This window comes from Salvelinus fontinalis, chromosome 19 (genome assembly GCF_029448725.1).
Source record: "Salvelinus fontinalis isolate EN_2023a chromosome 19, ASM2944872v1, whole genome shotgun sequence".
NCBI lineage: Eukaryota > Metazoa > Chordata > Actinopteri > Salmoniformes > Salmonidae > Salvelinus > Salvelinus fontinalis.
Window position 1 is genome coordinate 26,623,224 of NC_074683.1, and position 144,179 is coordinate 26,767,402.

The following is a 144,179-nucleotide window of genomic DNA, read 5'->3' on the forward strand; positions in this document are numbered from 1 at the left end:
TAACTCACCAGCATTCGGACCAGGAATATGACTTTTGGATCCTTTGTTCGTACCCCCCAGGGCAACTGAACTTATACCAGAGGCTGCTCTAACACGTTGCCAAAGGAGAAGAGGTATTCGGATTGGACTTCTATTCTGACTCAGGAGGCATGCACATCATCCACCTCTTCCGAGTATATCACTCGCTAATGTTCAGTCTTCTGAGTATATTACTCGCTAATGTTCAGTCTCTGGACAATAAAGTAGATGAGCTCAGGGCGAGGATCTCCTTCCAGAGAGACATCAGACTGTAACATACTCTGTTTCACGGAATCATGGCTCTCTCCGGATATACTGTCCCTATCTATACAGCAAGCTGGGTTCTCAGTACATCGCACAGACAGGAATAAAGAACTCTCCAGGAAGAAGAAAGGCGGTGGTATATGTTTCATGATTAACTTCTCATGGTGTGATTGTGATAAAGTACAGAAACTCAAGTCCTTTTGTTCACCCGACCTAGAATACCTCACAATCAAATGCTGACCGTATTACCACCCAATTCTCTTTAGTTATAGTCACAGCTGTGTATATTCCCCCATAAGCTGATACCACGACGGCCCTCAAGGAACTACACTGGACTTTGTGCAAACTGGAAACCACATATCCTAAGGCCGCATTTATTGTAGCTGGGGATTTTAACAAAGCAAATTTGAGGAAAACGCCACCCGAAGTTCTATCAACACATTGACTGTAGTACTCATGCTGCTAAAACGCTCAATCACTGCTACTCCCCCTTCCGGTATGCCTACAAGGCCCTCCCTTTGGGAAATCAGATCACGACTCCATTTTGCTCCTCCATTCCTATAGGCTGAAACTCAAACAGGAATGGCCCATGCTAAGGTCTATTCAACGCTGGTCTGACCAATTGGAATCCATGCTTCAAGATTGTTTTGATCACGTGGACTGGGATATGTTCTCGGTAGCCTCTGAGAATAACTTTGACATATACACGGACACGGTGACTGAGTTCATCAGGAAGTGTATAGGAGATGTTGTTCCCACTGTGACTATTAAAACCTACCCAAACCAGATACCTTGCATAAATGGCAGCATTCGCGCAAAACTGAAAGCGTAATCCACCTCATTTAACCATGGCAAGGTGACTGGGAATATGGTTGAATAAAAACAGTGTAGTTATTCCCTCCGTAAGGAAATCAAACAGGCAAAACATCAGTACAGAGACAAAGTGGATGAATGTGGCAGGGTCTACAGCCAATCACTGATTACAAAGAGAAAACCAGCCATGTCGTGGACACTGACGTCTTGCTCCCGGACAGGCTAAACACCTTCTTCACCCGCTTTGAGGATAACAGTGCCACCAACACGGCCACTACCAAATCAAATCAAAGTTTATTTGTCACGTGCGCCGAATACAACAGTTGTAGACGTTACAGTGAAATGCTTACTTACAGGCTCTAACCAATAGTGCAAAAAAAGGTATTAGGGGAACAATAGGTAGGGAAAGATATATAAAACAACAGAGACAGGCTATAAAAGTAGCGAGGCTACATACAGACACCGGTTAGTCAGGCTGATTGAGGCAGTATGTATATGGATGTATAGTTAAAGTGACTATGCATATATGATAAACAGAGAGTAGCAGCAGCGTAAAAAGAGGTGGGGGGGGGGGCACACAATGCAAATAGTCCGGGTAGCCATTTGATTACCTGTTCAGGAGTCTTATGGCTTGGGGGTAAAAACTGTTGAGAAGCCTTTTTGTCCTAGACTTGGCACACCGGTACCGCTTGCCATGCGGTAGTAGAGAGAACAGTCTATGACTGGGGTGGCTGAGGTCTTTGACAATTCTTAGGGCCTTCCTCTGACACCGCCTGGTGTAGAGGTCCTGGATGGCAGGCAGCTTAGCCCCAGTGATGTACTGGGCCGTACGCACTACCCTCTGTAATGCCTTGCGGTCAGAGGCCGAGCAGTTTCCGTAACAGGCAGTGATGCCACCAGTCAGGATGCTCTCGATGTTGCAGCTGTAGAACCTTTTGAGGATCTCAGGACCCATGCCAAATCTTTTTAGTTTCCTGAGGGGGAATAGGCTTTGTCGTGCCCTCTTCACAACTGTCTTGGTGTGTTTGGACCGTTCTACTTTGTTGTTGATGTGGACACCAAGGAATTTGAAGCTCTCAACCTGCTCCACTACAGCCCCGTCGATGAGAATGGGGGCGTGCTCGGTCCTCCTTTTCCTGTAGTCTACATAATCTCCTTGTTATTCTGGCACCACCCGGCCAGGTATCTGACTTCCTCCCTATAGACTGTCTCGTCATTGTCGGTGATCAGGCCTACCACTGTTGTGTCGTCTGCAAACTTAATGATGGTGTTGGAGTCGTGCCTGGCCATGCAGTCGTGGGTGAACAGGGAGTACAGGAGGGGACTGAGCACGCACCCCTGGGTAGCTCCAGTGTGAGGATCTGCGTGGCAGATGTGTTGCTACCTACCCTCACCACCTGGGGACGGCCCGTCAGGAAGTCCAGGATCAAGTTGCAGAGGGATGTGTTTAGTTCCAGGATCCTTAGCTTAGTGATGAGCTTTGAGGGTACTATGGTGTTGAACGCTGAACTGTAGTGAATTAATAGCATTCTCACGTAAGTGTTCCTTTTGTCCAGGTGGGAAAGGGCAGTGTGGAGTGCAATAGAGATTGCATCATCTGTGGATCTGTTTGGGGGGCATGCATATTGGAGTGGGTCTAGGGTTTCTGGGATAATGGTGTTGATGTGAGCCATTACCAACCTTTAAAAGCACTTCATAGCTACAGACGTGAGTGCTACGGCTCTGTAGTCATTTAGGCAGGTTGCCTTGGTGTTCTTAGGCAGAGGGATTATGGTGGTCTGCTTGAAACATGTTGGTATTACAGACTTAATCAGGGACATGTTGAAAATGGCAATGAAGACACCTGCCAGTTGGTCAGCACATGCCAGGAGTACACGTCCTGGTAATCCATCTGGCCCCACAGCCTTGTGTATGTTGACCTGTTTAAGGGTCTTACTCACGTCGGCTACTGAGAGCGTGACCACACAGTCGTCTGGAACAGCTGATGCTCTCATGCATGCCTCAGTGTTGCTTGCCTCAAAGCGAGCATAGAAGTGATTTAGCTCGTCTGGTATGCTTGTGTCACTGGGCAGCTCGCGGCTGTGCTTCCCTTTGTAGTCTGTAATAGTTTGCAGGCCTTGCCACATAAGACGAGCATCGGAGCCGGTGTAGTATGATTCAATCTTAGCCCTGTATTGACGCTTTGTCTGTTTGATGGTTCGTCCCAGAGCATAGCAGGATTTCTTGTAAGCTTCCGGGTTAGAGTCCCGCACCTTGAAAGTGGCAGCTCTACCCTTTAGCTCAGTGCGAACGTTGCCTGTAATCCATGGCTTCTGGTTGGGGTATGTACGTACAGTCACTGTGGGGACGACGTCCTCGATGCACTTATTCATAAAGCCAGTGACCTATGTGGTGTACTCCTCAATGCCGTCGGATGAATCACGGAACATGTTCCAGTCTGTGATAGCAAAACAGTCCTGTAGTTTAGCATCTGCTTCATCTGACCACTTTTTTATATACGAAGTAACTGGTGCTTCCTGCTTTAATTGTTGCTTGTAAGCAGGAATCAGGAGAATAGAGTTGTCGTCGAATTTACCAAATGGAGGGCGAGGAAGAGCTTTGTATGTGTCTCTGTGTGTGGAGTACAGGTGATCTAGAATTTCTTCCCCTCTGGTTGCACATTTAACATGTTGATGGTAATTTGGTAGAACTGATTTAAGTTTCCCTGCATTAAAGTCTCCGGCTGCTAGGAGCGCCGCCTCTGGGTGAGTGGTTTCCTGTTTGCTTATTTCCTTAAGCAAGGACTGTTGGCTCTCGTTCTCCATAGCCAACATGAGTAAGACATTTAAGCGTATTAACCTGTCTAGGATGAGAGTGCCGCTAGCGGCACTCCCCCCCCACCCCCACTGAAAAACCAGAGCCGCGAAATTCAAAAAAAATATTTTTTTAAAATATTTAACTTTCACACATTAAAGTCCAATACAGCTAATGAAAGACACAGATCTTGTGAATCCAGCCAACATGTCCGATTTTTAAAATGTTTTACAGGGAAGACACAATATGTAAAGATGTACATCTATTACCTAAAAACACATTAGCATAATCCACCATCTTTTATTTGTCCACCAACACCAGTAGCTATCACCAATTCGGCTAAACTAAGATATTTATAGCCCCTAACCAAGAAAAAAACTCATCAGATGACAGTCTGATAACATATTTATGGTATGGGATAGGTTTTGTTAGAAAAAAGTGCATATTTCAGGTAGATGGCATAGGTTACAATTGCACCCAGCGTCACAAATGGACTAGAAGAACTACATTGAGCAACGTGTTTACCTCCTTACTAATCATCAAACATTTCGTAAAAATACACAGCATACACTAATCGAAAGACACAGATCCTGTGAATACAGACAATATTTCAGATTTTCTAAGTGTCTTACAGCGAAAACACAATAAATCGTTATATTAGCATAGCACATAGCACATAGCAGCCCAGCATTGATTCTAGCCAAAGTGAGCGATAAAAGTCAACATCGCCAAAATATATAAATTTTTTCACTAACCTTCTCAGAATTCTTCAGATGACACTCCTGTAACATCATATTACACAATCCATATAGAGTTTGATCGAAAATGTTTATATTTAGCCACCAAAATCATGGTTAGACAATGTGAAATGTAGACCAGCTGGTGAGAAAATGTCCGTGCGCCACTTAGACAGTGATCTACTCTTATACATAAATACTCATAAACGTGACAAAAAAATATAGGGTGGACAGGGATTGATAGACAATTTAATTCTTAATACAATCGCGGAATTACATTTTTTAAATTATCCTTACTTTTCAATACAGTTTGCGCCAAGCGAAGCTACGTCAAAAAACATGGCGTCCTAAGCCACTAATATTTTTCGACAGAAACACGATTTATCATAATAAAAATGTCCTACTTTGAGCTGTTCTTCCATCAGTATCTTGGGCAAAGGATCCTTTCTTGGGTCCAATCGTCTTTTGGTGGAAAGCTGTCCTCTTGCCATGTGGAAATGCCAACTGCGTTCGGGATGAACTGGAAGCGTGCCCAGCAATTCAGAGCGTTTCAGAAATAAATGTCCCAAAATCGCACTAAACGGATATAAATTGCTATAAAACGCTTTAAATTAACTACCTTATGATGTCTTTAACTCCTATAACGAGTCTTAACATGACCGGAGAAAGATTACTCCCAACACTAATGCTTGGAACAGGAGCGGGTCGGTGTCCTCCACGCGCGTTACGCACCAAGAAAAGACTTGCTAGCTACAGGGTTTTTTAATTTATAGTGCCTGTGAACGCGCAATCGACCCCATTCAAATCGTCATCACGTAAAGGCATCCAGGGGAAGACGTAAGCAGTGTCCGTATACTCATAGCAATAACAGTGCCCTTTTAACTGACTCCAGATCAGGGACCAAAATTTCTGAAATCTGACTCCATGTCAGGGAAATTGCTGTAGAATGGGCTCTGTTCCACTTAGAGACAAAATTTCAACTCCTATAGAAACTATAGACTGTTTTCTATCCAATAATAATAATAATATGCATATTGTACGATCAAGGATTTTGTGGGAAGCCGTTTCAAAAATTACACGATTAGCATAAATAGTCACAACAGCGCCCCCATCCTCAACAGGTTAACCTTCGCAAGGCTTCCAGCCCAGACAGCATTCCTAGCCGCATCCTCAGAGCATGCGCAGACCAGCTGGCTGGAGTGTTTACGGACATATTCAATCTCCCCCTTTCCCAGTCTGCTGTTCCCACTTGCTTCAAGATGTCCACCATTGTTCCAGTACCCAAGAAAGCAAAGGTAATTGAACTAAATTACTATCGCACTCCCTTCTGTCATCATGAAGTGCTTTGAGAGGCTAGTTAGGATCATATCACCTCTACCTTACCTGACACCCTAGACCCACTTCAATTTGCATACCGCCCCAATAGTGCCCCAGACAATGCAATCGCTATCGCACTGCGCACTGCCCTATTCCATCTGGACAAGAGGAATACCTATGCAATTAAATGTTGTTCATTGACTATAGCTCAGCATTCAACACCATAGTACCCTCCAAGCTCATCATTAAGCTAGGGCCTTGGGTCTGAACCCCGCCCTGTGGGCTGCCCCCAGGTGGTGAAGGTAGAAAACAACACCTCCACTTTGCTGGTCCTCAACACTGGGGCCCCACAAGGGTGCATGCTCAGCCCCTTCCTGTATTCCCTGTTCACCCATGACTACGTGGCAACGCAGGCCTCCAACTCAATCATCAAGTTTTCAGACAACACAACAGAAATAGGCCTGATTACCAACAATGATGAGACAGTGAGGAGGGTGAGGGCCCTGGTGGAGTGGTGCCAGGTAAATGACCTCTCCCTCAACGTCAACAAAACGAAGGACCTGCTCGTGGACTTCAGAAAACAACAGAGGAAGCACATACCTGTCCACATTGACGGGACCACAGTGGAGAAGGTGAAAAGCTTGAAGTTCCTCAGCGTACATACACATCACTGAGAATTTGAAATGGTCCACCCACAGAATGTGTTGAAGAAGGCACAACAGTGCCTCTTCAACCTCAGGATGCTGAAGAAATTTGGCTTGGCCCCTAAGACCCTCATAAACTTTTACAGATGCACAATTGAGAGCATCCTCTCGCGCTTTATCACGGCCTGGTAGGGCAACTGCACCCGCCGCAACCGCAGGGCTTTCCAGAGGGTAGTGTGACCTGCCCAACGCATCACCGGGGGCAAACTGCCTGCCCTCCGGGAAACCTACAGCACCCAATGTCACAGGAAGGCCAAAAAGATCATCCAGGACATAACCCCCCCCGAGCCACGGCCTGTTCACACTGCTCCCATCCAGAAGGCGAGGTCAGTACAGGTACATCAAAGCTGGGACCGAGAGACTGAAAAACAGCTTCCATCTCAAGGCCATCAGACTGTAAAATAGCCATCACTATCCGGCTACCAGCCGGTTACTCAACCCTGCACCTTAGAGACTGCTGCCCTGTATACATAGACATGGAATCACTGGCCACTTTAATAATGGAACACTAGTCATTTTAATAATGTTTACATACTGCTTTACTCATTTCATATGTATATACTGTACTCTATTCTACTGTATTTTAGCCAATTCCACTCCGATATTGCTCGTACTAATATTTATATATTTCTTAATGCCTTTCTTTTACTTTTAGATTTGTGTGTATTGTTGTGAATTGTTAGATACCTCTGCACTGTTGGAGCTAGGAACACAAGCATTTCGCTACACCCGCAATAACATATCCTTAAATGTGTATGTGACCAATAACATTTGATTTGATTTATTGTGTAGCTCCAAGTTGATTTGCAAATTTTCATTGACATTGGTGTCATATTTGCTTAGATATGAGGGTAGTGAGATTCGAAGTTAACATAGAGCTTTAACCAGTGCATATTAATTTGCCTGCCTGCATGCGGCTGGTTGGCTGGCTGTTTGAAATTCAATCCCAATAGCTAATCATACATTTTTTGGAGTGGCGATGTAATTTAATAGATATGTGGTAAGGGTCATTGTCCGTGATATTACTGCCTTGTTTTTCTCTAATCAGGCTGAAGTTAGAGACGGACGCTAGTGTGAAGTCAGCATCTATCTCTGTGTGTATGTGTGTGTATATGTGTGTAAGTGTGGGTGGGTGTGTGTGTGGGTCTGTGTGTGCGGCTGCAGGTACTAGGGACAGAGCTGGGGGTAGTGTGAAATCAGCATCTATCTCTGTGTGTGTAAGTGTGTCTGTGTGGGTGGGTGGGTCTGTGTGTGGGTCTGTGTGATCGGCTGCAGGTACTAGGCACAGAGCTGGGGGTAGTGTGAAATCAGCATTAGAGACTGAGGATGTGTTTCTCTTCTACCTTGACCTTCTAATGACCAGCCTACATGGCTGTGAATCTGGCATGCCTTTACAAACCTGATTACTTGGTCCTGGTTAACCACACAACTCTGCTGTTGATCTGGCTATGGAACACAGGAGGGGAAGGAGAGGAGAGAAAGGGGAGGAGAGGAGGAAATAACGCACAAATTGAATCCTAGAGAGGTGTTTCTTCTGTGCCTCCGTCTCTTGGCTGTCGAAAGCAAATCAAAGGCTACCAATAGTCAGAGACTTAGGCTTGCATCCCAAATGGCTCCCTATTCCCTATGTAGTGTACTACTTTTGACAAGGCACACTATTCCCTATGTATTTTTAAAAATGTAATTAAACCTTTATTTAACTAAGCAAGTCAGTTACGAACAAATTCTTATTTACAATGACGGCCTACTAGAAGGCAAAAGGCCTCCAGCGGGGACGGCGGTTGGGATTAAAAATATATATTTTTATAAAAATATGGGACCAAACACACATCATGACCAGAAAGACACCACAACACTACATAAGAGAGACCAAAAACAACAACATTCCAGAAATGATGTCATGGCTTTAGAAGCTTCTGATAGGCTAATTGATATAATTTGAGTCAATCAGAAGCTTCTAAAGCCATGAGATCATTTTCTGGAATTTTCCTAGCTGTTTAAAGGCACAGTCAACTTAGTGTATGTAAACTTCTGACCCACTGGAATTGTGATACAGTGAATTTTAAGTGAAAAAATCTGTCTGTAAACAATTGTTGGAAAAATTACTTGTGTCATACACAAAGTAGATGTCCTAACCGACTTGCCAAAACTATAGTTTGTTAACAAGAAATTTGTGGAGTGGTTGAAAAACCATTTTTAATGACTCCAACCTAAGTGTATGTAAACTTCTGACTTCAACTGTATATATATACATGTATATTTTTGTAATGTGAATGTTGTATATAAAAGTACCATGTATGTAAAATGTAATTTGTAAAATGTATGTAAATATAACAAAAAAGCTGTAGCACATTGTGATTGTTTATAAAAAATGTTGTTTTTGCTCGTGTTTCTCTATTTGTATTTCTGCTTTTATGTTTTACATTTTAACGTAATGTTAAATGATCTGCTATGAAAAAAATATGTTTTGCTATTTTTGTCCTCCGAAGAGGAGGGTGGGGCATAGGTTAATAAAGTAAATAAAAAATAAACCAAGTACAATTGTTAAACACTAATCAAATTAATCAGTTGTGAAACTGAGGAATCAAACAATAAGTGCTATTGGTTTTTACTAATTAGTTAATCTTTTGGTTGAAAGAAGTGTTCAGAAGAAAATAACTGATAACAACCACAGGTTAAAGGGCCCTACCCCGGGGTAACCGTTACCATACCATATTGTGGGCTCGAGCAGGAAACCTAAGGGGAGCTCTGGGGTAACTGTGTTAAAACTTCATCGGGATAGGGGGCAGCGTTTCCACTTTGAACAAATTGCGTGCCCAAACGGAATTTCCTCCTACTCTGCCCCAGAAGGTAATACATGCATATTATTATAATTATTGTATAGAAAACACTCTGAAGTTTCTAAAACTGTTTGAATTATGTCTGTAAGTATAACAGAACTCATTTGGCAGACAAAAACCTGAGAAGAAGTCCAAACAGAAAGTGAGAACTTGATTTTCAAAACAATGCCAAATGATACCCCTTATAGTTATGGATGAGCAAACACTTCCTAGGGCTTCCACTAGATGTCACCGTCTTTAGATTTTGGTTATACGATTCTACTATAAAGGAAGGGCTCATAGTCTCTTTTGGCGCGCTCACGAGAGTGCTCTCGTTCCAATGCTCTTTCTTCAGACAATGAAATTCTCCGGTTGGATCCTTATTGATGATTAATGTAAAACACATACTAAATATGGATTGCATACATCATTTGACTTGTTTCCGCGACCTGTAACGGAACTTTTTGAGTTTTTGTCTGGAAGGATTGCTTGTGCGTCATGAAAATGGATTCCTGGGCTGAACATGCTAACAACAAGTGGCTAAATGATGGGTTTTATGGAACTTTTCAGTCATTTATTGTCGATCTGGGAATCCTGGGAGTGCCTTCTGATGAAGTTATTCGAAGGTAAGTGCATATTTATAGTGTTTTGTAGCTTTTGTTGACGCCAAAATGGCGACTATTTCTTTGGCTGGATTGTGCTCTGAGTGCCGTTCTGAGATTATTATTTTTCTGTAAAGTTTATTTTGAAATCTGACACAGCGGTTGCATAGAGGATAAGTTTATCTTTAATTATGTGAATAACACTTGCATCTTTTATCAATGTTTATTATGAGTGTTTCTGCAAAATCACCGGATGTTTTGGAATCAAAACATTACTGCACGTAACGCGCCAATGTAAACTGAGATTTTCATATATATATATATATATATGCACATTATCGAACAAAACATAAATGTATTGTGTAACATGATGTTATATGACTCATCTGATGAGATGTTCAAAGGTTAGTGATTAATTTTATCTCTATTTGTGGGTTTTGTGAAAGCTATGTTGAATGTGAAAAATGTCTGTGCTTTTTTGGATTTGGTGGTGAGCTAACATAAATATTTGTTGTGTTTTCACTGTAAAACATTTAAAAAATCGGACATGTTGGCTGGATTCACAAGATGTTTATCTTTCATTTGCTGTATTGGACTTGTTTAATGTGTGAAAGTTAAATATTTCAAAAAAATATTTTTGAATTTCCCACGCTGCCTTTTCAGTGGAATGTGGGGGGGGGTTCGGAACCCCAGTCCTAGACAGGTTAAAGGCACAATTAAAGAGGCGTTGGAAGTCTAGGCTGCATAGCTTCAGTCCTCCACCAGACGAAGTGCCGAACTCGTGCTTTTAACAGAAAGCCAACTTGGTTAAAGCCCCTTACTCGGGACTTATCGAAGCTGACTCATTCATGAGAGTGTTGTCCGGTCAGTTAGAAAGGAAGGACCAGCCAGGAGCAGGAGTGTCTCAGATTATGCCACACTTATAACAAATAGTATTACCCCATGGCAGAACGTAACCTGCGAGCACAGCGACAGTAGCGCCGTAAGAGCTGCATCATATAATAAAATAGTACAGAGCGGACTGTAACTAAATATCTGACTATATAAAAAAATTGCCCACACTGACGCGTAGTGTACCGTGTCACGAACAACCCATGATTGTAATCAGCAGGACGATGTAAGCTAACCCCTGTGGCAAGCAGGGATAGATCAAGAGGGGGTACATGGTTGTTTTAGTGAAGCACAGAGCTTTGCTATAAAAGACAAGTAATGGTAGGAAGACGAGGCACCCTCACTGGGAAAGAAGCATATAGCATGGGATAATCCAGGCCCATAACTTGTGGTGAGAGTTGACCATCCCTGTGAGGTCAGTTAGTCTGGCTAAGATATATAAAGATACAGGGAAACCTAGGAAAAATTGTCAGTACCTTCCCAAGGATGGACTGGCGGTTGGTTGTGCTTAACAAGTACAACCTCACTTTAAGAGTACAAACGTGTGAATTATGTAATTATTCGATTTATTGCCTACCTCATGCCTTTTGCACACATTGTATATAGATTCTCTTTTTTCTACCATGTTATTGACTTGTTTATTGTTTACTCCATGTGTAACTCTGTGTTGTTGTCTGTTCACACTGCTATGCTTTATCTTGGCCAGGTCGCAGTTGCAAATGAGAACTTGTTCTCAACTAGCCTACCTGGTCAAATAAAGGTGAAATAAAAAAATAAATAAAAAGATGTGGATCCGGAGGAAACCATGGATGTGACACCCGCGACAGAGGCAACCTGAAGTTTAGCTTATACTATGAAAGGGGAGTGCTTATAAGGGCATGTGGGTATGACAATTTAAGAAGGTCGTACAGTTTTGGAATGGTGAATGGCGGGCACTGGGGAAGAGGTGTAGGAGCGAGCAATATACTACCCCTTCCACTTCGCCTCCTATAAGCCCGTCAGCACCAGAATGGTTTGCAAATTGGAAACAGTGGAATAGTAAAGAACAGCTAGAACCAGGGTGGAGAGGCCCAGGGCCAGAGTACCTAGAACCTGATGGGTTGGCTCATCCTTATGTACCACCTCTCCCTCAGGGAATACAGAAACTTCTCTGAGTCTAGTTGGACCTCCCAAAAGGAAAAGGGAGGCCACAGGACCGAAAAGGGGGATTGTGGGCCCGCCTAATAGTACTGAAATGCCTCGAAGTCTAGTGGGTCCTCCAAAGAGGAAGAGGGAAGATTTAGCACTCATACGGGGGGAGTATGTTTCTGGGTCAGAGAAGAGTGAGAAAGGGAGTGAATGGAACGAGGAAGGGATGGAGGGGGAAGTGGGAGACGAGCCGTCAAACCACAGTTTGGTGGGCACCCAGCCTTGGCACGGAACTCGAACCAAACAGACAAGAGACAGACAAAGGCAGAGGGAGCGATAAGGAGAAAATGCCATAGACAAAAGGGGCCCACCCAAAAAATAAATCCCACTATGCCCCTAGAGATAAATGTGGATCCACATACTTAGGAAATTACATTAACACAAAGGCAGAAGTGGGGGCCCCCTGACATATGTTCAGGGCCAAGGGTCAGTCCAGGGGTAAACTCAAGGACAACCTCAGGAACCCACTACCCCTAGTGTGGCATATTATACAAACAATGACGACAATGATGATGATGTGGATAATGACAAACAGGACAGAAGGAGACGTCCAAGGCACAGACAGGGTGAAAATGCGGAACCCTCCAAGAGCCCCGAGACGCCCGGGGACTCATTTGCCCTCTGGAGAAGAAAAGGAGGAGGAGGGAGGGACGTAGGAGAGGAGGAACTAACAGATTCCGATGAAGAAATCTGGGGTACCCCTGTAGGCGATTGCCGCTCCATCATTAGGGGTGCTACTAAGGCAACATCAAAATATAAAAACCAAAACCCTAAATGACTAGTAGGAAACATTCACTTAATGCCTACTGGGGGACGGTGATGGCACCGGACGGTACACTCTTATAAAAAAGGGTTCCAAAATGGTTCTTTGGCTATCCCTATAGGAGAACCCTTTTTGGTTCCAGATAGAAACATTTTGGGTTCGGTGTAGAACCCTCTGTGGAAAGGGTTCTACATTGAACCCAAAAGGGTTCTACCTGGAACCAAAAAGGGTTCTTCTATGGGGACAGCCAAAGATAGCACATTTTTTTCTAATAGTGTAGGGAATACTAAATATGTTTCCCGAACCGAACAGCCCATTATTATCCCTCCTAGATCATGGGTAAATAAGATGGATGGAGGAACTTGTGAAACAAGGTTTACATATTGTAATCATGTGAAATGTTGCCATACACTCACTCCTCTTCAGAGCACTTAATGTCAGCTCAAGGCCTAACTCTCCCCCGTAAAAACCTCACTAATGGAAGTGTCGTGTCTTTGCTATCGTTAAATTGAAGACTTATAGTTTTTATCATAGATTCCTGTAATTAGGGCTTACGCTATCACTTGAGTAATAACGTAACTAATTAACTATGAATTCGAGGGCACCAGGGAAAGTTATTAGATTACAAAGTTATAATTTCCCAATATAACCTTTCAGATATTTTCATATCTGATCAATAGTCTTCTAATTAATGATTTATTTACTGTACCTCACGTCAGTCTCATTCCAAACGTCGTAAATCGTTGATTATCTGCACGAACCCAGTCTTCACTATGAGTCATCCATACATCAATTGTCTTAAATCATTTATTTATTACTAACTAATTAATTCACAGAAATGCATAAACAAACAAACAAACTTAAAATAGTTACATGAAATGATGGGAGCAATATGCCCTAGTGGGCTGAACCGGCATGGCGGCTTTTAGACAAGGGGAAAATGGCGTTCGACTAAGAATTCACTACAGAGTCCATAATTATAACAATTGACATGCTAATCCTTACACATGAACGCTCACTCATTCGGGAACAATTGCAATCAATATATATATATACATAGTTACGCTCATTGTGTGTCGTCTTGATCGTTGGAGAGAAGTTAGTTTCTGTTGGAGATTCGTCGGTCTCCGTCTTGGCTATTGTTTATAGTTCAGAGTGACATTCGTTATAGAACGCTTGTTTCGGCGGTTGTGTTTCTTCGCGTTCAATGATACCGAATTTCTAGCTGCAGACTAGTAGTCAATATCAAAGACTTGTTCTCATTCGTTTAAGAGTTTAACCACGTGGTATGGTTAAAGATGCACCAATGGCACTTTAACCTTCGTTCTCCTCCTAATGGAGAAAAGCATGGTCTAAATGGTAATTTCTTAGAGTTGACTTTTATTCAGATAGCAGAGAGGGGTGGTACCATGGTCTCTGACCCAACTGGCTCAGGGGCGGTCCTTGGATGTAGTTCAAATACAACAGGGAGTTGTATTTTCTTTCATTAAACAGTTCAAAATAATATTACACAATTATACAAACAGTATCATACTCACTCATTCATTTTATACAACACACAGATGTAAACCTCATATCTGAGGTTGTTATATAAACAGCGGTATGGTAATGTGGTCCCACAGTCTCACATGAGTTTCCCACGTGGTGACAAATGGACCGGTTCATAGCTGGACTGTCCACCGATATTTCATACTTTTGCAGGAATATGAAATATGTTCGTACCCCAAGTTCTGTGAGGTGGAAGAGAATTCCTTTGTCCTGAAAGTTTACCCTCTCTCTTAATACTGTTTGTGGTGGGGGGGATTCTCAGGAATTTATGACATCTCTCTGTGATCACCGCATGGGTTGTGGTAGGAAAGGGAGAGGCAGAGAGAGGGGGATGGGGTTTGAAGTACCCAAGCAGGCAACATCATGACAGAAGTAGCACATAATGCTATGTTACAAGAACTGAGGAGAAAAATTCTAAAGTTTCTGAAAGCATAAGCTGCGACTAAAGAAATTAGTTAGGATTTCAGAGGCTGAAGACTCAGAGGGAGATTACTCTAGCTCTGAGACGTTAAACTGCAACAGCACCTTGGCCCCAGTGCTTCCTCGAGAGGAAGAGCTGGCAGTTTCGATCTGTGCTTAGACAGATCGCTACAGTAAGCTGGGTTACCGCAACCACTAGTGGTACCCCTGACAACCTTGCTTCATTCTGATGTGCTGAGAGAACTGAAAATACTACTGCCTAGAGAGATAAATGAGAACATGTCATACATGGGGTGGAGAGTCTGGTGGGGAAAAAATACAATGGACAGACACCCCGGTACATGACCCAGAACCTCCGAGAGCTGAGGATGAGGCTTCTGACATGTTCAGAGAGAAGCTGAAGAGGGGTCTACAGGAAAATGTATAGGGTGCTGGAAAGGGGGTGTAAAAGGCATAGAATTGAGGCCAGTTAGTTAGCGGCCCTTACTGAAAACAACGTGGAAGTACTAGCAATATTGACCGAACTCCAGGCCTATAGGCAGACAGAGGCTGTCACCGGACTGGGCCATGAGACCCAGTTGGATGAAGGAGCTGTTTCTGAGTCACCAGTCAGGTGATGGTAACCCAGATAAAGATGAAGAATGATATTCTGGCGGGTCTGTCTGGGATAGAATAATCCCCCATTTTCATATGTAAAAAAAATAGTGTATTATCTACAGGTATATATACACTGCTCAAAAAAATAAAGGGAACACTTAAACAACACAATGTAACTCCAAGTCAATCACACTTCTGTGAAATCAAACTGTCCACTTAGGAAGCAACATTGATTGACAATAAATGTCACATGCTGTTGTGCAAATGGAATAGACAAAAGGTGGAAATTATAGGCAATTAGTAAGACACACTCCCAAAAAAGGAATGGTTCTGCAGGTGGTGACCACACACCACTTCTCAGTTCCTATGCTTCCTGGCTGATGTTTTGGTCACTTTTGAATGCTGGTGGTGCTTTCACTCTAGTGGTAGCATGAGACGGAGTCTACAACCCACACAAGTGGCTCAGGTAGTGCAGCTCATCCAGGATGGCACATCAATGCGAGCTGTGGCAAGAAGGTTTGCTGTGTCTGTCAGCGTAGTGTCCAGAGCATGGAGGCGCTACCAGGAGACAGGCCAGTACATCAGGAGACGTGGAGGAGGCCGTAGGAGGGCAACAACCCAGCAGCAGGACCGCTACCTCCGCCTTTGTGCAATGATAGATCAGAAGCATGGTATATAAAGGAGTGAAAGAGACTGTTTTTTATGTCAGAAGTTAATGGTTCTCTGTAGAAAGACAGAGTGGCTGTGGAATGTGCTGGGTGGAAAGGAGGGTGTCACGGGAGTGCGATAGGTGATATGGGTAGACATCTGTGGATTAGGGGAAAGAGGGGTTGAGGTCCAACATGATTATTGTTTTTCTTCAGGTTGATTTGATTTTGTGGTGTTGGGTTCTAATTTTTCAGAGTAAATAACTCACGGACAGTAGAGAAGCTTAAAACCTGTTGAGGATAGAGGGCGCTATTTACACTTTGGGGGAAAATCGTGCCCAATTTAAACGGCCTCGTACTCTATTCTTGCTCGTACAATATGCATATTATTATTACTATTGGATCGGCCTCGTACTCTATTCTTGCTCGTACAATATGCATATTATTATTACTATTGGATAGAAAACACTCTCAAGTTTCTAAAACAGTTTGAATTATATCTGTGAGTAAAACAGATCTTATTTTGCAGCAAACTTCCTGTCAGAAAGTGAAATATCTCAAATCGAGGCTCTGTTCCAGGGCCTCCCTATCCTTTTGCTTGAGATTTATGACTATGCATGCACTTCATACGCCTTCCACTAGATGTCAATAGGCTGTGAGAGGTGAAATGGGGTCTCAATCTCTTTCTATGGTCAAAAGAGACAGCTTGGAATGACATGACCACAGAATTCGTTTGTTCAGGAAGCGCATAAAGGTCACCAGTATTGGCTTCTGAAAAGCAATCGTTATAGACGTCTTATATCTCCGGCTTTGATTTTATATGATAAATGTGAAGATATCATTGTAAAGTATGTTTTTCAATATAGTTTTATTAGATTATTGAAATTTTTTCGGGAGTTTAGACGTGTTGCGTTCTTTGCGTTTGGTGAAGAAGGAGAGCTTAGCGCCACTTGGCTAGTTTTGCTTGCTCATTCGAGAGGGAAAAATGCCATTCTAAAACCAAACAATGATTGTTCCCGACAAAGGACCCCTTGTACAACATTCTGATGGAAGATCATCAAAAGTAGGACCCATTTTATGATGCTATTTCATATATCTGTCAAACATGTGTACTATTAGTTAGCTCCCAGATTTTGGGCACGCTCTCGCTATAACGTAAGCTGAATGTCGTAATGAAGTTATTTTTAGAATTCTAACACGCCGATTGCATTAAGAACTAGTGTATCTATCATTTCCTATGCAACATGTATTTTTTAGTCATGTTTATGAATAGTTATTTGGTCAGAATAGGTGAGTTTTACAAAAATATCCGCACATTCTGGGAAAAAGATGCTACGTTAGCACAATGTATAACCACTGATTTCAGCTCTAAATATGCACATTTTCGAACAAAACATAAGTGTATGTATAACCTGATGTTATAGGACTGTCATCTGATGAAGCTTATCAAGGTTAGTCAAAAATTATATATCTTTTGCTGGTTTGTTACGATCGCTAACTTTTGCTGCTGGTAAATGGCTTGTGTTTCTGGCTATTGTAGTAAGCTAATGTAATGCTATATTGCGTTTTCACTGTAAAAAATATTGGCTGGAATCACAAGATGCTTGTCTTTCATTTGCTGTACACCATGCATTTTCAGAAATGTTTTATGATGAGTATTTAGGTATTCCACGTTGGTCTCTATAATTACTCTGGCTGCTTCGGTGCTATTTGTGACGGTAGCTGTGATGGTAGCTGCAATGTAAAACTGATTTATAGCTCAAATATGCACATTTTTCGAAGAAAACATAGATTTATTGTGCAACATGTTATAAGACTGTCATCTGATGAAGCTGTTTCTTGGTTAGTTTGGTTGGTTCTTGGTTAGTTTGGTTGGTTTTCTGCAAGCTACCTGTGCTGTGAAAGAAATGTCTGTGCTTTTTTGTATTTGGTGGTGAGCTAAGATAAATATACGGGGTGTTTTCGCTGTAAAACATTTTAAAAATCGGACATGTTGACTGGATTCACAAGATGTTTATCTTTCATTTGCTGTATTGGACTTGTTAATGTGTGAAAGTTAAATATTTCTAAAAAATATTTTTTTAATTTTGCGCTCTGCCTTTTCAGTGGAATGTGGAAGTTTTAAGGCCCTGCCTGGTGCAGGTTTTGTGTAAGGACAGACGCTGGGAGACGAGAAGCATGTACAGGGAGTCAATATTTAATAAATAACTGACATGAAACAAAACACAGACAGTGTCTGGACAAGGGAAACATCATGACATTAATTCTGACAGCAATATTAGAAGCATCAGGGAGTTTTATTGTTTTGGTTGGTGACGTCGGGTCCGGGTGCCACTCCCAAGGAACCGGGGATGCCTCAGCTGGCTTGTCAGGCTTCCATGCCTTAGTTGTCTCGAGTGGTGTCGCCCATCTTCTCCATTATCCCCAGTGTATTTATACCTGTGTTCTCTGTTTGTCTGTTGCCAGTTCATTTTGTTCGTCAAGCCTACCAGTGTTTTTCCCCTTGCTTCTGTCTGTTTCTAGTTTTCCCGGTTTTGACCATTCTGCCTGCCCTGACCCTGAGCCTGCCTGCCATTCTGTACCTTGTCAGCATTCTGTAAGGACAGACGCTGGGAGACGAGAAGCAAGTACAGGGAGTGAATATTTAATAAATAACTGACATGAAACAGAACACGGACAGCGTCTGGACAAGGGAAACATAGCGACATTAATGCTAACACGAGGATGTAACTGAGGAATAGACAGATATAGGGGAGGCAGTCAATAAAGTGATGGAGTCTAGGTGAGTCCAATGAAGCGCTGATGCGCATAACTATGGTGACAGGTGTGTGTAATGATGGGCAGAGTGGCGCCCTCGAGCACCAAAGAGGGGGAGAGGAAGAAGGCGTGATAGTACCCCACCTCTCTAGGGGCGCCACCCTGTGTCCCACTTGGGCGAGCCTGATGGGCCGGCCGAGGCATAGGAGCCGGACAAGCCGGCTGAGGCGTGGAAGCCCGACGAGTCGACTGAGGTGTGGGAGCCTGACGAGCCGGCTGAGGCGTCTCCCCTGACCTGGAACAAACTACTAACCAGGTGTGTACATGATTGATTGATTGACTTGTTATTAAAATGTCTTGCAACTTTCAGATACCTAGCCCATACGGGCTTCCGTATTTCTGTACCACATGTAGATGACTGTGCACTTTGCCTGGAGCTGGGAGGAGATTACTAAATCACTAAGCCACAAATACCACAAGGCATGAATATTCAGAGGGATGGTGTGACGTGTATGAGAGAATATGCTGGTGCTGCATTGGTCTTTAGGTTTCAAGGAATGTTTGTACATTTGTAATGGTATTCATGTATGTCTATCACTTCACTACAGTTCAACTTAGACGGGGCAACATGGGGTGACAGAAGTCTCAACATGTTCAGGTAAAGTCTGAGTTCCATCCCAAATGGCATAGTGCACCAGAGCCCTGGTAAAAAGTAGTGCACTGTATAGGGAATAGGGGTGTTGTCTCTTCTAGTAAATATATTTCTATGACTGTCCCCCTTCTTCGAAAGAGACATGAGAAGGTACTGTATAGAGCTCAGCTCTCTGTTTGGCCGCTGCTTTTCCAAGAAAGGAAAATAAGATCTGCTAATTGATATTTGTTTTTCACGTTGAGCTAAGTTAATTAGGGGAGATTAAGTTGAGCCAATGGGGTAAATTGAGCCACCCTTGTTTCTAGGAAATCTGACACAAAATGTATAATTTGACCAAATATTTAGGAAGAGGTCATCATTTCATGGAGCGTGCGAAGGTAGAAACCACATGGAAAATGTGGTAAGCGAGTTAGGATCAAAAAACTGATTTTCACAAAGTCAAATACATTTCTTGTGTTAGAGGTTTCATAATGCTTGTGTCTAAATTATCTAAAGTAGATCATTTGAAGATTGTTCCATACATCAGTTGGGGTCTCTCTATAAGCTTCAATATGAGGCCCTAAACCTAGTATGAAAGTGCATCCTTGTAGCTGCGAGGACAAATGGAGTCAAAATGTTTGCTTTGGGTAAGTTGAGCCAGTGGTCATGGGGTAGGTTGAGCCAATGGCAAGTTGAGCAAATTGAAGTGTTTTCATCCCAGGTGTAATATAATGCGTTATCGCTGGGATATGAGCTAACAACAGGGCCTGGCCTATGTTAAAAGTACAAAATGTTTGTTAGGTGTTAAGCCTGCTTCAAATGATTTAAAGACAAAAAAAGTGGTTGTGATTATGTTGAATTGTTTTTGGGAAATATAGATAGACATGATTTTAAAAACATAGCAGTAATATTTAATTCAATACAGACATTTGTAGGCGGCTCAACTTACCCTGTCCCGCGGCTCAACTTATCCTGTCCCGCGGCTCAACTTACCCTGTCCCGCGGCTCAACTGTTCCTGTCCCGCGGCTCAACTGTTCCTGTCCCGCGGCTCAACTTATCCTGTCCCGCGGCTCAACTTACCGTGCCCCACGGCTCAACTGTTCCCGCGGCTCAACTTACCCTGTCCCGCGGCTCAACCTACCCTGTCCCGCAGCTCAACTTATCCTGTCCCGCGGCTCAACTTACCGTGCCCCACGGCTCAACTGTCCCGCGGCTCAACTTACCCTGTCCCGCGGCTCAACCTACCCTGTCCCGCGGCTCAACTTATCCTGTCCCGCGGCTCAACTTATCCTGTCCCGCGGTTCAACTGTTCCTGTCCCGCGGTTCAACTGTTCCTGTCCCGCGGCTCAACTTATCCTGTCCCGCGGCTCAACTGTTCCTGTCCCGCGGCTCAACTTATCCTGTCCCGCGGCTCAACTGTTCCTGTCCCGCGGCTCAACTGTTCCTGTCCCGCGGCTCAACTTATCCTGTCCCGCGGCTCAACTGTTCCTGTCCCGCGGCTGAACTTATCCTGTCCCGCGGCTCAACTGTTCCCGCGGCTAAACTTACCCTGTCCCGCGGCTCAACTGTTCCTGTCCCGCGGCTCAACTGTTCCTGTCCCGCGGCTCAACTGTTCCTGTCCCGCGGCTCAACTGTTTCTGTCCCGCGGCTCAACTTATCCTGTCCCGCGGCTCAACTTATCCTGTCCCGCGGCTCAACTGTTCCTGTCCCGCGGCTCAACTGTTCCTGTCCCGCGGCTCAACTGTTCCTGTCCCGCGGCTCAACTGTTCCTGTCCCGCGGCTCAACTGTTCCTGTCCCGCGGCTCAACTGTTCCTGTCCCGCGGCTCAACTGTTCCTGTGCCGCGGCTCAACTGTTCCTGTCCCGCGGCTCAACTTATCCTGTCCCGCGGCTCAACTTATCCTGTCCCGCGGCTCGACTTACCCTGTCCCGCGGCTCGACTTACCCTGCCCCACGGCTCGACTTACCCTGCCCCACGGCTCGACTTACCCTGTCCCGCGGCTCAACTTACCCTGTCCCGCGGCTCAACTGTCCCGCGGCTAAACTTACCCTGTCCCACGGCTCAACTTACCCCGTGGGAAGTTGTGCCAAGAGACCACTTTTTTTGGACAAGACATGTTTAAAAACTGTAACGTTTACATCATGATTATTTCCAGGAATACACAACATCCTGAAATATATGTAGATATCTAGATATGTAGAATACTATATTTACATTAATGGAGTGATGCTGAATGTAATAAATTCTCAACCAACCCCACTAGGAGAGGAGGGAGAGAGGGAAATGTACGTGGGGCCCTGCCGGGCCTAGCTACTGAAATGGCCCCTGCTTCATGCAGATTTGATTGGCATGCAGCTAGATAAGGTGTGTGTGTGTGGTAGAGGGTAGATTATAATTATGCATAAAACATACATTAAGAGGAAGTGGTATGCATGTAGGGCTATGTGTGTGAGAGTACACATTAGTGGATAGCCGGTCACACACACAGCCGGGCCTGAATTACAGTTGAATACAACAGCATGTATATTTCCACGGCCTGTAATGTTCCATGTGGGTTTTGTCGTTGTCGTCTGTGTAAGACTCGTTATGTTCTCAGTAAGTACCTCCTCTAACTGTGAGACGCTAGCCATTAGCTTTAATGCTTTCCTTCAGCAATGATGATTGCACAGCTTAGTGTGTTCCAAATAGCACTCTGCTCCATATATAGCACGCTACCTTTGACCAGGGCCCTATGGTTAAGTATTACAGTGTAAAGGAAATAGAATGCATTTTGAATACAACTGTTTCCCCAGCTGCCATGGGGTTACACTTTCCATCACATTTACCTATGCAAAGGGAGGGTTGCCATATGCTTGAGTTCCTCTGCTGTTACAATACAGCCATCTGTTGTCTGACAGGTTATATGCAGCTCAACTAATGTTTCCTGACATCATTAACACACACACACACACACACACACACACACACACACACACACACACACACACACACTCTTATCAGCTGAGCCACACGGACCACCATCTTTCTTCTACACTCACCATCAATATCACTATCAAGTTCAGTTGCAGTGTAAATTGTATCATTAGATTGTTGAAGACCTGTCAAAGGCAAGCTGAAGCTGGGTCAAAGGGGGAATCTGGGATTCAAACAACAAGAAAGGCTCACTTTTTTTAGTAAGAATTTGAGCTACAAACAATTGAGTAAAACAAGAAGATTTTGGGGATTTGGATGGGTTATGACAGTTGAACTAAGCTCATGATGCATTTTTAAGTTATATTCTTCAAGAATCAATGGCTATATACTGTATAATTTATTTGAAAGTCCATAAATGGATGTATCAATCCCAGATTGCTCCTTTAAGCCTTATCTAGATTTAGCTCTCTGTAATGCTGTGTCTGTGCCCTAAAAGCACCCTATTCCCTATGTAGTGAAGTAGTGCACTACATAGAGAATAGGGTGCCATTTGGGACACCACCAGGGTCTTATATTTTAGCTAAGCTACAAAAGCGGGAATCAGAATCATGACTAAGAAGCTAATTTAGGCTACTTTTATTTAACACAACCTAAAAACCCACCAAGTCTCTTGACTCCTTAGTGGAATCTTACTTACAGGAGAATAGAGGAACTGGCGATCCTTTCTGTGTATCCTCTAGACCATCCAGATCCATTCTTCACCCAGCTGATTCGTTACACTCTACCCATGGCCAAAATGGCACCCTATTCTCTTTATATTTAGGCAATAGGGTGTTATTTTGGACAATACTTTGGACTCTTTATATATTTATATTATATATTATATGATATTTATATCAATATATTTTGGACTCTTTGTTTGTTCACATGTTACTGTAATTACCTCTGAATCAAATCGTGTACCAAGGTAGAATCTTATTTAGCTCGCTTGACGTGTACACTTAAACGACTCGCCGTTTCAAATGACAGTCTTTGTGTTTACGTTCCATTCTAATTAGCTGTACTTTGTGGGGAGACAAGGAAGAAGATGCACTCAGCCATTTCCCTTTGTAAAGTTTCAAGGCGAGGGTTTTTAAAATTGTGCATTTTGCAATTAGCTTAACAAAATGGTGTTGGGGTTTGATCAAGTCCCTTATTTAGCTGGAAAATGTGCAATTACACATAATAGAGAATGTGTTTTAGTATTCAGATGACGATGGATTGAGAAAGATATTTCACTACATGCTCCTGTAAGGCCTTACATACCTCAATCCTCTCCTGGAATGCCAAAGACCAGCTGTGCTCTGTGTTCTCTGTTCTTAACTCTAGCAGGGAGGGCCAGTGCTGTGTAAAATTGTTAAGTTTTAGTCTGGTAAAACTGTGGTAATTCTGATGAAGGTCATTGAAGGACGAAATGCTATGATTTCAATGTCTGGATTTTAAAAAGTATCAAAAAGCCTGCTATCCTCCTCACACTAAATTGTACTAGTTCTGATGATGATGACGGTGGTGAGGATTAAGTTATTTATATATGTGTCAAGCGTTACTGTAGGTAAACTGAGGACTCATTGTCTTGAACTAACAATAATAATGTGATCATTGGACAGAATGGGTGAGATGAGCTCATATGAAGAAAAGACTACCCAGCTAGCACATTTGATTCCTTCGAAGTTGTGGGAACGTACATTTTTGGTTTCCTTTGGTTCTGTGAACAAAGCCACATGTTTCCTGACCGGTACGAAAAAGGAATCTTTTTTAAACATTCTGAGAACAGAACTGAAAATGTTTAGGTTACAGGGAGGCTCTGAGAATGTTTTATTATGGCTCCCTGAAAGCTTTCCTGGTTGGTTTTATTGACGCTCTGAGAATGGATATTACAGGTTATTTGGATCTTTTTGAAAAACTTCCTTAGAACTTTCACTGAATGTTTCAGTAAGACTGCTAGCTTAGTTTGCAGGAACTTGTTTTTAACTCAAGCACAAATATGACACATGGAAATTCATTTCCTTAGGCGTTAATAATGTAAGCACATGTATTTTTTATTGTGACATGGCATCAGTGAGGTTCAAACCTATAATCATCTGTTCTCTATCCATGGAATTAGTCCACTTTACCTTTCTTTAGTTAGGCAAGTCTGTTCTTATTTACAATGACAGCCTAACCTGGCCAAACCCGGACGACGCTGGGCCAATTGTGCATCTCCCTATGGGACTCCCAATCACGGCCAGATGTAATACAGCCTGGATTCGAACCAGGGACTGTAGTGACACCTCTTGCACTGAGATGCAGTGCCTTAGACCGCTGCGCTACTCAGGCGCAAGATTGAGTGTAGGAGGCGTTCGTAAATTCGCTCTGGCTACCTACTCCGATTTCAGAGCACTCTCGTCTGAGTGTGCCAGAGCACAGAATAACTGATGAATTCATGAATGCTCAACACCTGTTGAATATGGCCGATTGTCAGTAAACTTCTGCAAAAAAATATTAATTCAATTGTTGCCAACAGCACAGTTACAGTCACCAACGCTCTGGATGACATGAAAACAGCCTAACCAGCTCTGCTAGGGTGAGTAAAATGGTCAGATTGAGGTGTTCTCCCATTTGTTTCTTGAAGTAGCTAGCAAGCTAGCCAACGTTAGCCAGTTATCTTGGGTGCTTGACTGCCGTTGTGAGGTCAGAATGCTCAGATCAACTCTACTCCTCGGCCAGGGCTTCCAGTGTGCTCTCTGAACGCTCCAAGAGTGAAACGCTCTGAATTTACGAACATACAATCTGACAACGCTCTGAATTTCTGAACGCCCAGAGTGCGCACTGAGCACACTCTGGCACTACAGATTGAATTAACTAACACACCCATAGAGGGAGTTTTGTTGATGCTGATAACAGAATGTATACGTTTTTAAATAACATTCTTAGAACATTCTCTGAATGTTACTAAAGTTGTCTTGTGGTTTTTATGGAAAGTTTTATTACAGTTATTATTTTCGGAACAGTTTGAGAATATGACTTTAAATAGAACCATGAGGAAACATGTAGGAAAGTACTGAAATTCCCACAGAAGAACGTTGTTAACATTCTATGAACTGTTTCGTAGAACATTCCCAATGTCAACCAGTTGGAGAGCATTCCTAGAACATCATCAAAATGTACATTAAATCTAACCATGTTTGATCTTTTAAGTTCCTTAAATGTGCTGAGAAAGTTACAATGCCAAGCACTTATCCTGCACCATTCCCAGAAAGATGTGGGATGGTTGTATGGTAAATAACTATAGGACAACAATGGTCTCACCAAGCTCTAAGAAACATATGGTTCTCAGAACGTTATGTGATAGCTGGGTACTTTGTGTGTCAGTGCAAGTGGTGAGTTCAGAACACCATAGCATATTAAATATTCAACAGGATTCCACTTACATAACTGTCAAAAGAGGCATTTTTCTTTTTTTAAATTCATTAGATATGAATCCAGGGCAAGTAAATATTTCACCGACCATAGGATACTGTTGTGTCTGATCTGTCCCTCCATCCATCCCTCTCTCCCTCCATTCCTCCAACCTTCCCTTCATTTCGCCCATCCCCCAATCCCTCCATCCCAAATCCATATCAAAGTTTATTGGTCGTATACACAGATATGCAGATTTTATCGCAGGTGCAGCGAAATGCTTGTGTTTTTTGCTCCAACCGTCCCTACATCCCTCCATTCTCCTCTTTTGTCCCTCCAACCCTCCATTCCTCTATCATTCTATCATTCCCTTTATCCCTCCCTCCATACCTCATCCCCTCCTCCTTTGTTCCACTTTAGCCAATCCCTACTCTTCAGAGAGGGCTCGGTTCAATCGGATGTCGTTTTCAAAGTATGTCAGTGATTGTGGTTGGTAGTAACTCCGCTACTAATTTAAGCATCTACCTCACTTACGGTATTGAGGGAAAACATTGAAATAGCTTTCTTTAGACTGGCGTACTAGTAGGAAATAACACTCCTGTCATCATGGCACAACTCAGTAGCCTTGCCTTGCTCAGTGCTAAGCTCAAAGGCCTTGTTAAAGTGTCCGTCCTGAGATTGGAAGGTTGAGGGTTTGAACCTCTAAAAACAAAAATAAATGGGACCTGATGCCTCTGCTTGGCACTCAGCATTAAGGAGATCGATTGGGTGTAAGCCCTGTGCCATACTAGCGTCCTGTCCAGGGGGTGTACTTGTACATCAAGCTGGCTAACGCCACAGAAACAGGAGAGGCTCCTGCACTATGGATTGTTCTGGCTCTGACAAGGCTTATTTACTTACATAATTTCACAATGTCACATCAGGGGTCATGTGTGCATACCTGTTACACACGCCTCTATAAAGAGGGAACGCAACTCCCTGCTGCAACTCAACTCTCCGTGAAGCGAAAGAGGTATGGACCGTAGGTGCGAGAAAGGACGACAAAGGCAGAATTTACCGTTACTAGGATTTATTTCCTACACGGTAATATGGGGAAAAGGGGCTGGACGGAACCAAAGGAAAGAAAGTAAATATCAAAGCTCCCCCTCTCCTATCTAACCTGCCTACCCACTTAACTTACCTAACTTAGCACCACCTGGTGCCCTAACCAAAATACAGGGGGTGGTCCGCCCAGGTCTTACCTAGTGTGCCTAGACATTGAATATACTACGGGTATATGTATGCCCTCGGGCCTCTTGCCTAAGCACTCCCTAAGTGCCTTCCCCTTCAGGAACAAATGAAACAGAATAATTATTAACAATTTCACAAACACTTTCCAACAAAACTGAGTAAACTAACTCAGGCCACTAAAGAAGCTTTGACAAAGCAACAAACACAGAACTCTTTCTAATGATTTCTCCAAAACATTCAATCTCCCTCTAATCTTTTCTCCAAAATATTCAATCTCCCTCTAACCTCCAATCATTTCTCTCTTTTCTTCTGAACAGAACACTGGCTTTTATATCTTCTGGTGGCAATGGTGATTAGAGTCAGCTGCTTCTTGACGAGGGGGCGGAGTCAGCTCCAATCATCCATTAGCCTGGGGTCGACCAATCAGCTGGTTGGGGAGGCTTCCAGGAAGCCATCTCCTGAAACACACACACTCAAATACAACACAGAAACTGGGGAACGTAACAATACCAAGCTTCAAAGAGTAGGATTACTGATCTAGGATCAGGTTCTCCCCTGTCCATCTCATCTATCCATTATGATCTAAAAGGCTAAACTGATCCTAAATCAGCACAATTTTTATAAGCTACGGGCTTCAGCACTCAGTGGTCCCGTTGTGTGAGCTTGTGTGGCCTACCACTTCACGGCTGAGCCGTTGTGGCTCCTAGACGTTTCCACTTTACAATAGCAGAACCTGCAGTTGACCGGGGCAGCTTAAGCAGGGAAGAAACTGACAAACTGACTTGTTGGAAAGGTGGCATCCTATGTCAGTGCCATGTTGAAAGTCACTGAGCTATTTAGTAAGGCCCTTCTACTGCCAATGTTTGTCTATGGAGATTGCATGGCTGTGTGCTCAATGTTATACACCTGTCAGCAACGGGTGTGGCTGAAATAGTTGAATCCACTCATTTGAAGGGGTGTCCACATACTTGTGTATATAGTGTATGTCTCATTGGTTCTCATAAAGGACAAAACAATACAATTGAATATCGTGTTACAAAACTGTGAAGAGTTAAAGGGAAAAAAAGAAAAAGGGAATGGAGGGAAAGGCAGCATCCTCCATTTCCACAGCAGGCAGATAGTCTCAGACATTTTCAATTTAACACTCCCTGGCTATGAGGAACAATAACATTTATAACACCTCCCACTGCCATAGCAATGGGGTGGCAGGCCCAGGAAGGTACTATATGACAGGGCAGTGTAGCGCAGCGGGGCGAGGCGGAGTTTGAGTAGTGCTCTGCCTGGAGGAGAGTAATGGCTGCTTGCAGACAGGAATGAAAGTCTTAATGAGATCGGATTGCTCATCGATTACTCTCGTTAAGTTACAGATGATACTCACTATTCATACTCAGCACTCCCTTCCCAGTAGAGGGTGAAATATAAGATGTCAGTCAGCACAGCAGCACCTAGTGCTCTAATATACACCCCAATCCCCTTACTTCTCTCCTTCCCTCCCCTCCTCTCTTCTCTGCTTTCATCTCCTCTGATGTAAATGTTTTTTCTGTTATTGAAGAGGTGCCTGGATCCATTCAATTATAAGCAAAAAGTTTGTCTCAGACAGTGTTTGCCCTGCGTGTCTGCCCAGAGCAGGAGCAGGAGGGAGAGAAGAAGGAAGGAGAGAAGGAGGATGGAGAGAAGGAGGCCCAGCTAACACATTTGGTTCCTTGGAAGTTGTGGGAAGGTATGTTTTTGGTTTCCTAATGGTTCTGGGAACGAAGCCAAGTATCCTGACCAGTAAAACTGAACGTTCTTTTTAAACATTCTGAGAACCAAAGTGAAGATGTTGCCTGTTCTGGTTGCAGTGAGGTTCTGAAAACGTTTTACTAAGGTTCCCTGAAGGTTCCCTGTTTTCCTGGAGGTTTTATTAACGTTCTGAGAACGGAAATTACAGGTAATTGAAGGTAATTAAATAACATTCTGAAAGCATGTTTCAATAACACTGCTAGCTTAGTTTGGGTTAACTGTTTGAACTCCAAGCACAGCTAGGATGCTGAGAACAGAAGGCATTTGTTTTTAAATAACATTCTTAAAACGTTCTTTGAATGTTACTAAAGTTGTCTTGTGGTTTCAGGTTAACGTTCTCAGAACAATTTGAGAAAGGGACTTTAAATAGAACCCTGAGGAATCCTGTAGGAAATGTTCTGCTGAAGTACTGAAATTCCCACAGAAGGAGTTTACCTCTCATTTCACCACCTCTCTTCTCCCCCCTCTTTCCATCTCTTCTTCCTTCTTTCCATCTCTCTTCTCCCCTCTTCATCTCCCTTCCCCCTTCTCCGCCTCTCTTCACTTCTCTTCTCCCCTCTCCTCCCCTCTCTTCACTACTCTTTCCATCTCTCTTCTTCCCTCTTCACTACTCTTTCCATCTCTCTTCTTCCCTCTTCACTACTCTTTCCATCTCTCTTCTTCCCTCTTCACTACTCTTTCCATCTCTCTTCTTCCCTCTTCACTACTCTTTCCATCTCTCTTCTTCCCTCTTCTTCCCTCTTCTTCCCTCTTCTTCCCTCTTCTCTCCTCTCTTTTCCCCTCTCTTTTCCCCTCTCTTTTCCCCTCTCTTTTCCCCTCTCTTTTCCCCTCTCTTTTCCCCTCTCTTTTCCCCTCTCTTTTCCCCTCTCTTTTCCCCTCTCTTTTCCCCTCTCTTTTCCCCTCTCTTTTCCCCTCTCTTTTCCCCTCTCTTTTCCCCTCTCTTTTCCCCTCTCTTTTCCCCTCTCTTTTCCCCTCTCTTTTCCCCTCTCTTTTCCCCTCTCTTTTCCCCTCTCTTTTCCCCTCTCTTCTCCCCTCTCTTCTCCCCTCTCTTCTCCCCTCTTTCCATCTCTCTTCTCCCCTCTTCTCCCCTCGCTACACATCTCTTTTCCTCTTTCCACCTCTCTTCACCTCGACTCTCTTTTCTCTTCTCTCCTCTTTCCACCTCTCTTCTCCCCACTTCTCTCCTCTTTTCACCTCTCTTCTCTCCTCTTTTCACCTCTCTTCTTTACACCTCTCTTCTCCCCACTTATCTCCTCTTTCCACCCCTCTCCTCTCTTCTCCCCACTTCTCTATTCTTTCCACCCCTCTCCTCTCTTCTCCCCACTTCTCTATTCTTTCCACCTCTCTTCTCTCCTCTTTTCACCTCTCTTCTCTCCACCTCTCTTCTCCCCACTTATCTCCTCTTTCCATCTCTCTTCTCCCCACTTCTCTCCTCTTTCCACATCACTTCTCGCTTCTCTTCTCCCCACTTCTCTCTTCTCTCCACCTCTCTTCTCCTCACTTCTCTTCTCTCTCCACCTCTCTTCTCCCCACTTCTCTCCTCTTTCCACATCACTTCTCGCTTCTCTTCTCCCCACTTCTCTCCTCTTTCCACCTCTCTTCTCTCCACCTCTCTTCTCCTCACTTATCTCCTCTTTCCATCTCTCTTCTCCCCACTTCTCTCCTCTTTCCACATCACTTCTCGCTTCTCTTCTCCCCACTTCTCTCTTCTCTCCACCTCTCTTCTCCTCACTTCTCTTCTCTCTCCACCTCTCTTCTCCCCACTTCTCTCCTCTTTCCACCTCTCTTCTCTCCTCTTTTCACCTCTCTTCTCTCCACCTCTCTTCTCCCCACTTCTCTCCTCTTTCCACCTCTCTTCTCTCCTCTTTTCACCTCTCTTCTCTCCACCTCTCTTCTCCCCACTTATCTCCTCTTTCCACCCCTCTCCTCTCTTCTCCCCACTTTCCACCTCTCTTCTCTCCTCTTTCCACCTCTCCTCTCCCCACTTATCTCCTCTTTCCACCCCACCCCTCTCCTCTCTTCTCCCCACTTCTTTCCTCTTTCCACCCACCCCTCTCCTCTCTTCTCCCCACTTCTCTCTTCTCTCCACCTCTCCTCTCCCCACTTATCTCCTCTTTCCACCCCTCTCCTCTCCTCTCTTCTCCCCACTTCTCTCCTCGTTCCACCTCTCTTCTCTCCTCGTTCCACCTCTCTTCTCTCCTCTTTTCACCTCTCTTCACTCCTCCTCTCCTCTCCCCACTTATCTCCTCTTTCCACCCCTCTCTTCTCCCCACTTCTCTCCTCTTTTCCACTCTCCTCTTTTCACCTCTCCTCTTTCCCTCTCTCTTCTGTCCTCTTTCCATCTCTCTTATCTCCTCTTTCCACCTCTCTTCTGTCCTCTTTCCACCTCTCTTCTGTCCTCTTTCCACCTCTCTTCTCCAGACTCTGTCTATTGTGCTAAGTGTGTGTAGCAGCTGATGGATTGTTTCAGATAATTGACCATAGAGCAGGTAATCAATGCCTGCACAACAACACTTTCAAGAACACTGTTCCCTTACGTGAGACAGTCACTCCTTCACTTCACACACACACACACACACACACACACACACACACACACACACACACACACAATCAAGTACTCTATATTTTCCTCACATCTGACATAGTAAAGTAAGTATAGTAGTAGTAAATATTTAATCATATAGATTGGCATCATGACAATTTAAATCACTTCCAATACATAATGTGAATATACTGTATCTTACTTCCTTCATCAGGGATTTATTTTTCCTTTCACACAGCAAAGTTTGGAAATAATATTGTTGCAGGGATTTCTATATTAATTGCAAAGAAAACATGTTGGCATTGCAGAATATAATTTTTGTCCGTTTTGAATAACAAAATGATGACATTGCTATAACAGACCCCTATTGCTTTACTCTGAGAACTGCCAATGCATTTTTGGAGAGAGAGAGAGAGAGAGATGCACTATATAGGGAATACAATAGGGTGACATTTGCTACATTGATTTCTCTACCCAATTGAGTGCGGCCCAAATGGCACTCTATGACATATATAGTGCACTAGTTTTTGGGCCCTGGTCAATTAGTGCACTGAAAATAGGGAATAGGGTGCCATTTGGGACACAGAAAATAAGATTTTGTTTTTAAATGACTTGCCTAGTTAAATAAAATAAAACATCTCTAGCCCTGCTACCTCAATCGGTAAAGGGAACACCTGTTTTTAGACTGTTAAAAATAACATTATATGAGTTTCTCTATCCATCTGCTTGGAGAAAGGAACGAGTAGGGCATGTGTAGAGCAGGGTGAGGTGAAGTGTGTTTTGTAGGTAGGTAAACATCAGACCTGGGTACAAATCAATCTTTCAAATACTTTGAGTCCCAGATGGGCGTGGCCCAATTTCAATCAAGCATAGCTGAGTATCTTAAATACAATTCTACCCCAGGTCTGGTAAGCACCATGGAATATACACTAATGCAGATACATGTATCTCTATATTTGACTCTGCCATATAGGCTATGTGTGCTATGAAGGGAGATATGAACTAATTTGCAATTTTAACTTCTTCTGGCTGCAAGCCCGAGGTCGGTACACTTATGACAACAGCCAGCTCAAGTGCAGGGCGCGAAATTCAAAATATATATTTTGAAATATTTAACTTTCACACATTAACAAGTCCAATACAGCATTTGAAAGATAAACATCTTGTGAATCCAGCCAACATGTCCGATTTGTAAAATGTTTTGCAGCGAAAATACCACATATATTTATGTTAGCTCACCACCAAATACAAAAAAGGACAGACATTTTTCACAGCACAGATAGCATGCACAAAACCAACCTAACTAACCAAGAACCAACTTCATCAGATGACAGTCTTATAACATGTTATTCAATAAATCTGTTTTGTTCGAAAAATGTGCATATTTGAGCTATAAATCAGTTTTACATTGCAGCTACCATCACAACTACCGTCAGAAATAGCACCGAAGCAGCCAGAGTAATTACAGACACCAACGTCAAATACCTAAATACTCATCATAAAACATTTCTGAAAAATCGATGGTGTACAGCAAATGAAAGACAGGCATCTTGTGATTCCAGCCAATATTTCCGATTTCTTAAGTGTTTTACAGCGAAAACACAATATAGCATTATATTAGCTTACCACAATAGCCAGAAACACAAGCCATTCCCCAGCAGCAAAAGTTAGCGATCGTAACAAACCAGCAAAAGATATATAATTTTTGACTAACCTTGATAAGCTTCATCAGATGACAGTCCTATAACATCAGGTTATACATACACTTATGTTTTGTTCGAAAATGTGGATATTTAGACCTGAAATCAGTGGTTATACATTATGCTAACGTAGCATCTTTTTCCCACAACGTCTGGATATTTTTCTGACACTTACATATTCTGACCAAATAACTATTCATAAACATAACTAAAAAATACATGTTGTATAGGAAATGATAGATACACTAGTTCTTAATGCAATCGCCATGTTAGAATTCTAAAAATAACTTCATTACGATATGCAGTTTAAGTTATGGCGTGAGCGTGCCCAAAACCTGGCCGCAAACTACTAGTACACATGTACGACAGATATATGAAATAACATCATAAAATGGGTCCTACTTTTGATGATCTTCCATCAGAATGTTGTACAAGGGGTCCTTTGTCCAGAACAATCGTTGTTTGGATTTAGAATGTCCTCTTCTCCAGTCAATTAGCACGGAAAGCTAGCAAAGTGGCGCGAAGCTCTCCTTCCTGAACATACGCAGACAAAGCAACACGCCTAACGTCCCGGAAAAATTGCAATAATCTAATAAAACTATATTGAAAAAACATACTTTATGATGATATTGTCACATGTATCAAATAAAATCAAAGCCGGAGATATTAGTCGTCTGTAACGACAGCAACACAGAAGGCAATACCAGGTCCCTTCTCGCGCGTTCCAGGAAACAGGAAATTGGGGTCACGTCATGCCAAGAGCTGTTATTCGACCCCAGATCAAGTTATACACTCCATTTCTTCTCTCACTGCCTGTCGACATCTAGTGGAAGACGTATGAAGTGCATGTATACTGATATATATCAAGGACATTTATAGGCAGGCCCTAGAACAGAGCATCGATTTCAGATTTTCCACTTCCTGTCAGGAATTTTGCTGCAAAATGAGTTCTGTTTTACTCAGAGATATAATTCAAACGGTTTTAGAAACTAGAGAGTGTTTTCTATCCAATAGTAATAATAATATGCATATTGTACGAGCAAGAATTGAGTACGAGGCGGTTTGAAATGGGCACCTTTTATCCAGGCTACTCAATACTGCCCCTACAGCCCAAACAGGTTTAAGTGTCTAAATGTTGAAATAATTAATATTATTGTTTCATATATAATATGCCACCCTAGAGTTAATTACTATTACATATTAAAGAACTGGAGTATATCTGTGTGTTTCTCTCGGTTTCCTTGTCCCCTTTCTCATGGCACTGGTACTAGAAGACCAGGGAACCACACTTCCTGTAGTGATCCCAGCAACACCGTAGTTGTGACTGAATAAACACATTTATTAGATAAAGAAGAAAAAATACTGAATAAATGCCTAATATAATTATAATATAATATAATAATTATAATACCTTATAAAATCCTAACTACTTATTTTGAAAATTAATGCCTGGCTGTCATCACATCAAATCACAGTTTATTGGTCACATGCCCAGAATACAGGATGTAAACATTGCAGCCAAATGCTTACTCACGGGCTCTCCTCAACAGTGCAATACAAATAAATAAAGATATAAAGTGGGAGTAGGCGAGATCCGGTGCGACCATTCAAGACCATTTTGTGTTATTGTACGTATCTTTCTCTGTTTTCTTCCTACCTCGACTGCACTATTGTCACAGACAAAGCACTCGGACCAGCATAACTAGAAACGTTTGCAGAAACGTCGGTTAATTTCAGACATTTAGCAGAATCGGCCTAAAGAGCCCTTTCTTTGGTCTCTAACTTTTTGGGCACAACCTTTACGTTTTTTATGATCCATGACCTTCTGTTATGACAGAGCGGGTCTCACTCTTTTTGATGGTACGCGTTATACTTTGAATTACAATTTGCTTCACCTTTGCTAAGCCAATCAGAATACTGGGCCGGACCATCTTGGTAGGGGTGCCGTTAGATGCTCACTGGTCAGCCAAATGCTCAATATAGATGGTTATGACAAAAGAGAAATTGCGCAAAAGTCATTTAAAAAAAACAGACCCATGGGCCGCCGGCCGTGTCACACATTGTTTTTATAATAATAAAATATATTTATATAACTAAATGACATATTTACAGTACCAGTCAAATGATTGGACACACCTACTCATTCAAGGGGTTTTCTTTATTTTTACTATTTTCTACATTGTATAATAATAGTGAAGACCTCATAACTAAGAAATAACAAATATGGAATCATGTAGTAGCCAAAAAATTGTTAAACAAATCAAATATATTTTATATTTCAGATTCTTCAAAGTAGCCACCCTTTGCCTTGATGACAGCTTTGCACACTCTTGGCATTCTCTCAACCAGCTTCATGAGGAATGCTTTTCCAACAGTCTTGAAGGAGTTCCCACATATGCTGAGCTCTTGTTGGCTGCTTTTCCTTTACTCTATGGTCCAACTCATCCCACCCCATCTCAATTGGGTTGAGGTCGGGTGATTGTGGAGGCCAGTTTGTCTGGTGCAGCTCTCCAACACTTTCCTTGGTTAAATAGCCCTTACACAGCCTGGAGGTGTGTTTTGAGTCGTTGTCCTGTTGAAAAACAAATGATAGTCCCACTAAGCGCAAACCAGATGGGATGGAATATCGCTGCAGAAGGCTGGTGTAGCCATGCTGGTTAGGGATAGGCGTCCCGCTAGTGAGCTGAGATAAGATGGGGCTTTACCTAGCAAAGACTTATAGATGACCTGGAGCCAGTGGGTTTGGCGACGAATAGGAAGCGACGGCCAGCCAACGAGAGTGTACAGGTCGCAGTGGTGGGTAGTATATGGGGCTTTGGTGACAAAATAGACGGCACTGTGATAGACTACATCCAATTTGCTGAGTAGAGTGTTGGAGACTATTTTGTAAATAACATCGCCGAAGTCAAGGAACGGTAGGATAGTCAGTTTTACGAGGGTATTTCTTGTAGCATGAGTGAAGGATGCTTTGTTGCGAAATAGGCAGCCGATTCTAGATTTAATTTTGGATAAGAGATGCTTAATGTGAGTCTGGAAGAAGAGTTTACAGTCTTGCCATACACCTATATATTTGTAGTTGTCCACATATTCAGAGTCAGAACCGTCCAGAGTAGTGAGACTGGACGGGCGGGCAGGTGCAGGCAGCGATCGGTTGAAGAACATACATTTAATTTTACTTGCATTTAAGAGCAGTTGGAGGCCACAGAAGGAGTGTTGTATGGCATTGAAGCTTCTCTGGAGGTTTGTTAGCACGTTGCAAAGGAAGGGTCGTAAGTATACAGAATGGTGTCGTCTGCGTAAAGGTGGATCAGTGAATCACCAGCAGCAAGAGCGACATCATTGATGCATACAGAGAAAAGAGTCAGCCCGAGAATTGAACCCTGGGGCACCCCCATAGAGACTGCCAGAGGTCCGGACAACAGGCCCTCCGATTTGACACACTGAACTCTATCTGAGAAGTAGTTGGTGAACCAGGCGAGGCAGTCATTTGAGAAACCAAGGCTGTTGAGTCTGCCGATAAGAGTGTGGTGATTGACAGAGTCGAAAGCCTTGGCCAGGTTGATCAAGATGGCTGCACAGCTTTGTCTTTTATCAATGGCTGTTATGATATTATTTCGGACCTTGAGCGTGGCTGAGGTGCACACCTAACCCGCTCGGAAACCAGATTTCAGAAGGTACGGTGGGATTCGAAATGGTCGGTGATCTGTTTGTTAATTTGGCTTTTGAAGAATTTAGAAAGGCAGGGTAGGCTAGATATAGGTCTGTAACATTTTGGGTCTAGAGTGTCTCCCCCTATGAAGAGGGGGATGACCGCGGCAGCTTTTCAATCTTTAGGAATCTCAGATGATATGAAAGAGAGGTTGAACAGGCTATTAATAGGGGTTTCAACTATTGCGGCGGATAATTTTAGGAAGAGAGGGTCCAGATTGTCTAGCCCAGCTGATTTGTAGGGGTCCAGATTTTGCAGCTGTTTCAGAACATCAGCTATCTGGATTTGGGTGAAGGAGAAATGGGGGAGACTTAGGCAAGTTGCTATGGGGGGTGCAGAGCTGTTAACCGGAGTAGGGATATCCAGGTGGAAAGCATGGCCAGCATGCTTTGGGCACAGACCTGGCTAGCATGACAGAACTCTGCAGTAGATTGCAACTCCACCCCCTTTGGTAGTTCTATCTTGGCAGAAAATGTTGTAGTTGAGGATGTAAATTTCTGAATTATTGGTGGCCAGGATTCAGCCAGGATTCAGATACTACTAGGACATCAGGGTTGGCGGAATGTGTTAAAGTAGTGAATAAAACTAACTTAGGGAGGAAGCTTATGATGTTAACATGCATGAAACCAATGCTTTTATTGGTTACAGAAGTCAACAAAAGATAGCGCCTGGGAATAGGAGTGGAACTGGGGGCTACAGGGCCTGGGTTAACCTCTGCATCACCAGAGGTACAGAGGAGGAGTAGGATAAGGGTACGGCTAAATGCTATTAGAACTGGTCGTCTAGTGCTTTGGGGAAAGAAAATAAAAGGAGCAGATTTCTGGGCGTGGTAGATTAGATTCAGGGCATAATGTACAGAGAAAGGTATGGTAGGATGTGAGTACAGTGGAGGTGAACCTAGGTGTTGAGTGACAATAAGAGAGGTTGTCTCTGGAAGCCAGGTGAGGTCTCCACATGTGTGTGGGGTGGAACAAAGGGGCTATCTAAGGCATTTTGAGTGGGACTGAGGGCTCTACAGTGAAATACAACAGTAAGATCTAGCCAAGACAGCAGTAGACAAGGCATATTGACATTAGAGAGAGGCATAAAGCAATCACAGGTGTTGATCAGAAGAGCTAAGACAACAACGGGTAAATTGCGTTGAATGGGTAGAGCGGGTTAGTTAGGTACATACAGGACCTGAGTTCAAGGCTGGGGCCGACAGGTAAACTAAATGAGGTACCGTGTTATTTTAAACAGTCCAGAGGGCATCAGCTGTGTAGCCGAGTGATCATAGGATCAAAAGAGCAGCAATAGGTGAGTCAGGGTGCAGTTCAGCAACCACTACTGCTCTAGGTAAGCAGGCGACACAGCATTCAGAAAAGCTAGTCCGGGGGTGGCAGATGGTTCTTCGGTGACATTGTAACAGAATAGCCTGTTGAGACACCCTCGGACGGTTACGTCGGTAGACCAGTCGTGATGGCGGGGCTCCATGTTGGCAGTAAAAGGGTCCAGGCCAATTCGCAAAATAGGTATTGTAGCCCAAGAATTGGCTGAATGACATCTTCAGCTAGCCGGGAGATGAGCCTAGCTCAAGGCTCGCTCCAGGCTACCTGGTGCTTGCTTCGGGACAGTGACGTTAGCAAGGAATAGCCACTCGGATAGCAGGTAGCTAGCTGCAATGATCCGGTGTTAAGGTTTAGAGCTTGCGGTTGGAATCCGGAGATGTGGTAGAGAAAAAGCAGTCCGATATGCTCTGGGTTGATATCGCACTGTGCAGACTGGCAGGAAATTGACCAGGCTGAGGCTGGATGATGTCCGAGTTAACGGTGAGAACCGCTAGCAGTGGCTAACTGACTACTAGTTTTTTGCTAGTTAGCTGGCTAACTTCTGATGGGGGTTCCGTGTAAAAGTGTAAAAAAAAATAGCAGATCCGTAACACATTGGGTGAGGCAGGTGTCACGATCGTGTGGAGGATTGACGGACCAAAACGCAGCTTTAGGAAAATAAGCCATCTCCTTTTTATTAACGAAGAAGGCAAGCGAAACAAAAACACTTAAACACTAAACAAAACAAGAAAACGATCGTGAAGCTAAACAACGATGTGCACACACTGGCTACAAACGTATCACATAGACAACTACTCACAACAAATGACAGCCTATGGCTACCCTAAATAAGGCTCCCAATCAGAGACAACCGAAATCAGCTGTCTCTAATTGGGAACTCATTCAGGTAACCATAGACTCTCCTAGACAACTAAACATACATAGACAACGCTAGACACATGTACTCAACACAAACCCATATACTACACCCAACAACCCCTTTACCATAGAATCACCCAAAATCAAAACACAAACATTCCCCATGTCACACCCTGACCTAACTAAAATAATAAAGAAAACAAAGAATACTAAGGTCAGGGCGTGACATAACCCCCCCCTTAAGGTGCGAACTCCGGGCGCACCATTACACAGTCTAGGGGAGGGTCTGGGTGGGCTTCCATCCACGGTGGCGGCTCCGGCTCTGGTTGTGGTCCCCACGTCACCACAGTCCCTAACCACCTCCTTAGCTTCCTCCAAATGACCCCCCTCCACATTAACCCCACTGCATAAAGGGGCAGTTCCGGACTAAGGGGCAGCTCCGGACTAAGGGGCAGTACCAGGGTAAGGGGCAGTACCAGGGTCAGGGGCAGTACCAGGGTAAGGGACAGCGCCAGGATAAGGGGCAGCACCAGGATAAGGGGCAGCTCCGGACTGAGGAACGGCAGCTCCGGACTGAGGAACGGCAGCTCCGGACTGAGGAACGGCAGCTCCGGACTGAGGAACGGCAGCTCCGGACTGAGGAACGGCAGCTCCGGACTGAGGAACGGCAGCTCCGGACTGAGGAACGGCAGCTCCGGACTGAGGAACGGCAGCTCCGGACTGAGGAACGGCAGCTCCGGACTGAGGAACGGCAGCTCCGGACCGAGGGACGGCCCATGGCTGGCTGACGGATCTGGCTGCTCATGGCTAGCTGACGGATCTGGCTGCTCATGGCAAGCTGACGGATCTGGCTGCTCATGGCTAGCTGACGGATCTGGCTGCTCGTGGCTGGCTGACGGATCTGGCTGCTCGTGGCTGGCTGACGGATCTGGCTGCTCGTGGCTGGCTGACGGATCTGGCTGCTCATGGCTGGCTGACGGATCTGGCTGCTCATGGCTGGCTGACGGATCTGGCAGATCCTGTCTGGTTGGCGGCTCTGGCAGATCCTGTCTGGTTGGCGGCTCTGGCAGATCCTGTCTGGTTGGCGGCTCTGGCAGATCCTGTCTGGTTGGCGGCTCTGGCAGATCCTGTCTGGTTGGCGGCTCTGGCAGATCCTGTCTGGTTGGCGGCTCTGGCAGATCCTGTCTGGTTGGCGGCTCTGGCAGATCCTGTCTGGTTGGCGGCTCTGGCAGATCCTGTCTGGTTGGCGGCTCTGGCAGATCCTGTCTGGTTGGCGGCTCTGGCAGATCCTGTCTGGTTGGCGGCTCTGGCAGATCCTGTCTGGTTGGCGGCTCTGGCAGATCCTGTCTGACGGACGGCTCTAGCGGCTCCTGTCTGGCTGGCGGCTCTAGCGGCTCCTGTCTGGCGGGTGGCTCAGTAGGCTCATGGCAGACGGGCGGCTTTGCAGGCTCATGGCAGACGGGCGGCTTTGCAGGCTCATGGCAGACGGATGGCTCAGATGGCGCTGGGGAGACGGATGGCTCAGATGGCGCTGGGGAGACGGATGGCTCAGATGGCGCTGGGGAGACGGATGGCTCAGATGGCGCTGGGGAGACGGGCAGTTCAGGCATCGCTGTGCAGACGGCAGACTCCTGCCGGCTGAGGCGCACTGTAGGCCTGGTGCGTGGTGCCGGGACTGGTGGCACCGGGCTGGGGACACGCATCTCAGGGCTAGTGCGGGGAGCAGCAACAGGACGCACAGGACTCTGGGGACACACAGGAGGCTTGGTGCGTGGTTTAGGCACTGGTGGTAAAGGGCTGGAGACACGCACCATATGGCTAGTGCGTGGAGGAGGCACTGGTGGTACTGGGTTGGGGCGGGGAGGTGGCGCCGGAAATACCGGACCGTGCAGGCGTACTGGCTCCCTTGAGCGCCGAGCCTGCCCAACCTTACCTGGTTGTATGCTCCCCGTCGCCTGACCAGTGCGGGGAGGTGGAATAACCCGCACCGGCCTATGTAGGCGTACCGGGGACACCATGCGTAAGGCTGGTGCCATGTACGCCGGCCCGAGGAGACGCACTGGTGACCAGATGCGTTGGGCCGGCTTCATGACATACGGCTCAACGCTCAGTCTAGCCCGGCCGATACGTGGAGCTGAAATGTACCGAACCGGGCCACGGTAAGTACAGGGAGTAGGCGCAGGTTTCCTACCTGACTTCGCCACACTCCCTTTAAGGCCCCCCCCAAGAAATTTTTGGGTTGTACTCACGGGCTTCCAGCCTTGTCTCCGTGCTGCCTCCTCATATCGCCTCCTCTCGGCTTTAGCTGCCTCCAGCTCTTCACGAGGAAGGCGATATTCTCCCGGTTGTGCCCACGGCCCCTTACCATCCAGTATCTCCTCCCATGTCCACGAATCCTGTGTAGGTGGGTCCTGTTGCCGCTTTCCATGCCGCTTGGTCCTGTATTGGTGAGTAGTTCTGTCACGATCGTGTGGAGGATTGACGGACCAAAACGCAGCTTTAGGAAAATAAGCCATCTCCTTTTTATTAACGAAGAAGGCAAACGAAACAAAAACACTTAAACACTAAACAAAACAAGAAAACGATCGTGAAGCTAAACAACGATGTGCACACACTGGCTACAAACGTATCACATAGACAACTACTCACAACAAATGACAGCCTATGGCTACCCTAAATAAGGCTCCCAATCAGAGACAACCGAAATCAGCTGTCTCTAATTGGGAACTCATTCAGGTAACCATAGACTCTCCTAGACAACTAAACATACATAGACAACGCTAGACACATGTACTCAACACAAACCCATATACTACACCCAACAACCCCTTTACCATAGAATCACCCAAAACCAACAAAACACAAACATTCCCCATGTCACACCCTGACCTAACTAAAATAATAAAGAAAACAAAGAATACTAAGGCCAGGGCGTGACAGGCAGGTTGCAGGAGAGTATGTTCAGTCAGTAGATGGAAATGGAGATTAAAAATATAAAAAATATATCCAAAATATATCCGAAGAAAACGATATATACATGGGACGGGATGGCACAAGACACATAGACATCCGACTGCTACGCTATATTAATTTGATCACTCTTTGGTTGTTGAGAATTTTCCTTTCAAGTGCAAACTTGTATTGTATGCAAGGTTTTAAAAGGTTTCTAATGTTTGTAATTTCCACTTTAAAATGTCAGACTTGATTTTTCCTATAGAAAAATGTATCTATCAACCTCTACAACAATGACAATTAATTATAATCCACATAATTATTCACATTTCCTGTTGCTGCAGGATTATTTTCCTGCTGTAGCAAACTGGCTCAAAATAAGATCCTACATCTGTAGGACATAACGTGAACTCAATACATGGCCGGACATTTTACCACAGGGACTGTGCGTGTGCTCACTTTCCAACGTTGCTGTATTGCAGTTTAAGTTGTGTTATAGTGTATTGAATTTGGGTATTTTGTATGCTGACCTCACAAAATGTATTTCTGGAAACTTTTTGGAAACTTTGGAAACTGGAAACTTTTTTTCCTTAAATAGGCCTAGATTAGCATTTGCTTGGATCTAAATGTCCTAGTGGTGAATGGTGGAAGTTGTGGATGATGAAATAGATTCATTTTGCAGGATTTAAGAGGCTAGGGGCCAGAGAACTGTCAGAGTGAAGATGGGGGTTGAGAGAGGAGAGAGAGGGTGGAGGGGGAGATAGAGAGCGGTATCGAGGGTGAGTGAGGGTGGAAGTGAGAGGGGCAGAGAAAGAAAGAGAGGGGGGAGAAAGAGGGTGGGAGTGGTGGGGCCTGGCTATAAAGTATGGTCAAAGCCAAGTACAGCATAACACTGTGTTCCATTAACAGGGAAACTCTGGAGACAATGCTGCCTGAGTTTTGCACAGATGACACAGTTTGGATGAAGTAGGCTACATGAATAATCGTACTGGACCACTGGTACATAGTTAGCAAGTAAGCGAGCCAGAGTTTGTTGAGGCTAGCATTGTCCCATTTTTAATTCTCTTTGCAGCTCCAGTGATGTTTGATCGAGAGTGAAAAAGCAGCACAGTGTTGATGTCATACTATTTCATATGTAATATGCTTTATATACTGTAGTTCAGGTGAGAGACATTCTATATGTGTAATATGAAGCCATAGGGCCTATACAGTGTGGGACAATAAAGTTGTGGTCTGCGTCCCAAATGGTACCTTATTCTCTACTTAATGCACTACTTTTGACCAGAGAACTATATTTGTTATAGGGTGCAATTTGGGACAAAGCCTTAATAAGAAGTGCCAGTTTCAAAAGGTGTGCTAAGGCTGTTTTTTTGTGCACAATGTTGTGTATCCCTCTTAAAGCTTTTGGAGCACAGCTGAAGCTTACTACAAGCTCTACGCAGACGCAAGATTCGGAGTGTTGCAATGTCTTTTTTTGTCACAAAAGGAGAGTCTCCTTGTAATATGCTCCAGCATTCAACATACTATTTAAATACCTGACAATTGACACCCGCCGTATCATTCCTTCCGCAGCCGTGGGGGCAGTGTCTCTTGGTCTCTTGATCTGATATATAGGCTACATAGGATATTCATCGAAGTAGCCTATTTTGTATTTTTAACCAACTAGAATTCACCCCAAAAAGTATTTTGTTTAGAAGTAATAACTAGTTATTAGAGGCTATTGTGAAATGGTAGAATATGCTGTAGCCAACTAGCTACCCATGTGCTTTTTTTCTCCCTGACCAAAACATGATGATGTTCTATTTCTAGTGGATATGGGAATTAATGCACAAGCAGTATATCAAACTGTGATAATGTTTTAGGTTACACCGGAAAGTATAAGAATATTTGTCAGGGTATATTTTTTTATTGTAAATCTGATTATTTCACCTTAATTATTTAACATGGGAAGCAAAAAAGACTAGCTAGCTTGCTATGTTTTTAGCCAGGGTAAAGCCAGCTAGCTAGCCAAGCTGCCAGCTAGTCAGGCTGCCAGCTAGCTACTACTAGCAAGGAAAGACAAAAATAAAAACAACTTTTCTATCACCCCCTTGTGAATGGGAGTGGGACCGGCGAGGTTATCATGTCACCAAAAGGTGTCCGCTACTACAAAAATCCCACACCACCCATGTGCACGCACACAAGGAGAGCAATGGAGTGAAGCTTGTAGTAACCAAGGTGGGCTCATACTAAATATTGATCAAATTGGCTTCCTCAGTGTGCATTTTTTTGGCCTAATGTATCTCTGCAAGGGTGCACTTCTCTACTGGGTACCGACGGGGCTTAAAGCCACTGGAGTCACAGCTAACATGCTGACCAGACCGGACACATCGCGTGCGCGAGCGTTGAAAAATAAATTTAGAAATCCATGTTATTCAATTATTGCACCCACACTGCTCGCGTGCACCAACAAGCGTCTGCGTTGCCACGGGCTAAAATAGAAGTCGTTCCTATTTCTGACGCAGATCACGCTGCAAGTCCTGCCTCTCCCATCTCCTCATTGGTTTATAGAAGTAGGTACCCACGTGACATCTCCTCATATGTTATACCCACGTGGGTGATTGAAAGATGAACTGTTTTTCCGGTCATTGTGGTAATACTATGAAAGTTTAGATGCCAATCACCATATAAGTTCAAAGATGAAAAAGCCTGGAAGGAGGAGAGATAACTAGAAACGATTCGATTGACTGTTTTATGTGTGGATTAATTGTCGGAGTAGAGGACCTTGTGCATTTCAGCTAAAATAACAACTCAATGTTTATATCCCAGGACAAATTAGCTAGCAACAGCAAGCCAGCTAAATAGGACAAATTAGCTAGCATGTGCAAGCTAGCTAAATTGCCATACATGTTTAATGCTTTTCGACCTGTCCCCAAATTATTGTAATTGGTTCAGTTTGTTTTGATATTTTAACCTGCGTGCCGTGATCGTGTTTGGTGTGGGGGGACAAAATACATTTATGCACTGGTTTGGGTTCCGTGTAAGAAGAAAGAAAGTCAGAATTAATGAAGAAAAGAAGATTAGGGATTAGGAAAAGTTTAGAGATATACATTTCATTCTGTTACTAACTAATCATTTGTGATCTCTGCAAACATCAGGGAAATTCCATTTAAAAGGACCATTGTCGACCATGCATTCAGTGCGCTTGTCGACTACGTGCCTTTGATAGAACAGGTCAAGGCAGGCAGGGGTCAATAAACCAGAGGTGGGGCAAAGGTACAGGTTGGCAGGCGGCTCAGAGTCAGGACAGGCAAGGGTCAAAACCAGGAGGGCAAGAAAAAGAGAGACTGGGGAAAAGCAGGAGCTGAGACAAACCGCTGGTTGACTTGAATAACAAGACAAACTGGCAACAGACGAACAGAGAACACAGGTATAAATACACAGGGGATAATTGGGAAGATGGGCGACACCCGAAGGGGGGTGGAGACAATCACAAAGACAGGTGAAACAGATCAGGGTGTGACAAATCTTTCATATGACATAGTTTAATAGAAAAAATCTAACAATTATTTGAACGTCAGAGCAGGGTACAGTTGAAGCAGTGCAGAGTCCATATTTACAGTGAATTAAACATTTTTGTTGTTGACTTTGATCTATATTTCTACTGTTACATACGGTACATCTGTGATAAGAGGACAGACTAGTGTCATGTCGAGGAGGTGTGGTTTTACATTAAGCTGCCTCGCACTACAGAAACAGGAGAAATGTATTGGCTCCTGCCCTGTAGGTCGTTGTGGCTTGGACAAGGCTATTTACTGTTACATTAGTTCTTCGTGCTTGAGTTTTTTAGTCTCTCGTCCAACATACGTTATATCAAGTCTTACACAGTGGACATTTCTTTGCTTACTAATAAAGTTTCACCTTTATAGGGTATACATGTAACATTTTCACCTGCAAATACTGCTAAACATAAACAGTCGCAAAGGAATAGAAATCCACAAGAGAAAAACGTTGCTTGAACTTTTTTACCACAAGTGGGTGTACATCATTTTGTTTTATGATGGGTTTTCATTCTCAAAATTGACAACAATAGCAAAAGCAAGAACATCAGCAATACTTCTTCACGTCCTTGGTAACATTTTTGGGATTATGATAAGGTATGAAAGCAGTACTAAGCCATTTTAGGCATTTCTAAGCAGTGTCCTTCAGCAACCATGAGTGAATATAAATAATGACTAAAATATTACATGTTGCTCCTTCAAACTTTACTCACAGATCTCTATCTTCCTCTCTCTTCACTTTCTTCTGTCTTCACTCTCTCTACTTCTCTCTTCTCTCTCCTCTGGTGGAAGAGTGGAAGAGTGGAAGAGTCTGAGCTGCAGTCCTTTTTTCTCCTGATCATCACGATCAGAATGATCACAGCACAGACCATCCCCAGCAGAGCACAGCCCATCAGTGAAGAGTACACTCTGTAGAACGTGGAGTCGATGCCAAAGGGGTCCCACTCCAGCAAGAGGATCTTAGTTACTGATACACACACTTTGTCATAGAAGACAGCACACCAGTACTCCCCACTGTCCGCCAATGAGAGGTTAGAGAGGGCCAGAAAGGAGTGAGGGTGAGATGCATTGAGATGTTGAGGCAAATGTGGTTGTTTATATTCTGTGTCCAGAATGACTTTGTCAACCTGAGCAGTCCGTCTGTACCACACCACCCTGGCAGACACTTTGCGATTAGAGTTACAGTTGAGAACAACCTCATCTCCCTCTGAGAATAATTCTGTGAGCGGGTCAGAATTGGGGGACAACAGGAGTTCAAAGCGTATTCTGTTTAGGTGGCCAAATTCAGAGCACTCAAAGTCCCTGAGTGGTTGAGCATCAGTGATGGGAAGACCAGGGAGTAGTTCCATGATATTCTTCCATCTGTCACATACAGCTGTTTCCCTTGCTTTTAATGAGGTGTCCCAGAATGCATACCCATCAATGATAAAGCAGGGCAGTACAGCCTATTTTCCCAATAAGAAAATAACATACTGTGTCTCATGTCTCAGATTAAACATTTGGCTGGAAACACAAAGCTGTCCGTCCAGTACTACGCATGTGTAATTGGCCAGGTCCTTTACAGTGTGGTTGGTGATGTGGAGAGAAGAGCTGTTCTCAGCCAACACTTTGTCCATTACTCTGGTGTCCTCCCAGAACCACTGGACTGTGATGTTTTCACCACCACTTTCACCCTCACACTGTAGCTTTACTATCTCTCCTACATCAGCATGCAGAGACTTCTGTTTATTGAAAGCACTGCAGACTAAGATGTCAGTGGTGTCCTGGTATGACACCCTGCGATCTCTCGAGCACACCACCCTGTACTGTCCAGAGTCTGACCGAGTGAGATTGTTGATCCAGAGATTTGAATCTGTCGGACCCCTAGTCAGTTTCAGTCGATCCCTAAACTTCGCTGCCAGGGTGGAATTCTCAACTGGGTTAATTTAATTCCAAAGCAGCAGGCTCCCATTAGCTGTGGAACTGAAGATCAAGCAGTAGTCTCCTACAAAACGACCTGAAGTGGGTTAACTTTCCCCCTCTCTCATAATGTACTGGCGTGTAAGGATGGTTCTGATCAGAACAGCCAGTAGAATGCTGAGCTTTATGACCCAATACATTCTTCTTTCAAGAGATGTCTGTATGTCTCTCTGATAATGCACACTGCTATCTCTGCTTCTGCTTAAGTCTCTACACACCCAAGCCAGTGATATTAGTGTGTAGAATTAGTTTCTGTTAACGTTCACCTTGATGATGCAAGACTTGTGGTTCACCATATCTACTTATCTGTTTTCCTTGAGTTCCTTGGGCGTTATTAGGCCCTGGTGTTTTTGACGAACCCAAAACCATAATTCACATCCATCCCATTGGGTGTCAGTGCCAGTGGAAAGTAAAAACATAAAGTATTAATAATAATTATCCTCTAGGCTAGTAAGTTTATTTGAAAAATGTACTTGAATGTTGAGCCTGTTTTGATGGTAGATTGCAGGACAAAAGCCCACCAGTAGACATAAATGCCAACATGTAGCACTTGCAATCGCAAAAAATAATCTGCTCAGACCCCAACCAAGGAGCATCAAAAGTCATGCTATAAATTCTCAGACAACACAAAGATTCCTTGATGCCCTTCCAGACTCCTTCTGCCTACCCAAGGACGTCAGAGGACAAAAATCAGTTAACCACCTAACTGAGGAACTCAATTTAACCTTGCGCAATACCCTAGATGCAGTTGCACCCCTAAAAACTAAAAACATTTGTCATAAGAAACGAGCTCCCTGGTATACAGAAATTACCCGAGCTCTGAAGCAAGCTTACAGAAAATTGGAACGGAAATGGCGCCACACCAAACTGGAAGTCTTCTAACTAGCTTGGAAAGACAGTACCGTGCAGTATCGAAGAGCCCTCACTGCTGCTCGATCATCCTACTTTTCCAACTTAATTGAGGAAAATAAGAACAATCCAAAATTTATTTTTGATACTGTTGCAAAGCTAACTAAAAAGCAGCATTTCCCAAGTGATGATGGCTTTCACTTCAGCAGTAATAAATTCATGAACTTCTTTGAGGAAAAGATCATGATCATTAGAAAGCAAATTACGGACTCCTCTTTAAATCTGCGTATTCCTCCAAAGATTAGCTGTCCTGAGTCTGCACAACTCTGCCAGGACCTAGGATCAAGAGAGACACTTAAGTGTTTTAGTACTATATCTCTTGACACAATGATGAAAATAATCATGGCCTCTAAACCTTCAAGCTGCATACTGGATCCTATGCCAACTAAAATACTGAAAGAGCTGCTTCATGTGCTTGGCCCTCCTATGGTGAACATAATAAACGGCTCTCTATCCACCGGATGTGTACCAAACTCACTAAAAGTGGCAGTAATAAAGCCTCTCTTGAAAAAGCCAAACCTTGACCCAGAAAATATAAAAAACTATCGGCCTATATCGAATCTTCTATTCCTCTCAAAAAAAAATGAAAAAGCTGTTGCGCAGCAACTCACTGCCTTCCTGAAGACAAACAATGTACACGAAATGCTTCAGTCTGGTTTTAGACTCCATCATAGCACTGAGACTGCACTTGTGAAGGTGGTAAATTACCTTTTAATGGCGTCAGACCGAGGCTCTGCATTTGTCCTTGTGCTACTAGACCTTAGTGCTGCCTTTGATACCATCGATCACCACATTCTTTTGGAGAGACTGGAAACCCAAATTGGTCTACACGGACAAGTTCTGGGCTGGTGTAGATCTTATCTGTCGGAAAGATATCAGTTTGTCTCTGTGAATTGTTTGTCCTCTGACAAATCAACTGTACATTTCGGTGTTCCTCAAGGTTCCGTTTTAGGACCACTATTGTTTTTACTATATATTTTACCTCTTGGGGATGTCATTCGAAAACATAATGTTAACTTTCACTGCTATGCGGATGACACACAGCTGTACATTTCAATGAAACATGGTGAAGCCCCAAAATTGCCCTCACTAGAAGCCTGTGTTTCAGACATAAGGAAGTGGATGGCTGAAAACGTTCTACTTTTAAACTCGGACAAAACAGAGATGCTTGTTCTAGGTCCCAAGAAACAAAGAGATCTTCTGTTAAATCTGACAATTAATCTTGATGGTTGTAAAGTCGTCTCAAATAAAACTGTGAAGGACCTCGGCATTACTCTGGACCCTGATCTCTCTTTTGGCGAACATATCAAGACTGTTTCAAGGACAGCTTTTTTCCATCTACGTAACATTGCAAAAATCAGAAATGTTCTGTCAAAAGGATGCAGAAAAATGTATCCATGCTTTTGTTACTTCTAGGTTAGACTACTGCAATGCTCTACTTTCCGGCTACACGGATAAAGCACTAAATAAACTTCAGTTAGTGCTAAATACGGCTGCTAGAATCCTGACTAGAACAAAGAAATCATATTACTCCCGTGCTAGCTTCCCTACACTGGCTTCCTGTTAAGGCAAGGGCTGATTTCAAAGTTTTACTGTTAACCTATAAAGCATTACATGGGCTTGCTCCTACCTATCTTTCCGAGTTGGTCCTGCCGTACATACCTACACGTACGCTATGGTCACAAGACGCAGGCCTCCAAATTGTCCCTAGAATTTCTAAGCAAACAGCTGGAGGCAGGGCTTTCTCCTATAGATCTCCATTTTTATGGAATGGTCTGCCTACCCATGTGAGAGACGCAGACTCGGTCTCAACCTTTAAGTCTTTACTGAAGACTTATCTCTTCAGTGGGTCATATGATTGAGTGTAGTCTGGCCCAGGAGTGTGAAGGTGAACGGAAAGGCTCTGGAGCAACGAACCGCCCTTGCTGTCTCTGCCTGGCCGGTTCCCCTCTCTCCACTGGGATTCTCTGCCTCTAACCCTATTACAGGGGCTGAGTCACTGGCTTACTGGTGCTCTTTCATGCCGTCCCTAGGAGAGGTGCGTCACTTGAGTGGGTTGAGTTACTGACGTGATCTTCCTGTCTGGGTTGCCGCCTCCCCTTGGTTTGTGCTGTGGTGGAGATCTTTGTGGGCTATACACGGCCTTGTCTCAGGATTGTAAGTTGGTGGTTGAAGATATCCCTCTAGTGGTGCGGGGACTGTGCTTTGGCAAAGTGGGTGGGGTTATATCCTTCCTGTTTGGCCCTGTCCGGGGGTATCATCGGATGGGGCCACAGTGTCTCCTGACCTCTCCTGTCTCAGCCTTCAGTATTTATGCTGCAATAGTTTGTGTCGGGGGCTAGGGTCAGTTGGTTATCTGGAGTACTTCTCCTGTCTTATCCGGTGTCCTGTGTGAATTTAAGTATGCTCTCTCTAATTCTCTCCTTCTCTCTTTCTTTCTCTCTCTCGGAGGACCTGAGCCCTAGGACCATGCATCAGGATTACCGGGCATGATGACTCCTTGCTGTCCCCAGTCCACCTGGCCTTGCTGCTGTTCCAGTTTCAACTGTTCTGCCTGCGGCTATGGAACCCTGACCTGTCCACCGGACGTGCTACATGTCCCAGACTTGCTGTTTTCAACTCTCTACAGACCGCAGGAGAAGTAGAGATACTCTTAATGATCGGCTATGAAATATGAAAAGCCAACTGACATTTACTCCTGATTGTTATTTGACCATGCTGGTCATTTATGAACATTTGAACATCTTGGCCATGTTCTGTTATAATCTCCACCCGGCACAGCCAGAAGAGGACTGGCCACCCCTCATAGCCTGGTTCCTCTCTAGGTTTCTTCCTAGGTTTTGGCCTTTCTAGGGAGTTTTTCCCAGCCACCGTGCTTCTACACCTGCATTGCTTGCTGTTTGGGGTTTTAGGCTGGGTTTCTGTACAGCACTTCGAGATATTAGCTGATGTACGAAGGGCTATATAAAATAAACTTGATTTGATTTGACTTGTCAATGACTGTATGGGGCCCATAGTGTCCACCGACCCCCCCCTGTCTCAGCCTCCTGTATCTATGCTGCCATAGTCTATGTGCAGGGGGGCAGGGGTCAGTCTGTTATAGCTGGTGCAATTATCCTGTCTCATCTGGTGTCCTGAATTAATTTAAGTATGCTCCCTCTAATTATCTCTCTCTCCTTCTCCCCCTATCCTCCTGGCTGTCCCCAGTCCACTTTGTCGTGCTGCGTCTCCAGTTTCAACTGTTCTGCCTGCGACTACGGAACCCTGACCTGTTCACCGGACATACTGTACTACCTTGGACCGGACCTGCTGTTTTTGACTCTCTCTGTCTCTTTCTCTCTCTAACACACCTCTGAAAGCTCAGCTATGAAAAAACAAATTACATTTACTCCTGAGATACTGACATGTTGCACCCTCTACAACCCTGCTGCTCATCTATGAACATTGAACATCTTGAAGAACAATCGGGCTTAATGGCCATGTACTCTTATAATCTCCACCCGGCACAGCCAGAAGAGGACTGGCCACCCCTCAAAGCCTCTCTAAAGTTCCTCTCTAGATTTCTTCCTAGGTTCCTCCCTTTCCAGGGAGTTTTTCCTAGCCACCGTGCTTCTACATCTGCATTGCTTGCTGTTTGGGGTTTTAGGCTGGGTTTCTGTATAGCACTTGGTGACATCTGCTGATGTAAAACGGGCTTTATAAATGTGATTTATTGATTGATACCCTCTGAAAAATAAAGATGCAAGTTGAAACCAAATAAGGTTTTTTAGAGTGAAGCCATAGGGGAATAATTTTAGGGTCTTAATAAATAGCCTGCTGTAGGTTTTTAAGCCTTATTTTCCAGGGATCCTTTCAAGTGAATTTTAGAGTTCCCAGTACCACCCATGACTGTGTTTACTAGTGATAGAGACATGTTTTTTTTCAGAATTGTTTTTAGTCCTGGCCTTCACCAAGTGCAATCCTAAGTGAATATATGGTCATTTGAATTACATGCATTAAGTTTCATAAGATGCACTTTTTCAAACTGGTTCCCCATTGGGATCGCAAGTGCCATGCTCTAGCAACTGAGCCATACAGTTACATATTTAGTAAGGCTTTCTTTTGAGGGCCTAGTTTTAACATAATACAGTGACCTGAAACTCATAGTTTACAGGGCACATCAGGCCTGCAAGTCATATCATGTTGGCTTGCAAAGTGATGTGTAATTCTTATTGGAATCCAGAGCGGGGATATCCAACATTTGGAATTTGTATTCACCCACATCCTGAATTCAGAATGACTGCCAGGGTTGGGAAGACTAAGCAATGAAACGGATATGAGACGACCCAAACATCTAAATTAGAAGAACCATTTCAGTAACAGGTGCAATAAGTCCAAGTAAAATATGGAAATAGTTTGTAGAAATGTATGTTATTTATGTTTGAGTACCATAACATTAATTAATCAATCAATGTACATGCAAAAACATAAATATAACCAGTCAAAAGTTTGGACACACCTACTCATTCAAGGGTATATCTTTATTTTTAGTATTTTCTACATTGTAGAATATTAGTGAAGACATCAAATCTATGAAATAACACACATGGAATTATGTAGGTACCAAAAATAGTGTTTAACAAATCAAAATATATTTTATATTTGAGATTCTTCAAAGTAGCTACCCTTTGCCTTGATGACAGCATTGCACACTCTTGGCATTCTCTTAACCGGTTTCACCTAGAATGCTTTTCCAACAGTCTTGAAGGAGTTCCCACATATGCTGAGCACTTGTTGGCTGCTTTTCCTTCCGTCTGCGGTCCAACTCATCCCAAACCGTCTCAATTGGGTTGAGGTCAGGTGATTGTGGAGGCCAGATCATCTGATGCAGCACTCCATCAATCACCTTCTTTGTCAAATATTCCTTACACAGCCTGGAGGTGTGTTTTGGGTCATTGCCCTGTTGAACAACAAATGATAGTCCCACTAAGAGCAAACCAGGTGGGATAGCATATCACTGCAGAATGCTGTGGTACCCATGCTGGTTAAGTGTGCCTTGATTTCTAAATAAATCACCAACATTGTCACCAGCAAAGCACCCCCACACACCACACCTCCTCCTCCATGCTTCACGGTGGGAACCACACATGCGGAGATCAACCATTCATCTACTCTGCGTCTCACAAAGACACAGCGATTGCAACCCAAAATCTCAAATTTGGACTCATCTGACCAAGGACAGATTTTCTTTGGTCTAATGTCCATTTCTCGTGTTTCTTGGCCCAAGCAAGGCTCTTCATCTTGTTGGTGTCCTTTAGTAGTGGTTTCTTTGCAGCAATTCAACCACGAAGGCCTGATTCACACAGTCTCCTTTGAACAGTTGATGTTGAGATGTGTCAGTTACTTGACCTCTGAAGCATTTATTTGGGCTGAAATTTCTGAAGCTGGTAACTCTTATCCTCTGCAGCAGAGGTAACTATGCGTCTTCCATTCCTGTGGCGGTCCTCAGGAGAGCGAGTTTCATCATAGAGCTTGATTGTTTTTGCAACTGCACTTGAAGAAACTTTCAACGTTCTTGAAATTTTTTGGATTGACTGACCTTCATGGCTAAAGATGGACTGTCGTTTCTCTTTGCTTATTTGAGCTGTTTTTGCTATAATATGGACTTGGTATTTTACCAAATAGGGCTGTCTTCTGTATACCACCCCTACCTTGTCACAACACAACTGATTGGCTCAAAAGCATAAAGAAGGAAAGAAATTCCCCAAATTAATTTTAACAAGGCACACCTGTTAATTGAAATGCAATCCAGGTGACTACTTCATGAAGCTGGTTGAGAGAATGCCAAGAGTGTGCAAAGCTGTCATCAAGGCAGAGGGTGGCTACTTTGAAGAATCTCAAATATAAAATATATTTTGATTTTTTTAACACTTTTTTTGGTTACTTCATGATTCAATATGTGTTATTTCATTATTTTAATCTCTTCACTATTATTCTATAATATAGAAAAAATAGTACAAATAAAGAAAAACCCTTGAATGAGTAGGTGTGTCCAAACTTTTGACTGGTACTGTTTATTGAAACAAACATTTGTAAAAAGAAACCTTCAATAGAGCATGCTGGGCAATAACATAATGATAGGCATTTTTTGTTTCAACTCTGGTTATTAACACCAACACTGTGCTTCTTTTACACCACTAAGTGTTAATGTAACTATTTACAGTGTTTATTTAACTTGAATCAATACTAGTTAATCCTGGCCAATTTGCTGTATGCTATAAAAGGGACTTCCATATATTTCAAGAAGTATTTAGACTGAAAAACCATAGATGTCACATAAAGAACCCCAGGGAAATAGCAAACATTTTCTACTTTGTATTCATAATCTCCAGCACCACCCCAATATCAACATGTGAAAATTGCGCATTTCCATGTTTTGTAGTAAAAATTAGTAAAATTTATAAAAGATAGGCGTTTCCAATGACATCATCGGTGTGCATCGTGTGATTTTAACCAATTATGAGTAGGCAACTAATTGCCTAATAATTGTCTATTAATTGAATGATGATCGGAAATACTTATCTTCATCTATTTAGTTTCTTGTTATTACAAAACATATAAATGTCCCTTTATCAGTAAAGAGTTATCCAAAGAACCTTGAGAGCTAAGGAAGAACCATTTAAGATCCTTCGGTTTTTTTCAGGGTAGGGAGCCAGGCCGCTTAAAAATGAGCAGATTCAAATTTAACCAAAGGAGGGTAGGTGTGGTGTTGAGTTGTGATCGTGCACCAATAAGCAGGCATGGCTGAGGGTCTGATGGTCTGGCCACCCTCTCCCGAGTCTCCAACAACTGGATGGTCCTGTTTTCAGGGGAAAATGTAAAGGTGGTAAAACCCATCCTAGGTCTATGCTGCTGCTGGACAGAATAGTGCACTGTGACGCCGTGCTACATTAAGCAATAATTGGAAGCACCTCTCGATTATGAAGACGGGCCATTTTGCTACACTGAACACCGCACTAAAGTATGAACACATCTCCCCTCCTCTTTCACAGATGGTTAACTTAGATGAAGTAGGGAGGGAGAGAGGGGACGTGTAGCTGCTCTGCTGTATCCCTGGAACTGTGGATACTTGCTTCTCAATCAGTCAGTCAGTCAGTGGATGGGGTAGTTAATTTAAGGATGGGGGACTTATCAGGTAGATAGTCCAGGTAGGTAGTTAAGAGCGTTGGGCCAGTAACTGAAAGGTTGCTTGTTTGAATCTCTGAGCCATCTAGGTGAAACATCTGTTGATGTGCCATTGATCAAGGCACCTAACTGATGGATAGCCTAGTGGTTAGCGCATTGGGCCAGTAATCAAAAGGTTGCTGGTTCAAATACCTGAGCCGACAAAGTAAAAAATCTGTACCCTTAAGCAAGACACTTAACCCTTATTTGCTCCAGGGGAGCTGTACTACTATGGCTGATCCTGTAAAACAAGACATTTTACAACACCTATCCGGTCGCTCTGGCTAAGAGTGTCTACTAAAATGTTGAATGTTAAAACCTTTTCTCAATAGGGGGTGCTGTTTTCACTTTGTAAAAATTTCGTTCCCAAATTAAACTGCCTCGTACTCAATTCTTGCTTGTACAATATGCATATTATTATTACTATTGGATAGACAACACTCTATAGTTTCTAAAACTGTTTGAATTATATCTGTGAGTAAAACAGAACTGGAGTTAGAGCAATTTTCCTATGAGGATGTGAGAATGCTGAAATCTGCTGGATGTTCTGAGGTCGGTTTATAAATCTGCCTGTCTTCTATTGGTTGAGATGCACTGCATACGCCTTCCCCTGGATGTCAGCGAATAGTGAGAATTGAAATGGTGTTGCTGGGCAGATCTGAGAGCTTATAAATGGGCTGGGAACGTGGGGACCGTCCTTTGTTCGCTTCGCCAGGACGCAGAAAGGAGCTTTGGCTGTCGTTCTAGAAAGCTCCCGTTATAGCCCTTAGATATATCCGGCTCTGTTTTTATTCAATATAGGTGTTAAAGACATCATAATGTTGTTATATTAAACCGAGTTATATCAGTTTATATCAGTATATTGCGATTTTCGGATATTTATTTGTGCTGCCTTCTAGGGTCTTGGGAACGTCTCGCCAACATGGCTAATGTTTACTGCTAATTCGAACTTTGAAGAGGACAATCTACAACCAAGCAACGATTCTTTTGGACAAAGGACACCTTGCCCAAGATTCTGATGGAAGCTCATCAAATAGTAAGAACTATATATGATGTTAATTCGGTGTTCTGTTGTAAAATGTAAAACTCATATTCCGCCATTTATCTCGGTGGGGTCTCGCTTTAACGCACGCTGTATGTTGTAGTAACGTTAATTTAAAAAATCTAACACAGCAGTTGCATTAAGAACTAATGTATCTTTCATTTGCTGTCCAACCTGTATTTTTTAGTCAAGTTTAGGATTAGTTACTGATTAGACTAGGTGCCTCTCCCAAGATTTCTCCCGACATATTGTTGGCAGCTTGGCTACTTTTCTCATTGTATAACCACGATTTGTGCCGCTAAATATGCACATTTTCGAACAAACTCTATATGTATTGTGTAATATGATGTTATAGGACTGTCATCTGATGAAGTTTTGAGAAGGTTTGTGAAAAATGTAATATCTTTTGCTGGTTTATTCGCTATCGCTAACGTGCATGAATCAATGCTGCTGTGTGGTTGGCTATTGTAGTAAGCTAATATAATGCTATATTGTGTTTTTGCTGTAAAACACTTAGAAAATCTGAAATATTGGCTGGATTCACAAGATCTTTGTCTTTCATTTGCTGTACGCTGTGTATTTTTCAGAAATGTTTTATGATGAGTATTTAGGTAATACACGATGGTCTCTGTAGTTATTCTAGTTGCTTTGGTGAGAGTTGTGATGGTGGCTGCAATGGTAAACTATGATTTATACCTGAAATATGCACATTTTTCTAACAAAACATATGCTATACAATACATATGTTATCAGACTGTCATCTGATGAAGTTGTTTCTTGGTTAGTGGCTATGTATATCTTTATTTGGTCGAAATTTTGATAGCTACCTATGCAAGAAAACAATGGTGGAAAAAAAAGTTGTGTCTTTTGCTATCGTGGTTAGCTAATAGATTTACATATTGTGTCTTCCCTGTAAAACATTTTAAAAATCAGAAATGATGGCTGGATTCACAAGATGTGTATCTTTCATCTGGTGTCTTGGACTTGTGATTTAATCATATTTAGATGCTAGTATTTACTTGTGACGCTATGCTAGGCTATGCTAGTCAGCTTTTTTACTGATGAGGGTGCTCCCGGATCCGGGATTGTGACCAAGTAGAAGTTTTAATGTGAGGATGCTGTGGTTAATGTAAGGATTGGGGCTGTACAAGTTTAACTGGTTAAACAACACTTCAAATGTATATTGGCTAAATAAGCTCCGTCAGTGGCCATGTTAAATAATGTAAGCACCTGTGTAGTTAATGTATGGATGGCGTAATACATGTAAGCACCTGTGTAGTTAATGTATGAATGGCGTAATACATGTAAGCAGTGGCGGTTCTAGCCTGTATGGCTCCCTGGGCGAACCCCCCCTTCAGTGCCCATTCCGGACTAACTGTAATTTTTATTCAGACATTTGGAACAACACAAAGAAATAATCATAACATTTAAAACTATATAAATATACAAATATATACAAAAATAAGACTCATAAATATCAAAACGAAGTAACAAAGACAAATAGAAACAAATTTGTGTTGATTTGGCACTGGAGCATCAATACATTACCCATCCCCCAACACTGTCAACCAAGAGTCAAGACTAAACCAATTCACCTTGGTGGTGTGCAGACTGGTTTTATATAATTCTTAACGATTTTGCACAAACCAGAAAAAAATGCAACAATAAGACTGTGAAACTATATATTCACAGTATTATGAATGAATTGTGGTTTATTTTGTATAATTTTGTAGTGTGACTGATTTTACTAATTGCATTAGTACTGTACAAAGTTAGAGCTGCGCTATTTGATAGATTCCCCCGCCCTCCCTAGGTCAACCTACCCCCGCCCCCCACCCCATCTCATACTTCTGATGGGAGACCTTACCAGGCACTAGCTTGCCTTGCTCAACTACAATCAGGGCGCCCACTCTGACAAGGTTAATTGACCCACAGTCCCACACGGTGACATGAAATCATTGACGTGACGTGCAAATTAGTGTTAGAAAAACGATCACGCAAATGTCACCATTCCAAATGTTTTGGTGCGGGTGCACCGTGTGCCACAGGCAGAACGCATGCTGATCAGTTTCCTCTGGCAAGGCGGCTGCCCATGTCACCTATACCTAAATCTGCTACTGCATGCAAGGATGAATACTGCTGTACAACATCCTCAGATCCTCTGGATGAGAATGCTCTAATGCAGGGGTCGGCAACCCTGGTCCTGGAGGCACTTTATGTTTTTGATTTAACTGAGCTGGAAGACGAGGTGTGTTGAATTTAGGGAAATCACTTAACGGATCAGTTTGCTCAGTTGGTCAGGTGCGGTGCGTAGTTGGAGCAAAATCCTGAAATACCTGCGACACTTCAGAAACAGGATTGACTACCCCTGCTCTCACGTTTAGTTTCAGAAACCCAATTAAGGAGTTTTTGCACGTGTGCCACAGGCAGAACGCATGCTGAAAGTTGTTGAGGGGCTGGTATTCCCTAGGCTGGTTCCCTTCTTTTCTTCATTCAGCTTCTTTGATGCAATCATATCTCATGGTCAACGTCTTTCATTTGCCCCCTTTTGAAGATGTTATGATGTGGTCTTGGTCTCAAATTGTACTCGATTCCCTACATAGTGCAGTACGTACACAGCGAATTTCCCAGTGTTAAATTAACACTGAAAGTATGGACACGTATAGACACTGAACAGTGTTGAATTAACACACTGCTTAGTGTAAAGATTAATTTGCATATTTCCCAGAGTGCCTTGCCTTTGAGTCAATTGTAGAGTTACCACCCATGATTGAATATGTTAGTGACAGATATAATTATTGCATTTATCCATTTCTGCCTTGTTGATGTCACCAAGTGAGACTTAAGTGACTTAAGTGAATATGATATTATGAAAATCACATTATTTGAAGTTAATGAACAGTCAAAGTCATGATAGATGATATTTGGATGAAACCAGATCAAAGTATGAAAAATGACTGTTGCTTCTACATTTATAACTTCTACATTTATAAAGTTGGATCATAGAGTTACCCTCCTCCATGTCAAACACTTGGATTCAGGAGGCAGGAATATTAAGGGTTTAGGGTGACATCACCCTAACTCTAATTTTAATACACCAATGGTAAAATTATATTCTCTTAACTAATTAAAATAAGTACTGCCTTGTAACAAACATCGGAGAAGGTGTGTTTGCGGACGGGTGTACTTTATAAAGCTAGACAGCTGCTCTACTGATGCCAAAATTTGACTATAATTAAAAGTGTACACTATTCCTCTATGGCAAAGATACTTATATGTCTCCCCTTTCATCTGTGTCTGGTGTTAGCTAGTTACTGGCTAGCTAGGTCTTCAGCCAGCATGGAACAAAAGGGGCAAGGGTCGTTCAAAACTCTGACACGTCCATCAGTGCTGCTGTGAACCACATCACGAGAGATATATATTTAAAAAAAATTGACATCATTGATGCAATTTCAATGTTGTTTGAGTTGCTTTGTGTATCATCAAATTTGCTTGAGTTGATTGTGCTGTAACACTGCTCTGCATCAAAGTTTCTTGACATAAGCGTTTCAAAGAGCTGTCAGTCAAGGCAGGCTCATGACTATAAGCTCCCCGCCCACTAGCCATGAGAGAAAAATTACAATCTGTGAAATTTCTAGCCCAAAATATTATGGGTGATATTTTAGTCACACAAAAGGCTATTTTACATGGGAATCAGAATGACTGTTGGGGTACCTTTAACACTCAGTGTTGATTTAACACTGGAGAATGTGCTGTCCTGGATTAAAAAGCAAGATCAATGGAGATTCACTATTGAAAAACATTTTTAGTCCAGGACCAGGCTTAATGTGTGTCTGGGAAACCACCCCCTAAAGTTCAGTATTGAAGAATAAAGACAACTGTTATTTTTCTACTGACCAAAAAATCTCTCTGCATTAATACAGATGGATTTTGTGTATGTATATGAGTATGTGAGCCTTGTCTGAGTCAGAACTGCCCACAGCGATCAGTGTTGGTATATTAATGTATGTTTTGCAATAATATTACTAATGATATATGTATATAGCACTTTCATTAAAATCAGAATTTCAAAGTCGCTTTAAAAAATATATACAAATAAATGTAGGGATATTGCAGTTCATGGGAGATGGTCTTCCGGAACGAGATGATAGGTGGTTCGGAAAGGCAGTAGGTTATCTTTAGCGGAGGGAGCATTTATGGTTCAGCTATGCTGGGAGGTTGAATGTCTGACAGACAAGCCCAGGGCTCTCCAATAGGCACCTCGTCACCTCCAACATTCACAGCTCATCCTTCATCGGTAGGCTGGATCGTCCACTACCAGAAGTGAAGCACCCACCTGGGTGATGCTTCGGCAGCTAAAAGCGCAAGTAAGATCACCACACAGGCAGTAGTCTGGATCACTCCCCTATGAGGCGAGCCTCGCCACCCCCTCGCGGTTCACATCTTCCCAGCAACTGGGAAAGGAGTGCTATACATGTATAAACCAGACTTTAAAAGTTTTTTCAGTGTGTTCTGAAGTAGGTTAACAACAAAACCCATGAATGCCCAATTTGGCACACCTCACATTCACATTGCGTAGTCTTTACATGCACACAGCTAATCGACAAGAGGCAGACCCTGCCATGCCCATCTTCAGCTTGAATCATCATTCAAACTCTGATCTTATATGACTGATTACTGTTACAGTTCATGATTCAAGCCTTCTGGTTGATCATATCTGTTGATCTGTTTCCTGTGAGTTGCTGAGAGCCAGAAATGTGTTAGAAGTGTCAGAGCTGGCAGTTGTGGTAAATGTAACAAGTAAAATCATGCTGATGTTGATGACAATGACGATGATGGGAAGATGGGTGTTTATTTAAACGTTGTGGTCTGAAGGTTCTGCATCTTTTGAATGTCGTTCCTGAGATCGGAGGTTTATCCTGATAATGCCATGCTGCTTACGCACGCATGTATGCACGACACTGCAGTTTGTATATTTAGTGTTAATCTGTGTTTCATTTATTTTTAAAGCATGGCCAATTCAATGGCATTGAAGCAAAACCCATGTAACCCAATTTGGCACACCACACATTCACATTGCATATCCAATCCTTGCACACAGCTATCGACGAGAGGCAGACATGGCTGGTGTCATCAGTCTCATCCTTCACTCTCTCTCTTCACATCCATCCTTCCGAAAAAGGTGCTTACCTGTCTATCTATCTGTCTACCTACCTACCTGTCCATCCATCTGTCTGTCAGTCTAACTGCCAGCCAACCAGGTAATTCATATTCCCAACCTGTGCCTTGCCACCAAAAGAGAGACACAGAGAGATAGAGGGAGGTAGACGTAGGCCGGGAGGGAGAGAGAGAAGGAGGCGAGAGGTTCACATAAATATATCAGTCAATTGAAATTAATTCAATTCAATAGACTCTAATCTATGGAAATCACAACTGGGCAGGAGCGCAGCAATCGGTGCGCCTGGGAAGGGATAGGCCCACCCACTTGGGAGCCAGGCTGACCCACTGGGGAGCCAGGCCCAGCCATTCAATATGAGTTTTTCCCCACAAAAATACTTTATTAAAGACAGAAAAATTCCTCAGTTTCATCAGCTGTCTGGGTGGCTGGTCTCAGATGATCCCGAAGGTGAAGAAGCCAGATGTGGAAGTCCTGGGCTGGCGTGGTTAGACGTGGTCTGCGGTTGTGAGGCTGGTTGGACATAGTGCCAAATTCACTAAAACAATGTGGAAAGTGGCTTATAGTAGAGAAATTAATATGAAATTATCTGGCAACAGCTCCAGTGGACATTCCTGCATGCCAATTGCATGCTCCCTCAAAACTCAAGACATCTGTGGCATTGCAGTGTGTTGTGTGACAAAACTGCACATTTTAGAGTGGACTTTTATTGTCTCCAGCACCTGGAATGGTGCACCAACAAGGTGCACCTATTTAATGATCAAGCTGTTTAATCAGCTTCTTAATATTCCACACCTGTCAGAAGGATGGATTATTTTGGCAAAGGAGAAATGCTCATTAACAGGGATGTGAACAAATTTGTTCACAAAATTTGAGAGAAATAAGCTTTTTGTGCATAAGGAAAATTTCTAGGATGTTTTATTTCAGCTCATGAATCATTGGACCAACAATTCACGTTGCGTTTATATTAATGTTCAGTATACAGTGCCTTCGGAAAGTATTTAGACCCCTTGACTTTTCCACATTTTGTTACATTACAGCCTTATTCTAAAATTGATAAAATTGTTGTTTTTTCCCGTCATTAATCTACACACAATACCCCATAATGACAAAGCAAAAACAGCTTTTTATAAATGTTTGCACATTTATAAAAATAAAAAATATTCAGTATTCAGACCGTTGACTCAGGACTTTGGTGAAGCACCTTTGGCAGCTTAGTCTGGCCCAGCCCAAAACAAATGTATGACATTTTACTGTCCATTCAACAGTAATATACTGTTGATAAATACAGATAAAATAAAACAATGGCTACCAGTGTGTTTATAGACACCTGCAAAGTCCTGAATCCTGCAACCGTTTTTCCTGTGGATGCGTGCCCCGTGGAGGTGATAGATTGGCACGGCTGTGGTCTGGTGCATGCTGGTTACTCCTGCCGTTCACGCATGTTAGCGTGCGTGGGGGAGTATATGTCTGTGGTCTGGTGCCTGCTAGTTACTCCAACCAGTCACACAATCCCCTACCACGCTCACATGTAACACACGCGTTGCCAGGACAACATTTCCACACCCCTGCTAAACAAAAAAATAACACACTTGCAACTTCAAGCTACACATGTGTACACACACACACACACACACACACACACACACACACACACACACACACACACACACACACACACACACACACACACACACACACACACACACACACACACACACACACACACACACACACACACACACACCTTGGTACTGACATTGCTCAATACTCCCCTCTACACCAGATTGGCCCCAGTCCAAATCAGTGTCCACATAGGTCCAGGTAGCATCCTATTATATGGTTGGATTTCATGGACATGTACCGCAGTATTAAGCAGCCGACAGGACTCTGAAAAAATTATAATTGCGTCCTGATAATTCCAAATAACCATTTCTAAATTAATGAATTGCTTTTCAGGCACCATTTGATGCAATTACTCATCTTTGTGCACATTTGATTCCAAATCTGTGTGTAAATATGGAACAGAGACATTTACAGCAACAAATCAAATGGCACCCTATTCACTATATATTGCACTTTATAGAGAATAGGGTGCATTTGGGATGCAGCAATGGAGAACGATTCTCAAAATATGAAGTTTGTGTGTTATTTTTCCTTGTCATTCCACAAGTCAGTCAGTTACAGTATCACCATCGATGATCTTAACACAGCTCCCATCTACTGCTGTGACAAGATGAATATAAAAAAGCTTCATGGAAGGAATAGAATGAGCCTTGTAGTTGCCTTGTCAGTAATGAATAAACCATTTTTAAATCAGTGTGTGTGTGCGTGTGTGTTCTTAATTAGAGAAAACCTGCTCCCCTACCAGCCTGTGACCTTGGTTCATCGGTAGCCAATTAGAGTAGCGTTCAACTACAGACATCCTCTAACCATGTTTTCACTCATCACTCATTTCACCCATGTTGCTTATCGTCGTGTTCAATGAAACAACTTGTTTTTATCAAGCTCTTGATTTGTGTTGGTGGTCTGTATCCTGACGTGTTGCTGCACTGGAGCTGCAGTAGCAATAACAATACAGAGAACGATCAACACTGGACACCTGCAATTTTATAGTAATAGCAACAATGAAATTCTGTCACTTGTATTCTTGAATTTGAACATGTTTGATTTCGAACATCTGACAAACGTCTAAGGAACATCACTCAAGCCTAAAGCGGTTTGCTTTTACTTAAACTGTAGATCTGTCTGTCTTGTTTAAAAAATACAATTAACAGTAGAAATGAATGTCACTGTAAAACCATTAATTTATGAAAAGCCAACACAGAGGAATGTTCTTAGACTTAATGTTTTAAAAATGTATTTGTCTTAAGAGCACTTGCCCCAAAAAAGCAACTTGTCATTGTGAAAATGGCCTATGTGGCATCAATATGAGTCAGAAAGATGTGTTCTTGAGTAAAAATGGACAACAAAATGTAAATAGGAGGTCATAAAGTCAGACTCGTCCAAAACAGAGATTTGCGAGATGATAGGAAAAAATGGTATGTCACAGAATGAAGGGTACCCTAACAGTTTTCCTTGGGTTGGGTTTATTTCAATTCTGCCCACATGCCCACAGCTGGCAGCACCCAAGTAAACATCAATTCGGAAGCATAGCTGCACTCGACTTGATCATAATGCCAATGGTCAATTTGGTTAAACATTCAATATCCCTGTTGGGATAGACAGGGGCATCAGTAAATTGCACAATGTACATGGGACAATATTTTCAAATATCAATAGCTCCAAATTTCAATTACTAAAAACCACAAACCAACTACAAATGGTTACAAGTTATCTAGAAAGGTAAGTCACAAACTGTTTACTGTTTTGGCAGAGTGAATTTACAAACACTTGCCACGTGCAAACACACACAAGAGACATCCACATTAAACCATCCCCCAAACTACTCTCGTTTGGCTGCTCATACACTGTTAACCATTTTTGTAATTTTCTCAGTAACATACTGTATTAATCAACAGTATGATACTGTGTAAACTGAATGCACTAGATTGCAGCAGGATGCACAATAAAATACTGTACATTTATTTTACAGCACACTAAGATCTTTCTGTAGAATGCACAGTAAAATACCGTAAATGACTTTTACATTATTAATTCCGGTGCATTGTGGGAAAATGCGGTGGGCGGGTAAAGAGTCTTTGGGTCATTAACATATTTTAAGGCATGCCTTGTAAGTGGCAATATTTGTTGCACCCATGAGTGAGAATGCTGTACCCCCACATAATTTAATATACTGTATCACATAAATTCATCAATCCTTTTTCTGACACTCAACAGTAACTTATTGGCCAATTGATGTCAATCATTTACTGTAATTCAGAATATGGTACCAAACTTAAATTTTGGAATGCCAAAAATGTTGCATAGAAGTTGGTGCAAAGACTGTTGTTTCTCACTCATTAACATATTTTGAGGTGTGTCTTGAAAGAGGCTATAATTGTTGCACCTGTTAGTGAGTGTGCCAATTTAAGTAATGTGGTAGTGGTTAGCCTAAAATGTCATTTAGATAGGGGACAGATCAGTGTGGCAGTAAGTCTCATATCTTTAAATGGTTGGGTTGCAAGCCTTGTCTTTTCGATCCGTAGGAACTGTAAGTTTAGAAGCCTCGACCATGCCAAATCAGGAAGTTCAGACCCCTTTAAAAAGGCAATTCCACCACTATTACCCTCATTTTCTTTATCTCCAGCACAATGCCAGTGCCTAGTGGTTAGAGTTTTGGGCCAGTAACTGAAAGGTTGCTGGATCGAATCCCTGAGCTGACAATGTAAAAATATGTCGTTCTGCCCCTGAGCAAGGCAGTTAACCCACTGTTCCTCAAGTTGTGAAGACGTGGATGTCGATTAAGGCAGCCCCCCACACCTCTCTGATTCAGAGGGGTTGGGTTAAATGTAGAAGACACATTTCAGTTGAAGGCATTCAGTTGTACAACTGACTAGGTATATTTCTTTCCCATACTGGAATGAATTGCAAAAATCACTGAAGCTGGAGACATATCTTCCTCACTAACTTTAAGCATCAGCTGTCAGAGCAGCTTACCAATCATTGCACCTGTACATAGCCCACCGAATTACCTCATCCCCATGTTGTTATTTATTTATTATGCTCTTTTGCACACCAGTATCTCTACGTGCACATTCGTCTTCTGCACATCTATCCCTACAGTGTTTATTTGCTAAATTGTAATTATTTTGCCACTATGGCCTATTTATTGCCTTACCTCCCTAATCTTACTACATTTGCAGACATTGTATATTGACTCTATTGTGTTATTGACTGTACGTTTGTTTATCCCATGTGTAACTCTGTGTTGTTTGTGTCACACTGCTTTGCTCTATCTTGGCCAGGTCGCAGTTGTAAATGAGAACTTGTTCTCAACTGGCCTACCTGGTTAAATAAAGGTGAAATAACTGGCCTACCTGGTTAAATAAAGGTGAAATAACTGGCCTACCTGGTTAAATAAAGGTGAAATAACTGGCCTACCTGGTTAAATAAAGGTGAAATAACTGGCCTACCTGGTTAAATAAAGGTGAAATAACTGGCCTACCTGGTTAAATAAAGGTGAAATAACTGGCCTACCTGGTTAAATAAAGGTGAAATAACTAGCCTACCTGGTTAAATAAAGGTGAAATAAAAAGAATAATACAAATGTGAAAATGGTGCATTTCTATATTTTCTAGGACAAAAAGTTAAAAAAAGTTCTACCAGATATCAAAATATAAAAAAACTGATTTCCAAACAGATGTGCAAAGCAAGAAAATACTCTCTCTTTGGCTAGAAAGTCCTCACAGGAATTTTTATTCTTCATTTTAACCCAAAAGTGTAGAAACCCTGTCTAATCGGGGGCGGGGGGAAAAACATTTGTAGGGGAGCAAAACGGAGAACATCATCATGTTCGTGAGAGTCTCATCTTTCCTGCAAAATCTGGACTGCAAAATCTGGACCGCTACAAATCAGCCGGGCTAGACAATCTGGACCCTCTCTTTCTAAAATGATCTGCCGAAATTGTTGCAACCCCTATTACTAGCATGTTCAACCTCTCTTTCGTATCATCTGAGATTCCCATAGATTGGAAAGCTGCCATGGTCATCCCCCTCTTCAAAGGGGGAGACACTCTAGTACCAAACTACTAAAGACCTATATCCATTCTACCCTACTCTACCCTATATCTATTCTAAATTCCTGTGAGTACCTTCTCCGCTATGCAATCTGGTTTCAGAGCTGGTTATGGGTGCACCTCAGCCAAGCTCAAGGTCCTAAACAATATCATAATGGCCATTAAAAAAATACAATACTGTGCAGCCATCTTTATCGACCTGGCCAAGGTTTTCGACTCTGTCAATCACCGCATTCTTATCGGCAGACTCAACTGCCTTGGTTTCTCAAATGACTGCCACGCCTGGTTCACCAACTACTTCTCTGATGGAGTTCAGTATGTCAAATCGGAGGGCATGTTGTCCGGACCATTGGCAGTCTCTATGGGGGTGCCACAGGGTTCAATTCTCGGGCCGACTCTCTTCTCTGTATACATCAATGATGTCGCTCTTGCTGCTGGTGATTCTTTGATCCACCTCTACGCAGACGACACCATTCTGTATACCTCTGGCCCTTCTTTGGGAACTGTGTTAATTAACCTCCAGATGAGCTTCAATGCCATACAACTTTCCTTCCGTGGCCTCCAACTGCTCTTAAATGCAAGTAAAACTAAGTGCATGCTCTTCAACCGATCGCTGCCCGCACCTGCCCGCCCGTCCAGCATCACTACTCTGGACGGTTCTGACTTAGAATATGTGGACAACTATAAATACCTAGGTGTCTGGCTAGACTGTAAACTCTCCTTCCAGACTAATATTAAGCATCTCAAATCCAAAATTCAATCTAGAATTGGCTTCCTATTTCGCAACAAAGCCTCCTTCACTCATGCTGCCAAACATGCCCTCATAAAACTGACTATCCTACCAATCCTTGACTTCGGCGATGTCATTTACAAAATAGCCTCCAACACTCTACTCAGCAAATTGGATGCGGTCTATCACAGTGCCCCTCCGTTTTGTCACCAAAACCCCATATACTACCCACCACTGTGACCTGTATGCTCTCGTTGGCTGGTCCTCGCTACATATTCACCTCCAAACCCACTGTCTACTTGTCATCTATAAGTCTTTGCTAGGTAAAACTCTGCCTTATCTCAGCTCACTGATCACCATAGCAACACCCACACGTAGCACGAGCTCCAGCAGGTATATTTCACTGATCATCCCCAAAGCCAACACCTCTTTCGGCCACCTTTCCTTCCAGTTCACTGGAACGAATTGCAAAAATCATTGAAGTTGGAGACTTATATCTCCCTTACTAACTTTAATCATCAGCTGTCAGAGCAGCTTACAGATCGCTGCAGCTGTGCACAGCCCATCTGTAAATAGCCCATCCAACCAACTACCTACCTCATCCCCAGTATGTCTACTTGCACATCCTCATCTGCACATACACTGCTCAAAAAAATAAAGGGAACACTTAAACAACACAATGTAACTCCAAGTCAATCACACTTCTGTGAAATCAAACTGTCCACTTAGGAAGCAACACTGATTGACAATAAATTGCACATGCTGTTGTGCAAATGGAATAGACAAAAGGTGGAAATTATAGGCAATTAGCAAGACATCCCCAATAAAGGAGTGATTCTGCAGGTGGTGACCACAGACCACTTCTCAGTTCCTATGCTTGCTGGCTGATGTTTTGGTCACTTTTGAATGCTGGCGGTGCTCTCACTCTAGTGGTAACATGAGACGGAGGTAATTTTGCAGGGCTCTGGCAGTGCTACTCCTTGCACAAAGGCGGAGGTAGCGGTCCTGCTGCTGGGTTGTTGCCTTCCTACAGGTCTCCTGATGTACTGGCCTGTCTCCTGGTAGCGCCTCCATGCTCTGGACACTACGCTGACAGACACAGCAAACCTTCTTGCCACAGCTCGCATTGATGTGCCATCCTGGATGAACTGCACTACCTGAGCCACTTGTGTGGGTTGTATGTTACCACTAGAGTGAGAGCACCGCCAGCATTCAAAAGTGACCAAAACATCAGCCAGGAAGCATAGGAACTGAGAAGTGGTCTGTGGTCACCACCTGCAGAATCACTACTTTATTGGGGGTGTCTTGCTAATTGCCTATAATTTCCACCTTTTGTGTATTCCATTTGCACAACAGCATGTGCAATTTATTGTCAATCAGTGTTGCTTCCTAAGTGGACAGTTTGATTTCACAGAAGTGTGATTGACTTGGAGTTACATTGTGTTGTTTAAGTGTTCCCTTTATTTTTTTGAGCAGTGTATATCACTCCAGTGTTAATTGCTAAATTGTAATTACTTCGCCACTATGGCCTATTAATTGCCTTACCTCCTTATTTCATTTGCACACACTGTATACAGATTTTTCTATTGTGTTATTGACTGTACGTTTGTTTATGTGTAACTCTGTGTTGTTGTTTTTGTTGCACTGCTTTGCTTTATCTTGGCCAGGTCGCAGTTGTAAATGAGAACTTGTTCTCAACTGGCCTACCTGGTTAAATAAAGGTGAAATAAAATACATTTAAAAAAACTGTTGGATGAGTCAAACCTTGGGGTGTTAACAACACTCAGTGGAGAATAAAGATCCTGACTGCCAATGTGTCCAGCCTGAGACATTAGACCATGTAGTTATCCTGACACTCACACCTCACCATTGTTACAGCCCTCTACCCCTCTTTCTCAGGCCCCAAAAAAGTGTTCAAAAGTGCAACTAAAAAACAAACAAAAAATCGAATTAAATAATAATACAAGTGTACGTCATAAGTAAAACATTATATTTCCAAACCCTTTCCAAAAAAAATAAGTAATGAATAACCCCAAAAATTCTAAATTAACAAATTGGAAGCTTCTCAAAGGTGCAATAGATATATAAAAAATACACAATATCAAGATATTTACATAAGAAATTAAGTAACAAGCAGTAGTAAAAGAAGAGGATAATGTTCTGTGTATATGTATGGGTGGGTGAGTGAGTGGGAGTCGGTTCAAAAAGTTTTTTGACAAGCAAGTGTGAAGGGACAGTGAAAATAGTCTTAGGCCAGGTGATTGTCTGTGGTCAATCAGATATTCTTGGTATGGCTGCAGTGGACATGGACGGTTGCTCCAGTTTTCATTCTGACGGCGCTTGGCCGTGTCTGCTGACACAATCAGGTCTCAAACTCATGGGAGTGCCAGGGTGGGGATGTTATTAAAGATGCATCCGGGTCCTCTGGGTCTGTCTCCACATCAGACATCATGTCTTCAGTTGCCCTCGCAAATCACTGTTCCTCTTCAGCAAAGAGTTATTTTTACTGACTGACCAGAGCCTGTGAAATTACAGGAGACAATAAGTTATTCTGCCCAATAAACAGTCTTGAACACTGGTATCTCAAAGCTAAAAAGCACACACTAAAATCTGTGGAACAAGACTCAACTTTCAAAACTCAGTACTGTATTTAAAAATGTAAGGACATACACTCGCATTCAAACACACATATGTGCACACACACACGGACACACATACACACATATAAATAGTGTCACACACGCACTTAAACGCATACAGTTGGCCTTGCAGTTTTGATTGATGTCTTTTGCTTTTGCTTGTTGTTTGGGGAGGGGTTTAATGGGGGGGTGGGGGGTGGGGGGGGGGGGGCGGCTCGGATGGTTGATGGGCAGCTATTGGGGAACTGTGGGGTATCTTGGATGGTTGGTGGCATGGCAGTTGGGAGCTTGGGCCTGCGGCCAATAGGTCGCTGGTTTTAGTACCCGATTTGACTTGGTGTTGACTTGCCCTTGGGCGGGGCGCTTGACCCTGGTTACTCCTGTGGGTCACTCTGGATGTGAGTCTGCTAGATGACAGAATGTAATGTAAATGTTGAGCGGCTTCACTGCAAGTAGATTGTACATTTCAAAATAAATACAAAAAATGATGGATTGGTTTACAGTTATCTCTGGCGACTCATCCTTTTTATGTCCCGTTACTTTGCTCTGTCTGGGGTGTCCGACAAATTAACGCTCTCTTTCAGTCCAATACCGATTTGCAGCTGCATCTGAGACACTATGGTTATATGCATCAAAATCCTTGAGAACATTGTAAGATGCTATGTTACAGTCAGTCCATGCCTTTATGGGACTACTCACCTTCAAATGTTGCCATGCCCACTCTCCATGTGTACCTTCATCTCAGCTGACTGACCAGCAGATGGTACATGGGTGTTGTGTGGATTGTTCTTCATGAGACATGACAAAGGACAAACATGAAATTAAGGTCATGCATGATATTCCATGCAACATATTTGTGAATGCTAAGATAACTATCATACAAAAACTTACCCTGATTGCTTGGTTGGTCTCTATTTCATAATTTATCAATTTTGGCAAATTTATTGCTAGGCCCCTGTTTATTTCATCAATGTAATTCTATTAGAAACTTTTATTAGAAACGTTTTTTTGTTAGTGTGATGTAGCCTACTTGGGATTTCCCCACCATCTTTTTGTCTGTTCAACAAAACAGTTCCAGGTCAAGCCCACACAAGTTGCATCAAATGCCTACAGGTATTTCCATGGAAATGGGGTGAAAAAGCAGATTACTCCCATCATGCACTTCATAAAATCCAAGGGAGTATGTGGAAACAGGCGAAGAACAAGGCAGAGAGGAAAACAATAGACAAACTGGTGCCAGGTTGTCTGAGCTATTCAAAGTGCCATATTTCATGCCCATAGACATGGCTATAGAGGACCCAATGCATAATATTTTACTGGGGACAGCAAAACTAATTTTTTCCATCTGGTCAAATATTGGTGAGCTGGATAATGGATTACTAAGACATATTCATCTTAAAGTTGATGCACTGGAAGCACCTGCAGATATAAACCAACTACCTGCTAAAGTCTCAGGGTTTTCTCATTTCAATGCACAAGAATGGAAAAATAGACATGCGTATCACAAAATGTACAAGATGTATCACAATAGAACTAGTTGGAGAGGCTCATCACCATTTGCAAAGCTCTCACAGAACTGTTGCAAGGTTGTATAGAAAACAGTATTGCTGTCACGATCGTCTAAGGTGGAAACAGTGGACCAAAGCGCAGCGTTGTGAGCATACATACTTCTTTATTACAAAAGAACGAACACTAAACAAACTGACGTGACGCTAATTACAACGAGTGCTGACATGCAACAACACATAGACAATAACCCACTGTCACGCCCTGGCCTTAGTATTCTTTGTTTTCTTTATTATTTTAGTTAGGTCAGGGTGTGACATGGGGAATGTTTTTGTTTTGTTGGTTTTGGGTGTTTTTTATGGTATAGGGGTTGTTGTATAATATATGGGTTTGTTTGGAGTACAGGTGTCTAGTGTTGTCTATGTATGTTTAGTTGTCTAGGAGAGTCTATGGTTGCCTGAATGAGTTCCCAATTAGAGACAGCTGATTTCGGTTGTCTCTGATTGGGAGCCTTATTTAGGGTAGCCATAGGCTCTCATTGGTTGTGGGTAATTGTCTATGTAAACGTTTGTAGCCTGTATGTATGTGCACAACGTTTGTAGCTTCACGGTCGTTTTGTTAGTTTGTATAGAGTTTTGTGTCGTGTTCATCTTCGTGGTGTTAAATAAAGGAAGATGGCTTATTTTCCAACTGCTGCGTTTTGGTCCGTAAATCCCCCACACGATCGTGACAGAATTACCCACCATAGGACCAAGCGGCATGGAAAGCGGCAACAGGACCTACCTACACAGGATTCATGGACATGGGAGGAGATACTGGATGGTAAGGGGCCGTGGGTTCAACCGGGAGAATATCGCCTTCCTCGTGAAGAGCTGGAGGCAGCTAAAGCCGAGAGGAGGCGATATGAGGAGGCAGCACGGAGACAAGGCTGGAAACCCGTGAGTACAACCCAAAAATTTCTTGGGGGGGGCCTTAAAGGGAGTGTGGCGAAGTCAGGTAGGAAACCTGCGCCTACTCCCTGTACTTACCGTGGAGAGCGAGAGTACGGGCAGACACCGTGTTACGCAGTAGAGCGCACGGTGTCTCCTGTACGCGTGCATAGCCCGGTTCGGTACATTTCAGCTCCACGTATCGGCCGGGCTAGACTGAGCGTTGAGCCGTATGTCATGAAGCCGGCCCAACGCATCTGGTCACCAGTGCGTCTCCTCGGGCCGGCGTACATGGCACCAGCCTTACGCATGGTGTCCCCGGTTCGCCTACATAGGCCGGTGCGGGTTATTCCACCTCCCCGCACTGGTCAGGCGACGGGGAGCATAGAACCAGGTAAGGTTGGGCAGGCTCGGTGTTCAAGGGAGCCAGTACGCCTGCACGGTCCGGTATTTCCGGCGCCACCTCCCCGCCCCAACCCAGTACCACCAGTGCCTCCTCCACGCACTAGCTATATGGTGCGTGTCTCCAGCCTTTTACCACCAGTGTCTAAACCACGCACCAAGCCTCCTGTGTGTCCCCAGAGTCCTGTGCGTCCTGTTGCTGCTCCCCGCACTAGCCCTGAGATGCGTGTCCCCAGCCCGGTGCCACCAGTCCCGGCACCACGCACCAGGCCTACAGTGCGCCTCAGCCGGCAGGAGTCTGCCGTCTGCACAGCAATGACTGAACTGCCCGTCTGCCAAGCGCCATCTGAGCCATCCGTCTCCCCAGCGCCATCTGAGCCATCCGTCTCCCCAGCGCCATCTGAGCCATCCGTCTGCAATGAGCCTGCAAAGCCGCCCGTCTGCCATGAGCCTGCAAAGCCGCCCGTCTGCCATGAGCCCACTGAGCCGTCCGCCAGACAGGAGCCGCTAGAGCCGCCAGCCAGACAGGATCTGCCGGAGCCGCCAACCAGACAGGATCTGCCAGAGCCGCCAACCAGACAGGAGCAGCCAGATCAGTCAGCCAGCCATAAGCAGCCAGATCCGTCAGCCAGCCATGAGCAGCCAGATCCGTCAGCTAGCTATGAGCAGCCAGATCCGTCAGCTAGCCATGAGCAGCCAGATCCGTCAGCTAGCCATGAGCAGCCAGATCCGTCAGCTAGCCATGAGCAGCCAGATCCGTCAGCTAGCCATGAGCAGCCAGATCCGTCAGCTAGCCATGAGCAGCCAGATCCGTCAGCTAGCCATGAGCAGCCAGATCCGTCAGCTAGCCATGAGCAGCCAGATCCGTCAGCTAGCCATGAGCAGCCAGATCCGTCAGCCAGCCATGAGCAGCCAGATCCGTCAGCCAGCCATGAGCAGCCAGATCCGTCAGCCAGCCATGAGCAGCCAGATCCGTCAGCCAGCCATGAGCAGCCAGATCAGTTAGCCAGCCATGAGCAGCCAGATCCGTTAGCCAGCCATGAGCAGCCAGATCTGTCAGCCAGCCATGGGCCGTCCCTCAGTCCGGAGCTGCAGTCCCTCAGTCCGGAGCTGCAGTCCCTCAGTCCGGAGCTGCCATTCATCAGTCCGGAGCTGCCCTTTACCCTGGAGCTGCCCCTTACCCTGGTGCTGCCCCTTACCCTGGTGCTGCCCCTTACCCTGGTGCTGCCCCTTACCCTGGTGCTGCCCCTTACCCTGGTACTGCCCCTTACCCTGGTACTGCCCCTTACCCTGGTACTGCCCCTGATCCTGGTACTGCCCCTTACCCTGGTACTGGACCTTAGTCCGGAGCTGTCCCTTAGTCCGGAACTGCCCCTTAATACAATGGGGTTAATGTGGAGGGGGGTCGTTTGGAGGAAGCCTAGGAGGTGGTTAGGTACTGTGGTGACGTGGGGACCGCGACCAGAGCCGGAGCCGCCACCGTGGAGGGAAGCCCACCCAGACCCTCCCCTAGACTGTGTATGGTGCGCCCGGAGTTCGCGCCTCAAGGGGGGGGTTATGTCACGCCCTGGCCTTAGTATTCTTTGTTTTCTTTATTATTTTAGTTAGGTCAGGGTGTGACATGGCGAATGTTATTGTTTTGTTGGTTTTGGGTGTTTTTTATGGTATAGGGGTTGTTGTATAATATATGGGTTTGTGTGGAGTACAGGTGTCTAGTGTTGTCTATGTATGTTTAGTTGTCTAGGAGAGTCTATGGTTGCCTGAATGAGTTCCCAATTAGAGACAGCTGATTTCGGTTGTCTCTGATTGGGAGCCTTATTTAGGGTAGCCATAGGCTCTCATTGGTTGTGGGTAATTGTCTATGTAAACGTTTGTAGCTTGTATGTATGTGCACAACGTTTGTAGCTTCACGGTCGTTTTGTTGTTTTGTTAGTTTGTATAGAGTTTTGTGTCGTGTTCATCTTCGTGGTGTTAAATAAAGGAAGATGGCTTATTTTCCAACTGCTGCGTTTTGGTCCGTAAATCCCCCACACGATCGTGACACCCACAATACCTAAGTGGAAAATGGCAACCTAAATAGGATCCCCAATCAGGGACAACGAAAAACAGCTGCCTCTGATTGGGAGCCAATTCAGGCCACCATAGACCTACAAACACCTAGACTTACAAAACCCCCATAGATCTACAAAACCCTAGACAACACAACACGTATACCCACCCTCATCACACCCTGATCTGACCAAAATAATGCAGAAACCATAGATAAATAAGGTCAGGGCGGGACAATTGCACACCAAATATGCTATGGTGCAAATATGCACCAAATATGCACCTCCATAACCACTTGAAGAAATGCATTTCCTCTGGAAACCAGAGGGTTAAATAATGAACGTGTAATGAGGGAATTGAAAGCAATTGTGTAAAAAACAAAGACAAAACAAATGGAAAATGAAAAGTGGATTGGTGATGGCTAGAAGGCCGGTGACGTCGATCGCCGAACGCCGCTCGAACAAAAAGAGGGAACGACTCCGGTGGAAGTCGTGACAGAGCAAATGGTTTCATAGGTAAACAGCAGACCAAAAATCACAGGATCTAAATTCAGTTAATGAGAAAGGTTTTAACATTTTACATATTAACAGACACTCTTATCCAGAGCGACTTACAGGAGCAGTCAGGGTTAAGTATCTTGCTCAAGGGCACATCGACAGATTCTTCACCTAGTCAGCTTAGGGATTCGAATGAGTGCCTTTTCGATTATTGCCCCACTGCTCTAGAAGTTAAGCACATGGTCTGGCCAACTGACTTTGATGATATGAGAAACTTGTTAGCAGGTGGTCATGAGAGAGATGACAAACATGTAGGTAGGTCCTAATGGTACCAAGTTCTTACATGCCATTGATCAGAGTGAGAATAAGGACCTGACCAGTTTTGAATTTGCAGTGTGTTAAGATGTTATTTGCCTGACCCCTAAACAGCTGTTTGTCATAGCAAGTGAATATATGAATGATCTGTAGAGTGTGTTCACATTAATGTATCCAAACAAGGAACTCATTGTTTAGCTGACAGAAAAACATGATTAGGTAGACATGCTGAGAGAGGTTATAAACACTGATCAAAGTAGACGTTTTCATCATGTGTACTTGCAAAGTGGTTCACCACTGACAGACAGATGGGCCTACCACACATTCAATTAGATCAGACCTAACACCAGGCAAAGTAACACAGTTCTCTTGTGATGTGCATGATGGTCCATGAAAACAGCCACATTTCTCATGTCAAGGCTCGTGTAAATTAGTTCCAGAAACATCCGAATCAATATAATTTCCAGCCCCCTGTTGAGTTTTGTGGCAAGGCATTGAAATCTGTACCAGAGGCACAGTATATTCCAGTTCAGAGAATTATGAAGCACTGTGCAAATTGCCGGTATAAAGTGCAGTTTGCCAGGACTACAGAGACAGTAACTGTGGTAGTACCAGTTTCAAGCAGGGCTGTTTTTTAGGCATTAGGCTACTTGGAGGTGAAACTATGAGAAATCAAGGGGCCTAGCATTGGGAATTTGAGACAAATCTAATGTTCATTTCTTAAATTATAGCAATAAATCAACTTTGATTATTGATAATTTTGTTTATTTTATGAAGTGTATCATACTTTTTTATACGTTTAATATTTTTTTTATATAGAACTTTGCATTGTGCTGTGAAATCCCAATCCATGTTTAGCTTGGCCTTTAAATCAATGACGCCTTTGTGTTTTATGTTCTTTGATAACATTTGAATACTTATTGCCGGGCTTGTTTTTTCATGTTATTGTTCTCAGTGTGTTGCTATTTTAAATGCACTTCAAATAAATTTGAATTGAAGTTTGATTTGATTTTGGATCTAATTGATGATTATATGACTATACAGTAGACTCCATTAACTTTATAGTCTCATTCTTTAGATGTTTTTAAAATGTCTGAACTAGGTTATAGGCCTACTAAAAACATTTTGGAGTAGATTGCTTGCTGAGCTGAACTGCAAAGTGCTCAGCAATCTTTGGGCGAGTGTTCAACATACCCAGTAAAGCAGGAGTTACAGTGGATGTTGGCTGACAAGGCAGGATGTGGAGACAAAGGTGACGGCGAATTAGGTCAGGGGGCAGCAGGTAGCCTAGCGGTTAGAGTGTTGGGCCAGTAACCGTAAGGCAGCTTGTTCAAATACCTGAGCAGACAAATCTGTCGATTTGTCCTTGAGCAATGCACTTAACACCCGTTGATAATGGCAGACCCTGGCTGTGACCCTGCTCTCCGAGGGTTCCTCAGGGAAATTTGGGATATGCAAAAAATATACATTTCCAATTCACACATGCATATTAATACACACCTGTACATGTGTGAAATAGGACAAATATAAACATCCACCAAATTATTATATGTTTGAGAACAGAAGGCCTATGTCCCAATTATCTCTTCTTCCTCCCAAATTGTGCACTTCACTGATTAAGAATGGAAATGACTGGCATATTTTATTTAACCAGGCAAGTCAGTTGAGAACAAATTCTTATTTACAATGACATCCTAGGAACAGTGTGTTAACTGTCTTGTTCAGGGGCAGAACACAGATTTTTCATTCCCAGCTCGGGGATTCGATCTCGTAATCTTTCGGTCACTGGCCCAATGCTCTAACCACTAGGCTACCTGCCGCTCCAATAAGAAACACGGTGGAAACTCCCACTACCCCAGTTTTAGATTTGTGGGAAGTAGTGAACAAGTGCAAATTTCAGGAGAAAGTTTGTGCTTTCTCCTATACCCCCCCCCCCCCCCCCCATGAACCATATAGACAACAGGGTGCCATTTGGGACACAGACCAAGAAACGAACAGTACTAACAGCAAATATTACAATGAAGGTGAACATTTAAGAAACGAGTGTAATAAAACGTTAATCCATACAATAAATCACAAAGGGGTGAATGACAAACGGGTAAAGATAACTGATCAGTCATCTGAGTTAATAGATGTGTTTTTCTCAGTCAGTCACATGTACTAATACGTTATTATATGGTATGTAGTAAATAGAGGCAATGGATGTGTCCCAAATGGCATGCTATTTCCTATTTAGTGCACTACTTTTGACCAGGGCCCATACAGAATATTGCAATTTGGGATGAACATGATGCAATGCTCCCTAGCAGCCTACCCAGCTCCTCCCTGATGCTGGGCTGTTGCCTCCCAGATATGTGAGGTCATTTGCGAACACATTAAAGAACACTGCACTTTAACTTAAAAGAATCTCAGCATTTTAACTATTTTTCATTGTGAAATGTGTAAAACTCATTACAGGTGTTGACACTAGGGGATAGATCTAGCAGATAAATGTATTTTGGGGGATAGAGCTGTGGGGTGAGCGGAAGGAAGGAGACCCAATACACCCCTGGATTGGATACCATCGCCATCACCATCATTTCAAGGGGAAAGATTGTCAAGTTTCCCATGGTGATACAAGCTATACACCATTACGCCTCCCTATCCAAACAAATTGAATGACTGAAGTAGTAATTCACTCATGGAGAGGAAACACCAGCCTGCTGACTCCAGCCATGTGAATGCTCCCGGCTCTATTCAGCTTTACAGATTGAATAGAGCCCTCTGTGTTGTAATAGGAGACACTTTTCCATAGTGCACTACTTTTGACAAGGGTACATACAGTAGGGTACCATTTGGGATGCAACCTTAGAGTCAGACGCCCTTTGAAGAATTTTCCAATTAGTGAACACATCCCTACTTCTGCTGTTTTTACCAAGGTAAGAGTCCAAAATGTCACGCACGACATAGGGAATATGGTGCTGTTTGGGAGGCTTCCCAACACTTACAAGTTTCCCTGCATACAGCGTCACAACTTTTCAAAGCCGAACAATCCCCCTAACTCAGTTAACTGCTCTGAATGGGAGAGTGCCTGTTGCTGTGGAAGCTTTCCTCTTTCAGATAACCACTTGTTTTTTTAGCTCTCTTTCACGTTACTGTCAGCGTACATTGTCTACCAGTTAGCGACATCCTGAATTCACAGGGTTTAAAAGCTCTTTTGTAGCTTGGCCAAGAGACAATTAGCAGAGACAATTAAAGACCAGAGCCCAGCCAAATGAACTGGGTAAACAAAGAGCTTCATTACTCTGAAACAGCACCCTACTTCCTTTATAGTGCACTTCTTTTGACCAGAGCCCATGGTGCCTGTTAGCTGTGGGAGTGCCTGGCGACACTGGCACTGGGGCTGATATAGGAGGAAGATAGGAAGGAAATGGAAGGATGTTATGGAGACACACTGGCATGTTAAACAACTACCTTGATTTCTGGGACATACCTGACAAAAAATACAGTGAGAGATTGCCCTTGACGGTCATCTGGAAAGATTCCATATTGATCCTTGGCACAGTATTATAGAATGAGATCATGTGTAACACTGGTGTTTAACTAACATACCATAAGTGGATATTTCAAAGGTTGTGTTCTTTACAGAATGATGAGAAAATAGGAAATCCTGAAAAGTGCTTGATAAATGTAGAAAATTCTTCTTCTTAACCTGTTGAATCAACATGCTACTGTATTTTGTACTCCAGTACTCCTTTGTTCCATGAGCAGCCTCCCTCCTCTGACTGGTACTGTAGGCTAATGTACTATCGGTTGTGTGTGTGTGTGTGTGTGTGTGTGTGTGTGTGTGTGTGTGTGTGTGTGTGTGTGTGTGTGTGTGTGTGTGTGTGTGTGTGTGTGTGTGTGTGTGTGTGTGTGTGTGTGTGTGTGTGTGTGTGTGTGTGTGTGTGTGTGAGAGAGAGAGAGAGAGCCAGCCCTGCATTCTGTGCTTCTACACTCCCTGACACCAGACAGATATTTACACATGAAATGAAATTACACTCCTTTCAAAACGCTGCCTGCCTGGCACAACACTGCATAGAGAGATGTTACTTTAACAGTCAAAACCTAGCGGCTCGGTTTGCTCCTACCTGTTTAACTAATCTCTGAGGAAAAGGCTTTGGCTAAGAGGGGAGTGAGTGAAGTTCTTAAGTGTGAAATACTAAATACCGGGGAGAAATCAGGCCTTCAAGGTCGAATTACTGCAAAGAAACCACTACTAAAGGACACCAATAAGAAGAAGATACCTGCTTGGGCCAAGAAACACGAGCAATAGACAGACCTGTGGAAATCTGTCCTTTGGTCTGATGAGTCCAAATGTGAGATTTTTGGTTCCAATCACCGCGTCTTTGTGAGACGTAGAGCAGATGAAACAGATGATCTCTGCATGTGTGGTTCCCACTGTGAAACATGGAGGTGTGATGTGATGGTGGAGGTGTGATGGTGTGGGGGTGCTTTTCTGGTGACACTGTTTGTGATTTATTTAGAATTCACGGCACTTAACCAGCATGGCTACCACGGCATTCTGCAGTGATACGCCATCCCTTCTGCTTTGCGCTTAGTGGGACTATCATTTGTTTTTTCAACAGGACAATGACCTAACACACATCCAGGCTGTGTAAGAGCTATTTGACCAAGGAGAGTGATGGAGTGCTGCATCAGGTGATCTTGCCTCCACAATCACCCGATCTCAACCAAATTGAGATGGTTTGGGATGAGTTGGACCACAAAGTGAAGGAAAAGAAGCCAACAAGTGCTCAGCATATGTGGAACCTCCTTCAAGACTGTTGGAAAAACATTTCTCATGAAGCTGGTTTCTCATGAAGCTGGTTGAGAGAATGCCAAGAGTGTGCAAAGCTGTCATATGACCAAAGGACAGATTTCCACCGGTCTAATGTCCATTGCTCATGTTTCTTGGCCCAAGCAAGTATCTTCTTCTTATTGGTGTTCGACCATAAAGGCCTGATTCGTGCAGTCTCCTCTGAACAGTTGATGTTGAGATGTGTCTGTTTCTTGAAGTCTGTGAAGCAATTATTGGGGCTAACATTTCTGAGGCTGGTACGGTGTCTCCACTTTGCATTCATAGCCCGGTGCCCTCTATTCCAGTTCTTCGCATTTGCCGGGCTTAAATGAGCATCCAGTGACGCATTGTGCCAGTTCTACGCTCCAGATCTCCAGTGCGCATCCACAGTCCAGTACATCCTGTGCCTCCTCTCTGCACTCGCCCTGAGGTGCGTGTCATCAGCCCGGTACCACCAGTTCCGGCACCACGCATCAGGCCTCCAGTGCGCCTCCACAGTCCAGTACGTCCTGTGCCTCCTCTCCGCACTCGCCCTGAGGTGCGTGTCCTCAGCCCGGTACCACCAGTTCCGGCACCATGCAACAGGCCTCCAGTGCTCCTCCACAGTTCAGTACGTCCTGTGCCTCCTCTTCGCACTTGCCCTGAGGTGCGTGTCCTCAGCCCGGTACCACCAGTTCCGGCACCACGCATCAGGCCTCCAGTGCGCTTCCACAGTCCAGTACGTCCTGTGCCTCCTCTCTGCACTCGCCCTGAGGTGCGTGTCCTCAGCCCGGTACCACCAGTTCCGGCACCACGGATCAGGCTTCCAGTGCGCTTCCACAGTCTAGAGCTTCCGGCGACAGTTCCCAGTTTAGAGCTTCCGGCAACAGTTCCCAGTCCAGAGCTTCCGGCGACAGTACCCAGTCCAGAGCTTCCGGCGACAGTACCCAGTCCAGAGCTTCCGCCGACAGTACCCAGTACAGAGCTTCCGGCGACGTTTCACAGTTCGGAACCTCCAACGACAAGGCCACAGTCCGGAACCTCCAACGACGGTCCCCAGTCCGGAGCCTCTGGCGACGATCCCCAGTCCGGAGCCTCTGGCGACGATCCCCAGTCCGGAGCCTCTGGCGACGATCCCCAGTCCGGAGCCTCGGGCGACCATCCCCAGTCCGGGGCCTCCGGCGACCATCCCCAGTCCGGGGCCTCCGGCGACCATCCCCAGTCCGGGGCCTCCGGCGACCATCCCCAGTCCGGGGCCTCCGGCGACCATCCCCAGTCCGGGGCCTCCGGCGACGATCCCCATGGTGGCCTGATATGGTTCCCAATAAGAGGCAGCTGTTTATCGTTGTCTCTGATTGGGGATCATATTTAGGTAGCCATTTTCCCTCTGGTGTTTTTGGGTTCATGTTCTATGTTAAGTTGCCTGTCTGCACTACTCATATCAGCTTCACGGTTCGTTTTGTTATTTTGTTTGTTTGTTCAGTGTTCATTCTTAAATAAAGGAGAATGTACGCAAACCACGCTGCACTTTGGTCTCCTCCTTACAACGGCCGTGACACACACTCATTTTTTTTGTACTCATGTTATAGTCAACTCTTGACTTTTGTATAAATTATCTTTAACTTGTTGTGGCCTCCCGGGTGGCGCCCAGGCTCTGTCGCAGCCGGCCGCAACCGGGAGGTCCATGGGGTGACGCACAATTGGCATAGCGTCGTCCGGGTTTGGCCGGTAGGGATATCCTTGTCCCAGTATGTAAAAATGTATGCACTCTACTGTAAGTCGCTCTGGATAAGAGCGTCTGCTAAATGACTAAAATGTAAATGTAAATTGGTTTTAGTTTGCATGTTTCAGGAATGATTAACTTCTTGTCAATATGGGGCGCTGTTTCCACTGGAAAAAATTGTGCCCAAATTAAGCTGCCTCGTACTCTATTCTAGATCGTACAATATGCATATTATTATTACTATTGGATAGAAAATACTCAAGTTTCTAAAACTGTTTGAATTATATCTGTGAGTAAAACAGTACTCATTTTGCAGCAAACTTCCAGACAGGAAGTGAAAAATCTGAAAACGATGCTCTGTTCCAGGGCCTGCCTATTGAATTGCCTTATATTTATGGATATGCACGCACTGCATACGCCTTCCACTAGATGTCAAAAGGCAGTGGAAGGTGGAATGGGGTGTCTAGCTTGATCTGAGGTCGAACAAGAGCTCTTGAAATGACGTGTCCAGAATTTCCTTTGTCTACCAGTGCGCGGGAAGTACCTCCATATTGTCTTATGATAAGCGTTCGGTATACACGGCTAATATCTCCAGCTTTGTTTTCATTTGATACTTATTAGAAAAACATCATAAAGTAGGTTTTTTCAACCGAGTTTCATCAGTTTATTCAACGTTTAATGGGATTTGGAGTTTTCCGTTCTCTGCGTCGAGAGAAATTGGGAACATCATCAACAATTGCTAGCCTTGTGGAGCGAATTCGACAGGAGAGAAGGACATTCTAAAATCAAACAACGATTTATTCTGGACAAAGGACTCCTTGTACAAGATTCTGATGGAAGCTCAGCAAAAGTAAGAACAATTTATGATGTTATTTCTGTGGAAAATCTTTAGTGCTATTATCCGCCCTTTTTGCGGGCGTTGTCTCGCTATAACGTAAGCTGTTTGTTATGGTAAAGTTATTTTTAAAAATCTAACACGGCGGTTGCATTAAGAACTAGTGTATCTTTCATTTGCTGTCCAACATGTAAAGTTTAGTAAAGTTTATGATGAGTTCTTTGGTCAGATTAGGTGAGTGTCCAAAATAGCCCCGGACAATTTGGTGAATCGATGCTACATATTCACAATTTATAACCATGGTTTGCAGCTCTAAATATGCAAATTTTCGAACAAAACATAAGTGTATCGTATAACCTGATGTTATAAGACTGTCATCTGATGAAGTTGGCAAGGTTAGTGATTAATTTTATATATTTTGCTGGTTTTTGCGATCGCTACCTTTTACTGCTAATAAATGCATTTGTGTGTTTGGCTATTGTGGTAAGCTAATATAATGCTATATTGTGTTTTTGCTGTAAAACACTTAACCTGTCTAGGATCAGCGTGGCGCTAGCGGCACACCCCCCCCCCCCCCCCACTGAAAAACCAGTGCCGCGAAATTCAAAAAAAATATTTTTTTAAAATATTTAACTTTCACACATTAAAGTCCAATACAGCTAATGAAAGACACAGATCTTGTGAATCCAGTCAACATTTCCGATTTTTAAAATGTTTTACAGGGAAGACACAATATGTAAAGATGTACATCTATTACCTAAAAACACATTAGCATAATCCACCATCTTTTATTTGTCCACCAACACCAGTAGCCATCACCAATTCGGCTAAACTAAGATATTTATAGCCCCTAACCAACAAAAAAACTCATTAGATGACAGTCTGATAACATATTTATGGTATGGGATAGGTTTTGTTAGAAAAAAGTGCATATTTCAGGTAGATGGCATAGTTTACAATTGCACCCACCATCACAAATGGACTAGAATAATTACAATGAGCAACGTGTGTACCTAACTACTAATCATCAAACATTTCGTAAAAATACACAGCATACACGAATCGAAAGACACAGATCCTGTGAATACAGACAATATTTCAGATTTTCTAAGTGTCTTACAGCGAAAACACAATAAATCGTTATATTAGCTTAGCACATAGCAATTAGCAGCCCAGCATTGATTCTAGCCAAAGTGAGCGATAAAAGTCAACATCGCCAAAAGATATAAATTTTTTCACTAACCTTCTCAGAATTCTTCCGATGACACTCCTGTAACATCACATTACAACATGCATATACAGTTTGATCGAAAATGTTTATATTTAGCCACCAAAATCATGGTTAGACAATGTGAAATGTAGCTCAGCTGGTCAGAAAATGTCCTTGCGCCACTTAGACAGTGATCTACTCTTATACATAAATACTCATAAACGTGACTAAAAAATATAGGGTGGACAGGGATTGATAGACAATTTAATTCTTAATACAATTGCGTTATTACATTTTTTAATTTATCCTTACTTTTCAATACAGTTTGCGCCAAGCGAAGCTACGTCAAAAAACATGGCGTCCTAAGCCACTAAAATGTTTCGACAGAAACACGATTTATCATAATAAAAATGTCCTACCTTGAGCTGTTCTTCCATCAGTATCTTGGGCAAAGGATCCTTTCTTGGGAGAAATCGTCTTTTGGTGGAAAGCTGTCCTCTTGCCATGTGGAAATGTCAACTGCGTTCGGGATGAACTGAAAAGCGTGCCCAACTTTTCACATCGTTGCAAAAATAAATGTCCCAAAATCGCACTAAACGGATATAAATTGCTATAAAACGCTTTAAATTAACTACCTTATGATGTTTTTAACTCCTATAACGAGTGAAAAGATGACCGGAGAAATATAACAGGCTAAACTAACGCTTGGAACAGGTGCGCGCCGGTGTCCTCTAGGCTCATGACGCAGCTCCCAAAGAATGACTAGCTTCAGGGTTTTTTCATTTGTAGGGCCTGTGAACGCGCAATCGACCCCGTTGGAATCGTCATCACGTAAAGGCATCCAGGGGAAGACGTAAGAAGTGTCCGTATAGTCATAGCAACGACAGTGCCCTTTTAAATGACTTCAGAAGAGTGGCCAACATTTCTCAAATCTGACTCCATGTCAGGGAAATTGCTGTAGAATGGGCTCTGTTCCACTTAGAGACAAAATTTCAACTCCTATAGAAACTATAGACTGTTTTCTATCAAATAATAATAATAATATGCATATTGTACGATCAAGGATTTTGTGGGAAGCCGTTTAAAAAATTAGCCAAATTAGCATAAATAGTCTAAACAGCGCCCCCATCCCCAACAGGTTAAAAAATCTGAAATATTGGCTGGATTCACAGGATGTTTATCTTTCATTTGCTGTACCCCATGTATTTTTCATAAATGTTTTATGATGAGTATTTAGGTATTTCACGTTGCTCTCTGTAATTATTCTGGCTGCTTTGGTGATATTTTTGATGGTAGCTGCAATGTAAAACTATGATTTATACCTCAAATATGCACATTTTCGAACAAAACAAATTTATTGTATAACATGTTATAAGACTATCATCTGATGAAGTTGTTTCTTGGTTAGTGACTAATTATATCTCTATTTGGTCGGTTTTGTGATAGCTACCTATGCGGTAGAAAAATTGTGAAAATATGCGGTTGAGTCTTTTGCTATTGTGGTTAGCTAATAGAAATACATATTGTGTTTTTGCTGTAAAACATTTTAAAAATCGAAAATGATGGCTGTATTCACAAGATGTTTATCTTTCATTTGCTGTATTGGACTTGTGATTTCATAAAAATTATATTATATGATATCCCTGTTGCGTTAGGCTAGGCTATGCTAGTCAGCTTTTTTGATGAGGATGCTCCCGGATCCGGGATGGGTAGCAATGAAAGTTTTAACATGGGTAAATAGCTTTTGGTATATTTGGCATTTTTATACATATTCTGTATTTCCACTAAAGAAAGCAATAATTAAATCAACACACTACTGTAAATAAATGGACACTGTCACGACTTCTGCCGAAGTCGTTGCCTCTCCTTGTCCGGGCGGTGTTCGGCGGTCGACTTCACCGGTCTTCTAGCCATCATCGATCCATTTTTCATTTTCCATTGGTTTTGTCTTGTCTTTCCACACACCTGTTGTTTATCCCATTCATTACCTGTTGTGTATTTAACCCTCTGTTTCCCTTCATGTGTTTGTCAGAGATTGTTCATTGTCAAGTGTTGTGTTTATTGTGTATAGGTGTGCGATGGGTCTTCGTACCCAGATTTGTTTTATGTTATTTTTCCGTGAGTGTTATGGAGCAGATTACTGGGACTTTAATTAAAGTACTCCATTCTACACTCTATTTGACTCTCCTGCGCCTGACTTCCACTGCCACTTATACACGCCATTGTGACAGACACTACCTGTTATAAAACGAATATTGCTCTCCGTAAAGAAATGCTCAGTCTGAAGCTATTCGGCTATGGGTTTCACATTCCTATAATAACGATACAATGTATATCACCTAAAAAAGGGTTTATTTACAACCAATGGGGTATAAGATGTTGGGAATAGTGGCATAGGAAAGTCTAAAATAATTAACTAACCCTAAGCTATGTTCATTGTCAGCAGCAATTTCCAGTGAGTAATGGTCAGTCTGAAGCCGTCCGGCTATTGGTTTTACAACCCTATAATAATGATACAAGTTATATCACCTTAAAAAGGGTTTATTTACAACCTATGATGTTGGGAATAGTGGCATAGGAGAGTCTCAAATGAATTAAATACCCTAACCCTAACCTATGTTCAATGTCAGTAGTAATTTCCAGTGAGAAATGCTCAGTCTGAAGACATTCAGCTATGGGTTTCACAGCCCCATAATAATCACCTTAAAAAGGGGTTATTTACAACCTCTGGGGTATAACATGTTGGACAAAGTGGTATAGAAGAGTCTAACATATAACTCCTAACTTGAGTTCAATCTTCGCCAATGACAACCAAGAGGGGCCTAGCTTCATCCTTCATGACTTGAAAGGCCTTGATTCTAGGCCGTAGTAAATCCTCCATCCATCTCATTAGATCAGAACAGGATTCATCAACAGTGATTCATATTACTGGTTTGCATCCTAAATAAAGGATAGTTGTGTTTTGTGTCTACCCATACAATGTGGATCACTGTCAGGTTATTAGATATAAGCTTCAATAGTCCTTGTAAATATTGAAGACAATTTATAAGTTCTCCTGCTCCCTTACAATTATCCATGATTTAATTTTGTGTCAGTATTTGTGAGTATTTGTGGCCACTTTCCTTTGTTTCCCGCCGCTTCAATTGAAGGGTGTTGCGCTACTCTTGCAGTAAAACCATGTGCATCTAATGTTGGCTTCAAATTGGCTTTCCATACAAATCCTTCCATTAAAAAAGGAACATGGATTTTGGTCAATTTCTCATGTTAAAAATAGCGATGGTGATATCAAAAGGTGAGATTACTACTACCGCTATTCATGGTGTGCTTGCGTCGGCCACATACTGTAGGCTACAGAAAAATCACCATATATGCATCCAATCTATTTAGTCAGGCAATGTCCATATTATTCTCACTTAGGCAAGGCCAAAAACGTTGATTCTTTTTGCATGCTTTTGAGGGGGAGCGTTTTTTAAAAATATTAGGCCTTATACAGTCTGTACAATTATATAAATGATGCCATTGTATTAATGTATAAATGATTGCCATTAACTTCACCTTCTATAACAGAATTTGAATGTTTGGTTTGTTAAATGTGATACGCCGTGTGTAACGTCCATTTTTATAGTTTACTTTGCTACTTGAATTTTCCCTCTCCATGCCGCTTTCCACACAGACCTAGCCCCGCCCCCTGCCACTCAAGGAGCACATTTTTTGTTCCTCAACTACAAGACACTTGTGTTCAGTCTGCATGGTCAATGCAGCACATGCAACAATGTTGATGACAATGATGCGGTTTTAACTTTGCTTCTTAATATAAATCCACTAGCATCCTATAATTACACTATTAGTTTGTGTTTCTTACAACTGCAAACAAGTTGGGCCTAAAACGTGTTCGCTGCTAATGCTAATCGCAAGTTAACTGGCTAGCGAAATACACCTCTGCTGTCTTCAACCAGGATCTCAGCGAACACTGCCTCATTGCCTGCGTGCGTAATGGGTCCGTGGTCAAACGGCCACCCCTCATCACTGTCAAACGCTCCCTAAAATACTGCAGCGAGCAAGCCTTTCTAATCGACCTGGCCCGGGTAACCTGGAAGGATATTGACCTCATTCCATCATTAGAGGATGCCTGGTTGCTCTTCAAAAGTGCTTTCCTCTCCATCTTAAATAAGTATGCCCCATTAAAAAAAAATATTGAACTCAGAACAGATGTAGTCCTTGGTTCACCCAAGACTTGACTGCCCTTGACCAGCACAAATACATCCTGTGGCGTTCTGCATTAGCATAGAATAGCCCTCGCAATATGCAACTTTTCAGGGAAGTCAGGAACCAATATTCTCAGTCAGTTACGAAAGCTAAGGCTAGCGTTATCAAACAGAAATCTACTTCCTGTAGAACTAATTCTAAAAAGTTTGGGGACACTGTAAAGTCCATGGAGAATAAGAGCACCTCCTCCCAGCTGCCCACTGCACTGAGGATAGGAAACACTATTACCACCGATAAATCTATGATAATCAATAATTACAAGAAGCATTTTTCTACGGCTGGCCATTCTTTCCACCTGGCTACCCCTACCCCGGCCAACATCTCAGCACCCATTGCAGCAACTTGCCCAACCCCACCAGACAGCTTATGTTCTGAAAGAGATGCAAAATCTGGATCCTTACAAATCAGCTGGGCTAGACAATCTGGACCCTCTCTTTCTAAATAGTTGCAATCCCTATTAGTAGCCTATTCAACCTCTCTGTCGTATCGTCTGAGATCTCCAAAGATTGGAAAGCTGCCACGGTCATCCCCCTCTTCAAAGGGGGAGACACTCTAGACCCAAACTGTTATAGACCTATATCCATCCTGCCTTGACTTTCTAAAATATTCGAAAGCCAAGTTAATAAACAGATCAGCCGAACATTTCAAATCCCATTTCAAATACCTTCTCCACTATGAAATCTGGTTTCCAAGCTGGTCATGGGTGCACCTCAGCCACGCTCAAGGTCCTAAATAATATCATAACTGACATCGATAAAATACAGTACTGCGCAGCCATTTTCATCGACCTGGCCAAGGTTTTCAACTGTCAACCACCGCATTCTTATCGGCATACTCAAAAGCCTTGGCTTCTCAAATGACTGCCTCGCCTGGTTCACCAACTACTTCTCAGAGTTCAGTGTGTCAAATCTGAGGGGCTGTTGTCCGGACCTCTGGCAGTCTCTATGGGGATGCCATAGGGTTAAATTCTTGGGCCAACTCCTTTCTCTGTATATATCAATTATGTCATTCTTGCTGCTGGTGATTCTCTGATCCACCTCTACGCAGACGACCCCATTCTGTATACTTCTGGCTCTTCTTCGGACACTGTGCTAACAAACCTACAAATGAGCTTCAACGCCATTCAACACTCCTTCCATGGCCTCCAACTGCTTTTAAATGCTAGTAAAACTAAGTGCATGCTCTTCAACCGATTGCTGCCCGCACCCTCCCGCCCGACTAGCATCAATACTCTGCAGAGTTCTGACCTAGAATATGTGGACAACTACAAATACCTATTTGTCTGGTTAGACTGTAAACTCTCCTTCTAGACTCACATTAAGCATCTCCAATCCAAAGTTAAATCTAGAATTGGCTTCCTATTTCGCAACAAAGCCTCCTTCACTCATGCTGCCAAACTTCGGCGATGTCATTTACAAAATAGCCCCCAACACTCTACTCAGCAAACTGAATGTAGTCTATCACAGTGCCATCCGTTTTATCACCAAAGCCCCATATACTACCCACTACTGCGATCTGTATGCTCTCTTTGGCTGGCCCTCACTACATATCCGTTGCCAAACCCACTGGCTCCAGGTCATCTATAAGTCTTTGCTAGGTAAAGTCCCGCCTTATCTCAGCTCACTGGTCACCATAGCAGACTTAGAACACGAATACTTCCTATTCCTTAGCTCATTCAAGACAGACTTAGAACACGAGTCAGCCCTCTGTTTTCTAAATCTCATTGGAGACATTTACTGTGCACTACTTCTGTTTCTCAGTGATTCCCATCCCGTTTCTTATACATGTCATGTTCCCAGGCAGGCCGCTCGCTAGCTTTTACTGTGAGACAAGGAACATGGACCAAGACCCATTAAGCCTGTGTTTACCACTGAGCGGATTGTGTCATAGTCTAAAACAGAGCAACTGACTGAACGCTTCACCACACATCAATAAAACACAACTGTGTGACACCACTCAGAGTGCACTCTGTTCTCGGGCCCTAGCCAATAGCCAATCACGTGAAAGGCTGGGTGGGTGGGGGACAAGGAACCATGGGATGTGTAATGGGACTGTAGTTCTGCAGGGTACAGTTGCCTGACATCATATGGTGAGTAAGCCTGGCTAACTCAGTCATAGACTGGAAATAGTGAATGAAGTAAACCTGCTCTATGGATCCCATTCAGAGATATACGTCACCGTGTGGAGCCTACTGCATACATCTGTGACTTGCATACATCTGTGACCTGTGGGAGGCTAGGGGTAAGATAAATGGTGGAGGAAGAGTACAACACAGTGTCATTGCAGCACCTACCTGTTGGTAAACTTTGTTCCTTTTTGAGGCTTTATTTTCCAACAGCACATCTGCACCACAGTATATTATTTTTCATCAATCCCATTTCTCAACCACCCCACTCCCACTGTGGTGCACAAAGGGTCGTGAATGGACCTTGGATAACAGATTGGTCGTCCCGCCCCCTTGGTGTCATGCCTGGGAACCGCGCCCACACCGCCACTGAGCTTAGGGATTGTAGGGTGTATCCCAAATGGTACCCTATTCCCTAAAAAAGTAATGCACTATGTAGAGAATAGGGTGAAAACAGGGCCTATATGACTTTGGTCAAAGAAGTGCATTATGTAAGGAATAATGTGCCATTTGGGACTAGGATAGTGTTGAGAAAAGGATAGTTGCTTAGTACAGAGGGCTGTTCCCATTACAGTGATGAATGGCCAAATGACAGGCTGCTACACACTACTCAGAGATAGCAGACTAACCAAGGATGCTTCCCAAATAGCACCGTATTCCCTTTATAGTCCACTACTTTTGACCTCTGCTTGGTATGGCAATAGCCCCGACCTCGATCGCATGGCACTAGGACGGCTCATATTAATGGCTGGAACGGAGTAAATGGAATGGCATCAAACACATGGAAACCATGTGGTGCAGACAGCCCCGTACACCACTGTGGCCAAGCTCCCTGCCATCCAGGACCTCTATATCAGGCGGTGTGAAAGGAAGGCCTGAAAAATGCCATTCTATTTACTCCGTTCCAACCATTAATATGAGCCACCTAAGTTCTCTCTGCTTCCGCATGGCAAGCGGTACAGGTGCATCAAGTCTGACACCAACAGGCTCCTGAACAGCTTCTATCCCCAAACCATAAGACTGCTAAATAGCCAACTAAATAGCTAACAAAATGGCTACACGGACTACCTGAGTTGACCCTTGTATTGTAATTTATTTTAAGTTTCTATACACTCACAGGGTCCTTACACACTGACACACCAACACACACACAAACACTCACTTCTTCATTTGCTCACACATAATATGCACAAACATGTATACTGACTCTACACACACGCACACCCACTCACGTACAATCATCATATACGCTGCTGATACTCTCTTTATCATATCCTTGTGCTCACCTTACCCCTATACATACAGTATCTACCTTTATCCCTGTATCCCTGCACATTGTAAATATAGTACTGGAACTGACTGACCCTGTATATAGTATGCTTACTTACTTTGTCGTGTTCTTCTTATTTCTTCTTTTATTTCTCTTTTTGCTTTACCTTATGTCATTTTTTTGTATTACATTGTTATTGATTACTGCATTGTTGGGTTAGAGCTAGCAAGAAAGACATTTCACTGTACTTGTGCATATGACACTAAACTTGTATTTCTATATTTTGAGTATAGGTAGGCAGTCTGGACAGTGACATGATCAGCCTGAAAGACTGAGGCAATTTAATTGGAATATGTGCAATTGTTTGGGATAACATTGAATTGGGAATTTAATTCTTGTAATTTACCTAACATTGGAATTGAGAGCAATTTAATTATCTCTGAAGTCAAAGACTGACCTGGATTTTCAATTGAATTAAATTGAATTTCATTTAAATTTAAATTACAAGGAGAGGGAATTGAATTAGAATTACATTTGTGGAATAACCCCAACCCTGGCGCACACACACACGTGCACACACACACATACACACTCCTGCACAACCCCACCACACACACACACCCCAATAGGCATTAACTCTGTCAATGTCCCTCACACATTACTGAGTCTTTTCTTCGCGTCCCCGGACCGCACCACGTCGACCTCAACCAGCCAGCATATATTATGATTGATTAAGCAGCTAGTCAGTGGGAACAGGTAGGCCGGTGCAGGGGGACTCAGCAAGAACACACACACACGCACGCACGCACACACGCACACACACACACACACACACACGATCCATTAACCTTGATCATGTACAGTACAATGAATAACATGACACGTAATAAGTGTTTTTCATTGTTCCCTCTCCCTATAAATACATAAATCAGCTGATTAACAGCAGAGGAGACAGACAGAGGAGAGAGAGGAGAGAAGAAAGATGAGAGGAGAGAGGAGAGATTGGATAGGAGAGGCAGTAGGTAGAGTTGGTCAAAAGGTCTTTGTCTGTGTGGGTGTGTGTGTGTGTCCACGGGAACAGACCATGAAGGTCAGAAGTTCAGGGAGAAGAGCGGAAGCATGAAAGTGTGATACTGTTGCTAATCTTCATAGTTGGCTGGTGCACTAGGCCTTGAATCCATTGTTGCTGTTCTAGGTGGAGGGGTCTCAGATCGCCAGCTGCCATGAGAGGGAGTGCCAGGGAGGGAGAGAGAGGGAGTGCCAGGGAGGGAGAGAGAGGGAGTGCCAGGGAGAGAGAAAGAGAGAGAGAGATGGAGAGAGAGATAGAGAGAGAGACAGATGGAGTGCCAGGGCAGATGGGAAAGCCGCAGGATGGCATTCTGGTTATTGAGGGAAAGTACACACTGTGGCAGGCGTCTGTCCATAACTCCCTCTCCCCCTCGTCCTCATTCTCTCTCTCTCTCTTACCAACTCTTCACAGTGTGGGCTGTTTCATCAAAGAGGGTTTCTCTCTACTACATCTACGTTGTAGTGTGTGACATCCCTATGGTACGAACAAGGTAAACAACGAAGATGTTTGGCATGTGAAATGGAAAACGTTGTTACTGTACAGAGATACAAATGCTCCCACTGAAGATGTGACTCTGGGCATAAGCGACATAACAAAACAAAAATTCAGTCAGGGTCTCAACTTACTGTTTAGGGTTAGAATAGTAGAATACACCAGGTGCCATTTAGACATTTGGTTGTGCATCAGCAGTTTTCCTCTTGTTATGCGGCTCCTGAGAAGCGCAGCAGTCTAAGGCACTGTGTCTCAGTGCTAGAGGCATCACTACAGACCCTGGTTCGTTTCCAGGCTGTATCACAACTGGCCGTGATTGGGAGTCCCATAGGGCGGCGCATAATTGGCCCAGCGTCGTCCGGGTTAGGGTTTCGCCGGAGTAGGCCGTCATTGAAAATGAGAATTTGTTCTTCACTGACTTGCCTGGTTAAATAAAAAAATGAAAGTAACTCAATTAGCCCATGTCAGCTAACATTTTTATATTGATAAGCCAGTCTACCCAGGTATCTAACCTTGTAATAATACATGCCCAGGGGCCCTGACTTCCAGGGGGGCCCCATTGATTTTGTTAGTCACTCTCACTCAGATATCATATTAACATGGCATAAGTCATGGCAAAATGTGTAGAATTCCAGGAAATTAGCTTTAAAACTGCAAAATGTGTCTCTACCCCATGGCAAAATGTAGAGAATTACAGGAAATTATCTGTAAAACTGCACACCAAAAGATCTGCTCGATGGCATTTTCCTGTGATTTATATATATTTCCACACTATGAGGTTGAAATAATGCTGTGAAATTGTGAAAATTATGATAATTCCCTTTTAGTGTAAAAGCTGTTTGAAAAGAAAGCCTGAAATTTCAGTCTATTTTGGTTGGATGGTTTTGGTGAAAAATTTGTTCAAGTAGGCCTAACAGGCTGACTACACCGCTGGCGTCTCGTGCGCGAGAGTTGCAAAATAAATGTTGAAATATATGTTATTCAATTATTCCACCCACACTGCACGTGTGCGCCAACGAGCATCTACATTGCCATGGGCTACAATAGAAGTCAGTTCTATTTCTGACACAGATCGCGCTGCAAGTCCTGCCTCTCCCATCTCCTCATTGGTTTATAGAAGCAGGTACCCACGTGACATCTCCTCATTGGTTATACCCACGTGGGTGACTAAAAGACGAACAAAGTCAGTGGCGGTAATGCACCTAATTTATGAAAGTTGCCAATCGCAATATAAAGTCAAGAGAAGAAAAGCCTGGAAGGAGGAGAGATGACTAGAAACTATTTGGTTGATCGTTTTATGTGTGGATTAATTGGCGGAGTAGAGGATCTTGTTCATTTCAGGTAAAATAACAACTCAATGTTTATATCTCCAGACAAATTAGCTAGCAACAGTAAGCTAGCTAAAAAGGACAAATTAGCTAGCAAGTGCAAGCTAGCTAGCTAAGTTGCCATAAATGTTTAATGCTTTTCGACCTATTCCCAAATTAATGCATTTGGTTCAGAGTTTGTTTAGATTTTTTAACCTGCATCACGTTTGGTGTGGGGGGACAAAATACATTTATGCACGATGGCGCGCGTGTGCAGTCGGTTTGGGTTCCGTGTAAGCCCTTAGATCACAATATCTACTAAGCTTACATGTGGAATTGTTTTAAGATGGTCATAAAATTTTTAGCTATTTGATTTAAAAAAAATTGGACACTTGTAGGGTTCATGAAACAAATCAAATTGGGCCTTTACTGCTATAGCTCATAGAAACACATTGAAATACACATTTTGACATGGCAAAACAGATGGTCAAAAAATGTATAGTAAGGAACACGGTTTTGAATTGTTTAGACCCATGTTTGGTTACAATATTGCAGGACTTTTTCCGCAATGCACATTATGCCATTTTACAGCCCAGTCCTGGGTTACCTTCAGACATCTCCCCTTTAATCTTGTGTGCGTGGTTGAGCAAAATAACTGACACCTTCATGTTCAAGAGAGCCTCCCCTTTCGATATTTGTGGCATATTAGTTGATAGCTTCAACGGTTCAGTCTGTACAGTTGGTTTTGTAAGAAGACCTCTTCAAAATGTGGATGTCTGCAATAGACAGTTCCAACGACTGCCGTAAAGCTTGTGGATGCCATAGAGCGAAACAACCAACATGGTGTCATGTTCGTGAGAGTCTCATCTTTGATGGTGAGGAGTTATTAGTTTTGTAGCTCAAACGGTTTGGGTTTTACAGAAGATTGAGACGATTTTCTTGTCCGGATGCTCTCATGTGTAGAAAAAGCCAGCGTTCATAAGCCCCAAGTTACGGAATAGGCACAAACTTTATACTCGTGGGAATAGGGGCTTTAGCTGCAGCCACTACAAGAAACAGTAAGTCTCTAGCATAAACACACAGGAAGCAATTCAATATTCAAAATTCCTTCACTGTGTGACGCACAGGTGTGTCAATCGACTCAAGACCAATAAGAAAGAGAGTTCCAAACCTCTCTGTCAATAACAGCGAGTTTTCAGTTTTGCCCTCCAAACTTAGACCACTCCCAAACAGTCCTAACAACATTCTTGCTTGAGAAATTGCTATTTTTTACTATTTTAATTGAAAACAATCATGGTAAGGTTCTTATTAATTGTTACCCAGAAATTTGTTGATATTAGAGGTAAAAACAGCTGCATTGGAACTTTAACAGAGGCTTGTAAACTGACAGTGACTACAGGGCAAAACACATCAAATTGACATGGCTAGCCACTCAACCATTAAAGGTTTGAGACTTGCTGCCATTCTGTTCCCTACATAAATTAAATTGTTAGTGAACCACTATCACATATCAGTTAAATTCATAGAGCTTTCTCACTAACAGGAGCAACAAATAAAGCCTCTTACAAGACACACCTCAAAATATGTTAATGAGTCAGAAACAACAATACCATGCACCCACTAGTGTTCAAAAGGTTTTTATCACTCCAAAAATGCAGTATGGTTGACTACTCTATTCTGAATTACAGTAAATTATTGGCAGCAATTGGCCAGTAATTATTAGTATATTTTCAAGACAAGGTACGTTGAATTCCTAAAATACAGTATATTACTGTATTCTGTGGGGGTACAGCATTCTGTAGTGTCATTTGTGTTACCTGTCAGACCCCAGTGAGACTAGTTGTCGCCATTTGCGTCGGCTAATGAGGATCCTAATAAATCAAATAAAGAATTCTCACTCACAGGTGCAACAAATATAGCATATTACAAGGCAGTCCTTAAAATGTTTTAATGAGCCAGAGACTTTCACTCCACAACGCTCCATAATTAATTCTGTAAAATACATTTACGGTATTTTACTGTTCATTCTACAGTGTTTTACAGAAATTACAGAAACCTCTTACAGTGCACAAACACACTCTCCCTGAAATACCCTGTAGTCTTTCTGTGTCTCACTACTACTGTCTTTCAGATTAACCATGCTACACTTTCTGTTACAATACATCTCTCCTGCTCGCTCCCGCTGTCTAGCCATGGTTGCACCTTGCTGAAACATATACATTGGGAGTCAGGAAGCAGGTGCAGAAAGTGATTTTAATAATGACACGATACGGCTGAACAAACAGAAGCGCACGTGAGAGAAAACAATAGTGCCTGAAGACTGAGGGCTAAATAAAGGGGATGTAATCAAGGTAATGATGTCCAGGTGTGCAAAACGATGGGGCGTATGTGCGCGTAATCTGAGTTGCCAGGACCGGGGGTTAGTAGAGGGAACGGGAGTAGGCGTGACACTTGCATTAACACGTGGTTGTCATCATACGGTCAAGATGATATCACTATCGGATCGAGATTGTTGCTTCTACACATGCTAATAAAATGTGTATCTTATCTGCCCACTGCGTCCATACTGTGACGCAATTTCCTGGTCCCTCCCTGTATGCAAATGAATCCAACCTGCCTTGGAACTCCTTTATGACACAAGCTGTATAAATCAACAGGAAACATATTTTACAGCCTATTTGTTATCCAACGATTTAAGACTGGACGTAATAGGCTACTGTCCCGATAACCTTGACCTGTCCACATACAAATAAATAATATTTCATATATTCTCCTGTTTTAAAACGGTAAAACAGCTTTGTAGGCCTATAGGTGCATTGGTTGTGTTTAGGCAGGTTTTAAAAATAATTAGCATACCAAAAGTTTGTATTTCGAAGAACCTTTGATATGATAACTTATTGCAAGATGTGTGGTCAAATGATGAAAATTGATGAAAGCGGCAATCGATAAAAAGTGCAAAGGACCACGCATGTAATGCAAATACTTTGGATTTATAGAGTAATACAGTGTATATTTAAAAGTAGCTCAAATAGTACTTCGTATTGTACATCATATTGGACAGTGGACTTGCTTATGCTTACAGAAAGCTATGCACCTTTACACATCAGGTTGGACATATTCTGCACTTTATTTGCTAGCGAATTGTCTGGAATATGCTCAAAGATTCACAGAATGTAATACAATACTTTACTGTAATTACAAGGGATTATAGGAAACAGGTAGGCAGTAGAATATTAATGAATACTAGCTGTTTTATGTCACTTGCACTTCTAGAGGTCAAAGAAAAGGCTTCCAACCTGGCCTGTAAACATTTAGCTCTTAGGGAACTACTACCACATATCACTTGAATTGGTACAGGACTCTAACTAACAGGTTTAACAAATATAGCCACTAACAAAGCACACCTTAAAATATGTTAATCAGCCAGCGATTCTTTCTCCTCCCACAATATTTCTCCACAATGCACCATCCTTTACAGCATGCTGCAGTAAATGTTTAACAAAACAGTACTTCATTGTTGATCTAATTTCGATTGGACTGTGGCATCCGACCACCGTGCCAGTATGCAGTTGATTTGTAATGCAGACCAGGATCTAAATTCTGGAGGAATTGTAGTGGTATCTTTGTCCTTAATTATTTTCTCAATTGGCCGGTGTGATATATTTGAGAGGGTGGGACAATAGTGGCGTTGGACAAATTAAAACAATTTTGTTGTCAGGATTAATTTACATTTCCAAGAAATTGTAGGCTATGAGATACGTCCGACTACCTCCAGGGGTGGTCAGGAAGATACAATAACAATCAGATCTCAATGTGTCTTTTAATTGTCTACCCCCTCAAGCTCAACTCTGGACCTTGAAGGCAGTTCCACTGAGTTATTTTCATTGTTCCCCTCTGATTAGAAACCGATTTAGACCTGGGACATCAGGTGGGTGCAATTATTTATCAGGCAGAGCAGAAACCTCTCTCTTGCTCTCGCTCCCCTCCCTTGCTTTTTCTCTCTCTCCTCTGTCATAAAGAAGAGACTCGAGTTCCACATGGGGCCCTTCTCTTGTCTTCCTTCCCTCCTAGAGGGTTTCCACTAGTTACCACAAACACAAAGTCAAATTGCTTGAGAACAAATTGCTTGAGGACAAATTGCTTGAGGACAAATTGCTTGAGCTTGAAGACAAAAATGTGATTTTGGTCTTAATTTAAGGTTAGGGTTAGACATAAGGTTAGCAGTGTAGGTAAGGTTAGACTTAAATGAAATTTTAAGAACATACATTTTTATAATAGGCAGGGTTTATGTCTCTGTGACAGCTAGTGATGACCCACCTAGAGAAAAGAAGATGCTGTTTATATTTCCAAGTGCCCCGAGCGTGGATCAGAGGAGATGACAAGCCTTAGCAGAGTAAAGCTCTCTCTTCCCCGCCCGCCCGCCTCCAACCGAATGCCGCCACATTTGTGGTAGTTATTCATTCATGACAAAACCCAATCACGCTCTGACAGCTACGTCCCCCTGATGTATGGAGCCTTCTACCAGTGATGCACAGCCACTGTCACCACCACCACAGCACATGCCTGGGTCTTCTTAAATAACGCCCTATTCCCTATATAGTGCACTCATTTTGATTAGAGCCCTATGGGCACCGTAAAGGGAATAGGGCGCCATTTGGGACTCAACTGGGCCCGCCTGCATCTCTTTCCGCAGCGCGTGCCGGCCCTGGAGTATTGCTTGTTCGCGCTGAGATTGCAGGAGCCAACCAGCGAGCGGCCAGCGGGGTTCCTATTTACCACCCAGCTTTGATACATGACACAGAAAATACGCTGATGGGAGCCCTGGCTGAGTGGTAAGATGAGCCGCAGGGAACCTGTTAATGATCAGTCGTCTGAGAGATCAAATCAAATCAAATTGTATTTGTAACATGTGTCGAATACAACAGGTTAAGGCAGTGTGAAATACTTACTGACGAGCCCCTTCCCAACAATGCAGAGCAGAGTTAAAAAGTAAGACAAATGTGCTAAATCAAAAGATGTAATATTAACACAATACAATAACAATAATGAGGCTATAAGCAAGGAGTACTGGTACCAAGTCAATGTGCGGGGGTAGAAGCTGTTCAGGAGTCTTTTCGTTCCAGACTTGGCGCTCCAGTACAACTTGTCATGTGGTAGCATAGAGAACAGTCTATGACTTGGGTGTCTGGAGTCTTTGACATCATTGGGGCCGAGCTCCATGCCATCCAGGACCTGATACTGTCTGGTATACAGGTCATGGATGGCACGGAGTTCGGCCCCAGTGATGTACTGGGCAGTGCGCACCACCCTCTGAAGCGCGTTACGTGGGATGCCAAGCATTTGCCAGACCCAGTGGTGATGCAGCCAGTCGGGATGCTCTCAATGGTTCAACTTTTTGAGGATGTGAGGGCCCATGCAAAATCTTTTCAGCCTTCTGAGAGAACGATGGCTTCGCTGCGTCAATACGAATAGAAATAGCGAACAGTTCTCTTTTTTCCCTCTTTCATATGATATTTATTCATACACTGCTCAAAAAAATAAAGGGAACACTTAAACAACACAATGTAACTCCAAGTCAATCACACTTCTGTGAAATCAAACTGTCCACTTAGGAAGCAACACTGATTGACAATAAATTTCACATGCTGTTGTGCAAATGGAATAGACAAAAGGTGGAAATTATAGGCAATTAGCAAGACACCCCCCAAAACAGGAGTGATTCTACAGGTGGTGACCACAGACCACTTCTCAGTTCCTATGCTTCCTGGCTGATGTTTTGGTCACTTTTGAATGCTGGCGGTGCTCTCACTCTAGTGGTAGCATGAGACGGAGTCTACAACCCACACAAGTGGCTCAGGTAGTGCAGTTCATTCAGGATGGCACATCAATGCGAGCTGTGGCAAAAAGGTTTGCTGTGTCTGTCAGCGTAGTGTCCAGAGCATGCAGGCGCTACCAGGAGACAGGCCAGTACATCAGGAGACGTGGAGGAGGCCGTAGGAGGGCAACAACCCAGCAGCAGGACCGCTACCTCCGCCTTTGTGCAAGGAGGTGCACTGCCAGAGCCCTGCAAAATAACCCCCAGCAGGCCACAAATGTGCATGTGTCTGCTCAAACGGTCAGAAACAGACTCCATGAGGGTGGTATGAGGGCCCGACGTCCACGGGTGGGGGTTGTGCTTACAGCCCAACACCGTGCAGGACGTTTCGCATTTGCCAGAGAACACCAAGATTGGCAAATTCGCCACTGGCGCCCTGTGCTCTTCACAGATGAAAGCAGATTCACACTGAGCACATGAGCACATGTGACAGACGTGACAGAGTCTGGAGACGCCGTGGAGAACGTTCTGCTGCCTGCAACATCCTCCAGCATGACCGGTTTGGCGATGGGTCAGTCATGGTGTGGGGTGGCATTTCTTTGTGGGGCCGCACAGCCCTCCATTGTCTCGCCAGAGGTAGCCTGACTGCCATTAGGTACCGAGATGAGATCCTCAGACCCCTTGTGAGACCATATGCTGACACATGCACATTTGTGGCCTGCTGGAGGTCATTTTGCAGGGCTCTGGCAGTGCACCTCCTTGCACAAAGGCGGAGGTAGCGGTCCTGCTGCTGGGTTGTTGCCCTCCTACGGCCTCCTCCACGTCTCCTGATGTACTGGCCTGTCTCCTGGTAGCGCCTGCATGCTCTGGACACTACGCTGACAGACACAGCAAACCTTTTTGCCACAGCTCGCATTGATGTGCCATCCTGAATGAACTGCACTACCTGAGCCACTTGTGTGGGTTGTAGACTCCGTCTCATGCTACCACTAGAGTGAGAGCACCGCCAGCATTCAAAAGTGACCAAAACATCAGCCAGGAAGCATAGGAACTGAGAAGTGGTCTGTGGTCACCACCTGTAGAATCACTCCTGTTTTGGGGGGTGTCTTGCTAATTGCCTATAATTTCCACCTTTTGTCTATTCCATTTGCACAACAGCATGTGAAATTTATTGTCAATCAGTGTTGCTTCCTAAGTGGACAGTTTGATTTCACAGAAGTGTGATTGACTTGGAGTTACATTGTGTTGTTTAAGTGTTCCCTTTATTTTTTTGAGCAGTGTATTTCATTCACTGAGCACACAACCCCTGCAGTGTATTTGTAGAGATGTTCTCTTTCCTCCTTATGACATTTCAATGATGTGCAGGTTCAGTATCCCACAGTGTGGTAGGGTTGGGTATCACTTAAGTCTGCTGCTAAAAACACTTTTGGTTTTAAAAATAATTTGCGTTAATCTCTCTCTCTCTCTCTCTCTCTCTCTCTCTCTCTCTCTCTCTTACTGGAATGAAACTCCTCCCAAAGGACTCATTGCACCACATGTCCCTCTATTCTGTTGGGTTTCATTCTCAAATGGACACGTTCAGAGTTTTGGCAGCTATAAACTATATCACACTCCTCCCACTCTCTTTATTGTGCTACTTATGTTACCTGCAGATATACCTCTCCAACTCTGATTTGTTTCTTCCCTCTTAAAATATAATGTTTACATTTTAGATGACTAACAATGATGAACCATAGGTTACACTGAGATTGTGTAGGTGCTGGGACTTTTGACAAAACAGTTTAACAGAAATATTTATTTATTTTTTGCTCTCTCTCTCCTTCAACTGTGTAATACAGACTCAGTTCTCCATTGTAACTTCTATATGACTACAAACTCCTGGGGCCTTATGCGTCAAGCATCTGAGAGTACCGTAGCAGTGCTGAAATAGGATCAGTTCTGCCTTTGAAATGACAATTAATAAGATGATATGCACATTATATGTGGACCTGATCCTAGATCAGCACACTTTGTAGCAAGCTTTATCCCCAGTTTAAACCTGTCTGGCATTGAAAACGATTTTCTTAGGTCTATTTCGGGGTGATCTTTCTTTCCTTTCGGGTCATTTTCTGCTGCCTGGCATTTAAGAAGTACACCGTTAGTCATATTAGTGCCAGTAGTCACTGTGTGTTCTAAATAGCGCCCTATTCCCGAGATATAATAGTGCCCTACTTTTAGCCAGAGGCCTATGGGTCCTGGTCAAAAGTAGTGCGCTATGGAATAGGGTGCCATTTCAGACGGAGCCACTCTCTGGACCCACACAAAACAGTTTGGGTAAGAGGATTTGGGAAATATCTCATTAGTTTAAATCCAACAGCCTGTGTTACATTTGGACAGCCCAGCTCAGGATTAGGCATACTCCAAATATCACATTCCACCAATCCAATTTAGCAACCTTTTGTTCAATTAGATTCAATAAAAAAAACTTTGGGGGATTATATTTCCTTATCACAGGGCTCTTTGTAAACATTGCAGGTGTTAGATGAGACTGGGGGTGACTGACAGACCAGGAAAAACTAAGGCAAGGGTCTCCAACCCTGTTTCCACTCCAACCCCAGTTGGAACTAACCTGATTCAGTTTATCAACCAGCTAATTATTAGAATCAGGTGTGCTAGATTAGGGTTGGAGTGAAAACCTACAGGATGGTTGCTCTCCAGGATTTAAGGGAATCTGTATCGGGCAAAATGGCTTGGTTTTATTGTAATTGGGTTAGTAAGCTTGAGGTGCATTGTTAGGGTTAGGGTTAGGTTAATGCTGGTGACTTTCTGAGCTTAGGCAGACTCGCATTTAAAAGTGTTGAGTATGTCAATGAAGTGCAGCTCTCTAGTCACAGTGCCAATCATCCATGTTGCTGTGGCAATTTCTTGTCCTGTACCACCTGTGAGTGTCCTCTATGGAACCGTCCTGAAAGAAATAGAGCGCTCTCATTCCTACACACCAACACCTCAGCTAGCTGTATGGATGGGCATATTCCATCCTAGCACCCTCCATTTCTCCTCCCATCATACACACGTGCACACACGCATGCACACACACACACGGGCAGTATTTCTGTTACATGTATTTGAAATATGCATTTCAATTACTCCTGAGTATTTTATAATTTGAATTACGCTGGGCTGAACTACACTCCAATGTATTTTATATTTTCAAAATACTTTAATTTGTATTTTGAAAATACAAAATACTTTTATATACAGCATTGGTATCAGAGGTAATACATATTTTGTTGTGGGAAAATGTACATGAAATGATTATGATATGTTGCTGTCTCACCTAGCTATCTTAAGATGAATGCACTAATTGTAAGTCTCTCTGGATAATAGCGTCTGCTATATGACTAAAATGTTTACATAAATGTAAAAATGAATAATTGCAAAGCATGCTGAGTATTATTCTAATGAACGCCGTCCTGAAACAAGGCCAATAATAATACCTAGTGTGCTTTGAAGTTAATTTCGATATGTTCATTTTCACATATACATTTTGGTTTTTAAGCAGACACTCTTATCCAGAGTGACTTGTTCAACTAAAGTAGATAAACAACAACATATCAGTCAAAGCAAGGCAAACGTTTTTGTAATCGTTACTGAGAATGTTGTTGCTGTTCGGGCCGCCTATTTCCCAATGTATCTTAACCAAATACATTACAAAATGCAAGTACTTGGTGGTTTATTTTGATACATTGAGCTTTATGCTATTTTGTCATTTTTACACACACACACACACCCACACACACACCCACACACACACACACACACACACACACACACACACACACACACACACACACACACACACACACACACACACACACACACACACACACACACACACACACACAGAGAGAGAGAGAGATGGGATGTATTTCAATGACTTCTGAGTATTTTGTCATTTTTATTACATGAACCCTGGCAAACAAGTTGATCAGCATTACAAACTTTGGTTTAAGTATTTATTTACTAAATACCTAAATAATCACACAGAATTACATATACACAGAATGTATCATTGATTACAAATTATGTCCTAAAGTAAAACGTCCCTAGTGGACAGAACAGATATGAGAGCTGGTTACACAAAGAAAGGGGGTGGGGTTTTGAATGAAAGAGCGGGAAGACTGAGGAACAAAGGGAGAAGCTATGTCTCTATCGGCCCGTAGGCAGCTACTCTATTGTAAATACAGAATCTTAGGCATTCTAAATAACCGCCCATTTGGAAAATGAAAATGCATTAAATATTTACTCTGAGCTAAGCTTCGATCGGTTGGTCGTAGATGGGAGGCCGGGTTGTCCTTTGAAGAATATATGGTGGTAGAATGGATACTTGGTAGTACCGTCGTCATGTGGTAGGTCAAATACTCTGTCCGTCCTCTCCTAGCCCACGTCTACAGTTGCTGCGCTAACACGACGGCTAGGAGGTATCACTTCTTTAGTGAATAAGAGTTCAAAGTTCATACCAAGTTGCTATACTTTAAGCTCATGCATATTCTGGCTGGTATAGTCGAAATTCATCCTTCCGGCATGTAGGTTGTCACCTTCACATTGAAATTCGATGCCAATTTCGTTAGGTTCTTGCTGATGTTGGCTTAGCTCTGTAGGTGGGCTTTGTCCTTTCCTTTTGTACTTTCCTTTCAGATAATAACCTGTTCCAAGGACGTGCGGACTGGCAGTCGTGCAGACTTGGAACAGGTTATTATCTGAGCCCTTCTAACGTAGGACCGTCGCCCTAACGTCCTCGGAACGGAAAGTTACATTTTCGTCAAGGGTCTTATATAGGGTTGGGAGAGAGGGCCGTGTTTCATAGTTTACAACCCATGTCTGTTCACTTGGGCGGGGCCTCTGAGTGAGCAGAGTTTCTCTATGATAAACCGTTCTCTCATTTAAGAAGCTAAAACTTACATTTCATCTTTTCACAAATAGTTTCATATTTAACCTGTCTAGGATGAGAGTGCCGCTAGCGGCACTCCCCCCCCACCCCCACTGAAAAACCAGTGCCGCGAAATTAAAAAAAAATTTTTTTTTAAAATATTTAACTTTCACACATTAAAGTCCAATACAGCTAATGAAAGACACAGATCTTGTGAATCCAGTCAACATGTCCGATTTTTAAAATGTTTTACAGGGAAGACACAATATGTAAAGATGTACATCTATTACCTAAAAACACATTAGCATAATCCACCATCCAACACAATAAATCGTTATATTAGCATAGCACATAGCACATAGCAGCCCAGCATTGATTCTAGCCAAAGTGAGCGATAAAAGTCAACATCGCCAAAATATATTAATTTTTTCACTAACCTTCTCAGAATTCTTCAGATGACACTCCTGTAACATCATATTACACAATCCATATAGAGTTTGATCGAAAATGTTTATATTTAGCCACCAAAATCATGGTTAGACAATGTGAAATGTAGCTCAGCTGGTCAGAAAATGTCCGTGCGCCACTTAGACAGTGATCTACTCTTATACATAAATACTCATAAACGTGACTAAAAAATATAGGGTGGACAGGGATTGATAGACAATTTAATTCTTAATACAATCGCGGAATTACATTTTTTAAATTATCCTTACTTTTCAATACAGTTTGCGCCAAGCGAAGCTACGTCAAAAAACATGGCGTCCTAAGCCACTAACATTTTTCGACAGAAACACGATTTATCATAATAAAAATGTCCTACTTTGAGCTGTTCTTCCATCAGTATCTTGGGCAAAGGATCCTTTCTTGGGTCCAATCGTCTTTTGGTGGAAAGCTGTCCTCTTGCCATGTGGAAATGCCAACTGCGTTCGGGATGAACTGGAAGCGTGCCCAGCAATTCACAGCGTTTCAGAAATAAATGTCCCAAAATCGCACTAAACGGATATAAATTGCTATAAAACGCTTTAAATTAACTACCTTATGATGTTTTTAACTCCCATAACGAGTAGAAACATGACCAGAGTAATATTACTCCCTCCACTAATGATTGGAACAAGTGCGGGTCGATGTCCTCCACGCGCATTACGCAGCAAGAAAAGACTTGCTAGCTAAAGGTTTTTTTAATTTATAGTGCCTGTGAACGCGCAATCGACCCCATTCAAATCGTCATCACGTAACGGCATCCAGGGGAAGACGTAAGCAGTGTCCGTATAGTCATAGCAATAACAGTGCCCTTTTAACTGACTCCAGAACAGTGGCCAAAATTTCTGAAATCTGACTCCATGTCAGGGAAATTGCTGTAGAATGGGCTCTGTTCCACTTAGAGACAAAATTTCAACTCCTATAGAAACTATAGACTGTTTTCTATCCAATAATAATAATAATATGCATATTGTACGATCAAGAACTTTGTGGGAAGCCGTTTCAAAAATTACACGATTAGCATAAATAGTCACAACAGCGCCCCCATCCTCAACAGGTTAAACATTTAAATTGCACAAGAATTCCATGTGAATCTGATAACTAGAATGTGTAGATTTTCCAAGATACAATTTATGTCGTCCTATCATCAGTAATCATGTCTCAGACGCCAACAAGAACTGATATCATATTCATTAAGTCCCAACACATATTTACAACTGGTTGGATTACCGAAATATGGTTCCGTTTCCCATCTTTTGATGTCACCAGACTCTCTCTCAATGTTAACAAAGGGATTTTCAATAGTCACATCGGTAGAGTAGAGTGAGGAAAAAGGGGAAAGGTATTTATGGGGGTCATAAACCTCCCCCCTCAGGCCAACGTCATGACAACTGTAACAAGATACTTTTCTATACCATTTTTACATTGTTATAGCAGTTCACCATTTTGTGCCCCTCCTTCCACCCTGCATTTTTTATTAGAAGTCTGTTGACACTATGGTGTGATAAGAGCATCTGATAAATTTACTAAATATAAATGTGTATCTAGAAATGGATGACTGCAAAGAATGTTGAATTATTCCAATGAGCACCGCCTTGAAAACAAGGTTTTGTCTAGAAGGGATACAGCTTTTGTAAAAATGGACTTTTCCTAGCAGTTTTAGGAGAATTTATGCAGCTGTTTAGGATAATTAACGTAGCAGGTTAGGAGAATTCGGTTAAAATGTATCCCATTTAGACACGACCTCGAAACAAGGCCAATAATAATACCCAGTGTGCATTTTGGTATATTAATTTTCACATATACATTTACATTTTGGTCATTTATCAGACACCTTTGACTTATAATCAGTGCATTCAACTAAGGTAGATAAACAACATGCCATAGCAAGTAAAACGTTTGTTACCGTTACTAAAAATGTTGTTGCTGTTCGGGCCTATAAGGTTCTGTATTTAGTTTCTTAGTCAAGCTTGTGTTCTGTTTCATTGTGTTCTTGAACGTAGCCCTGTTTCTTTGTGTTCTTGAATGTAGCCCTGTCTTTAATTTTTGTTCATTGATTTCTCATGTGTAACTTACTCACTTGGTCTCATCAGCTCCTTATTTAGTTCAGTTCATTCTGTTTGTGCAGTTGTGGTTGTCATGACGTTGCCCTCTTTGGGTATAGCGAGCACCATCCCTCTCTCTGTCTGTTACACTCAGGCTGCTGTGGTCAGAGAGGTCGTAAAGTCCTGGAGGAGATTATCTCCTCATGGCCACAGTATAGAGAGAGTGAGTTTCATAGAGAGAACAAAGGAATTTCTTCCACCTCACAGAACTGGAGAACCGAACAACATTTATGTTCTGGAGAAGGTATAAAAGATTGGTGAAGAATCCAGCTATGAACTGGTCCGATTGGTACAATTTTGTGAAACTCATGGGAGACAATACGGCCACATTACCATAACACTGTTTATAAATTAGCCTCAGCTATGAGGCTTACATCTAATTGTTGTATAAGATGAATGAGTGAGGATGATAGTGTTTGTGAAATTGTGTAATGTGATTTTGGACTGTTTAATGAAGGAAACTCCAATTCCCTAAAAAGTTTCACTAAGTCATTGGCACACCCCCAGGGGCACAGACAAGACCTGGCATCAAAAGACAGCCTTTTTCCATGTCCCGAATAAAACCCCCACCTGGGTTTTCTATCACCAGACCAAGCTTACCTCAATTACGAGATGGCTAAAGGTTGCAGACCAGCTTACCAGGAGAGGGCCAAGGTTTGAGTAGAGACCATAAACCTAAGGTTTGAGTAGATGGCTGAATCTTTTAACCATACCACGTGGTTAAACTCTTGACTATCGATACCGACAGAATAAGAACAAGTCTTTGATATTAATTACTAGTCTGCAACTAGGAATTCGGTATCATTGAACGCGAAGACCGACAACAGCCGAAACATCTATTCTATAACGACATGAATGTCACTCAGAACTATTCATTCTAACCACGACAGAGAGAGAGGGCGGACAAACTCTCCAACCGAAAAAAACTTTTCAACAGAGATTCCGACGACACACTGAGCGTAAATATATATATTGATTGCAATTGTTCCCGAATGAGTGAGCGTTCATGTGCAAAGGATTAGCATTTCAATTGTTATAATTATCACTCTGTCTAACAAGCCGCCATACCAGTTTAGCCCACTAGGGCACATCCCCCGATCATTTCTTTGTAACCATATCTTGTTTGTTTGTTATGCATTTCTGTGAGTACTTAGTAAATAAATTATTTTAAGACAATTGATGTATGGATGACTCATAGTGAAGACTGGGTTCCTGCAGATTACGACTTTTGGAATGAGACTAACGTGATGTAAATAATAATTCATTAATTCGAAGACTAATTGATCAGATATTAAAATATCTGAGAGTTATATTAGGAAAATTATAACTTTGTAATCTGAATATTTTCCTTGGTGCCCCGACTTCCTAGTTAATTACAGTTACATGATTACAGTTACAATCAGTTTAATTGCGTAATAATAATTGCAGAGAGTTATTTGATAAATAAGTCTTCAGTTTTAATGATGCCAAAGACACGACAAGGTATTGTTCGTTTTGATTCTACTAAGCCTTTTCCTAGCTCATTTGTGAGAACCAATTAACCTGTTGAGGATGGGGGCGCTGTTGTGACTATTTATGCTAATCGTGTAATTTTTGAAACGGCTTCCCACAAAATCCTTGATCGTACAATATGCATATTATTATTATTATTGGATAGAAAACAGTCTATAGTTTCTATAGGAGTTGAAATTTTGTCTCTAAGTGGAACAGAGCCCATTCTACAGCAATTTCCCTGACATGGAGTCAGATTTCAGAAATTTTGGCCCCTGATCTGGAGTCAGTTAAAAGGGCACTGTTATTGCTATGAGTATACGGACACTGCTTACGTCTTCCCCTGGATGCCTTTACGTGATGACGATTTGAATGGGGTCGATTGCGCGTTCACAGGCACTACAAATTAAAAAACCCTGAGGCTAGTCACTCTTTTGGAGCTGCGTCATGCGCCTAGAGGACACCGACCCGCACCTGTTCCAAGCATTAGTGGAGGGAGTAATATTACTCGGGTCATGTTTCTACTCATTATGGGAGTTAAAAACATCATAAGGTAGTTAATTTAAAGCGTTTTATAGCAATTTATATCTGTTTAGTGCGATTTTGGGACATTTATTTCTGAAACGCTGTGAATTGCTGGGCACGCTTCCAGTTCATCCCGAACGCAGTTGGCATTTCCACATGGCAAGAGGACAGCTTTCCACCAAAAGACGATTACTCCCAAGAAAGGATCCTTTGCCCAAGATACTGATGGAAGAACAGCTCAAAGTAGGACATTTTTATTATGATAAATCGTGTTTCTGTCGAAAAATGTTAGTGGCTTAGGACGCCATGTTTTTTGACGTAGCTTCGCTTGGCGCAAACTGTATTGAAAAGTAAGGATAAATTAAAAAATGTAATTCCGCGATTGTATTAAGAATTAAATTGTCTATCAATCCCTGTCCACCCTATATTTTTTAGTCACGTTTATGAGTATTTATGTATAAGAGTAGATCACTGTCTAAGTGGCGCACGGACATTTTCTCACCAGCTTGGCTACATTTCACATTGTCTAACCATGATTTTGGTGGCTAAATATAAACATTTTCGATCAAACTCTATATGGATTGTGTAATATGATGTTACAGGAGTGTCATCTGAAGAATTCTGAGAAGGTTAGTGAAAAAATTAATATATTTTGGCGATGTTGACTTTTATCGATCACTTTGGCTAGAATCAATGCTGGGCTGCTATGTGCTATGTGCTATGCTAATATAACGATTTATTGTGTTTTCGCTGTAAGACACTTAGAAAATCTGAAATATTGTCTGTATTCACAGGATCTGTGTCTTTCGATTAGTGTATGCTGTGTATTTTTACGAAATGTTTGATGATTAGTAAGTAGGTAAACACGTTGCTCAATGTAGTTTTTCTAGTCCATTTGTGACGGTGGGTGCAATTGTAACCTATGCCATCTACCTGAAATATGCACTTTTTTCTAACAAAACCTATCCCATACCATAAATATGTTATCAGACTGTCATCTAATGAGTTTTTTTCTTGGTTAGGGGCTATAAATATCTTAGTTTAGCCGAATTGGTGATAGCTACTGGTGTTGGTGGACAAATAAAAGATGGTGGTGTCAGGGTTGTGTGAGGAGAATGTTTGGAGTCAAACGCAGGAAGCAGGTCTGAGTGAAAACCACAGAGTCTTTACTCAAAATATATGCACAATTCCATAAAATGGAAAGAAACAAATACGAACACGTATCGAATACAACACCTAACGTACAAACAATCACGGACAAACATCAATGAAAGACAGAGTGGTTAACCTGTTGGGGATGGGGGCGCTGTTTAGACTATTTATGCTAATGTGGCTAATTTTTTAAACGGCTTCCCACAAAATCCTTGATCGTACAATATGCATATTATTATTATTATTGGATAGAAAACAGTCTATAGTTTCTATAGGAGTTGAAATTTTGTCTCTAAGTGGAACAGAGCCCATTCTACAGCAATTTCCCTGACATGGAGTCAGATTTGAGAAACGTTGGCCACTTTTCTGAAGTCATTTAAACGGGCACTGTCGTTGCTATGACTATACGGACACTTCTTACGTCTTCCCCTGGATGCCTTTACGTGATGACGATTCCAACGGGCTCGATTGCTCGTTCACAGGCACTACAAATGAAAAAAACCTTTAGCTAGCAAGTCTTTTCTTGCTGCGTAACGCGCGTGGAAGACACCGACCCTCTCCTGTTCCAAGCATTAGTTTAGCCTGTTATATTTCTCCGGTCATCTTTTCACTCGTTATAGGAGTTACAAACATCACAAAGTAGTTAATTTAAAGCGTTTTATAGCAATTTATATCCGTTTAGTGCGATTTTGGGACATTTATTTTTGCAACGATGTGAAAAGTTGGGAACGCTTTTCAGTTCATCCCGAACGTAGTTGACATTTCCACATGGCAAGAGGACAGCTTTCCACCAAAAGACGATTTCTCCCAAGAAAGGATCCTTTGCCCAAGATACTGATGGAAGAACAGCTCAAGGTAGGACATTTTTATTATGATAAATCGTGTTTCTGTCGAAACATTTTAGTGGCTTAGGACGCCATGTTTTTTGACGTAGCTTCGCTTGGCGCAAACTGTATTGAAAAGTAAGGATAAATTAAAAAATGTAATAACGCAATTGTATTAAGAATTAAATTGTCTATCAATCCCTGTCCACCCTATATTTTTTAGTCACGTTTATGAGTATTTATGTATAAGAGTAGATCACTGTCTAAGTGGCGCAAGGACGTTTTCTTTACCAGCTTGTCTACATTTCACATTGTCTAACCATGATTTTGGTGGCTAAATATAAACATTTTCGATCAAACTGTATATGCATGTTGTAATGTGATGTTACAGGAGTGTCATCGGAAGAATTCTGAGAAGGTTAGTGAAAAAATTAATATCTTTTGGCGATGTTGACTTTTATCGCTCACTTTGGCTAGAATCAATGCTGGGCTGCTATGTGCTATGTGCTACGCTAATATAACGATTTATTGTGTTTTCGCTGTAAGACACTTAGAAAATCTGAAATATTGTCTGTATTCACAGGATCTGTGTCTTTCGATTCGTGTATGCTGTGTATTTTTACGAAATGTTTGATGATTAGTAGTTAGGTAAACACGTTGCTCATTGTAATTATTCTAGTCCATTTGTGATGGTGGGTGCAATTGTAAACTATGCCATATACCTGAAATATGCACTTTTTTCTAACAAAACCTATCCCATACCATAAATATGTTATCAGACTGTCATCTAATGAGTTTTTTTGTTGGTTAGGGGCTATAAATATCTTAGTTTAGCCGAATTGGTGATGGCTACTGGTGTTGGTGGACAAATAAAAGATGGTGGAATATGCTAATGTGTTTTTAGGTAATAGATGTACATCTTTACATATTGTGTCTTCCCTGTAAAACATTTTAAAAATCGGAAATGTTGACTGGATTCATAAGATCTGTGTCTTTCATTAGCTGTATTGGACTTTAATGTGTGAAAGTTAAATATTTTAAAAAAATATTTTTTTTGAATTTCGCGGCACTGGTTTTTCAGTGGGGGGGGGGGGGGTGTGCCGCTAGCGCCACGCTGATCCTAGACAGGTTAAATAGGGAACATGATGGGGGGAATTGATACCAGGTGTGTACAATACAGACAAAACAAAACGAAACTGAAAAATAGATCGATGGTGACTAGAAAGCCGGCGACGTCGACCGCCGAACACCACCCGAACAAGGAGAAGGGCCGACCTCGGCGGAAGTCGTGACAGTACCCCTCCCCTGACGCGCGGCTCCAGCAGCGCGACGACACCGGCCTCGGGGACGACCCGGAGGGCGAGCCGCAGGGCGATCCGGGTGGAGACGGTGAAACTCTTGTAGCATGGATGGATCTAGAATGTCCTCCACCGGTACCCAGCTCCTCTCCTCCGGACCGTACCCCTCCCACTCCACGAGGTACTGAAGGCCCCTCGCCCGACGTCTAGAATCCATGATGGCCCTTACGGTATACGCCGGGACCCCCTCGATGTCAAGAGGGGGCGGAGGGACCTCCCGCACCTCAGACTGCTGGAGCGGACCAGCCACCACCGGCCTGAGGAGAGACACATGGAACGAGGAATTAATACGATAATCAGGGGGGAGTTGTAACCTATAACAAACCTCGTTCAGTCTCCTCAGGACTTTAAATGGCCCCACAAACCGCGGACCCAGCTTCCGGCAGGGCAGGTGAAGGGGCAGGTTTCGGGTCGAGAGCCAGACCCGGTCCCCCGGTGCATACACCGGGGCCTCACTGCGGTGGCGGTCGGCACTCGCCTTTTGTCTCCTGATAGCCCGTTGTAACCGCACATGGGCAGCGTTCCAAGTCTCTTCTGAGTGCCGAAACCATTCATCCACCGCAGGAGCCTCAATCTGGCTCTGATGCCATGGTGCCAGGACCGGCTGGTAACCTAGCACACACTGAAACGGTGATAGGTTGGTAGAGGAGTGGCGGAGGGAGTTTTGGGCCACCTCCGCCCAGGGGATGTAAGCTGCCCACTCCCCCGGCCGGTCCTGGCAATAGGACCTCAGAAACCTACCCACATCCTGGTTTACTCTTTCCACCTGCCCGTTACTCTCGGGGTGGAAACCTGAGGTAAGGCTGACCGAGATCCCCAGGCGTTCCATAAACGCCCTCCAAACTCTAGATGTAAATTGGGGACCCCGATCAGAAACTATATCCTCAGGCACCCCGTAGTGCCGGAATACATGGGTGAACAGAGCCTCCGCAGTTTGTAGAGCCGTAGGGAGACCGGGCAAAGGAAGAAGACGGCAGGACTTAGAAAACCGATCCACAACGACCAGGATCGTGGTGTTACCCCGCGATGGGGGAAGATCCGTCACGAAATCCACCGATAGGTGTGACCATGGTCGCTGTGGAACGGGAAGGGGTAGTAATTTCCCTCTGGGCAGATGTCTAGGTGCCTTGCACTGTGCACATACCGAACAGGAGGAAACATAAACCCGCACGTCCTTAGCTAAAGTGGGCCACCAGTACTTCCCAGAAAGGCAGCGCACCGTCCGACCGATACCAGGATGACCAGAGGAGGGTGACGTATGAGCCCAACAGATCAAACGATCGCGGACATCAAACGGAACGTACATACGCCCAACTGGACAGTCAGGTGGAATGGGCTCTGAACGTGACGCCCGTTCGATGTCCGCGTCCACCTCCCATACCACCGGTGCCACCAGGCGAGAGGCTGGAATGAGGGGAGTGGGATCTGAGGACCTCTCCTCTGTATCATACAGCCGGGACAGTGCGTCTGCCTTAACGTTCTGGGAACCTGGTTTGTAGGAAAGGGTGAAATCAAAACGGGTGAAAAACATGGCCCACCTTGCCTGGCGAGGGTTCATTCTCCTCGCCGCCCGGATGTATTCCAGATTGCGGTGGTCAGTCCAAATGAGAAAAGGGTGTCTTGCCCCCTCAAGCCAATGTCTCCACGCTTTCAGAGCCATGACAACAGCCAGCAACTCCCGGTCCCCCACATCATAGTTTCGCTCCGCCGGGCTGAGCTTCTTCGAAAAGAATGCACAGGGGCGGAGTTTTAGTGGCGTACCCGAGCGCTGAGACAGCACAGCCCCTATCCCCGCCTCGGACGCGTCCACCTCAACTATGAATGCTAAGGAAGGATCAGGATGCGCCAGCACGGGAGCTGAGGTAAACAGAGCCTTCAGGTGACCAAACGCCCTGTCCGCTCCAGCTGTCCACTGCAGTCGCACCGGTCCTCCCTTCAGCAGTGAAGTAATGGGAGCCGCTACCTGACCAAAACCCCGGATAAATCTCCGGTAGTAGTTGGCAAACCCTAAAAACCGCTGCACTTCCTTTACCGTGGTTGGAGTCGGCCAATTACGCACGGCTGAAATGCGGTCATTCTCCATCTCTACCCCTGACGCAGAAAAGCGGTACCCTAGGAAGGAGATGGACTGTTGGAAGAACAGACATTTCTCAGCCTTGACATACAGGTCATGCTCCAACAGTCGACCAAGCACCCTGCGCACTAGGGACACATGCTCGGCGCGTGTAGCGGAGTATATCAGAATGTCATCGATATACACCACTACACCCTGCCCGTGCAGGTCCCTGAAAATCTCATCCACAAAGGATTGGAAGACTGATGGAGCATTCATTAACCCGTACGGCATGACTCGGTACTCATAATGCCCAGAAGTGGTGCTAAAAGCTGTCTTCCACTCATCTCCCTTCTTGATACGCACCAGGTTGTAAGCGCTCCTGAGGTCCAATTTTGTGAAGAAGCGCGCCCCGTGTAATGACTCGGTCATACTCGCTATAAGTGGTAGCGGGTAACTGTATTTTACTGTGATCTTATTTAATCCGCGATAATCAATACACGGACGCAAACCTCCATCCTTCTTCTTCACAAAAAAGAAACTCGAGGAGACAGGTGAGATGGAAGCCCGAATGTATCCCTGTCCCAGAGATTCGGTGACATATGTCTCCATAGCCACTGTCTCCTCCTGTGACAGTGGATACACGTGACTCCTGGGAAGTTTAGCGTCTACCAAGAGATCTATCACACAATCCCCCGGTCGATGGGGTGGTAATTGAGTCGCCTTCTTTTTACAGAAGGCGAGTGCCAAATCGGCATATTCGGGAGGAATGTGCATGGTGGAAACCTGGTTTGGACTTTCCACCGTAGTAGCACCTAAGGAAACACCTACACACCTCCCTGAACACTGACAGGACCATCCCTTGAGAGCCCTCTGTTGCCATGAAATAATCGGATCATGAGAGGCCAACCAGGGAAGACCCAACACAACAGGAAACGCAGGAGAGTCAATTAGAAAGAGACAAATTCTCTCCTCGTGATCCTCCCGCGTTCTCATAACGATGGGCACTGTGACCTCCCCAACCAGCCCCGACCCCAAAGGACGACTATCTAAGGCATGTACAGGGAAGGGAACATCAACCGGAATAATAGGGATCCCTAAGCTATGAGCCAAAGTGCGGTCAATAAAGTTCCCAGCTGCGCCTGAATCTACTAGCGCCTTATGCTGGGAATGTGGGGAAAACCCAGGAAATTCTATAGATAACCACATGAGGGCAACAGAAGGCTCTGGGTGAGTTATGTGCCTACTCACCTGAGACGACCCACCAGTGCTCCGCCTGCTACCTCGATTCCCAGGAGAAACACCCCAGCACCGGACAGCAGTGTGCCCTCTGCGTCCACAGTTGGTACATGGAGTGGTTCCCCCTCCGGTCTCCCTCCTAGAAGCCCCTCCCAACTCCATAGGGGTTGGATCCAAGGAGCTGGGTTCTGGAATGGGCGGACCCCGATCTAGACGCCCGCGGGAAGCTAACAGGTTATCCAGCCGGATAGATAAATCTACCAGCTGGTCCAGGTTGAGAGTGGTGTCCCTGCAGGCTAGCTCCCTACGAACGTCCTCTCGTAGACTACACCTATAATGATCGATCAGGGCCCGCTCATTCCATCCAGCACCAGCGGCCAGAGTACGAAAGTCCAAAGCGAAATCTTGAGCGCTCCTCATCCCCTGCCTGAGATGGAACAATCGCTCTCCCGCCGCTCTCCCTTCAGGTGGATGGTCAAACACTGCCCGGAAGCGGCGAGAGAAGTCATCATAATCATCCAGGGTAGATCCCTCTCTTCCCCAGATGGCGTTGGCCCACTCCAGGGCTTTACCAGTCAGACAGGAGATGAGAGCGCCCACCCTCTCGTGTCCCGACGGGGACGGATGAACAGATGCCAGGTATAACTCCAGCTGTAGAAGGAAACCCTGACACCCGGCCGCTGTTCCGTCATACGCTCCCGGAAGCGAGAGCCGAATTCCACTGGTTCCGACCAGTGGAGGGATGGATGGTGGTGTAGGTAGAGGTGCTGGTGTTGGTGCTGGGGTTGGTGCTGGGTTCTGATGTACCGGGAGACCTCCTCTCTCCCATCTATCCATAGTCGGCAGCACACGATCCATGGCTGTCCCTAACCTATGCAACATAGTTGCGTGCTGTTGAACCTGCTCCTCTACTGGGAGAGAAGGGCTGGCTGCGCCTGCTGACTCCATTTGAAATAGGTCCGTGATTCTGTCAGGGTTGTGTGAGGAGAATGTTTGGAGTCAAACGCAGGAAGCAGGTCTGAGTGAAAACCACAGAGTCTTTACTCAAAATATATGCACAATTCCATAAAATGGAAAGAAACAAATACGAACACGTATCGAATACAACACCTAACGTACAAACAATCACGGACAAACATCAATGAAAGACAGAGTGGTTAAATAGGGAACATGATGGGGGGAATTGATACCAGGTGTGTACAATACAGACAAAACAAAACGAAACTGAAAAATAGATCGATGGTGACTAGAAAGCCGGCGACGACGACCGCCGAACACCACCCGAACAAGGAGAAGGGCCGACCTCGGCGGAAGTCGTGACAGGTGGATTATGCTAATGTGTTTTTAGGTAATAGATGTACATATTTACATATTGTGTCTTCCCTGTAAAACATTTTAAAAATCGGACATGTTGGCTGGATTCACAAGATCTGTGTCTTTCATTAGCTGTATTGGACTTTAATGTGTGAAAGTTAAATATTTAAAAAAAATATTTTTTTTGAATTTCGCGGCTCTGCCTTTTCAGTGGGGGGGGGGGGAGTGCCGCTAGCGGCACCCTCATCCTAGACAGGTTAAAGCCTTCAGTCCTAGTTTTGATTAATCTGCCTTTTTGCCTACCTATGTATGACCACTGCCTGCCTGTGACAACGATTCCTGCCTTCTGACGAAGGTGAAATCAACACCTGCCGCGCTCTGCGTGTGAATCTACACCTTTTTCTCCCTGAGTATTCATTACAGGGCATGCTGTTTGCAAATGTATTTCGTAGTCATTTTGATCTTTATGGTATTTTGTAATAGCATTTTCTAATTGTGTTTTATATTTTTTGCACATCCCAACACATACACAAGCACACATATGTACTTTTAGCTAATTGTATCTGCAAAATGCATCTGCAATCATAATACATCATTCTGATCATCATCAACACAATACATATCACTACATATTCACTAGCCTACTCTCCATAATGCAGTATAGCTTTCTACATAGTATAGAATGAGAGGTAATGGATGTGGCTTTGTACCTGCATTGTTAACAGCCTGTCAGACAGACACATACGTGACATAATTTCTCTGGCTGATATTGCTACATTATCTCTAGTTAGGTGGGACTTCCGAAGTAAAATTCCCGACTTTAAATCTTCGTTATGCTACTTTTTCGTCTTCTGCCCTCTACTTCTCTTACACCATTTAAGCTAGAAAAGCCATTCAAACTTTAAAACACGTGGACTGGTCTGGATTGAGTTGCTTACATTTTACTTGTTGATATCTTTTATACTTTTTAAAATATTAAACGTTGTCTCAGGATGGTAAGTTGGTGGTTGAAGTTCTCCCTCTAGTGGTGTGGGGGCTGTGCTTTGGCAAAGTGGGTGGGGTTATATCCTGCCTGTTTGGCCCTGTCCGGAGGTATCATCGGAACGGGCCACAGTGTCTCCTGACCCCTCCTGTCTCAGCCTCCAGTATTTATGCTGCAGTAGTTAATGTGTCGGGGGGGACTAGGGTCAGTCCGTTATATCTGGAGTATTTATCCTGTCTTATCCGGTGTCCTGTGTGAATTTAAGTGCTCTCCCTAATTCTCTCTTTCTCTCTTTCTTTCTTTCTCTCTCTCTGAGGACCTGAGCCCTAGGACCATGCCTCAGGACTACCTGGCATGATGACTCCTTGCTGTCCACAGTCCAACTGGCCGTGCTGCTGCTCCAGTTTCAACTGTTCTGCCTGCGGCTATGGAACCCTGACCTGTTCACTGTGATTACTATTATTTGACCATGCTGGTCATTCATGAACATTTGAACATCTTGTCCATGTTCTGTTATAATCTCCACTCGGCACTGCCAGAAGAGGACTGGCCACCCCTCATAGCCTGGTTCCTCTCGGTTTCTTATTAGGTTTTGGCCTTTCTAGGGAGTTTTTCCTAGCCACCGTGCTTTTACACCTGCATTGCTTGCTGTTTGGGGTTTTAGGCTGGGTTTCTGTACAGCACTTTGATATATCAGCTGATGTAAGAAGGGCTATATAAATACATTTGATTTGATTTGATTTGTACTTTTTGTTCTCCATCCACTTTCATGGGATTTCCTCAGCAAACCTCTCCATTGTGACATCCTGCCTTAAACATATTCTAAGCATGATGCAATGAGTAACATTTTGACTTCTGACGCAAATCAGCTATCTTTACCACTTTTCCTAACAACACGTCGTAAATAAAACTTAAAAGGTATTGGTCTACTTCTCTGATATTCAAATTTGAAATCAGAACAGCGATGACTACTATCAATCACTCCCCCCCCCCACACACACACACAAACCATCCACACCTTCAACATCCCTTCAACCATACATTTATTCCTTTATTATACCAATCAGTCCAACTTAACCTCCTTTCATCCCTTCATCCCTCCTGTCACACCCTGACCTTAGAGATCCCTTCATCCCTCCTGTCACGCCCTGACCTTAGAGATCCCTTCATCCCTCCTGTCACGCCCTGACCTTAGAGATCCCTTCATCCCTCCTGTCACGCCCTGACCTTAGAGATCCCTTCATCCCTCCTGTCACGCCCTGACCTTAGAGATCCCTTCATCCCTCCTGTCACGCCCTGACCTTAGAGATCCCTTCATCCCTCCTGTCACGCCCTGACCTTAGAGATCCCTTCATCCCTCCTGTCACGCCCTGACCTTAGAGATCCCTTCATCCCTCCTGTCACGCCCTGACCTTAGAGATCCCTTCATCCCTCCTGTCACGCCCTGACCTTAGAGATCCCTTCATCCCTCCTGTCACGCCCTGACCTTAGAGATCCCTTCATCCCTCCTGTCACGCCCTGACCTTAGAGATCCCTTCATCCCTCCTGTCACGCCCTGACCTTAGAGATCCCTTCATCCCTCCTGTCACGCCCTGACCTTAGAGATCCCTTCATCCCTCCTGTCACGCCCTGACCTTAGAGATCCCTTCATCCCTCCTGTCACGCCCTGACCTTAGAGATCCCTTCATCCCTCCTGTCACGCCCTGACCTTAGAGATCCCTTCATCCCTCCTGTCACGCCCTGACCTTAGAGATCCCTTCATCCCTCCTGTCACGCCCTGACCTTAGAGATCCCTTCATCCCTCCTGTCACGCCCTGACCTTAGAGATCCCTTCATCCCTCCTGTCACGCCCTGACCTTAGAGATCCCTTCATCCCTCCTGTCACGCCCTGACCTTAGAGATCCCTTCATCCCTCCTGTCACGCCCTGACCTTAGAGATCCCTTCATCCCTCCTGTCACGCCCTGACCTTAGAGATCCCTTCATCCCTCCTGTCACGCCCTGACCTTTTTAAGTCTCTATTTTGGTTTGGTCAGGGCGTGAGTTGTGGTGGACGTTCTATGTTTTGTGTTTCTATGATTTTCTATTTCTATGTTTTCTTTGTGTTTGGCCGGGTGTGGTTCTCAATCAGAGGCAGCTGTCTATCGTTGTCTCTGATTGAGAACCATACTTAGGTATCTCTTTTTCCCACATGTGTTTGTGGGAAGTTGACTTTGTTTAGGGCACATAGCCTTTGAGCTTCACGGTTTGTTTGTAGTGTTTATTGTTTTGTTTGGCGTCTTGTTTAATAAAGGAACATGTACGCTCACAACGCTGCACCGTAGTCCTCTTTTTCCAACAGCGGTGACACCTCTATTCATTACATCTTCCATCCCTCTATCCTTCATTTACAGTATCTATCCATTTATTTATCTGTCCTATTTATTTATCGTTCCAGTCATAACTTTTTTTTAAACAGCTTTATTATTTGTTTAAGAAATGACTGTATTGTTGAAGGAAGGGGAAAACGCTTTGGACAAAATAACGTTTTTTTTATTGACAACTTCCTTGTCTTCTGTACTCTATTATTACAGTTTGCTTATACTGTGGTATTCTAGTAGGAGAGTGTATAAAAGTGTAGTAGGCTAGTCTGAGTGTAGTTATTTGTGATGAAATATGTGATCTAACTGCCCCACAACCCAAAGTAATAAGGTTTATAGTGTGATGTATCAAAGTAATCAGACCAATTATTTTACAAAATTTTACCAGCTCCAACAGACACTTCCTCTCTGGGACTACTGTATGTCTATCCTCTTCTCCACCTGGGAGATTCTCTGTGTGTGTGTGTGTGTGTGTGTGTGTGTGTGTGTGTGTGTGTGTGTGTGTGTGTGTGTGTGTGTGTGTGTGTGTGTGTGTGTGTGTGTGTGTGTGTGTGTGTGTGTGTGTGTGTGTGTGTGTGTGTGTGTGTGTGTGTGTGTGTGTGTGTGTGTGTGGATGGGCAAAAAGGGATGGGCAAAAATGACAAAATACAATTACAAAATATCATAAAGATAAAATTTCAAAATACTTGTATTTTGAAATGTATTTAATTAAAATACATGCATTTTATATCTTTAAATACAGAAATGCATTTTCAAGTAGCCGGCCCAAACAGCAACAACATTCTCAGTAACGGTTAGAGTAATTTTTTACTTGCTATGACTGACATGTTGTTTATCAACCTTAGTTGAATGCACTGACTTTAAATCACTCTGGATAAGAGTGTCTCTAAATGATCAAAATGTACAGTGCCTTCAAAAAGTATTCATACCCCTTGACTCATACCACATTTTGTTGTGTTACAGCCTGAACTCAAAATGGATCAAATAGATTTTTTCCGACACACAATATCCCAAAATGACAAAGTAAAAACATGTTTGCAAATGTTCTGAAAATGAAATATAGAAATATCTAATTTACATAAGTATTCACCCCGCTGAGTCAATACACATTAGAATCCCCTTTGGCGGCGATTACAGCTGTGACTCTCTGGGTAAGTCTCTAAGAGCTTTGCACACCTGAATTGTACAATATTTTGCGTGTTTGCCCATTATTCTTTTCAAAATTCTTCAAGCTCTGTCAAATTGGTTGTTGATCATTACTAGACAACCATTTTCAAGTCTTGCCATAGATTATCAAGCAGATTTAAGTCAACACTGTAACTTGGCTACTCAGGAACATTCACTGTCTTCTTGGTAAGCAACCAGCGTAGATTTGGCCTTGTGTTTTAGGTTATTGTCCTTCTGAAAGGTGAATTAATCTCCCATTGTCTGGTGGATAGCAGACTGAACAAGGTTTTCCTTTAGGATTTTGCCTGTACTAAGCTCCATTTAGTTTATTTTTGATCCTGAAAAACTCCCCAGTCCTTAACAATTACAAGCATACCCATAACATGATGCAGCCACCACTATGCTTGGAAATATATTTAATACAGTTTAATAGTCACTTTTACTGTATTGTACTGTGAATATCTCAGTACTGTATTGGCGCTATCCAGAGGTAGTCAGAGATATATCGTATGACATCTTGCTGTAATTACAATTATTTTGAAGACAAATGTATCTTTAGCTACAACAACATTTTCAGTAACGGTTACAGAGTTTTACTTGCTATGCCTGTGATGTTTTTAAATTTGTATTAAACTTGGTTGAATGCCACTGACTGTAAGTTAATAAGTTACCACTTTTAAATGTAAACTTGCAAACACTTGTTAATATCCCTCTGCATGGGTAATTACAGTAATATACTGTAAATTAGAATACAGTACAAAATGTGGTACCGTAAAATAATGTATTTACGGATTACAGTAGCTGTACTGTAAAATAAATTACAGTAACTTACTGGCCAATTGCTAATGTACATTTTACAGGAAATATTTTACAGTGCAGTGACGGAAGGAACATGCCCCATCGGCACAAATTAATTACCAGGCTACACACACACCCTCAGTTCTCCGGAAGCCAGAGACAAATTATCTCCCCCAGATAAAATCAAGCTTGACATCATTTAATTAATTTCAGTACATATTAGCATTTCTTATTGTGATTCTTTTTTCCCCTTATCCCTCCCAAGGACAAAAGAAAGCTTTTAAAAACGATCAGGTTAATTATTTTTGTCTGCCATTGCAGACATCCAGCCGTGAGTGTATGTGAGTGTGTGTGTGTGTGCAGAAAAAGGTGTGGTATTACAGCCCATCGATAGTTGATCCATTTGGGATGTAGAATAATGGAGTCTGTCTAATCTCCGCGTTAATCTCTCCTCCAGTTGACATGCAGACGCATAATGAGATATCAACCAATGGTCTGGTAAAGACTGTTGGATTCCTACGTGGCTGTTTATGAATCTGGTGTGTGTTTGTGTTTTGTGTATGTTTGTGTGTGAGTGTGTGTGTGTGTTCTGAAGGCACTACATTTTGTTCATTTAGAGCAGGGGTGTCAAACTCATTTCGCATCGTGGGCCACATACGGCCTAGGGAGATGTCAAGTGGGCCGGACCATTAAAATTATACCATACTCTGCTATAAATAACCAAAATATCATGTCTTTCCTTTGTTTTGGTGTAAAGAAGCACAAGAACATTAGGAAAATATTGAAATTTAATGAACTATCCTTTTACAAAACATTTCATGAAACACCTCATATTTCCTTAGACAAATGTGCAATTTACTTTTATCATTCACAAATATGCATTGCAACTGATCCCACTGATTGTACAAAGGCACAAAACTTTAATTGGTACTGAAAAATATAGTAATGCACTTTAAGATTAAATGAGACTTTTAAAGAAAGGAATTTTTAACACCACTTACACGTACGCATATAAAATCTAAATGTAATCCCTGCGTACACCTTACAAACTAAGGAGAGTGATTTTAAATGTGTAATGAAGAAAGTGTTCGCCTGTCCTGTAAATCTGTAAACTTCATACATGAAACATACATACACATACAATACATACTGAAAATTTATGGAGTTGTATGAACAGTAGAATTCCATCACACAACTTTTGTTTTGAAGCTGCTGACTAACATTAAAGTGCGTTAATCTTATCTCTTCTCAGTTGTCCTTGCAAGCCGTCATATTTTTCGCTGTGATGAGTCTCGTAGTGGCGTCGAATATTATATTCCTTCAATACCGAAACTTGTTGCAAACACACCAAGCACGAAGGTTTTCCGTGCATCTCTGTAAATAAATAGGACGTGGTCCATTTTTCTTTGAAAATTCTACACTCCTTATCTACTTTTCTCCATTTGGATAACGACATTTTGGCTAATGAGGGTGTAGCGGAGAGGTAGAGACCAAGGTATTAACAACGTCGTAACAAGCAGCAGATGGCGCATTGATACCGTCTGCTGTTTTCAGTCTGTCTCAGTGATGCGGCTTGTCTTCTACTCTGATGGAAAGAGTGCGCCCCTTAGCGGATAATCCATGAATTGCAGCGAATTAAAAATATTAATTCCATGTCTTTTATGCATTTTTTCCACTTTCTTTTTTTTTCCGCCTGATCGAACCTCCTTGGGGGCCGGTTCCGGCCCGCGGGCCGTATGTTTGACACCCCTGATTTAGAGACACTCTTATCCAGTGACTTAAAGTCAGTGCATTCAACTATGGTTGATAAAAAAAAAAATCACCTTTATTTAACTAGGCAAGTCAGTTAAGAACACATTCTTATTTTTAATGATGGCCTAGGAACATTCGGTTAACTGCCTTGTTCAGGGACAGAATGACTTCTTTGTACCTTGTCAGCTCAGGGATTCGAACTTGCAACCTTTCGGTTACTAGCCCAACGCTCTAACCACTAGGCTACCCTGCCGCCAAACAACATGTCAGTCATTTTTATTTTACCAGGTAAGTTGACTGAGAACACGTTCTCATTTGTAGCAACAACCTGGGGAATAGTTACAGGGGAGAGGAGGGGGATGAATGAGCCAATTGTAAACTGGGGATTGTTAGGTGACCATGATGGTTTGAGGGCCAGATTGGGAATTTAGCCAGGACACCGGGGTTAACACCCCTACTCTTACGATAAGTGCCATGGGATCTTTAATGACCTCAGAGAGTCAGGACACCCGTTTAACGTCCCATCCGAAAGACGGCACCCTACACAGGGCAGTGTCCCCAATCACTGCCCTGGGGCATTGGGATATTTTTTAGACCAGAGGAAAGAGTGCCTCCTACTGGCCCTCCAACACCACTTCCAGTAGCATCTGGTCTCCCATCCAGGGACTGACCAGGACCAACCCTGCTTAGCTTCAGAAGCAAGCCAGCAGTGGAATGCAGGGTGGTATGCTGCTGTCATAGCAAGTAAAAAATGTTACTGAGAATGTTGTTGCTGTTGAGGCCAGCTATTTGCAATTGTATTTCTGTATTTTAAAATGCAAAAAACATGAATTTTAATTAAATACGTTTAAAAAAACAAGTTTTTTTTAAAAACTGTATGATATTTGGTCATTGTATTTTAAAATGTTTTCCCATCCCTACACACACACACACACACACACACACACACACACACACACACACACACACACAGTCCAACTGTATCTGCAGTGGCCCCTAACAGTGTGTAAACATGAGAGATATTTGCCCAAGGGCATTCACATTGATGTGCTGCCAATCAGAACAAAGACACAGATAAGCACAATGCCTCTGTTCCAAATGGCATGCTATTTCCTATGTTTTGCACTACTTTTGGGACCTATAGGTCTCTGGTGAAACGTTGTGCACTATATAGAAAATATGGTGCCAATTGGGATGCATCCAATAGCTCAACCACAACAGACAGCTCCTTCATCCTTTGACTGTTATACTGCTAAAGTCCCTTTATGATGACGATGTTCATGGTACCAACTGCCACTGAAGGCAACAGTTTAGTTTACACAGGGATAGATACACACATATTTATACACAGATGGGCACAAACAATCAATCTCACGCACACACACACACACACACACACACACACACACACACACACACACACACACACACACACACACACACACACACACACACACACACACACACACACACACACACACACACACACACACACACACACTACCTGTGGCAAAGTGGATCCGGTTTGTGTGCCATGGAAAACAAGCAGGCTATTTTGATACTGTTTATCTGTGACCAGCTAATTGAAGTGTCACAACTCATTATGCAGCCTGTCCTCACCTTGTCAGAGGTTAAATGGGGATATCAATCTCTCCCCCTCTCTACCCCTCTCCCTCTCCTCCTCTCTCCATCTCTCCCTTTTTCTCCTCTCTACCCACATCTCTCTCTCCTCCCCCTCTTCACTCCATCTTTGCCCTCCATCTCCAGCCCATCTCGCCTGCCATCTCCCCCTCTGTCTACCTCCTCCACTCCACCTCCACTCCACCATCTCTCCCTCCATCTCTCCCTCCATCTCTCCCTCCATCTCTCCATCTCTCTTCATTCTTCCCACATCATACTAACTTCAAACTCTCTCTAGATGATGTGATTGGCATGGTAAGGCTTGCTGTGTCTGATTTCAAATTCCTGTCGGTACGTGTTTGTTCTCAAACAGTCTAGCATGGCTCTTGACAGCACCAACTACCTAACCTACTGATATTGCTACACTCCCTAAGTCTAGGGTTCTTAAACCTTATGAAATATTCTGTATCCTGATGTAATGTGTGGCCCACATGGCCATCAAACTCCAGTAGCTTCCTAGCTCTGCAAGCTACCACCCTGATTGATTCCCTACACCTGTGCACACTCGACACTTAACAATACTTTTTGGCAGAGCAGAGCACCTGACCCGGTTGTGTAGAAGTGTAGAGTGTAGAAGTGGTAGTGTAGTGTCTAATTGTGACCCTAAGGACTAAACTACATATTCCATAACATATTACCCTGGTTAAATAAAGGTTAAATAAAAAATACAAAAAGGAAAATACGTTAACTGGAAATAGCTCTTGACACAGGAGCAGAAAGTGTATTACAAACTAATGGCACATTAGTTATGTCTCGACTGAAACAGATTCACCCCCTCAGAGTGGTGCTAACTATATCATTAACTAGAGATTCAGATTCCTTGCATGTATTGTTCCAGCACAGTCAAGAGCATTAAGTCAGAACGTTCCCACGTAAGTCTTCCTTGAGAGTGTCTAAGTGGACATTGATTTAGTATTTTAGTCATAGAGACTGGATTGCTGATCTATTTAGTAATAACTATGAGAAGGTTATGTCTCTGCCCAAGCTTTCCGTGGTCTCTGCTAACATGGGAACATTGCCTTTAAAACATGAATAGCGGACAAAACACAATCGCATGGTATCTGGCCCTTACTGTTCCTGCTCTGAGACAAACTGTAGGGAAGAGGTTGTGGTTACTATATATGCAGTTGTTATGTAGTTGTTATTGTGTATCTGGCTCTGATAATCCTATTCTATGCACACGCACACGCGCACGCACACTAACACACATCCTGTCTCCTCATACACTCTCAATACCTCCATTACAGATTCATGTTGCAGCTAATCCTTTCCACTGAAAGCTGCTGTATACAATCACCATGGGATATGATATCAGTGGAAATGTCAAGGAAGGTAATACAACTTTATTGCTTTTCTAACTCAATGTTGTTCATATACAGGGAAGGTCTGTTACTTTCTGAGTCAGTGTAGACTGAATTAATCATAGGGCAGCAAATATTGTGTAGAATAACTATGGGATCATAGATCAAATGTAGACCACATTCTGTAGACTAAGTCCTAGATTCAATCACATCAAGCACTAACCTGCGATAGCAGACACCCTTATAGCAGAGGTTTTGGCGATGTTGGAAGTGGAATTGGAGGTGGAACTGCATTGGAGCCATCAAATCAGTGACTAGCTGCTCTTGTGATCATTGTTGATGCCACCCTCGCCCCACTTGCATTAGTTTAGAACGAGAAAGTGTAGGCCGTATAGAAATAATGACGCTCAAATAGAAAAACCATTAAAGGAAATAATGAGGATTTCTACCATTCTAATGGAGGTGTAAATTACATGTCATGTTCCAGTGTTCCTAATGGAGGTGTAGATTACATCTCATGTTCCAGTGTTCCCAATGGAGGTGTAGATTACGTCTCATGTTCCAGTGTTCCTAATGGAGGTGTAGATTACATCTCATGTTCCTAATGGAGGTTTAGATTACATCTCATGTTCCAGTGTTCCCAATGGAGGTGTAGATTACGTCTCATGTTCCAGTGTTCCCAATGGAGGTGTAGATTACGTCTCATGTTCCAGTGTTCCTAATGGAGGTATAGATTACGTCTCATGTTCCAGTGTTACTAATGGAGGTGTAGATTACATCTCATGTTCCAGTGTTCATAATAGAGGTGTAGATTACATCTCATGTTCCTAATGGAGGTATAGATTACATCTCATGTTCCAGTATTCCTAATGGAGGTGTAGATTACATCTCACTTTCCAGTGTTCCTAATGGAGGTGTAGATTACATCTCATGTTCCAGTGTTCCTAATGGAGGTGTAGATTACATCTCATGTTCCAGTGTTCCTAATGGAGGTGTAGATTACATCTCATGTTCCAGTGTTCCTAATGGAGGTGTAGATTACATCTCATGTTCCAGTGTTCCTAATGGAGGTGTAGATTACATCTCATGTTCCTAATGGAGGGGTAGATTACATCTCATGTTCCTAATGGAGGTGTAGATTACATCTCATGTTCCAGTGTTCCTATCGGAGGTGTAGATTACATCTCATGTTCCTAATGGAGGTATAGATTACATCTCATGTTCCAGTGTTCCTAATAGAGGTGTAGATTACATATCATGTTCCAGTGTTCCTAATGGAGGTGTAGATTACATCTCACTTTCCAGTGTTCCTAACGGAGGTGTAGATTACATCTCATGTTCCAGTGTTCCTAATGGAGGTGTAGATTACATCTCATGTTCCAGTGTTCCTAATGGAGGTGTAGATTGCATCTCATGTTCCAGTGTTCCTAATGGAGGTGTAGATTGCATCTCATGTTCCAGTGTTCCTAACGGAGGTATAGATTACATCTCATGTTCCAGTGTTCCTAATGGAGGTGTAGATTACATCTCATGTTCCTAATGGAGGTGTAGATTACATCTCATGTTCCTAATGGAGGGGTAGATTACATCTCATGTTCCTAATGGAGGTGTAGATTACATCTCATGTTCCTAATGGAGGGGTAGATTACTTCTCACGTTCCATTGTTCCTAATGGAGGTGTAGATTACATCTCATATTCCAGTGTTCCTAATGGAGGTGTAGATTACACCTCATGTTCCAGTATTCCTAATGGAGGTGTAGATTACATCTCATGTTCCAGTGTTCCTAATAGAGGTGTAGATTACATCTCACGTTCCAGTGTTCCTAATGGAGGTGTAGATTACATATCATGTCCAGTGTTCATAATGGAGGTGTAGATTACATCTCATGTTCCAGTGTTCCTAATGGAGGTGTAGATTACATTTCATGTTCCAGTGTACCTAATGGATGTGTAGATTACATCTCATGTTCCAGTGTTCCCAATGGAGGTGTAGATTACATCTCAGGTTCCAGTGTTCCTAATGGAGGTGTAGAATACATCTCATATTCCAGTGTTCCTAATGGAGGTGTAGATTACATGTCATTTTCCAGTGTTCCTAATGGAGGTGTAGATTACATGACATGTTCCCAGTGTTCCTAATGGAGGTGTAGATTACACCTCATGTTCCAGTGTTCCTAATGGAGGTGTAGATTACACCTCATGTTCCTAATGGAGGTGTAGATTACATCTCATGTTCCTAATGGAGGTGTAGATTACATGTCATGTTCCCAGTGTTCCTAATGGAGGTGTAGATTACACCTCATGTTCCAGTGTTCCTAATGGAGGTGTAGATTACACCTCATGTTCCTAATGGAGGTGTAGATTACATCTCATGTTCCTAATGGAGGTGTAGATTACGTCTCATGTTCAAGTGTTCCCAATGGAGGTGTAGATTACATCTCATGTTCCAGTGTTCCTAATGGAGGTGTAGATTACATCTCATGTTCCAGTGTTCCTAATGGAGGTGTAGATTACATCTCATGTTCCAGTGTTCCTAATGGAGGTGTAGATTGCATCTCATGTTCCAGTGTTCCTAATGGAGGTGTAGATTGCATCTCATGTTCCAGTGTTCCTAACGGAGGTATAGATTACATCTCATGTTCCAGTGTTCCTAATGGAGGTGTAGATTACATCTCATGTTCCTAATGGAGGTGTAGATTACATCTCATGTTCCTAATGGAGGGGTAGATTACATCTCATGTTCCTAATGGAGGTGTAGATTACATCTCATGTTCCTAATGGAGGGGTAGATTACATCTCATGTTCCTAATGGAGGGGTAGATTACATCTCATGTTCCTAATGGAGGTGTAGATTACATCTCATGTTCCTAATGGAGGGGTAGATTACATCTCATGTTCCTAATGGAGGGGTAGATTACATCTCATGTTCCTAATGGAGGTGTAGATTACATCTCATGTTCCTAATGGAGGGGTAGATTACATCTCATGTTCCTAATGGAGGGGTAGATTACATCTCATGTTCCTAATGGAGGTGTAGATTACATCTCATGTTCCTAATGGAGGGGTAGATTACATCTCATGTTCCTAATGGAGGGGTAGATTACATCTCATGTTCCTAATGGAGGTGTAGATTACATCTCATGTTCCTAATGGAGGGGTAGATTACATCTCATGTTCCTAATGGAGGTGTAGATTACATCTCATGTTCCTAATGGAGGGGTAGATTACATCTCATGTTCCTAATGGAGGGGTAGATTACATCTCATGTTCCTAATGGAGGTGTAGATTACATCTCATGTTCCTAATGGAGGTGTAGATTACATCTCATGTTCCTAATGGAGGTGTAGATTACATCTCATGTTCCAGTGTTCCTAATGGAGGTGTAGATTACATCTCATGTTCCTAATGGAGGTGTAGATTACATCTCATGTTCCTAATGGAGGGGTAGATTACACCTCATGTTCCAGTGTTCCTAATGGAGGTGTAGATTACATGTCATGTTCCAGTGTTCCTAATAGAGGTGTAGATTACACCTCATGTTCCAGTGTTCCTAATAGGGGTATAGGTTACATCTCATGTTCCAGTGTTCCTAATGGAGGTGTAGATTACACCTCATGTTCCAGTGTTCCCAATGGAGGTGTAGATTACATCTCATGGTCCAGTGTTCCTAATGGAGGTGTAGATTACATCTCATATTCCAGTGTTCCTAATGGAGGTGTAGATTACATCTCATGTTCCAGTGTTCCTAATGGAGGTGTAGATTACATGTCATTTTCCAGTGTTCCTAATGGAGGTGTAGATTACACCTCATGTTCCAGTGTTCCCAATGGAGGTGTAGATTACATCTCATGTTCCAGTGTTCCTAATGGAGGTGTAGATTGCATCTCATGTTCCAGTGTTCCTAATGGAGGTGTAGATTACATCTCATGTTCCAGTGTTCCTAATGGAGGTGTAGATTGCATCTCATGTTCCAGTGTTCCTAATGGAGGTGTAGATTGCATCTCATGTTCCAGTGTTCCTAACGGAGGTATAGATTACATCTCATGTTCCAGTGTTCCTAATGGAGGTGTAGATTACATCTCATGTTCCTAATGGAGGTGTAGATTACATCTCATGTTCCTAATGGAGGGGTAGATTACATCTCATGTTCCTAATGGAGGGGTAGATTACATCTCATGTTCCTAATGGAGGTGTAGATTACATCTCATGTTCCTAATGGAGGGGTAGATTACATCTCATGTTCCTAATGGAGGTGTAGATTACATCTCATGTTCCAGTGTTCCTAATGGAGGTGTAGATTACATCTCATGTTCCTAATGGAGGTGTAGATTGCATCTCATGTTCCTAATGGAGGGGTAGATTACATCTCATGTTCCTAATGGAGGTGTAGATTACATCTCATGTTCCAGTGTTCCTAATAGAGGTGTAGATTACACCTCATGTTCCAGTGTTCCTAATGGAGGTGTAGATTACATGTCATGTTCCAGTGTTCCTAATAGAGGTGTAGATTACACCTCATGTTCCAGTGTTCCTAATAGGGGTATAGGTTACATCTCATGTTCCAGTGTTCCTAATGGAGGTGTAGATTGCATCTCATGTTCCAGTGTTCCTAATGGATGTGTAGATTACATCTCATGTTCCAGTGTTCCTAATGGAGGTGTAGATTGCATCTCATGTTCCAGTGTTCCTAATGGAGGTGTAGATTGCATCTCATGTTCCAGTGTTCCTAACGGAGGTATAGATTACATCTCATGTTCCAGTGTTCCTAATGGAGGTGTAGATTACATCTCATGTTCCTAATGGAGGTGTAGATTGCATCTCATGTTCCAGTGTTCCTAATAGAGGTGTAGATTACACCTCATGTTCCAGTGTTCCTAATGGAGGTGTAGATTACATGTCATGTTCCAGTGTTCCTAATAGAGGTGTAGATTACACCTCATGTTCCAGTGTTCCTAATAGGGGTATAGGTTACATCTCATGTTCCAGTGTTCCTAATGGAGGTGTAGATTACACCTCATGTTCCAGTGTTCCCAATGGAGGTGTAGATTACATCTCATGGTCCAGTGTTCCTAATGGAGGTGTAGATTACATCTCATATTCCAGTGTTCCTAATGGAGCTGTAGATTACATCTCATATTCCAGTGTTCCTAATGGAGCTGTAGATTACATCTCATGTTCCAGTGTTCCTAATGGAGGTGTAGATTACATCTCATGTTCCAGTGTTCCTAATGGAGGTGTAGATTACACCTCATGTTCCAGTGTTCCCAATGGAGGTGTAGATTACATCTCATGTTCCAGTGTTCCTAATGGAGGTGTAGATTGCATCTCATGTTCCAGTGTTCCTAATGGAGGTGTAGATTACATCTCATGTTCCAGTGTTCCTAATGGAGGTGTAGATTGCATCTCATGTTCCAGTGTTCCTAATGGAGGTGTAGATTGCATCTCATGTTCCAGTGTTCCTAACGGAGGTATAGATTACATCTCATGTTCCAGTGTTCCTAATGGAGGTGTAGATTACATCTCATGTTCCAGTGTTCCTAATGGAGGTGTAGATTACATCTCACGTTCCAGTGTTCCTAATGGAGGTGTAGATTACTTCTCACGTTCCATTGTTCCTAATGGAGGTGTAGAATACATCTCATGTTCCAGTGTTCCTAATGGAGGTGTAGATTACAACTCATGTTCCAGTGTTCCTAATGGAGGTGTAGATTTTATATCATGTTCAAGTGTTCCTAATGGAGGTATAGATTACATCTCATGTTCCAGTGTTCCAACTTTTAAATAAGGCCACCTCTGACACATTAAACAAGCCACTATGCAGATGTTGGTTGAAGTGGATTTGATTAAATTGAGCCCTTAGAAAGAGTAGATTTACAAAGGTATTCTGTAGGGTGTTCTGTCCATATATTGGAATTCTATATTCTAGTTCTATAATTTTGTCATAAATGCACCTTCTAGTCATTATCTTTCTCTAATTTGTCCATATATGTCTCTTCTAGTAATTTTATTTATATTATTTTGTCCATAATCATTCTATTTCTATGGTTTCTGACTCTCAGGGCTCGATTCAATCCATATTGCAGACGATCTGTGCTATAGCGCGATTTAAAGGCAATGCACGGTAAACCCTGCATATACAGTTGAAGTCGGAAGTTTACATACACTTAGGTTGGAGTCAAAAAAACTCGTTTTTCAACCACTCCACAAATTTATTGTGTTATAACAAACTATAGTTTTGGCAAGTCGGTTAGGACATCTACTTTGTGCATGACACAACACATTTTCCCAACAATTGTTTACAGACAGATTATTTCACTTATAATTCACTGTATCACAATTCCAGTGGGTCAGAAGTTCACATACACTAAGTTAACTGTGCCTTTAAACATCTTGGAAATTCCAGAGAATGATGTCATGGCTTTAGAAGCTTCTGATAGGCTAATTGACATAATTTGAGTCAATTGGAGGTGGACCTGTAGATGTATTTCAAGACCTACCTTCAAACTCAGTGCCTCTTTGCTTGACATCATGGGAAAACAACGTTCATCTGTACAAACAATAGTACGCACAAATAAACACCATGGGACAAAGCAGCCGTCATACCGCTCAGGAAGGAGACGCATTCTATCTCCTAGAGATGAACGTACTTTGGCGTGAAAAGTGCAAATCAATCCCAAAACAACAGCAAAGGACCTTGTGAAGATGCTGGAGGAAAAAAGTACAAAAGTATATATATCCACAGTAAAATGAGTCCTATATCGACATGACCTGAAAGGCTCCTCAGCAAGGAAGAAGCCACTGCTCCAAAACCGCCATAAAAAAGCCAGACTACGGTTTGCTACTGCACATGGGGACAAAAATCGTACTTTTTGGAGAAATGTCCTCTGGTCTGATGAAACAAAAATAGAACTGTTTGAACATAATGACCATCGTTATGTTTGGAGGAAAAAGGGGGAGACTTGCAAGCCGAAGAACACCATCCCAACCGTGAAGCAGGGGGGTGGCAGCATCTTGTTGTGGGGGTGCTTTGCTGCTGGAGGGACTGGTGCACATCACAAAATAGATGGCATCCTGAGGAAGGAAAATGTTGTGGATATATTGAGGCAACATCTCGACATCAGTCAGGAAGTTGAAGTTTGGTCGCAAATGGGTCTTCCAAATGGACAATGACCCCAAGCATACTTCCAAAGTTGTGGCAAAATGGCTTAAGGACAACAAAGTCAAGGTATTGGAGTGGCCATCACAAAGCCTTGACCTCAATCCCATAGAACATTTGTGGGCAGAACTGAAGAAGTGTGTGCGAGCGAGGGCTACAAACCTGACTCAGTTACGCTAGCTCTGTCAGGAGGAATGGGAGTTAAACAATTTAAAGGCAATGCTACCAAATACTAATGGAGTGTTTGTAAACTTCTGACCCACTGGGAATGTGATGAAAGAAATAAAAGCTGAAATAAATAATTCTCTCAACTATTATTCTGACATTTCACATTCTTAAAATAAAGTGGTGATCCTAACTGACCTAAGACAGGGAATTTTTACTAGGATTAAATGTCAGGAATTGGGAAAAACTGAGTTTAAATGTATTTGGCTAAGGTGTATGTAAACTTCCGACTTCAACTGTATCGACTCAATCGTAAATTGCCTTTAATTTTCAATCGTGCTACAGCACAGAACTTTGACGATACAGATTGAATCGATCCCTCATTCTGCTTCCTTTCCTCTTCAGAGGATGTTTTAGGTTGGAGGTCTAAGTTGATGAATGGCACCCATAACTCTGGGCTGCGTCCTTCAATTGAACTTTAATTCAAATGTGCATCAATCATTTCTCTCCTCCTTGTTCCATAATAGATACTCAGAGAGAGTGAGCTCTGTGTTTTGTCATTGTGGCAGCTCCACTGGTGTGTGAGAGTGAGAGAGAATTTGTGTGTGTGCAAGTGCAGGTGTGTGTATGTGAGTTTGTGTGTGTAAGTGCGTGTGTGTGTGTTTGCGTGTATGCTTTTGCGCATATGTAGGGGTGTGTGTGTGTGTGTGTGTGTGTGTGTGTGTGAGTGTGTGTGTGTGTGCGCGCGTGCGTGCATGCGTATGTGTTTCTGTGTGAGCCATTCTCCCGTATTCACTGGTGGAGGGGTAAACAGACAGATACAGGGATCACAGCTCCCATGAAAGAGCCTCTCGCCTTGATGCAATAAACATGGCCTCCCCTCACTCACCCACCCCACCATGCCCCGATGCCTCTCCAATATTTATTGTCTGCTGCAGCACGCCAAAGAGCATGCCATAGGGCGGGAAGTCAAAACAGCACAGTGCAAGATGAGTTCTAGCTCACAGCATGTAATAATCTGGAGATAGAGAGGGGGGAGAAAGAGAGAGGAGAGCGAGAAAGAAAGAAAGAAACAGAGAGACAGCGACAGAGATAGAGTGGGAGAGAAACATACAGAGAGAGAAAAGACAGAGACATAGAGAGAGATTGAAAGAGAGAGACAGAGCGAAAGACAGACAGACAGACAGACAGACAATCTATGTTGCATGTCTAGGTTGTCTATTTCTGTGTTTGGCCTTTCTGTGTTTGGCCTTGTCTATTTCTGTGTTTGTCTATTTCTGTGTGGTTCCCAATCAGAGGCAGCTGTCTATCGTTGTCTCTGATTGGAAGCCATATTAAGGTAGCCTGTTTTTCATTGTGTTTTGTGGGTGATTATTTTCTGTTCAGTGTTTTTTTGTATTCACCGTTCAGGACTGTTTTGTTTCGTTCTCGTTATTTTGTTTTGTGTTCATGTTAATAAATTATCAATATGGACACTTACCACGCTGCGCATTGGTCCTCCTCTTCTCATTCCAACGACGAGCGTTACAGAATCACCCACCACAACCGGACCAAGCAGCGTGGTACCCAGGAGCGGAGGTACCCAGGAGCAGAGACTCCTGGACTTGGGAGATCTTGGATGGCAAGGGACCCTAGGTACAGCCGGGAGAATATTGCCGCCCCAAGGCAGAGCTGGAGGCAGCGAAAGCCGAGAGGCGGCATTATGAGGAGCTAGCACGGCAGCACGGCTGGGATGAGAGGCAGCCCCAAAAATGTCTTGGGGGGGGGGTACACGGGGAATGTGGCTAAGCCAGGTAGGAGACCTGCGCCAACTCCCCGTGCTTACCGTGGAGAGAAGTGGACCTGACAGGCACCGTGTTATGCCGTGAGGCGCACGGGGTCCCCGGTGCGCAGGCATAGCTCGGTGCGTTATATAGCAGCGCCTCGTATCGGCCGGGCTAGAGTGGGCATCGAGCCAAGTGCTATGAAGCCGGCTCAGCGCATCTGGTCTCCAGTACGTCTCCTCTGCCCGGGGTATAGGGCACCAGCCCTATGCACGGTGTCCCTGGGTCGCCAGCACAGCCCAGTGCGGTCTGTTCCACCTTGCCGCACTGGCCGGGCTACGGGGAGTATCCAGCCAGGGAAGGTTGTGCAGGCTCGGTGCTCGAGACCTTCAGTGCACCCCACGGTCCGGTCTATCCGGTGCCTCCTCCACGTACCAGGCCTCCGGTGGCAGCCCCACGCACCAGGCTTTCTCTCCGTCTCCTTCCTCCAGGTGCTCCCGTCTGTCCAGCGCTGTCAGAGTCTCCCTCCTGTCCAGCACCGCCTGAGCCTCCCTCCTGTCCAGCGCCGCCTGAGCCGCCCTCCTGTCAAGCGCCGCCTGAGCCGCACCGTCAGTCAGGAGCCGCCTGAGCCGCCCGTCAGTCAGGAGCCGCCAGAGTCTCCCTCCAGTCCGGAGCTGCCCCTCAGTCCGGAGCTGCCCCTCAGTCCGGAGCTGTCCGTCAGTCCAGAGGCACCCCTCAGTCCAGTGGTGCCCTTTATTAGGGTCCCCAGTCCAAGGTTTTGCGGCCGGAGCCCGCACCTTTGGGGGGGGGGGGTATACTGTCACGCCCTGACCATAGATTGCTTTGTATGTGTCTATGTTTTGTTTGGTCAGGGTGTGATATGGGTGGGCATTCTATGCTGTATGTCTAGGTTGTCTATTTCTGTGTTTGGCATGGTGTGGTTCCCAATCAGAGGCAGCTGTCTATCGTTGTCTCTGATTGGGAGCCATATTAAGGTAGCCTGTTTTTCATTGTGTTTTGTGGGTGATTATCTTCTGTTCAGTGTTTTTTTGTATTCACCGTTCAGGACTGTTTCGTTTCATTCTCGTTATATTGTTTTGTGTTCATGTTAATAAATTATCAATATGGACACTTACCACGCTGCGCATTGGTCCTCCTCTTCTCATTCCAACGACGAGCGTTGCAACCACACAAATATTAATTTTCACAAAGTTTGCTGCTTCAGTGTCTTTAGATATTTTTGTCAGGTGTTACTATGGAATACTGAAGTATAAATACAAGCATTTCATAAGTGTCAAAGGCTTTTATTGACAATTAAATGAAGTTGATGCAAAGAGTGAATATTTGCAGTGTTGACCCTTCTTTTTCAAGATCTCTGCAATCCGCCCTGGCATGCTGTCAATTAACTTCTGGGCAACATCCTGACTGATGGCAGCCCATTCTTGCATAATCAATGCTTGGAGTTTGTCAGAATTTGTTTGTTTTTGTTTGTCCACCCGCCTATTGAGGATTGACCACAAGTTCTCAATGGAATTAAGTTCTGGGTAGTTTCCTGGCAATGGACCCAAAATATCGATGTTTTGTTCCCCCAGCCACTTAGTTATCACGTTTGCCTTATGGCAAGGTGCTCTATCATGCTGGAAAAGGCATTGTTCGTCACCAAACTGTTCCTGGATGGTTGGGAGAAGTTGCTCTCGGAGGATGTGTTGGTACCATTCTTTATTCATGGCTGTGTTCTTAGGCAAAATTGTAAGTGAGCCCACTCCCTTGGCTGAGAAGCAACCCCACACATGAATGGTGTCAGGATGCTTTACTGTTGGCATGACACAGGACTGATGGTAGCGCTCAACTTGTCTTGTCAGGACACGCTTTTTTCCGGATGCCCCAAACAATCGGAAAGGGGATTCATCAGAGAAAATGACTTTACCCCAGTCCTCAGCAGTCCAATCCCTGTAGCTTTTGCAGAATATCAGTCTGTCCCTGATGTTTTTCCTGGAGATAAGTGGGTTCTTTGCTGCCCTTCTTGACACCACGCCATCCTCCAAACAGGGCAGAACAGGGCTCCGGGCAGCCGAGCGGAAATGGAGGAAAACCCGCCTCCCTGCGGACCTGGCATCCTTTCACTCCCTCCTCTCTACATTTTCCTCTTCTGTCTCTGCTGCTAAAGCCACTTTCTACCACTCTAAATTCCAAGCATCTGCCTCTAACCCTAGGAAGCTCTTTGCCACCTTCTCCTCCCTCCTGAATCCTCCTCCCCCTCCCCCCCCCTCCTCCCTCTCTGCAGACGACTTCGTCAACCATTTTGAAAAGAAGGTCGACGACATCCGATCCTCGTTTGCTAAGTCAAACGACACCGCTGGTTCTGCTCACACTGCCCTACCCTGTGCTTTGACCTCTTTCTCTCCCCTCTCTCCAGATGAAATCTCGCGTCTTGTGACGGCCGGCCGCCCAACAACCTGCCCGCTTGACCCTATCCCCTCCTCTCTTCTCCAGACCATTTCCGGAGACCTTCTCCCTTACCTCACCTCGCTCATCAACTCATCCCTGACCGCTGGCTACGTCCCTTCCGTCTTCAAGAGAGCGAGAGTTGCACCCCTTCTGAAAAAACCTACACTCGATCCCTCCGATGTCAACAACTACAGACCAGTATCCCTTCTTTCTTTTCTCTCCAAAACTCTTGAACGTGCCGTCCTTGGCCAGCTCTCCTGCTATCTCTCTCAGAATGACCTTCTTGATCCAAATCAGTCAGGTTTCAAGACTAGTCACTCAACTGAGACTGCTCTTCTCTGTATCACGGAGGCGCTCCGCACTGCTAAAGCTAACTCTCTTTCCTCTGCTCTCATCCTTCTAGACCTATCGGCTGCCTTCGATACTGTGAACCATCAGATCCTCCTCTCCACCCTCTCCGAGTTGGGCATCTCCGGCGCGGCCCACGCTTGGATTGCGTCCTACCTGACAGGTCGCTCCTACCAGGTGGCGTGGCGAGAATCTGTCTCCTCACCACGCGCTCTCACCACTGGTGTCCCCCAGGGCTCTGTTCTAGGCCCTCTCCTATTCTCGCTATACACCAAGTCACTTGGCTCTGTCATAACCTCACATGGTCTCTCCTATCATTGCTATGCAGACGACACACAACTAATCTTCTCCTTTCCCCCTTCTGATGACCAGGTGGCGAATCGCATCTCTGCATGTCTGGCAGACATATCAGTGTGGATGACGGATCACCACCTCAAGCTGAACCTCGGCAAGACGGAGCTGCTCTTCCTCCCGGGGAAGGACTGCCCGTTCCATGATCTCGCCATCACGGTTGACAACTCCATTGTGTCCTCCTCCCAGAGCGCTAAGAACCTTGGCGTGATCCTGGACAACACCCTGTCGTTCTCAACTAACATCAAGGCGGTGGCCCGTTCCTGTAGGTTCATGCTCTACAACATCCGCAGAGTACGACCCTGCCTCACACAGGAAGCGGCGCAGGTCCTAATCCAGGCACTTGTCATCTCCCGTCTGGATTACTGCAACTCGCTGTTGGCTGGGCTCCCTGCCTGTGCCATCAAACCCCTACAACTCATCCAGAACGCCGCAGCCCGTCTGGTGTTCAACCTTCCCAAGTTCTCTCACGTCACCCCGCTCCTCCGCTCTCTCCACTGGCTTCCAGTTGAAGCTCGCATCCGCTACAAGACCATGGTGCTTGCCTACGGAGCTGTGAGGGGAACGGCACCTCAGTACCTTCAGGCTCTGATCAGGCCCTACACCCAAACAAGGGCACTGCGTTCATCCACCTCTGGCCTGCTCGCCTCCCTACCACTGAGGAAGTACAGTTCCCGCTCAGCCCAATCAAAACTGTTCGCTGCTCTGGCACCCCAATGGTGGAACAAACTCCCTCACGACGCCAGGACAGCGGAGTCAATCACCACCTTCCGGAGACACCTGAAACCCCACCTCTTCAAGGAATACCTAGGATAGGATAAAGCAATCCTTCTGCCCCCCCCCCCCCTTAAAAGATGTAGATGCACTATTGTAAAGTGGCTGTTCCACTGGATGTCATTAGGTGAATGCACCAATTTGTAAGTCGCTCTGGATAAGAGCGTCTGCTAAATGACTTAAATGTAAATGATGTAAATGTCTTCGTCTCACTGTGCTGCCATTCCTGACCAGGCTCTATACTGGTGGTGCCCCGATCCCGCAGCTGAATGAACTTTAGGAGACGGCCCTGGCGCTTGCTGGACTTTCTTGGGCGCCCTGAAGCCTTCTTCACAACAATTTAACCGCTCTCCTTGAAGTTCTTGATGATCCGATAAATGTTTGATTTAGGTGCAATCTTACTGGCAGCAATATCCTTGCCTGTGAAGCCCTTTTTGTGCAAAGCAATGACGACGGCACGTGTTTTCTTGTAGGTAACCATGATTGACAGAGGAAGAACAATGATTCCAAGCACCACCCTCCTTTTGAAGCTTCCAGTCTGTTATTCGATGTCACGACTTCCGCCGAAGTTGGTCCCTCTCCTTGTTCGGGCGGCGTTCCGCGGTTGGCGTCGCCGGTCTTCTAGCCATCATCGAGCCACTTTTCATTTTCCATTTGTTTTGTCTTGTCTTCCCACACACCTGGTTTCAATCCCATCAGTATATGTTGTGTATTTAACTCTATGTTCCCCCCCATGTCCTTGTCTGGAATTGTTTGTTGTAAGTTCATGTGCACGTTTATCTGTTGTGCAACGGGTTTTGTACCCATTGATGTATTGTTCTGTTTCCGGTGGTTTTTATTATTAACTTTTACTGCCTCAGAAACCCGGATCCGGGATCCCCCCCCACACTGATTAGCATCGCTAGCATAGCGTCACATTTAAATAGTAGCATCTAAATATCATTAAATCACAAGTCCAAGACACCTAATGAAAGATACAGATCTTGTGAATAAAGTCACCATTTCAGATTTTTAAATGTTTTACGGGGAAGACAAAATATGTAAATCTATTAGCTAACCATGTTAGCAAAAGTCACCCTTTTTCTTTGTCCACCATTTTTTCTCAACACCAGTAGCTATCACCAATTCGGCTAAACTAAGATATTGATAGCCACTGACCAAGAAAAAACCTCATCAGATGACAGTCTGATAACATATTTATGGTATAGGATAGGTTTTGTTAGAAAAATTTGCATATTTCAGGTATAAATCATAGTTTGCCATTGCAGCCACCAACACAAATCTCACCAAAGCGACTAGAATTACTACAGAGAGCAACGTGTATGACCAATTTACTCATCATGAAACATTTCATAAAAATAGAGAAAGCATAGCAATGGAAAGACACAGATCTTGTGATTTCAGACAATATTTCAGATTTTCTAAGCGTTTTACAGCGAAAACACAATAAATCGATAAGTTAGCATACCACATGTGCAAACGTCACCCCAGCATGAATTCAAGCCAAAGGGAGCGATATCGTTATCATCGCCAAAAGATATAAATTTTTTCACTAACCTTTTCAGAATTCTTCCGATGACACTCCTGTAACATCATATTACAACATACATATATTGTTTGTTCGAAAATGTGCATATTTAGCCATAAAAAAACGTGGTTATACAATGAAAATAGTAGCAAATCAAGCCTGAACATGTCGGACGCCATCTTTCATAGTGATCTAGTTTAATCGAAAGCTAATCATATACTTGACTAAAAAATACAGGGTTGACAGGAATCGAAAGACAAATTAGTTCTTAATGCAATCGCTGATTTACATTTCTAAAATTATCCTTACTGTGCAATACAGGGTTCGCCAAGCGAAGCTATAGCAAACAAGATGGCGGATATATGCGTTTAAAATATTTCGACAGAACAACGATTTATCATATTAAATATTTCTTACTATGAGGTGATTTTCCATCAGATTCTTGGGCAATGCATCCTTTCTTGGGTCTAATCTTCTTTTGGTCGAAAGATGTCCTCTGTCAGTCGAAATGCCCACTAACGTTCGACCGGGACCCCGAAACGTGCCCGGTGCTTGAAAGTGCATAACAAAGCAATGCCTCAAAATCGCACTAAACAGATCTAAATTGCTATAAAACGGTTCAAATTAACTACGTTATGATGTTTCTAACTCCTATATCGAATTAAATTACAGACAGATACATTTCACGTTGATAACCGAGCCTCTGAAAATGGCATCCCGAGGACCTC

At 43.4% G+C, this 144,179-nt stretch overlaps 1 protein-coding gene across 1 annotated transcript; it reads right to left on the minus strand.

The window, feature by feature from the left end:
- Positions 1-19,026: 19,026 nt before the first annotated feature.
- On the minus strand, positions 19,027-116,200 carry LOC129817051 (chromobox protein homolog hpl-1-like). The gene is made up of 3 exons (XM_055872036.1): positions 115,812-116,200; positions 114,289-114,530; positions 19,027-19,127 (listed from the first exon to the last, which is right to left on the minus strand). Exons 1-3 carry the CDS (start codon positions 115,931-115,933, stop codon positions 19,027-19,029), a joined length of 465 nt encoding a protein of 154 aa, XP_055728011.1. The 5' UTR covers positions 115,934-116,200.
- Between the last annotated feature and the right edge of the window lie 27,979 nt (positions 116,201-144,179).

Bases quoted from the DNA above. Each gene is read 5' to 3' on its own strand.
- LOC129817051 (XM_055872036.1), bottom strand. From the start codon at position 115,933: ATGGCTCTGAAAGCGTGGAGACATTGGCTTGAGGGGGCAAGACACCCT. The intron at 114,531-115,811 runs GTGGGCCATGTT...GTCTCTCCTCAG, and splicing joins ATGAACCCTCGCCAGGCAAG to GCCGGTGGTGGCTGGTCCGC. The intron at 19,128-114,288 runs GCCCTGCGGCTC...CCCACACCTCAG, and splicing joins TCACCGTCTCCACCCGGATC to TCGACTCGTCGGGCTTCCAC.